Raw genomic sequence first — 113,530 nt, forward strand, 5'->3', positions numbered from 1 at the left:
AGCGTTGGTTTTGGTCAGCAGGAATTCTCCAAATACTTTCACCACATCCCTCCTCGCTCGAAGTGGCAGCAAGGTGGTGAGGGAAAGGATAGGGGCTGATGGAAAGGGTGGAGAGGGAGGAGTAGAGACGGGACTTAGACGGGAGATGCCGGGTGTGCAAAAAAAAACAGAACGTAGGTGTCGGTCCTGTCCTGTTGTAGAGAAGGGGCGATGTTAGAAGTGGCTCTCTATCTCCAAGGTTTTTAGACAGCAAGGAGGGAAGGAGGATGAGATGGGCAGAAGGAGAGAAAGGCATGCACAAGAAAAAGAGAGGAAGAAGGGGGAGAGGAGAGGAGAGGAGAGGTGGAGTAACAGAACCATCATAATTCAGGCGAGAGCTCCATGTAAGTCAGGTCCTCTTCAGTAGCTGCACCCAGTGCGTGTGTGTGTCTGTGTGTGTGTGTGTGTGTGTGTCCATGTATACTCCACCACCACCACCACTTATGACATTTCCATCCGTTCCATTCCATTACAGACACTTTTTGGCACAACAGTTCTGCTCGAATATATGAGGTGTTGAACATATGCTTATAACTGCACTTGGCTCTCCTCCCTCAGTGGAAAGTCTGAGGTTAGATAGATCACACTCACAGGATGAGAAGCTCATACGTAGACGCCCTTAATATAACACATACGTGGGATTAGGGTTTGGCGTTGCCTCCCTAAAATAATATGGCAATATCTCAGGATACTTCTGCAGTAATGATAATTTTGATGATCCGACAAAATACTGAAAAGGATTGTTGTTTTAGAACTCAAAATAAGACTCTCCTTGTGGTTTGTTGTGTAGCCCCATTTTATTGTCACAGCCTTGCACTTCTTACACATTACGTTTGGTTTGTTGTACATCTGACATTTTGTGACCTAACCATACCCACACTACTGAGGTCGTCTCTCCACTTTGGAACTGATGCTGCCTTCCAGGCAACTCACCATCTTGGAAAATCGGGGCAAAATGATCTACCTCGACTTCACGAGGGAGAAGTTGTCTGATGGCATCCAACAATGGCACCAACCATTGTAGGGGTTGGGGTGTCCTTGTAGGCAACTGCTACTTTTACTTTCAGTCAAAGTTGTTGTTGCCACGTATAATGGTATGATGTCTTTACATCGCCAAGTCAGAATATTTGCCATTATAACGACATGATGATAATAAAAGCTACACTGGTATTATTGTGAACAATATGATATGCCACACCCAGTAGCGAAATTCGTATAGCTAAAGAAGTTATAAAAAAAGGTTCTCAATGACTGGTTAGTTAGCAGTAACATATCAAAGTTGCACATTTCTACTCATTTTAATAATAATTATATGTTATTTTGAGTACTTATCAAACATTTATCTCTAAAAATAGCTTTCAAAGCCATAGAGACGTGCTTGTAATTATATCCCAAATCTTATTTCCTCTTGACTAAGACATAGGTCTGTATCGTTGCCATGTTTACACAACTGTGTTCACATGTGTGAGTCTAGCTGATGCACATTTGCCTCATAATCACTGAAAAATTCCTTTGTTGCATCTTTTGTTTTGTCTCATCTGTCCTCCCATTTTTGGTTCTGTAATATTAAAATGCCATCTGGCTGTAGTCCTCTCATTAAAACTCGCTTGGCTCCAGCGCTCATTTGAACAGAGCCAGATGTTGTAGTACACACTCTCATGTGTTTTATTAGGTGTGTATTTATTTGATTGATTTTCCTTTGAAAATGACTCAGAGGAAAACTGTATGAAATTAAAAATGCCTGAAAGAAAACAAATCAAACAAATAAATAATGGCATGCAACATCAGGGCTCCAGACTAACTGTTTTTACTAGGAGCACAGTGGCCCCCAAATGAACATTTTAGGAGCACAATCACAAAATTTAGGGGTGCACACCGTAAATCAATTATACTGACTAAATATATATGTATATATATATTCTAAAAAGACCGTGTTAAACTTTAATATTAATTCGGCCTCCTCAGTGCACTGATTAACAGCCTCTTGCCTTCTAAATGCAACTGTGGAGTTGCATTTGGAATACAGGTCATGGCATATTTAATGCCTTAGACTAGCACTGTGTTTGACCAGTGTGTTATGTTTTAACTGTGTAGTGCCAGCATGACCTGCAAATTTTGTGTTCCCCACACCTTGTGGGTATCGACTGCAGAATTTGCATTTACGGAATTCGTCTCTCTGAGAAACCTTAACCAGTCAAATTTGCGCAGCCATTCTTCACAAAAACAGTACTTTCTGCCTTTTTTCGCCATACTTGTGTCTTCAGACTCAGACTCACCCGATGAGTTGGGCTTTGACTCTGTCGCACTGCTAGGTTTAACAGGGAGGAAATAAGCGTGAAGAGTTTGTTTCGTCGTGAAACCTTCTCCTTCCGTGCTCAGAACAACTTTAGGACCCTCCCCCTCCACACATTAGCCACTTATAGTGCCATTCCCTTCCTTTCTCACACACATTGGCCTGCCACTTGTGACTTCAGATTCCAGATTCTCTGATTCGCCCCTTCCACGTAGCCTACCAGTGTAAAAAAAAAAAATTGTCTCAAATTGGTTGCAGTCTGAGCCCTGAACAAACATCACTATATGTTATTTGTTTTACTGTGTGCATTCAAATCAGTCTCCTAGAAATTAAATTCATATAAAACTAATCTGCAACAAAAGTTACATTTAGATGGAAGGCTGAAGGTTCAATAAGCATAATGAGAAAATGTTTCTAATGAACAAATCCTGCATGTTACAGACATGTTGATACTACACATCTGTAAAATTTCACAACAACACTACCCGATGGCGTTGGCCCCCCCGGCAGGGCAATGTGCCCTGACACAGCGCAAACACACTGCTCAGGAACAGCTCGAGGAGCACAATAAAGGGTCCAAGGCGTCGACCGGGCCTCCAAATTCCCCAGATCCCAATCTGATAGAGCATCTGTAACACGTGCTGGAGCAAGTCTGATCCGTTGAGGCCCCACCCCACAACACACAGGACCCAGAGGATCCACTATAAAACACCCTGCTGCCAGACACCACAGGCCCCCCTCAGAGGTCTTCAGTCCATGTCTTGACAGGTCAGAGCTGTATTGGCTACAGAGTCTGAACCTTATAAGGCAGGTGGTCATAATGTTATGCCTGATAGGTGTTTTTCACTTGTTTTCCGGCATAATATCCAATCTTGCAATACAACATCCAAGTGCACTAACTCAATAAGCGTACTATTTTGTACAGTACTTGAGTACATGTACTTTAAGTATTTCAAATTCATGACGCTTCACACTACATGTGATAATATTTTCTGGATTTATTTGACAGATACTGCAGCTGTATAGTTGCATCATGTACAGTTAAAGAATAAACAAGAATGGCATTTAGTAGAGCGCATACCTCCACCGAAGCCCAACAGTCCACTTTAATTGAATCAAAGGTAATCCAACATTATGTAACTTTTTAAAAACTTAAAATAGCATCTTCAAAATCATTGTGATGGTACAGTGTCTTGTAATAGGGTCAGTGGTGTTTCTGTCTCAGCCAATCCGCCCCCCTATCACTTGTTTCTGCTACTTCAGTGAGAGGGTAGGATCACAGCCTAACATGTTTACTTCATCATACAAGTTTTCAAGGCATCACTTTGTTATGACGTAGTGAGTTTTGTTTGTAGTTAGTACCAACATTACGTCTGTTAAACTGTTACAGACCTGGTAATTGTAGTTACGACATTGGTGTCCTAGTAAAAAACACACAAAATGCCATTCTACACAATGTTGCCTGAGAGATAAACACCAGATGATACATCAGAGAGTAAGGAAGGAGGTCGGCATGACTAAATGCAACGTGGGTAAAGCTTTAATAGATGATCTCATCTATGAACATTTTTGCCTGAATCACGTCAGATACATTTTGCAGGCAGTTGGTGGTTGTTTTCAGCTCCCATGATCCCCTTGCCTCTTCAAAAAAAAAATCATCCTGTTTTCATTCTTTTGATTGAGGGACCCTAAATGGCATAGATTACATATTGCGCTTTTAAAATGAATTATTATGGTGATCATACTGTTCTACTTCCAAATGCAATGTACAGTAAACTCACCAACGCAAGACGTTAGCTTGCAATGTGGTATTTTAATGCTTAGGTATATTTTAGTCCAGCCCTGGTCGCAACTTATGGATGGATTCCCTTTGAAATCTACATTATAGCAATTTTACCGAAAAAAAGAAATATATACTGGTGTCATCTCATCCTCTTCAGTGAGTGAGACCGTTATCCTTATAACAGTTAGGATGTGCTCTATGGCCAAATCAAGATTAATATCACTATTGTATATGTCAGTCAGTTTAAGGTTATAAGCAGGTGGTTAGCTTAGCATAAACACTTGAAACAGGGGAAAAGGAGTTAGCCTGGCTCTGTCCAAAGGTAACGAAATTAACCAACCACCACCACCTTAAAAGCTCATTAATTAACAAGTTGTCTCTTTTGTTTCATACACGTAAAATTAACCCCAGCAGACGAGCTGTTAGCCAGTCCTTTCTGCTACCTTCCAGAAGCCTCCTACTGGAATGACTGGCATGTCTCATCTCTCATAGTGTGTGTGCGTGTGTGTGTGTGAAAATGTGGCCAGCATGTGTATAAGCTGTTCCTACATCATGTGTTTATTCAACTGAAGGAATCTACTTAGTCTGGCTGTGGTTAATCAGCTTCCATGCAAGGCTCTTGTTTACAGTATTTCACAGTACTGTCATAGGCCTAATGCTAGCAGCAGCGGTGATATGACCCACTTTTATCATTCCCAAATGATATTAAAGCCTCTCACTGCTAACTACTTCCATTCATGGCCTGAGTGGACAGTTCAACTAATACTGTATTGGCGGGCTGCGAACTGACCAGTAACAGCCTTTCATCTTTACATTGGTACACATAGTTCATGTAATAGCATGCTTATTCTATAAAAAAGTTTATGATTAATGTTTCATTTTTCTGGGTCGTTAGTTTTGTAAAAGATTTACTGAAAACAGTTCCACCAGCTCTTAATATCACCAATAATTCATTGTGGAATTTCGCTCCTCTGTTGTCTGACTATGAACTGGCATTTTTCTAACTTATCTTCCAACATTAAATGAAATTCACAGGTAAAGATGCTGATTCCTTGTGGATTCTCAATAAGTGGTACATTGAAATATAAAGAAGGTCAGTATGTGTTCATATTTTGTGTGAGAAAATGAAAATAAAATCACATATTACAGTTACAATAAGTACTTTTTTGGTTCAAAAGTGCAGCCAGCACCAGACAGTTAAATAAACAGTTCTGAGTTTATCTATTTACAGCTTGCTGAGAGACAAATAAACCCTATATTGCCGGCCTATATAAAGGGCAGGTTTAAAGGACAACAGTTCTTCAGTCTGATTTTTCATCGAGCGTAGACACAGCCGTGTTAACGTGAGAAAGAAAAGCAAGGAACAACAGTTAAAAAACTGAATACATGTCAAATAGTTCAATTCTTCACTTCTGACTCTTTAAAAGTTGGTTGAATGGGGTCCCTAGCTCAAAGTATGAGGGACAAGAAGAGGTTTGAAGAGGATTTGAAGATTTTCACATTTACTTCAATATAATTTTTTTGGGGGGAAAAAAGCTGAATATCTGGAAAAGCTGAAAAGTACAAGGCTGAAAGAGCTTGAAAAGCTGAACATTTTGATAGTCAAACGGCTTCTATAGCTGAAGGTATGCTGAAGCAGTAGCAGAATGAAATTTGAAAAAATCCCCAAGAGGATGAATGGGAACTTTTGCAGAAAAAGCTGGAGTAAAAGGGTTAAGAGCAGGTTTACAGGACAACAGCTCTTCAGTCCGTTTTTTTCATCAAGCGCAGACACAGCTGTGTAAACGTGAGAATGACAAGCAAGGAACAACGCGACAATATCTGTTCATCAGAGACAACAACAGCAGTTTTCTGAGACACATTACACCAGCCGAATGATATGGAGTACTGTGGCGAGCACCCCACAGACATGTTTCGGGAGAGACTTATCCATGAGCTCAAAGACACCAAAGAGCAACTGAAAAAGCAGAAAACCTGAATGAAATGTACATCAACAGGGGGAAATAAACCACCAGAGAGCTGAAGCGACTCAGAAAGTACAGCGATGATGTAACTCTCAGCAACGCAAAGATAGCTACTCAGGTGAGAGACAACACCAGGCAGAAGAAGAAGAAGGATCTTCATACAGATTATGAAGGGCGTAAGGTTGCCCATTTAATCAACGAGGAGAAGTATCAAGCTGACATCCAGGCGGAGAAGGAAAAGAACAATTGTCTTCAAAAGGGACTGGATCAGATCAGTGTCTTCCTCAATGAGATCAGACTCAGGTAATTAATTTATATTGAACATTTTATGTACATACAAGAACAGTTACTGTGTAGTATGTTTATCCTTATTCTTATCTTATCTTATCTATTCTTATCTTGGGTATAAAACTGACAGCAGGTTGACTTCCTTTAGCATGATCTCGTCAAGGAAATGCAGCAGCTCTGGAGTGTGTAATCAAAGCAAAAAATCAAAGCCAAATAGAACCTCAACGGCAACATTCCATTTCGGGCCTATATTAACCCTCAGGAGTCGACAATCACGCCGGCGTGATCAAATCACTTGACTGCTTAAAGGCGACGCAGCATAAAAGCAAAGTCATGTTGAGCATTGCCGTCACCTTCCGTCGAAAAAGCTGGCTTGAAAGTACATGCTAATTTTTGTTTGATGTCAATAGACTAGGTAAAAATGGAGATATGATAATATACATTTGATATTAATATCATATTTACGCGTGCGCAAAAATGCGCTAGATGGGATGTGGCTGGCGTTGAATTTATTTTCATATCTTCGTTGTTTTTTGTCATATGACCAAACGGACAAAAATATTGGCATCTCTGACTCTGCTCTACGGGTTGAACATACCAGGGAGGTGGGGGAGGCGCCAACTGGGCAGAGAAGTGGAAGGGAAACGGTAGAGAGGCGGGAGAGTGACGGAGATTGACAGCAATAGATATGAGAGAGATTTTTAGTTAGTTTTGGGAAGATTTTGAGTTTTTGAGGTCGAAGAATGAAGTGAACACTGGACGTGCAACAAGCCATGACGTTGTTTTATCAACTGGAAGACGGTAGGAGCATTTCATCGTCGGGGTCGGAGTCGGAGTTGGAGGGTTATGCCAGTGATGACATGGATGACCTGTCTTTTACTATTGACAACAGGAGGTAAGAACAACTTCTTATGAACCTTTATTGCTTTTGCTTTGCTTATTACTCGCTTTGTAAACTTTTTTAACTCTCTTTTTACATGGGTTATTGCTGTGTACATGTACAGAGATGATGAGCAGCCTTGCTTTTGTTGTACTTATTACTCTCTTTGTGAACTATCTTTTTACATGGGTTTTATGTGCATGCTCAATATGGGAATTGTTGGGTCTCAATAAATGGGTCTAAAAAACATCATAAAGAGTACGGTCTAGACCTTCTCTATATGAAAAATATCTTGAGATAACTTCTGTTGTGAATTAGCACTATATAAATCAAATTGAACTGACTTATTTTCATGCACATTTACAGAGGAGATGAGCAGCCTGGAACATCTCATATTTCACCCCCAGCAGCAAGCACACGGAGAGGGCGTCGGAATCAGGAGAGGTGAGACAAACTTCTTATGAAAATGTATTGCTTATGTTTTACATATTACTCTTTGCAAACTCAGATCAGAGGATGATCCAGATACTGCCCCACAAATCAGTAGATTCATGCCCCGCAGAACACCAGGAGTCCAGGTGAACACATGCCTAACACATTCACCAATGGAGCTTTTCCAGCTGTATTTCTCCACCAACACAATGAAGACACTGTACAAAAACACCAACAAGGAAGCCCCGAAAAAATAAAAAAATGGGCAAGAAATCCAAATGGGCTGACGTGGAAGTTGAGGAATTCTATACATTCTTTGGTCTCCTCATATACAGTATTGGTGTCGCTGCCATGTCTTCTGGACTTCTGAACCACATCTTGTCTGTACTGTTTCCTGCCACTGTCATGACAAGAGACAGATTCAGGGCACTGCTGTGGAACGTCCACCTCAGTGATCCAGAGGAGGATGTCAGAAATGACATGAAGAAGGGAACACCACACCATGATAAGCTGTTCAGAATCAAGCCTCTCACTGATGACATTAGCAATGCCTGCCAGGCTCATTACCACCCAAGGAAGGAATTGGCAGTCGATGACAGAATGGTGGCAATGAAGGCAAACACTGGCATGACCCAGTGAATGAGGGGCAAACCAACGACATGGGGGATCAAGCTTTTTGGTTGGCTGATTCAAGCAATGGCTACACCATCAATTTCAACATGTACATTGGCAAGTTTCACACACACACTGTGCATGGACTGTCTTATGATGCTGTCATGGACCTCATTCAGCCGTCATATCTCGGGACTGGATACCATATTTATATGGACAATTTCTATACCAGTCCCCAGCTGTTCCGTGAGTTGGCCAGCATGAAGTTTGGAGCCGGTGGTACCTGCAGGGACAACAGGAACGGTGTCCCAGTGGGAGAGCAAATGCCCTCACCAGGAAGTCAGAAAGAGGCATCGTGAGATGGATCAGAGAGGAACCCCTGGTCTATGTGAAGTAGATGGACACACAAGAGGTAACATACACTCACAGTATTCAGGACATCATGGTAATCCGCACATTTAACCCTTTTGCTGCAAATTCTATAAAATAAATACTTCCAGGTCATGGGCACTATATATATCTGGGTCATCTTTGACCCTTCCTCTTTCGACTTCGACCACTCCCTTCCTTCAAGAGCCAGTCATTTCTGAGAAATCCATGGATTGGTCAGATGCCTTCATGTCTCATCTGTCCCTCCCTCCTCCGCGCGTGCACACGTTACGTTTCACTGATGCCGGAAATATTCAGCACACTCCTCTGCAGAAATACGGAGTTGCAGGAGAAGACGTTCATTTGGTTACAATGGAAGAGAAAATGCAGCCAGCGTTACTTGTAAAAGCTCACCCCGCTAAAAAGGCAAGGAAAAGAAAGCCTGAGGCAGAGAAGGCTGCCACGAAAAAGGCTCTGGATAAAGAAAGAAGGACCGAGTCAACATCGGTGCGGCGTTTGAGCGGTGGAGACAACTGGGGCATGTGAAGGGCTTGAAAAGTGATGCAGAGGTTGCTCTCTTTCTGTTGGACAGGTAATTATTTGTTTTGTTTCAGGGGGATTTGCTATTTTCATGAAATATGTGATGTTCGCCAACTTGGCTACGTTTGTAGCTCGTATTAGCCCAATGCTAACGTTAGCTTCTTTGTGTGTTGTTGGCCTCACTATGTGTGCAGGTGTCAACACTGAGTTTTTTATTTTGAAAAGTAACCGGATGTAGTTTGTTATTTCGACGTTTGACTTCCTGTCTGCTCCATGCTAAATTCCGCTGAATTGCTGCGTCGTGCTCCGGCATCTCCTCTCTGCTGACTCCCACTGCCAGATGCGCGTTCAAGTTTGTGGGGGAGTGGCTTTGGACGGAGCACTGATGGGGTGGGGAGGGGGGGTGGAACTTAGAGGAGGTGCCACTTTCAAATCTTGCTAGCTCTCTTGCTAGCTCTCCAGGATTGTAGACCCTAGCTTTAATATAAATAAAGGGAGTCTAAAGTTAAAGAAAATAATTTTGTTAACAAATTAAAATTAACATTAATATATTCATGAACATGTTAAATTAAAATGAACAGCACAATAACAATAAAATAATAAGAAGAACATAATAAACATGTTGCTCTCTGGTCCCCCCTCTCCACTCTGGTGCGTCCTGGCCTCTCTTTCCCCTGCTGTCAAAAGGCAAAATCCATAAATATCAGATTTAACAACTTAAGTTACAGAAATGCTTACAAATTCTAAATATATATATTCTTACCTCAACTGTTAGGCAAGAATGTCAGGGAAAAAGACATTGGACCAGGGAGACACTTCAGGCAGCAGTGGCAGAAGTAAAGCAAGGTTCAAGTGTAAGGAAAGTGTCAACAAAATATAATATACCTCGCTCAACCTTTGCTGACCACAAGCTGGAGAGGTTTGAGTGTGGTCCCCATCCCAACAGGGCTGTTAATCTGGAGGAGGGAAGAAGCCCTGGTTCAATATATTATTTGGATGGTGGATCATGGGTTTCCCCTGACGAGGGCCATTATCAAGAGCCTCGCCCTCGAGATGATTACAGACAGCAGCCGGAAGACTCTCATCAACATGGAGAGGGGCCTCAGTGACAACTGGTGGTCCCGCATTAAAGCCCGCCACCCAGAGCTGACCACCCGGACATCGGACTCCCTTGATCAGGCCAGGGTCCTTGCTGCCACACCTGAGGCAATAGAGAGGATTTTTTGCCTTTTCAAGAATATCCTGGACAAGTACAGTCTCCATGATAAACCTCACCTCAACTGCGATAAGACTGGCTTTGGGGATATGCCGAAGTCCAGGGAGAAGGTGATGTGCCTAAAGGGGAAAAGGCACGTCTACCGCCAGCAGACCACCACCAGGGAGCACATCACGATGCACATGGCAGTGAGTGCAGCTGGTACACATGTCCCTCCCTTCATCATTTATCCACTTTGCCTTCCAAGCGTCTCCTATGCCCCGGATGGACCAAACATAGCTTATATGGTTATAGTGACAAGGGCTATATGACCAATGAGCTCTTCAGGAAGTGGCTAGATCATTTTATTAAACACGCCCCCCCAAGAGCGCCCCTTAGTCCTAGTTATGGACCAGCACGAAACCAACTGTGGCCGCCATGTTATAGACATGTGCCGAGAAAAATCCATTGAAATTGTACGGCGTCGGTTGCCCCTACAGGCCAGGGTAATCACCAGTGATGAGTATGTTGCTCATCTCAACAGGCTGGAGGAGGAGGAGAAGGAAAAGGAGGAAGAAAAGGAAGAAAGGGAAGGCAGAATTGGAAAGAGAGGAGAAAAGAAGGCCAGGCAAGAAAGTTGCAAAAGAAAATGCAACCCTTCACTGGACAGTGCCGGCCACTGTGCAATCTGCCGCAACACTGCACCACCAGGGTTAGATGCAGACATTGACGAGTGGGTTCAATGTGAGCTCTGTCAACTGTGGTTTCATGTAGCTTGTCTGGATATGGATGATGTCCCGGATGGAGAGTGGCTATTTCACAAATGTAGTGTGAATGTAGGGTGAATGTAGTGTGAATGTAACTGTTGTGTTTGAATTTTAATTCTGACATAAAGTAATTTATCGACGTTAATACAGTTAATTAGCAGCTTTTTGGAGTGGTGCACCGCCAGTTTGAACACATTGCCATGACTACGACGCCACACCACTTCATATAAGCATTTAACAACAAAAAAGTAATGTAGAAATGCTTAGAAATAAGAAACATACAATATCTGATTTTTATTCATCGAAAATGTGTGTTTTTATAACGTTAGAAATGACTCCTTCTTACCCATCCGGAACACCGTGACTACAGAGTGTTTTTTCAAAATTTCTCCCAAACGATTGGCTCAAAATGTGTCAGTTAAACTTTGGTATGCATGTAAGACCTACCCCCAGAGCCAATCAGGCTTATCTTTCCGTACATTGATATTTTATGGGACCTTTACTGTGCCAAGTATCCGGAACACCGTGAGTGTACGTTATTACTGTGCTCCACAATCCATCCAGCGTTTTCTGGTGAGCTGGTCCAGAGGAGAGTTAAGGGTGGAGATGGACACTGGGCAGTGAAAGACATTCCCTGCCCCACCCCCATCATTGCCTACAATAAAAACATGGGTGGGGTCAGGCACGTGCACACATAGGGCCCAAGGGGTGCTTAAGCCCCTGCCCTTTTTGCCTCGTATTAAAAAGTACCCTTTTTGTGTGTTTTTTTTAATGAATAAATAAATTCCTGTTGTGCATACAGATGTAAAAAAAACAACGTTGATATGAAAACGTCACGGTTATCTAACGTACGCATTTCCTAGTAATAAGGGTGTTGTGTGTGTGTTGAGCCTATAAAGCCGCTTCTCTGTCCACTGCGGCTCCGCTCTGTCTCTCACAGAGAAGAGAGAGAAGAGAGAGAGTGAGAAGCCGCTGCCTCATCGAGAACTCCTCCACGTACGTATATGAGACGTGACAGTGGAGTGACTTGAACCTTTGTAAGTTATAAATCCATAACTGTGCGTTCAGACCAAAAGCGCATAAAGAGAAAATGTTCCCGGCAGTCATTCACTTTCTACTGGGAGCCAGGCGGAGGAGGAGGGAAAAGTGGAAAAGGCGAAGGGGGGTGGAATAGGCTGATTAGGAGGTACTGGTACGGATGTAAATAGTCAAACAATTAATGGTGTTACCTCGTTGTGGCAACAGATGCAACGCACTGTCGACACAGAACATGTGTTTGGGCAATATCACCCTTCTTGTAGCCGAAATAATTCCAGGTAACTGACGTTGCTTTTCTTTTTGGCACCAAGTCTTCGTTCTCGCAATTTTCTCTTGTTCGTCTTTCAATGTTGTTACCAGCGACTCACTCCATGTGCAGGGGCTGGTCTGCTTCGGCACACTGATTAAGAACTAATGTGATTGGTGGATGCTGTGCATGCAGACTCTGCAGAGTCTGCATGCACAGTCTGCATGCACAGTGTGTGTCAGGTACCCTTGAAATTAGATACGTTCATTTGCGTCCTACATCACAGGCTCTGCAATGTGACTATTGCACACACGTACATCGCGATGGAGATGCTCAAACGATATATCATACAGCCCTAGTAGAAAAGGTGGAAAAGCCATGCGATTTGCTCACATAACCAACTGCACTACACTTCACAACTAGAATGAAATGTAAGTTACACAACATTGACAGTAGGCTAGAATAAATTACTAGGACTAGGGCTACTTCCCATCAAACAAAAATGCTGTTCTTAAAACTTTTGCTAAGCTGGTTGTGTTTTTATTTAGCTACCCTGTCCAATTCGTCATACATTCGGCAAAATCAGTGTTTATTTGGGATGATCATTCCGTAAATATGATTGTGGAGTAATTCTGTTTTTAATTACTTTTCCATCAAGTAACTTTCCGTGATCAATGATGTCGGTAAATGGATGGGCTGTGCTACAGCAGTAGTTGCATGGTGGTGTTTAACGCGAGTGGTGTGCAGGCCCTTTAAATTTAGAAGCAAGAACGAACAAGGGTGACATAAGCGACTTAGGTGGAGTGGACAGGGTGGACAAGGCGTATTTCCCTCTTTGTGTGCTTTCAGTCTGAACGCACAGTAACTTCCTTGTGGGGGCTAACAATTCACCTTCCACTTATTCAACATGCTTAAATATGAGTCATATTTCAGAAAAGCGCCCATTTGTGATGGTTAAGCTAACTGCTTGTTAATGAGAGTCAAGAATAATGTAACAGCTGTCTGTGTTGGCTGTTTATCTTGCCACAAATATTAAACTTCTTCCAGATATTGAGCTTACTGTGATTTTTTTGCGTAAAGATTGGTCCAGTACGTTATATGTTCCATCATATGGGGGCTGAAGTACCTGCTTAAGTACTGCAGCGGGCTCTCCATGAAGTCAGGGGGTGAGTGCTGGTACTCAGGCAGGGCTGGCTCATTCAAGTCAACCTTTTTCCAGGTGGTTTTCCTCGCTGCTGGCTTTCTGTTTGTTGTTGGCCTTTGCTGTTAGCTTGTGGTGCTGGCTGTTCCTCATCCTTCTCCTCTTTAAGCACCTCCACTGCAGGCCACACGCACCTCCTCCTCTTGGCAGAGGGGCTTATGTCACTCGGGCCTGGAGTCTCCATGTTGTGGGTGGCTGGATTTCAGAGTTGGGGGGGACACACGTATTTTTAATAAAACTCCAACTCTTTCAGTTCACTTTGTTTTCTAGTAGTTCTTCGAGTTTTATATTGCTACCTTTAAAGTTTACTGTTCCCTTTTTTGGTTTGACTGGTTGTGAAGCATGTAGCAAAACATTATCACCCAATTCTGTGTTTCACTTGTTAGTCATCTCTCTAGTCGTCTCCAACTAAGTGCCACCAATTTTACACTTATTTTTGGAATATATGGTAAACAGACCTCACTTTATACAGGAAAAAACACAATTCTCAGTTTGGATGTATAAAATCACATGTGTAATCCGAGGTTTAACTGTATTTTTCCCTAAATCTTTCTTTTTTTTTTTTCGTTTTAAAAAAACAGTTGCAGCCTTTCAACATAAAAATAATACATGAAAATAAGTGTATCTCTTTGGCATTAAATATAAGGTTTTTTTTAAAAATCTTGCATTGTTGAGACTCTACAGTTATAATAATAATAGTAATAATAATAATAATATTACATTTTATTTATCAGCACTTTCAATATAACTCAAAGACACTTTACAAGATTATTGAGAGCTTTGTAAGTGATGAGGAGGATCTTGAAGAGGATATGCTGCTTTGTTGGGAGCCAGTGAAGGTGTTGCAGGACGGGTGTAACGCATTTCTTTGAGTACCGTAAATTACCAAATAATAGCCGGGTTTCAATTAACCGCAGGGTCCCTTTAAATGCCGGGTGCAGGTGTATATTTTGATAAATAACTGCCAGTTCCAAATAAATGCCGAGACTCTGCCAAGGACAGCAACAGGGCCAGTAGTTGGTAACAGCCGAGAGGCTTATTGCCATGTCTGTAAAAAGACAATGAATATTACCTGGATGGGCGTGAATGCCGTCAGGTCTCACATGGAGTCGAATAACAAGAATGTGCAGACGTAGTGTCCAACTGCCAATTTCGACGTTCTGCGCTAGTGCGACAGCCACATCACCGCAAACCTCCATTGCTCTCCCGCAAGCCCCTGCCAGTGGCAGGCCTACCAGCTCCGTAAGTAGACCTACGACAGACATCAGACAGCAAACTCTATGCCCCACTTCAACGTTACGAGCTGATGTTCTGTGGTAACTTGAAACAGCGACGAAACACCACTCATACAACTCCAGTGAGGGGATATGAGAGCTCTTCCAGTACATGTTACGGATTCAGAGATGGTAAAATCCTTTGCATGTGACAAGGACAAGACGAGCTACATCATCAAATTTGATATAGCACCACCCTTTCAGAAGAAATTAGTTGCAAGTCTCAACAAAGCTGGACCGTTTGTCCTCATGTTCGACGAAAGTCTTAATACAAAAATCAGATGGACATACACGTTTGTTTTTTGGAGGATGGTTGTGTGACATCAAGGTATTTTGTTTCCGAATTCCTGGGGCATGCGAGGGCAATTGACCTGTTGCAGCACATCAAAGTATGTATATTTTCTTAGAATTATTATTATAATGTAATGCCATAATTGTAGGCTAAGGTTGTCTGAATGCTCAATGTTGAAGCCTATATTATTGTCTGGATACTAAATGCAGTGCATGTCAACAATAAATTGTCATTTTAACTTTTTTTTCCGTGTATGACAATTCACAGGAATGTGTCGGACAACTGAATGAGGCAGCTTCTTTCGGTTGGAATTGATGGGCCAAATGTTAATTTTAAGCTGATGGATCTCCTTCAAAAGGAGCATGCTGAGCTACATGGAGGTGCTCAAGTGATCAGTGTTGGGAGCTGTGGACTGCATACCCTCCACAATGCATTGAAAGCAGGCTTCACAGCATGGCAGCTTGAAAAACTCCTGCGAGGGATGCATTTTCAATTCCACAATGTTCCTGCCTGGAGAGAGGACTTCACCAACCTTACCAGGTCCTCTTGTTTTCCCCTTTCTTTCTGCGGCCATAGGTGGGTCGAATATTTTCCAGTGGCGGAGAGAGCAATAGCAGTTTGGCCCATGCTTCAAACATACGTTGATGCTACAGAGAAGAGGAAGGTTCAAAAACCCAGCACAACCTCAAAGGACACCATCTTGGCCGAAACTGGAGTTCTTTCTTGCCATATCAAGAAGCTTTAACCCTTTCTTAACCAGATACCAAATGGACAAGCCAGTGTTGTCCTTTTTGGCCAAAGACTTGACCGATCTCTTGATTGTAATTATCACTGTAAAGATTTTGATTAATTAATTTGAAGCAGCGTGTGGATGTCTTTCTGCACTCCAAGACGAATCTCTTGAAGCACTGAGATTAATTTGTGGTGAGGTCAGTGGCTGTGGTGGCATTCTCAAATTGTAGCTGTGAATGCTTTTGTTTCTGTGATCAACCCAAATGTAAGTGAGAACTGTCCTTTCTGCTCACAGAGAGAAACTTTGTTTCACTGCTTCATGGACTGTGGCAGACTGGACTCCTTGTTTCAGCTGCTGCAGCAGATGTTCAGGATGCTCGGAGACACTTTTTCTATGGAAATGTTCATTTTAGGCTCCTACTTACTCACAGAGAAGGAGACTGAAATGTCAGTTGATGAATTTAATTTTGGGCCAAACTAAAATGGCGATCTACCTCAGTCGAAAGAATAAGTTAGACAACTCTCTGGATGTTGATGCACCTACCTTGTTTGTTAGAATGGTGAAGGCCAGATTACATGTTGATTTGAGTTTTTACAGAACCACAAAAAATGGTGAAGAGTTCTCAAACATATGGAGCCTTAACAATGTTTTATGTTCTGTTGTAGAGAATAAGTTGATATTTGGACTCGTTTTGAGTTCAATCATGCTTTGTTTTGTTTTTTTGTTTTTTTATTTATTCATAATTTTTTATTTAATTAACATTTTATTTCTGTTTTGAAAATACAATGTTATTTTATTTACAAATTGTGTTGGGCAAATAAAAAGGTTTTGAAAATTAAAAAAAAATATCAAGGGTACACACACACACACACCTCTATTCATCTCTGATGTTCTCTCAGTGTTGGACAGTTTATGTGTCCATTGTTGGCTGTTGAAACTTGTTGAAATGTGTTACTCCTTTTAAAGTGATTATGCTCAAAGGTAGACTCTGTCTTACTGTCTCTCTCTGTCTCTCTGAGTGAATGTCGGAGTAAGTGGAGCGTGCTGAGTGGTGCGTGAACAGTTGTATTATTTTTTTTCTGTCTTATCTAAGCTTTTTTCTCCCTTTCTTCTTTGGTTTTTTTTTTTTTTTTAGGGTTTTTTTGTGAGTTTGCTGGTCAGGCTTTGTCAGTTGGCGCCTCACACACAACTTCAGAGACACAGCATCAAGGTGGGTGCCGGGTCTTCGTACACCGTGGAGGAGGTTGCCTTAGCTGTGGGAGAGGTGGTCAGATTTGAGAGCAACAAATCGGCCTCTCAGATGAACAGCGCTGTGGTGATTTTTTTGGAAGTAGTGAGGAAAGTGAAGCAGGTGGTTGAGTGTGGAGTTTTTGTAAGGGACAATTTTACTCCGGTGTTTCCACTGGTGAGTCCTGCAAAGAAAATAATGTTCTCTAACACTTCACCGTTTATTAAAAATGAAGCTCTGTCCATAAAAATAGTTCTGTTGGGCTGTAAATCACCGAAGTTGAAACATGTTGCCTGTCACAGAAGGTACGTTTATATGCTCCCAAAAGGCGCCAATTCTCACCTGAATCTGACTCTGACCTTTAATGTTGAAGGTTTTAATTATGTGGTTTTTGTAACTTCAGAGACCATGAAATGTTTTGGGTGTGGGGCTGAGGAGCACCTGATTCAGACTGGGGGGTTTGGGCTCGGATTGGCTGGTGGAGGAGGCCGGTGGCTCGGGACTGAGTCTGCCGGTGAAAGAAGCTGCTATTTCGAGCTCAGATCGGCTGGTGGTGGGGGATCAAACTGAGGGGAAGCATCCAGGTGAGTCATGCTCACCTGTTGCATCGCAGGATGCAGAGAAAACAAGGCAAGATGGATTAAACATGCAGGACAAAACAGAGGAGGGTCAGACTGAAACAGGAACGAGTGATAATTCAGTGATGAAGAAGCAAATGGAATAAAAGAAAAAGAAGAAAGTGTGCAGTGACGGTGACAGTGTTATAAATGACGTGTTGATGGAGAACATCTGTGATGACACAGCTAAAGCTCACAGTTTTAGCCACGCAGAGCGAGGCTAAAACAAGGAGGATGTTAGAAACTATCTCTGCTGATGAGGAGGAGGAGCTGAACAGCATCTCAGGCAGCGCAAATTGCTTCCTACTCTGTAGAATACTTAACAACATTTTGTTATAAATTTTTTCCCTGATCTCACTGGTTTTATTAGATCTATGGCTAAATTCAGAAGACAAGACGCTTTCGATAAACTGGAGGTGTACAGGCTAAAAAAACTAGTGACTAAAGCCAAAGCATTAATCCAACTTAAAATTAAGGCAAATCAACTTAAAATTTTTCGTTTTTTCCAACTCAACAATTTGCATAACTCAAAAGTAAAATACTGCTCCTTCTAAACTAATATTAGGCTATAGTTTCATGAAAATTTGTTTTTGTAGTAACCTTAAAATAATAGAAGTAAAATTACAGTTTTAAGTTGGCTAAAAATATGAAAGACCTCAAAATCTGTTGGGTTTTTGTTATACTTTATTGTATAATGTAAAGCACCATTAATTTTATGGCCCCCAATACAGCTTTTGGGCCATTACATTACACATTTTTCCTTATTAAAACACATATGCACAAAATGCATAAGTAACTCTTAGTTGGACCACGGAGTTATTTTGTCAGCAAAGTGCGAAAAAGTGCAACCAAATATAATACAAATATGCCTAACAACCTCAACACATAGTGTTATCACAATGATAAAAAAGTGCCAAGAGTATACAGAAACCTCTTTAACCAGTTATAGCCAATGACTATTATGTGTCTGAACAGTTTAACTGAACAATGGGGATGAAAAACACTTCTTTTAGAGTTTTAAATCGCACTGTTACACACCGTCACAACTGTTTGTTGTGTAACTGAACACAACAAAACTTAAATGCAACCTTTCCCTACAAACAGAAGGAAATATGTCTATACAGATTATGGACTTTGGGGGACATTTTTTCAAACCTAGAAGCAGGGCACAAGCTGAGGCAACCAAAGTCAGTTCATACAACACCTCCACGCCCTCAATGAGGATGCCAAAGTCTTCAGGTGGCTCCTGCAGTCCTCCCCCCTCCTTCCAAATGACAAACACTGCCATGGTGAGCTGCTCCAGGTCCCTCTGAGCATCATCATCATTTGCTCCAGAGTTCTACAGAAGGGTACAGGACACAAACACAATTCGTCAATGGCCTCACTTCTTTTTTTAGCATGGATGTACCAATATGAGTTATGTGCTGGGCTATTTCTTGGCTGGGTGTCATCACACACCACAACCAGCAGAGAGAGGTATATCAATCTGACCATCTAACTGTAAGCAAGAAAAATAAGATTTCCCAAAATGTCAAACTATTCCTTTGAACTTGTATAATCAACTAAGCCAGGCAAATCCTTCTTACTTAAAAAAACATATTCAAGCCAATGTGTTCTGTATAGTTGCTGGGAATTACATTATGCCCAATATGGCCATTATATTAAATATAACATGTCAGCAATCAAACCATGGTTCAGGTGTTATGGTTGTTCTAACAGTTGAGAAAATCTCTCTTTTATAGTCCACTAAATCTAGGATATTTTGTGTGTCCCTTTGACAAGATGTGCTGACATACAAAAGATGTGCCTTGATCAGGTCAGCTGCATCTTCTCCAAGGAAGATGGTGAGGGCTTTAAGCACACATGTCCTCTGAAAATGTATATCCACGGTCTAGAACAACAACCGCTGATTAATTTTGTTGTTCTTAATCTCATGAGACAGACATCCTTATTCTTACACTTATTTTATTTAAAAACAGATAGTCATTTACAAGCCCAGAGATTCAGAAAGAAAAAGGGATGAGCTCGGTGGTGTAGTTTTTGAGTTGCTAAAAACATTCATGCATATGAAAGCCATGATCAGCACTGGCATGCCCATATTAATGTATTTATGAGGTACATATATATTGTGACAGCCCTCTTAGTTATGAAGGGTCTCGTTTTAAGGTACAGATTTACCTGGTCCAAAGTGTCCATGATGTCACTCAGTCACAGTTGAGTGCATGTCTAACAGGCCATGAATTTCTCCTCAAGAGGAATAGCCATGAGCCTCTGGAACTGTCTAAAAACAAAACACAAATGACAGTAGTTATTGTATTATGTGTAAAAGAATGCAACTTGTCTCATCCTGTATACAAACTCAGAACACACAAAGTAACCACAGAAGCATACCTGCTAAAATGTCAATACCCCAGAAAGTATAATTAAAAATGTAAATTCTGTCATTAAGTACAGTGTTACACGATCAGTGTCACACGATCACAACCACATCAAAGCAGCAGACATAAACTAACACGGGTGCTTATTAACACACTGGCACAACAACACTGGGCTGGCAAACTCTTCACATAGCAAACATTTATCACCACTGCCTTGATATTATCCAGCGTAAATACGAAGGCAGCCCTGCCACCGACGCACCGCACACCTCCCTCTTCTCCATTTCTTCCTCTTCCCCCCTCTTTTCCTTTTTGTGGTTGAAATCTACTAGCATGATAGTAATTAAAACAATAATAATAATAGAAATAATAAATAATAAATAAATGGTTATTTACAGAGGAGAAAAAAAAAAGGAAACCTCTAGAGTTCAGTTTGTGAGCACAAAATGTTCTTGATTTCATCTACAGCAGAGGACCAGGAGATGATAGTGGCATGCTTAGCATTATGCATTCTTGCTACTGACAGTTCCATGTATACAATATCTAATAGAGAGTTTAGCCACTGAGATCGGGATAGAGAGTGAGGCGGTTTCCAGTGAAGTGCTAGCATCTTTTTAGCAGATGTCAGACCAGCAAATAAAACAGAATAATGACATTTAGATATAGCTAAAGAAGAGGTGTCATTCAGTAATAGCAGTTTAGGACATTGAGGAATTTCAACATTTAGAAATGTGGACAATGTGGATGTTACCATTTTCCCAAAAATTTCAACTTTTGGACAGTGCCAATACATATGCATAAAAGTTCCAGTGTCTTGATTTTGGCAGAGTTCGCATCTTGGGGAGGGTATGAGTTTCATTAAATAAAGCCTTTTAGGAGTAAGATATGTCCTGTGCAGGAATTTAAAGTGTATCAGTTTATGGTTAGGATTTTTAGAAGTGCGATCAAGATTCTTCCAAACAGTTGACCAACACATATCCTCCACAGAAATGCCAAGATCTCTGCTCCAAATCTGGTCAATATTTAGAGGTCTAGTTATAAGTGGTGCGGATGGGTTGCCAAAGTTTCACCCCCATTGAAAACAAAACAGGCGGCAGTAAATTCACGCTTCCTGGAAGCACTACAGTTAAAGCATAACCTTACCTCCAAAAAGTGTGACCGCATGAACTGTGCGCGCGACAGGCATGTCAATCAACACTCGTGTATAAATGCGCGCGCCCGAAGTAGTCTAAAGAGAAACGCGGGCACAACTTGCTGAAATAATATGCTAATGCTAATGAATAACTAACACTAAGCCGGCACCAACACGCTGCATGAATACACAACTTTAAGCTAATGTTACGACATTAAACAAAGAGTCCCGCGTGCTCGCTGCTAACCTACGTTACCTGTCCAAGCGCAAACTACCAACTGGTCTCATATTTAACATCTAACTTTAAGTATTGTTAGTTCTTACTCTAAGCCCGCTAGCAGAATGCTAATGTTAACTGGCACAGTGCTAACATTAGCAGGACTGAATATGATAGCTGGTTTGGGTCAGTCAGTTTACTAAAAACTAAACAAATTGACAATACAGTTGGACCATTTTATATCTAACATATTAAAATATTTGTTTTATCTTTGACTTACCTTCAGAGACGATTCAGTATCTTCTTTACCTTCTTCCGTTGTCGGAGCAGAGAAATTGGCGGCTCAACTGCAGGTAGAAAATTCTGGAGAAGGCGGAGAGGTCAGACGCACGGCATCACGAGAAACCTAAATGGTGCAGGTTCACTCAAGTGAAAATAGCAGGTTACATGTGTACTAAGGGAACAACATGTAATTAACTCACCCCACACCGTTGAGCGCACACAAACAAATAATAGCCTACATCAAAACGTGCTGTTCGATCAGACTTGGTATGCTGTAACTTAGTTCTCCAGAATATTTTCGCCAAATTGCGATAAATTTCCCATATAGAATGAATGGACGAGGTCAAAAAAGTTGCAAATCTTCAACGTTTGTCAAACATCTCCTGCTCTGGCATACAACCACCTAGAAACATCATTCAAACGTTAAAATATAGGCACAAGTCCTGTGTATTTGAGGTGTCTTCAACTTTTTTCCCCACAATGTCTAGTTTTTAAACAGTGACCCTTTAATGATGGTGAGTGATTTTAGAAAAATTCTGAGTTTTCAATGATTGTGTGTCGCGGAATATTCAAGCCAGCACAGTGGGTGATGTCATCATCAGAGCAGGGGAGACTCAAAAAACTCTCAGAAATGTTCTCTTTATATGACGCTCCCAGCCACAAATTTCACTCTACAACAGTGATTGTCCAAAGTTGTAGCCACACTTGCCTTCTTTCTCACAATGGCCCTCATTAATCAAATGAACGTATGTCAGAAAACCCTGCGTACAACCATTTCCACGCAAGCTTCGGCATCAATTTGGACGTGAGCGGAAGCTACGATCAGATCTCACGTCAGGTCTGAGCTTGTGTACGCAAATCTGAGTCTGTGGATTTGCGGTGCAGCACAGCAAAATCTGGCTGAGTCTGAAAATAATTATTAAACAAACCTCAGCTGTCATTAAACATAAGCAGTTACATATTTAGAACAGATCAAAACGGATTCTTAAAACGAATAAAACAAAATTCAATAGTGCGGACACGGGTCACGGACCAGCAGGGGGAACGCTGCTGTATACCCCAGAGAAAGTGTGCGATATTTTTTTAGCCTGTTCAGTTTTGCACAACATTGCATTAGTGAATGGAGTGCCTTTTGATGTGCTGGCACAGCCAGATGAGCCAATGCCCATGGAACCATGGCCAGCACAGCCTCAACTGGGGGCTATACGGAGGGATCAGTAGGATTTACAGTTTTTGAATTATCTGCCTCTAACCGACAAGAGTAGCTCTCAACAGCTCCATTAACTCTAATGTAAATCGGGAAGAGGATTTTCGGAGAAAAGCAGAAACCACCCCTTTTTTTAACTCACTCCAAATACCACATTTTTGAAACTAGGACCACAAAAATTGATGACCGTGTTCTTTGAGGCTTTAAGGTTCTTTTTGTCACTTGATGGTGAAAAAATGTTGCCGATATCATGTTTGGTTTTTGAATAAATCTCAGTAGTTTGACGTCCCCTATTAAAGAGACCATCCGAACAGCTGTGAGTGTCACTTAAAGCTAGGGTCTGTAATGTTGTTCAGAAACACATTTTGTTATACTGGGTGAAATGATCCTGTTATCCTGAGAGTAGTCAATACATTATGTATTCAGAAAAAGGAATGAAAATAATCGGACCTCTGTGGCAGCTGCAGGACTGAGAAAAAGCTGACCAATCCGTGCTATCCGGGCCAGATAGCGCGGATTGGTCAGATGCACGGATTGGTCAGATGCCTTCGTGTCTCGTTCTGTCCCTCCCTCCTCCGTGCGTGCACACGTTACGTTTCACTGATGCCGGAAATATTCAGCACACTCCTCTGCAGAAATACCGAGTTGCAGGAGAAGACGTTCATTTGGTTACAACGGCAGAGAAAATGCAGCCAGCGTTACTTGTAACAGCTCACCCCGCTAAAAAGGCAAGGAAAAGAAAGCCTGAGGCAGAAACGGCTGCCAAGAAAAAGGCTCTGGATAAAGAAAGAAGTCGGACCAAGTCAACATCGGTGCAGCTTTTGAGCGGTGGAGACAACTGGGGCATGTGAAGGGCCTGAAAAGTGATGCAGAGGTTGCTCTCTTTCTGTTGGACAGGTAATTATTTGTTTTGTTTCCGTGGGATTTGTAATTTTTTTATGAAATATGTGAGGTTTGCCAACTTGGCTACGTTTGTAGCTCATATTAGCCCAATGCTAACGTTAGCTTCTTTGTGTGTTGTTTTTAGCCATGATAATGGCTAATGAGTCGGCCCAATTTTCCGCTGTGTTGCGGCTCCGATCCGGTTTTGCTCCGCCTTCCGGCAATCCCCACCAGTTGCGGTTTGAGTCCACCACTGCGCAGTACGGTAGACAGCTGGCCTCACGATGTGTGCTGGTGCCAACACAGAGTGTTTTATTTTGAAAAGTAACCGGATGTAGTTTGTTATTTCGGCACTTGACTTCCTGTCTGCTCCGTGCTGAATTCAGCTGAATTGCTGCGTTGTGCTCTGGCATTCTCCCTGCTGAGTCCCACTGCTAGATGCGCGTTCAAGTTTGTGGGAGAGTGGCTTTGGATGGAGCACTGACATTAAATACATCCTCTCTTTAATTGTTGTCTGTCTCTCTGTTAGAGCCACAGAGTCTAATCATACCATGGCAGATATTAGTATTGGGTCCATTAACATTAATTGAGGCACGTAGTGACGCGAAGAGAGCTTCTGTTTTTAAACTGTTTGAGTTAAAAAACCTGGATTTGGTGTTTTATCCAGGAAACCCACAGTGACTCTGTTAATGAGGGGGACTGGAGGAGGGAGTGGCCAGGGGAGGTCTTCCTCAGCCACAAACGGTCCAACAGTGCTGGGGTGGGAATCCTCCTCTCCAGAGCTTTTAGTCCTCGCTATGTGGAGGTGCTAGATATCATGCCTGGGCACATTTTAAAGGTGAATGCTCTCTATGAAAATGTAAAGGTTGTTTTTATTTGTGTTTATGCTCATGTTTTAAGTACTGAGAGGATGGACTTTTTAAATGTTCTATGTGATGTTGTTCTTGACTGTGCCGCTTTTACTGTTTTAAACATCATTTCAGTATTTTTATCACATCATCCCAGTTGGTATGTCTGATCACTTTCTGGTTCAGTGTTGTTTTTACCTTTCAGAATGTGAAGACCTCCAGTGCTTATTGGCATTTTAACACTGCTCTTTTATCAGATCGTTCTTTTAGAGAAGCTTTTAGATTTTTATAGATTTTACACAGAGAAAAGAAATCCTCATTTTCCTCAGTGCAGCAGTGGTGGAATATTAGGAAAACCCTTATTCAGCAATTTTGTAAACAGTATACTCGCAATGTCACCAGGTACATTACCAGTTCTCTTCAGGACCTGGAGACTGAGATACAGATGTTATTAGGCTGTACAGGAGATCAAAGGGTGTTGAAGTCCTTAAAAGTAAAAAGGCTGCTTTAGCCAACCAGTTGGGCGTAACCGCACAACTCTGGTCCGCACACAATTCTTTTTTGGTCTGGAGTGCAGGAACGACCAGAGGAAGGTCATACATTGACGGTGCTCCGAAGACGGTTCTCCATTCACCGCAGCCACTGACAATCGAAGTTACGCCACCCAGTTCTATAAAGGACTGTTATAAAGCTGGTGGAGGACCCAGAGCTGGAAACCTCTTTCCTGTCTGACCTTCCACAGGTAGAGGCATCAACTAACTCCCAGTTGGATGCCTAGTTGACATTTGTGGCCTTCATGAGCCTGGCTAACAGGTTTGGCCCATGTTTTATAGCCAGGATCCAGGTACTGTACCGTGAGTCCAGAGGGGGGTGTGGCAGGGGTGTTCGCTGTCAGGAATGTTATATTCTCTGGCCATCGAACCCCTGCTGCACAAACTCAGACAAGGGTTAACAGGAGTGGTTTTCCCTGGATGTCCTGCAGCCATAAAGCTGTCGGCATATGCTGATGATGTGGTGGGTTAAATACATATATGTGTTTTAGAGGAGAATGTGGGGCTTTTTAACAGACTGTCTTTAGCTAAAGTGAATTGGGGAAAAAAGTGAAGCTGTGTCAGTGAGTGAATCCAGTGTGGAGTGTTTTTAGGGGATGAACTGTTTTTAAAGAACAACTGGGACGGGGTCCTAGAGTCCGTACAGGGCAGACTGAAGAGGTGAGGGTGGCTCTTGCTGAGCGGGTCATTCAGAGGACGGACACTAATTATTAATAGTCTCTTTTTTATGGCAACAGCTGGCTTGTGTCGACCCCACCTCGAATCTGCTCTCAGAGATCCAGGCGGTTCTGATGGTCTTCTTCTGGGACCGACTGCACTGGCTTCTGCAGGTTCCTCTGTTCCTTTTTTAAAGAGGGGGGAGGACAAGGAATGGTGCACCTGGCCAGCAGGGGCGCTGCTTTCAGGCTCCAGTTCATTCAGAGGCTACTGTATGAACCGAAGGACCTGGTGTGGAGGCCTCTGGCTCAGCTGGTCTTGCAGCGTGTCGGTGGTCTGGGACTACAGGACTCAATGTTCTTAATGGATTTTAAGACTGTGAGGTTTCACATCCTGCCTGGTTTTTATCGAGGACACTACACCATGTGGCGGCTGCTGCTGAAACAGAGAGCTCAACATGACTCTCTGTTCTGGCTGCTGCAGGAGCCGCTGGTCCACGGAGGATGCCTGAGCGCCCCCTGCTGGGCGGGAGCAGCAGTCACAGAGGCTTTCAGCAGAGAAGCGTCATGATTGATTTTAAATATTATAAAGAGATGCAGGACAACTGTTTGGCCCTATATGACAACTGTTAGAATTATATGATAATTATAAATCTAATTATTAATTATATTATGGCAAGAACCAATCAGCTAAGTAAAGAGAAACAACAGTCTATCATTACTTTAAGAACTGAAGGTCAGTCAGTCTGGAAAATTGCAAAAACTTTGAATGAGTCCCCAAGTGCAGTTGAAAAAACCATCAAGCACTACGACGACACTGGCTCACATGAGGACCGCCCCAGGAAAGGAAGACCAAGAGTCACCTCTGCTACTGAGGGTAAGTTCATCCAAGTCACCAACCACCATCAGGAATCGCAAGTTAACAGCACCTCAGATTAGAGCCCAGATGAATACCACACAGAGTTGTAGTAGCAGACACATCTTTACATCAACTGTTCAGAGGAGACCGCGTGAATCAGGCCTTTGTGGTCAAATAGCTGCTAAAAAAACACTACTAAGGAAAAGCAACAAGCAGAAGAGATTTGTTTGAGATTTGGCCAAGAAACACAAGGAATGGACATTAGACCAGTGGAAATCTGTGCTTTGTTCTGATGAGTCCAAAACTGAGATCTTTGGTTCCACCCGCCATTTCTTTGTGTGACGCAGAAAAGGTGAGCGGATGGTCTCTACATGCATGGTTCCCACCATGAAGCATGGAGGAGGAGGTGTGATGGTGTGGGGCTGCTTTGCTGGTGACACTGTTGGGGATTTATTCAAAATTGAAGGCACACTGAACCAGCATGGCTACCACAGCATCCTGCAGCATTTGTTTTTAAACAGGACAATGACCCCAAACACACCTCCAGGCTGTGTAAGGGCTTTTTGACCTAGAAGGAGAGTGATGGAGTGATGCGCCAGATGACCTGGCCTCCACAGTCACCTGACCTAAACCCAATCGAGAGGGTTTGGGATGAGATGGACCGCAGAGTGAGGGCAAAAGGACCAACAATTGCTCAGCATCTCTGGGAACTCCTTCAAGACTGTTGGAAAACCATTTCAGGTGGCAACCTCATGAAGCTCTTCGAGAGAATGCCAAGAGTGTGCAAAGCAGTAATCAAAGCAAAGGGTGGCTATTTTGAGGAATCTAAAATACAAAACATGTTTTGAGTTATTTCACACTTTTTTGTTTACTACATAATTCCATATGTGTTCATTCATAGTTTTGATGCCTTCGGTGAGAATCTGCAATGTGAATAGTTATGAAAATGAAGAAAAACCATTAAATGAGAAGGTGTGTCCAAACTTTTGACTGGTAGTATATATGAAACACACTTATCTATATCAGCATGCTAACACACTCAGAAGGAAAAGGCTGGTATGTCAATGCAAAGTTAAGTTTATCATGTTCAATAGTCATACTTTGATAATAATAATCTATCTATAAATACAAGGAATCTCTGTCTGTCTGTGTGTGTGTATGTGTCTGTTAGTCAAATATCTCTGCGGATCAGGATCACACTGACCTGAGACTTTCAACATGGCTGCTGCGTGGTTCAGTGGTGTGCATCTAAGCATTTGCTTGGACTGCAATGATACCGTGAATAAATTATTTCATAAATGCTGGCATTTGTCATTTTATGTGCTTAGCAAGCCGGTCCCTACAGTATATATCTGCACTGACAGATGAAAAAAGTGTTTTAAACTGGTACACAAAGCCAGATTGAGTGAAAACACATTTTTTCAAGAACCCCCTGCAGTCCACATCGCCGCAACTAAACACCCTTCTAAAGGTTGAAAAGAGCTACGAAATTACAAGAATCTTGAATCCTGTCCTAATTATTGACTAGTTATAACCTAATAAATCATTGTTGTTTGGCTGTGTACAGTAAATAACAAATAAAATATGAACGTCTACTATGAGGGGCGACATTAATTGTTGGGTTTGTTTCCACTGACAGACAGCTGAATTCATGCATAAAAAAAAAAATTGGTGTTAAGTTTTGACCTTCGTGTCTTTTACTGGTCACTGTTACCACTGTGACAACACCCATGCCCAAATCCCCTGTCCCAACTTTCACCCATTCCCAACTGGTCACCCTACCCAACACAAATATAGGCAAGAACTGAAGTCTGAACATGCCCATGGTTTCTGTAAGTCTCCAGGTAATGAATGTAGGTAGTCTATGTAAAACCCCCAATAGTGACACGAATCAACTCTGTACACAGACACAATCATGGTGGTGCGCTCATATGTTTTTTAATGATACAAATATTTCCAAACATGTTCTTACACTATGCGAAGAATAAAATCATGCCTCCTTTCTGATTTATCATTAATGCCTGCACACACATGCACCAGTCTATGTATGTAAGACCTGTAAGGTGTTATTAATTTCTATAACAGGGTTGTTAAACTACAGGGCCTGTCCCATGATGGGTACAAACCTACATCTGGTGGGTCCACATGTAAAAGAGTATGTTTTGTTTTCATAAATCAGGATCTCAGTCGAATGAGGATAAATGGATTCATGGATTTAGAAAGTTTAACAGGTAACTCCAAGCAGTATAAAGCCTTTTGTGGCTCCAGAGGAAGCTGCATGTAATCAGATACATTTCCTCCAGTGAGTTGCATTGTGGGTAACATAGGCACCAACAAACAATCAAAAGTGAGCCTGAGATATCGCCTTTCATGTTCCTTGCATTGTTCTTCCCTTTCAAAAGTGACGTCATAAGAGGCAATTTATCCCATTACAGAAGCAGCTTCCAATGTTGCCACATAAGGCTTTAGACTGCTCTATTTTACATATGCAGTAGTATGCCTCAAGACCTGACAACACACTTCAATGTGTAAAATTGGTGCAGTTACCCCTTAAGTAGCTCAGCTCTCCAGCTAGTAACCATGATTGTACTCATACCCATACTCCTCAGTTTTAGGGTACACCATGTAACCTGTAAAGATATTGTGCTGCAGGCTTGAACAGAGCTTCCTCCCGCTGACCAGCTGCATGTAGACCTGATCGCCTTCATTCATCACCACAATCACAACCTGAAAGTGTAGACAGCAGTCATTATAAAACCTGTCATGGTCACAAAGTATGTTTTTTTGTTTTTTTTATCATCCAGTTTGCAATTTGGTCTCTAATTGTTTTCACTTTTTACCTGAGTGGCACTGTCTTCACCATCTTCTCGGTTGTTCTCCCACACACCAACCAGGGGAATCCCATTCTTTATCATCTGAACCTGCAGTCACAACAAAACACAAACTGAACCCTTCTTATAAACTTAAGGGACATATTACTTGCTATTGATAGGCAGGTAAACCACAGATACGTATGCTGCAGTGATATATTTGTCAAGTCCAACTGGTTTATTTACTTTATGGTAGAGGAGCTCCTCCTGTCCCACATATGAGTAGACTGTGCAGGAAAACGAATAGTAACCAGCATAAGGGGCAGTGAAGGTACCTGAAGAGGGAGGTGAAGAGTTAGCGGAACTGGAATGATATATGTCTTACATGAGGCTTTTATTTAGGGTGGTGGAAAAGCATTGTCAAATTTAATTTGACTCCCTGTGTGTGTGTGTGTGTGTGTGTGAGTGTTTCTTACCCAAGGAAGGGTTATATCCACCTCCATCGTTAAGAGTGACGTTGGTGTAGGGGATTGACACATTAGTATTGAAAGGACCAAAGCAATTCTGAGGAGGTGGGATAATATCACCTGGAACGATGGTTGCTGTGAAGGCAACCTTGTGGCTATCTGAGAGTAAGAGAGAGAGAGATTTATTGTACTGTACAGCAAAGCTCAGCATCCAACAAATATCTTTGAAACTTTTGTGTGTTTAATACCAGATATGTTGGTCATTATCAAGGCTGCAAAATATAAATTGCAGTGTATGCTTTTATTTTTGGGTGATTACAAATTTGCTTTAAATGTGATGTCACTTTGTCATTGTGCAAGAAGTGAGTAAAACACAAGGAACTTTGGATCCTAGTACCATTTTCCTCTTAACACTATTAAACAATAGGCCTGTGGCTCACCATTAAGTTTCAGTTTTACCCCTTGAGGGGAAAAGTTGGGGAACCGCTGGTCTAAATCCACCATCCATCACTCTAAATGTGTTTACCTGTGAGGCTGTGTATCTTGTGTGACAATGTGCTGATATCATGCCACAGAAATTTAATCCTTATGAAAGTCTCCTCTTCTACTTTGTACATATCATTGGCTGCACAGCAGCAGCCGCGTTGGTGGTTGAAGGCACAGTTGCAGTCCATCGTCTTGTGACAGGTCAGAGGTCCCTCATACTGGACTGGATGCAGAGATGGTGAAGAGAGAGACAGAAAACATGAAGTGCTGAGGTTTGTTACTGCCTGTTTGAAGCAGGATGTCTCTGCAAATGGAACACGCTTGCTCTATCTAAGAGAATTAAAGTTTTAGAAGCACAAATTTGGGATGCATAGCAACCATAAGATGTTCAGTTGCATAATATGCACCATGAAAATGAAATGTTTACTGTATATATGCTGTGTGTCTGACTGCTGGATGAAAGGGATGAAATGTGCCAGTTAGTGTGGCTTACGTGCAGCCATTTTCAGCATCTCAATGGTGGTGCTGGGCTCGCCGGCATTCGTGCAACCACAGAGAAACAGGGACCCCAGCAGGAACAAAACTGGTAATACAAGCATCTGAAAAAAAAAACAAAAAAAAACAGGTCACCATTGGATCAGTCGAGAACAAACCAGAGGGCCTAAATGCTCAAATCTGTGTCATGAGTAAATTTACATGTAACACAATTGTTACAGTTCTTTAATTTAAATCAGGGTCACATCTATCTGGGGTGGCCGTGACCCAGGGGCAGAGCCAGCATCTTGTTACCAGAAGGTTGCTGGTTCTCTTCCCAGGGTCTGCAAGTCAAAGTGTCCTTGGGCAAAATACTGAACCCCAAACTAGTCCTGATGTGCTGGTCAGCACCTTGCATGGCAGCCACCACCATCAGTGTGTGAATGTAGGTATGAATTACTGTAAATCTGAACAAAAATAATTGAGGGCAGCCATTTTTACTAAAACAACACAGTATGCAGGGACTTAATTTATGATCTGCAGGTCATGTGACCTTTAGTTCATCACTATTTCAATTACCTAAATGTGTAATTAGTGACAACTGTCCTTACAGTGCTGATGGAACAATGTTTTATGTTACCTAGGCATCTACAAAATTAGACTGGTATCTATCTTTGTTTTTTGAGGCAACTTTGACCTACATATCGCCAAATCAATCCTAGGAAGTTAAAACAAACAAACAACAAATCTAAGATTTAGTCGAACAGGGCGACGTTATCTATCTGCCTGACATTAAACAACAAAGCGCCAAGTCGACTACCAGCCAGCAGTTTTTATAGATATTCAGACACATCCAAGCAAGACGCCCACATAGTTGTCTAGGTGAATGACTGAGCTAAAAGATGAGTTCATATTGGACTTACAACTGTCAGAGCGCACCAGAAACACAACCAGCAGTGGGAGGCCTCCGTATCTGCTATCCGTGTTAGCAGACATAAGCTTTTTAACAAATTAGTGTCAAGAGCTTTATAAATCATATTTTTTGTAGGTTTGTTTTTGACTCTTCTGCCCCCTAGTGGTCAGAAATGTCTTAAAGCAGGCTTTTGTCATTATCACATAATATAAAAGCAATATTACAAAAATAAAAGGAAGTATAGATAACAGAACTGACGCCAATTGATCCCCATGCTTAATCAATTACTGCGCTTTGAGGTATATTGTCTAATGATAACTATATTTTCAGAGAGAGAGATATTAAACTAGTCACAATCTTAATCAAGGCACTTTGTTGGTGGGAGACAGCCAGAGTTTTTTTTAACAATATAACTGATGAGTACTATATAAGGATAGAACATAAAACTTACTGTTTCTTTTGTTCCTCGTTCTGAAAGACTGTCACGTTCTTGTGAGTCCGTCAAACTATGAGTGAGAGTTTTTAGCGGGGAACGGTTTTGGCGTCTTATTGATCCACTTCAAGTGATCCTCCCCTTGAGGAGGTATGTGACAGAAGCTCCACCTCTTCACACAGACACACACGCAGACACACACACACACGCACGCGCACACACACACACACACACACACACACACACAGGTTTCGCAGCCAAACACTGACACCTCAACTTCTTCCCCAAAGAAGGTCACGTACGTCCCTGGTAATACATCGCACTCGATTGTTTTGCTTTAGTGTGAGAGAACAAGTATTGATCTCATTGCACCTTGCAGCACCCCATTGTTGGGCCCATAATACCTCTTATTAGGACAGCAGTGTCTGGTTGCTGTCATTCTAGAGGACACCAGCTGCTCAGAAAACGGCTGATATGGAGAACATTGTTGTTAAGTCCCTGAGGATAGAATGATCAACAGACAGGATGACCAAAGAAGCTGATAGGAAAGTGTTATCCGTCCATCGATGAAGGCCTAGATCTGAGAACAATATACCGCAGCCTGGTTCTCATGCTGAGATAGAAGGAATAGAGAAGCGATACTGTGCTCCCATTATTACTTTATCCTCAGATATTGATGGAAACCCAGATGTTTTGATTGTTGCCGGTTGCGATATGTGATAGTTATTCATCTAAAGTGGCCTTCATGTTCCTGTGAACAAATAATGTGCTATGGGCCATTATTTATTTAATAATAAGTCATAAAGAGGAACAATGAGGTGTTGCCATCTTTCATCTTGTTTTTCAGCTACAGATTCAAAGTAAGTCCATTTCAGAAAGACAAACAAACAAAGGAGATGGGAGCCAACCAAATCCGGATTTTGAGATTTTGCCAAGTGGGTCTGTCATTGTTTAGTATATTTTAGCTATGGACTGTGGAGCTGTCTCTAATCATTGCTTCTGGCAAAGGCTTGCATGTCTAGAAGAGAAATCATGATTGCCATTACTTGGGAGACCTTTGTGACGGAGGCACTTTGCATTCTATGTACTTTCCATTGTGGCTTATAAACTTAGAGCCATGAGGTCACAGAAAAAAATAAACTTTTGGATTTGGAAAATTAGAAAATAATAAATGAATTTTCAGGGGATATTTACATACATACATTTATAGTTTCATGGACAGAGACATACTGTTAGACATGGTAGCTTTAGCACAAGAGTTGGCACTGTTGGTCAGCTGGTTGATCCGCAGCTTGGTTTGGACTGAAATTTCTCCGCAACCAAGGATTGCGATTGTTTGGTACGAACATTCATGTGCCTCTCAGGATGATGTCTAATATATTTAGTAATCTTTTCAAGCTTCAGGGTTAGCTTTTGCGTTTTGCAGCCTGCTGCAGATAAAAATACATTACATATGTTGTTGGTATTTAAGGAAAGTGCTTGCAGCAACAGATGTTGTCCACAGTTGGCCATCTGGCTAAATAACTGAAACTTGTGTTTGCATTTTTAAAAAGGAAATATTTTTTAATTTAAACCAATTTTCCATAAAAAAGCCTGCTGACATAAGTAATGTAAGGCAAAAGATAAATAAATCCACTAGTGAGTCTTTACAGGAGGTCATACAATTATTTCTGCTGTTATTCATTTCTACTGGTTGTTTGTAACAAAAAGGTAAGGTTACTGTCCTTGATGTTCCTCCAGTCCTATTAGATAACAGGGTGTTTCCTGTGTTGGCAGACGCCTTTAAAGTTGATTCGGCTCTTTGGGACAGCGCATTGTCTGTGTGTTTTTGATGGTCACCTGTGTGTATGGTGTCCCAGGTCAGCTGCGCTGGTTCTGTATATAGTCTTCCCTGCTAGATTGAGGCCAGGTTGTATCAGATGTTTCACGTCTGCTTTGCAGACCTCTCGTCAAAACAGACGAGTCTATGAGATAAGACACAAAACAGCTTGGGACAAAAGTGACATTCTCTGCTCGCTGACCTCAGATGTGATTTCAAACCAGAGCTTTGAATTACAGCTTAATGGTGAGAAGAAAAAAAAAGGATTTGTCATCTTTCTGAGATATTCAAATACTGAGGTAATAAGGTAATTTTCCTATGATGAATGCCAGTCAGCAGCAAGTGCCCATGTTTTGCTAATACGTTATGAAAAATAACAGAATAATTAAAGATTACTTTCTGAGGTTTGAACTTTTTATTATTAAAACTATGTCTTCCTGCCTCCTTGTTTGGCTGTACAGTTCCCACAGATGTATGCGAAGACATAATGACATGGTAATAATGGTCGATATATAGAAAAGTATTGACAAAAGCCTTCCCTTTGCCATTAACTGGGCTCACACTTTTGATGACAGTGACAAAACACATAAATGACCATAAAGCATTACACCAAATTAGGAACTATTAACGTTGTAAATTATATACATGTATGAGCTATGAATACGTTACTATATAGTTGTTGTGTGAGCCAAAAAGCCGCTCACAGTTGAAGAAATGTACAGTATGTTAAGCTACATAGAAATATTACCAGCCTGCCCTTATCAGAAAAATGACCATATAAGTCATCTGTGAGAGCAGCTTATTAGGAGCCATATTGATGTTTCTTGTTAGGTGACAACCTCTATCAGCTGTATTACTCTGAACGGCATTAAAGAAGGAAGTCATGCAGAGCAGTATGAAGAGCAAGAAAGTCCGCAGGGGGAGAAAGTCAGGGACTTTTGCCCATGGCACTATTGTTCACAATTTAAACATACTTACATAGTGAAGTTATGTCAGGTAGATGATAATGTAACTCAAATACCTTGGAGCCTGACCAATGCTTGATTTTTTGGGGACCGATGCCAATACCATAGTCTAACATAACATCAGTATGCCGGAAGTTATTGAATTTACCAGGAATTTAGTAATCATGATTCATCCAAAGCATCTCTTTCTGCATTCAGTTTTCATATCAGCACACACTGTCATCTATCATATATGCTGATACAGATATTTATCCATGAGAGGCCAATATTGGCCATCTGACATGTCAGTCAGGCTGTGGAAGTAATATAAGTAACTACTAATTTAAATCCAAACAACAATATTTCCCTAAACCAAACAGCAGGCGTAGCATGTAGGTCCGGCATGCTTGTCGCTAGTACGGTCATGTTGTTTTCTCACCTGTGAGACATGTTGTTTTTGGAGTGACTGGCAATAAAAAATTTTTTGTTTTTAAAAGTCTCTGTGTCTGTGTTCAATTCTCTTCACGTTTGCAGCTTCTAACAACGTCTGTGGTTTGACTTTCAGACCCTGTTTCAGCATGTCAGCTGTGCAGGATTGATGCAAACTGAAGATTTCCTGATTTTGCTACTTCATAATAAAAGAGCCTTTGAATAAGAAAACACAGGTGACTTGTATTGTGAAATTAAATGTGTTTATCCACCATTTAACAACCGCATCCTCGACCACTAGTCACAGCCATGGATCAGCTTGCTGCACCTAAACATCATCGACTCATGTCAAGAGTGCCATCAGTTAAAGACGCACCTTAAAGAGGGTAGCCTTGGGAACGAAGGTTTAAATCCCTGCTGCTCTGGTCTCACGTCCTGAGTCAAACCAAGTCAAGTCATCACATGCATATAGACAAGGATTAAAGGCCCAAGAGCAGTTAAACTCCCTTCTTGACCCCTTCTGATCAAACTGGTAAAATTTTCGATGGGAGACATCCAAATGGACTTTTTTGGGGATCACAGTCCTACTAAGCTGGTTAAACAATTTAAGGTATGTTTTTGAGCTGTTGAAGAGGATCTGGGGGCTGACCGAGGTTAAACATACGTAATTGGGAATTTACATGTAAAGCAGCTTAGTAGGTTAGAACTTTGTCCCCTTTGCGCCTTTTTGCTGATGTGTCCCTCTGGACCACATTGTTTAATAATACTAATACTAATCATTGGGATTTAATGGTGCCCAAGTCACTCTCCTGTGACGAAAAAAGGGCTGCCGTGACAGTGTCTTTTTTTTTTTTGCTTGAATGAACAGTTCAGGCTCTTTATTTGTACTCAGCAGCTCTGTATGGTTCTGTGCTAAGACTTTTGCATGTCCCAAACACACAGTAAGCTTTGTATATCTGAAAACCTACTGGTCGTAACATAACGTAATGTTACATACTAATTCAAGTACCCCAAGAGAACAAAACCAAAACCTTATTTGGTTAGTTAAAACTGTTGCATGTGGTAGGTCATTTTCTTATGTAGTGTATGTGCCTCATAAACTCTCTGGACACTTAATGTGGTCCCAAGTATCCTGTACTGTGTTGGGGATTCTACTTCACCAGGCGCTTCATGTGGCTTTCCTTTTCATTTCACGGCACAATGCTCCGTCAGGAAGGTTCATACACAGAGTAAACCAAAGTGTGAATAAAGTGCTTTTATTAAAATTAAAATATGTGTTATGGGCTAACATTCAAATGATCAAACACAGACAGTGGAGTAGGGGTTATGTTTCAGTTTTGTCGACAATCTCTTTAATGCACGCATCACACATCTCCTCAGTTGAAACATAATCAACTGTAATGGCAACTGCATTTTTCTGATTTATTTTCTTGAAAATTTACAGGGTGGTACACGCATTTCCTCCAAAGATTTCCTGACATCATTACACCAGCATGAAAAACACAAGCTGTTACAGAATAAGGATACTCACGCTTTTAGGTTTTCAAGCTTTCAAATTGCTTGGGTTGAATCGAGGTGTGATTGATTTAAAAGACAGCTAAAGTACATTTAGATGAGTCACCACAGAACGATTTCATTGAGCTGACTCCAACCTTGCTAGTATGGCAAGAGTGGGTACCACCACCAGTGCACTACACCCATCTAACTTACTCATTACAATAAAGCAGAAAGGCACTGAAAGTGTTATAGTGGCTTATGTCATCGCAGAGAAAACAACCAGCGGGAAGGCTGACAGCCACCTCGTCACCAGTATTCAGTTCCAAGGCCACAGCAATCGTGAAACTGTCCTCTTGGTCTTGCGTATTGCTATCTGTAGACCCAGACACCACAATGCCGTTGACCTGCAGATTGGCACAGACGACCAGTGAGGCACCTTGAGAACCAGCGTCACTGTAGACGGTGAGGGCGAGGCTGTAGACGCCAGAGTGGGGAACAGTGAAGATACCGGTAGTTGTATTGTAGACATCACCCAGGTTTAGGAACACGTGTTCGTAGACGACATTCACGTTGTTAGTGAAGGGGCCGAAACACTTAAAATTACCACTACTGAATAGAGCGACAGAGAAGGCAGTGCGGCCGTCTGTGGAGGCAAACGGAGGAGACAACGGGTTAGAAGAGTGAAAAGTAGATTGGTGTCGCCTCATTGTCATTGAGAACAGCTTAAAGTGTGTTTTTTTCTTCTTCAAGATCTGCACTCTGCCCCGCCTTGTGTAAGCCATGGGTGTGTCACTCACCTTTCATTTTGCTGAAACTCTGGATTGTTTGCGAGTATAACATATCCAGCTCGTTCAGGCTCGCGTTAAAGTACGTCTTCAGCCTGTGCATCTCCCGCACAGAATGACAGCAGCTACAAGAGCCCCGGTCCACTTCACACGCTGAACACAAAAGCGCATAAAAGAACAGAAGAAAAGAAAATATGAATATAAAAGACGAATGCACGCAGACACAATCATTATGCACCCACAATTCCTCACCATTGTCTGCATTCGGGCCTTGGCTCGGTTCATCGACTGGCTCCCAAAGGTAATCCTGAGTAAACATGTCAGGTTCAACAGTCTGGCCATAAGCTGCATGCAGCAGGCACAGCAGTACAATAGCTGGTGGGCAAAGAGCAAAAGGATTATAGCATTAAACCCAGAGGGATCTTAGCATTAGTAACCTGTCACTGCGATGTTGTACAGTACAGTATATCTGAACCAGTGCTACCTATGTAAACAAATCAAGTCTCACCTCTCATGTTGACACTTAATGATGCTAGCTTCAGAGGGATGGAAGGTGTGATCGACTGATCAGTAGAGGAAGTGCCATGGATATATAATTTTCTCAAAGCTCCTCCCTTCCTACCTCTCAGTTTGATTCCTTATCATTGCTCCTCCCTGTTTTTTATTTTTATTTTTTTCATTTTAATCGCCCGCCCTATTTAGCCTTCATAACTGAATAACTGGGGATGTTTTATCATCATCATCATCATCATCAGGTGCTCTCACTTTCTAAAATCACACGCAGGTAGACACACCTGCCCTCCAGGGCTTTGTGCAGTTGGTCACACGCCAGGCAGGTATCATGTGTCGTCTGGACAGAAGACGCGTCTCATCAGCAGGGCATGTGGTCTGAAGAGCTGCACGACAGGGAGAACGATCTTTATATTCTGTGGCGATGCGTCTTTCTTGACATGCAGAAGGTCACAAATTAGAGATGCGTGATGTGGGTTCTTTTCAGCAGATGCAATGACCTATAACTCCCTGCTTCTCGTGGCCAACACCGATAATGGATCATTTCCAATTTCTGCATTTCAGATATAAATTCTTAAACTGCAGTTTATGCACACCTGAGGGTTAGATGTGCTGAGGTTGTAGCAAGCAAAGATGGATGATTTAACTTTCTACAGCTCAGCAACATTTTTCGTGTTAAAAACTTGTAGTCCTGTATTGTGCGCTGCGCTTGTTCTCCTCCTCCTTCTTTTCTGTGTTTACTGGCAGATCGCAAACAACGTGTAAAGGTGCATAACGTTACCTACAGTATCAGCGTGTTGACATCACACTTGTTAAGTCCATGAAAGCAAATTGGCTTTTTGTTTTTTTAGGTTTATCTACTATCATTTCACTGATACAATATATATCCGGTAATATAAATGTTCCAATTGATATATGTATGTCAGGCAGATGCCCTGTCCTGCTGTAAAGATGTATCCAATGTAATAAAGGGGCTGAGTGCACTGATCTGCTCCCGCTGCTGTGTTAAATAATGAAAAGGGGATATTCAAAATGGCTCTACAAGTGGTAGAAATATTGAATATGTTATTGGTCACATCTCATTTCATCCTGATGCCGTCTTCTTCACTGTGCTCATTACAGAAATGGCGTGTGTCCAGTGTGATGCACAGACAGACTTTTAAAAAAGTCCATATTCTCTAACGAAAGACTGTAATGATAGGCATGTTACTGTGGTCACACTTTATTCATTATGGATTCTATTTCATCCATTTCTAATTTAAAGGAGCTTCAGTTTCTGTGATGGAGGTAGAGACATTGGCAGTAGATGATTTGTTCATTTTTCAAAGGTGGCATGGACCCAATTTGCTTCAAGCACCCGTGACTCATGAACTGACTCATGAATTCATCAATTCTTTTGGTGTCATAACTTCTAACTTGCGCAAATCTAAATCAGATAGTCAGGTTAACCATATCAACGTATTCAGTTAACCAGCCCCTCCCTCCCCGCGCTTGTTCTACTACTCGGGAAATGGAGAGGTTAACAAGAGGAATGCATTTTTGTGATTTTGCTAACATGGGGTGCATCATCCCTCCTCAAATCACCTACTGGACGTAGGGTAATTAAAATAGTAACATCAGTGAAAGGTTGATCATCAGTCGATGATCCTAAAACAACTTTATTCATCATAAATCCTGTTTTGCTAATGTAGACCTCTTCAGTATCTCCGGTTTCTTTAATGGAGATTTAATGTTACTAATGTAAAACAAAGTAAGTCAGAATGCAAAGTTTGAGAACAAGTCTGTTTTATTTTGATGGCAAGTTTCTGGTGCAGTGATTTCTTTTTTTTTTTACTCCATATTTCTAACAAAAATTGACATCATTTAATTTCAAGATCAACAGCTCTAACAAAGAAGATGCTGTAACAGTGTGGAATGAAAAGACAATAGGTTCGATGGGACATTTACTCAGGAAGAAAAGAGAACCATAATGGAATAAAACAAACAAAATAAGTTTGGCAGCATTGCATTGGGTGATGGTACGAAAGAGCTGATCAAGATTACGACTGACGCCACAGCAAGATTTCATCTAAGTGACTAAAAAAACTGTCAGCATAGGACTGGTGCAAAGCCCAGAATGGCTACATTCTCTAACTTATACAGTAGCATACAGCAGGAAGCCAGTGAAAGTGTTAGAAAACTTTTTGTCACTGCAGATGATACATCCTTTGGGCAGGATGACATCCACCCGGTCCTCAGCCTTCAGCTTAATGGCCTTCACAACGCTGTCACTGTCTACACTGTCCTGGCCGTCCTGTCCATGAATCTCGGACACAATTTCGCCGTTAACCTGTAGATGGGCACACGCTGCCCTTTTCATGTCAGAACTGATCGTGTAGGAGAAGCTGTAGACGCCGGCGCGGGGTGCGACGAAGATACCGGTCATCGGATTGTAGTTGTTTCCCAGGTTGAGGAATTCATGTCTGAAGACGATGCCAGCATCATCACTGAAGGGGCCAAGACATTCTGTGCTATCATTCTTGTCGAGAGCAAAAGAGAAGGCACTGCGGCTGGCTGGGAATGCAGAGAAGAAGAAATAGTCAGGGCAGAGGTATGAGAAGTGGATCAGTTTTGATGATGGTCTCCCTGTATGTGTGACTCACAGACGTGCCGCTCACCTCTCATATCGTCAATGTACATCTTTGTTAGCATCAGGTCCTTCTTCATCTCCCTGTGGGTGAGGTTAAAGAACGCCTCCATCCTGTGTGTCTGTTTCTTCATCAGACAGCAGCCACACGACTCTTTCTCATAAAGACACGCTGGGTATGCATGCACAATACATTAGGTAGCAGAAGGAAGTATGTGCAAACACATTGACTATTTTTTGACAGAAGGGAAAGGATGATTTCCTTAATAACCTCTCACCTTTGTGCTTTGGTTTTGTGGTGGTGAAGCCAGGAGTGTCCCAGAGATAATCTTTATCGCCCCACATCTCCTCATATTGACCGAAAGCCGGAAGCAGCAGACACAGCAATACAAAAGCTGGGGGGGGGGGGAAAGAGCAAAGTCACGTGGCATTACACCCAAAAAATAGCTTTTCTCAGGCAATATTCTCTAAAATTAGATCCTTTTTCTAATTCTGACAGCTCCACTAAAAGACCATCCTCTAAACATGTTGCCCAGATCTTCTCCAAATTGTGCTTCTTTCTTGTCGTTACGTAGAAAATGGTTTATTTTAAATCCTATCCTATCAAATTATTACAATTACTGACACTTCTAAACCATTCAGTCTGCTGATCATTCTGTGGTCCCTGTCCCTGCTGCCATCTCCCTCTGTCTAAATACTATGCCAGCGTAGTTGTCGCTTATCTCACCTCTCATGTTGACGCTGGTAAATGACAACAGCTTTAGCAGGATGGAAGGCAGGCAGACTGATCATGAGACAAAAGTCAAGGATATATATATTTCTGAGAGCCCCTCCCATGTGACCGCTCATTTTTATTCCTCCTCTTTTGATATCGCTCCTCCTTTTTGATTTTCTTTTTTTTTCTTTTTGTTATCGCCTGCCCTATTTGCCTCTATAACTTTATAACCGGAGATGTATTTCTTCATCACTAGGGGCTCTCATTCACAATGAGAAAAAAAATCACACACACGCAGACACACACACACCCTCCTGGGCTTTGTTGTTGATGCCACCCAGGTATCGTCTGTCGCCTGAGATGAGGTGTTGTGACTGTGGAGTGCAATTTTATCACCACCAGCCAGGCGTCTTGGTTCATAGAGCTGCTTCGCTGAGATTATTTATGGTCAGTGTACATAATGTTTGCTTTAAACTCCCTGTCCACGGTTGAACAAGAACGCATTTGCCTTTCGAAATAACTTTGAGTGTAGAGTCTCACCTAAAGAGGTTAAAAAAATAAATATGATTATGTTTGGGTGTCTCTTTAAAGCCTGTGCTGTGAGCTTGTCACCAGGCTAAATGTATAACATTAGTGTATTTAGCAGTTTTCTGTTATTTTTTAACCAGGTCCATCTGAGATGAGAATGTTAGCATGCTAACATTTGGCACTTAGCACTAAACACAAAATACAACTGAGGCTAATGGAAATGCTGCTGGTATTGTTGGTATTTGCTGGTGAACTCTGACCCGCCCAACAACACTTTTTTGTTAAAAGCCATTATCATTTTTCTCACCTACTGTAGCCTACAACCCTTTTTGCATTTGGCCAAGCCTAGATTTGTTTCTGTGACAGACTACTTGTACACCCTGGGATAAATGCCTGTGTTTTTTCAGAAAAGCCAGTTACAAGCCACCACAAGCAGCCAGTTTAGTTAGTAATATTTTATTGAAATAATTTGACCTGCAAAGTTTTGGAAGGTTTCACTTCAGGTCTTTACCTCACGGTTCAAGAGTGAAACAGAAAAATAATCTGACGCGTTACAGTATTTACGTTTCATCATCACCAGCACTTGTGAATGAGGTCCATCATAAAGTTAATACATAACAAACCATAATTAAACAATGTCAGCATCATATACAAATATGAAACATGAAAGCATCCTTGGATGGGGCCTTCAGAGGAGTCACATCAACCAATGTAACCACTTAACTCAAAAATGAAATTGTCTCAACATAAGTAATCAACTAAAGAAGCTTCAAAGAAATGTCAATGAGTAATATTTTCTACCCTATTCAACTGTAATATGTTGCCTGTAGAGGTCTATGTTAGGCCTAATATGCTATTTAGCAGGCATAATACTCAAAAGTATTTTTTACAGACTAAAAACGAATGTTCAATTACAGTATATCCCAATTAAAGCAAAAAAAAAATCAACTTAAACATGAAGCACACAATACTAGACTAATACTACTACAAGACTTCTATTTCGGGAGAACTAAACTATGTCACCTCACCTTCAGGGAGGCAAATCTATTGATCACCTTTTCAGGATCTATGTTCTCAAGAACCTCACTCTCAACAGACATCACTGCCAGGTGATGGAGTCTCTTTTGCTCCATGGTCCTTCTGAGCCAGGTATGGAGATGCCTTACACTGAAGGACCTTTTGCAACTGCACCAGTATGGTCATTGCAGCCTGAATAGTTGCTTTGAGTGTCTGCATCTAGCAGGTTATATACTGTCTGCATGTTCTTAACAGCACCACCACCCTCTCTCCTGCGCCTCAAGTAGTTTCTAGCTATCGCCACTGATTGACCACTGATCTGACTTGAGGTCAATGTGATAGTGAAGTGCCAGCACTGTCAGATGTGGCTCAGAGAGGAATTTGCCAGAGGTTGGACAGCATGCCATAATCCCTATCCAGCAATTCCTGATCAACTTCAGAAAACCTTTTTTTTTTCTTCAATTTTGACATTTGACATTCTGTCTAGACAAGGAAAGCACAACTTTTGTTTCAGGTCTCTGGATACATGTTGGCTCTGATACTGAGGCATCACTCCGCTTCTCCTTAAGAGAATCAGTCACTGCATTTTTGTATGCTACTGCTTGGACAAGATCAATGGTCTCCTTCTGTAAGTATCTGTGTAAACCTGCTGTTACTGAGAGGGGAGACCGGAAAACAAACAGCAAATAGACTGATGAGAATTTACAGAGTTTTGCTTTCACTCCCACTGCAACGGGTGTGTTAATAGTAGAGAGACACTCAGTGATTGCAGGTAAGTTGGCAAGTACTGCATTCACAGAACAGAGCGTGTGTGGGATAACTGTACAAGTTCAGTTGGCTGCAGCCCTGGCTTTTTTTGTGTTTCTTCAAACTTGTGGTTGTTCACAAGAGAAGCATTAAAAAAATATATACATTTTCCAGCATGTCAAAAAACTCTTTGGCCTCAGACACTGCTCTGCATGTGTGACATAACAAAAGGTTCAATTCATGTGCATAAGAATGCACATGCGCGGCTTCAGGGTTCTTCTTTCGAAAATCGGCTCGTATACCCCCCACTGCCCCAGTCATGACAGCCGCTCCATCATAAGTCTGTGCCACACATCTCAAGTCATCAATACCATGCACAATAACAATTGATTCTCAATTGCAGTACATATTGATGCAGCATCAAAATGAGTTAAGCCTGTAAGGGCTAGGAGCGACAGCTGTTCTGTCTTTCCGTCCCTGGTCTCGTCGGCCATAACAGCATACATGTTTGACTCCCTCATCTCTAACAACAGTTGCTGTTACCTCTTGTGAACAACACTGTATCATTTGATTCTGACCACCAGATGAAAGGTAGGTTGAGTTTACTGGAGGAGTGTAGCTCTTTAAATCGGGGTCAAACTTTTTCAGGAGCTCCATGCACGCCAAGAAATTCCCTCTGTTGCTGCTCTCAGGTGATTCATCGTGACCCCTAAATGGAATACCCTGTTTCCCCAGCATACGTGTCAATTCCACGACACGTTGCAAGTACTCCCTCCTCTCAGTTATTTCACTGAAACTTGCAGACTCTATTTGCTGAACAACACTGCCTTTTGTTTGGCTTGCGTTATAGCTATGCCAGCAGACTCTACTGTCTTTGTGGCATTGTGTGGTTTCCTGTTTCTGAAACAGTGCAGTTCAGTGCATGTTTTCAATGTTTTATCCCACCATTCACAAATTCCTCCTGTTTTAATTTCTTGCCAAACACCCTACACGCAAAGCAGAATGCAGCATTTCTTTATAGAGTATTCCAGCCAATTAAAACTCTGGAACCACTTAGGGTGAAAGGCTCTCTTTTGCGTGCCAAACTGATCTTGAGGGTACTGTGACAGCTTCAATTGTTTAGGACCAGTGTCCTTATCCCCTAAATCAAAAGCTGTATCTGCAACAGACACTGATGCTTCTGCTTGCTCCTCTATCTGTGCTTCTTCGTGCACCTCTCTGGTCTGCTCCCTTTCAACTTCAAAACACTCTCCCTGCTCCTCTCTTTGTCCTTAGTAAAAAAAATTAGATAAATATTTAAAGAGAGATTGCAAAGTCATCCATGAAATGACTCTAAATATAATGTACTTTCTTTTTATAGGTAATTAGTGAGGTGGTTGACAATAAATGCCCTTTCCTCACCTGCTTCTTTCAGGTCTTGCACCATCTGTCTTTCCTCTCGCTCCATCCTCCTCTCTCCCTCTTTACATACATACAAACTTTTTGTAGGGAAGTAGTGATAAACCTTTATAATTACACATAATACATAGAGCAAACAATCCCAGTAGGCCAATTTCTGGGGTAAATACAGCAGATGTGGGCCTACATTATAACCTGCCAATGTGCAGTGGGACAGAGCAGTTTTAAAGGACTGAGTAAATAAATATGGGCAAATGCAATTAATGTGGCGAAAAAGATGCTTATTATTATGGCCTTCTTGACTATCTGTTCATGTTCTCACCTGTTTCATGTTGTTCTCTCTCCTTTTCTCTCTCTTTATCCTCATCCCCCTCTCTTTGTTTTGTCCACCAAAAACACAAAATAATATAGTATATGAACTAACAACAAATAAATAAATGCTAACTCATTAACATGTATTAAGTATTTTGTTGCTATACTACTCAGTGGCATTACATTCTCTCACCTGCACCTGGCTGTTAAATTTAAAAAAAGAAAGCATGTCCATCTATGGAAAATCAGACATTTGCAAAGGGGTTAATGTTCCAGTGTTTAAGATGGTATCCTACAGTAGCCTATAGTGACCATGAATCGCCTTTCTATCAACAAGCCAGTATTAAAAGCAGGTGTATGTAGTGTTAAAAAGAAGTAGATTCATGTCATTCAAACACTAGCACTATGTTTAGTCTACTAGCTGCTAGCCATGATGCTTCACCAACCTGACTAGAGACTAAGCTATAGCTTATTTTGTGCCACATTAACTTACTGATAGACTTTGTAGCTTGGCATAAGACATAGCTTCCAGTGACATTTCATATCTTTCATATTTTGCCGCTGGGCAACAAGGTAACTCTTTGCAATTGAACAGCTAGCGCTAGCTCCTAGCGCCCTAGTTTATCATGCTACGCATCATTACAAGCCTATTCCGCAAACTTCAACGTAAGAAGAGGCATTGATAAAATCGTCTTGTGGTCAACTGTTGCTTAATAGACATCTGACAGATTATGTCAAGGTCCTAAAATGAAGCATTACCTGGTCATTGTGTTACAACACACTGCTGCCAATTGTCGATTTTGTCTAGTACCCACATTTGGTGCTCTCTGGCTGCATTTTTTGCTTTGTAAAACAGGAGGTGCCCACCCACCAATCACAGACAAGAGATGCATGCAGGGAGGTTGTGCTTTATTTAACTGGCCCATTAGAGCCTGTTACCATTTTCCCCATCTCCAAACAAAACAGGTTTGCGAAAAAAAAAAAAAAGGATATAAAATTTGAATACTAAACAATAGGATGGGCTAAGGCAAGTTTTGGATGGGCTTGAGCCCCCACACAAAAGGGCTAGCCTCGGCACTGCTTCTGTCACAGAACTGTTGTCCTATAGCATAAAGGTGCTGGGTCTGAACACACCATGGCCAGCCAGTCCATAGAAATACATTTTAGGCGTTGTTTGCTCGTAGCTATACATGTGTCTATATGTGCTAGTCCTAACAGGGCCGTAGTATAAAAAGTCTGGGTATTCTACATATCCATTCTCTACGGGCCCCTCCCCAATTCCTCAGCTATTCAGTCTAGTTTCTTTCAGGTCCTCTTTACATTCAGGCCATGTTTACTCAGGCCGCTCTCTCGTCCTCTTTCTTTTCTTTAAATTGTTCTCAGCGCTCGGCCCGTTCGGTTGTATAAGCCGTGCATTTCCCGACGATTACTACATTTTGGGGATCACTGTTTAAGGGGAACTCCAGTATTTAAACCAATCGAAGTCTGTTTATGTTATATAAGGACTTTTGTGAGAACTAGTGATAAGTGGCGTCACCTTAGTCAATTTGTATCAATGTATATTATATGTTTCTATCACAGTTTTGATCACATAAGCACCATAAGTGTGATCTAACTTGAGCCAGTGTCTGTTGGGTCTGAAGACCACACTTTTGAAAATGAAACAATTCTGAGTGCGTGGAGTCAGAAACAAGTGAGTCCACCAGATCTCTGTAGCCTCATCTCTGCTGGGGGCTAGAGGCTTGAGACGACATTAGCCACTGCTGGCATAACACACCCAAATCGCTGAACAAACCATTGTGGTTGAATTGCATTGTGGGTAATGTCTACACAAGGTGGCGATGAGGAAGAAGAATGCATGGAACAAAAGCTGCATCAATTCTGTCCTGTCCATCTAGAATCTGACAATATTCTGTGATGCTAAATCAGAAGACTCCTGACTCTCAGTGTGCCGTGCGGATATTAAAACAAGTCAGCTCGTAATATTCTGTTTGAAATCCTGATTTATTTTCTTGTAATTGTACAGGTATATCACATAGTTTCAATCATGTAAAATCAGCAAGTGACAGACAGAGACTCACAGGAGCATTGATTCTCGGAGTGTCTGACATGAATCAGTCGTGAGGAAAGTCAGAAAATGGACATACAAACATTTTGATAAATAAAATAAGCAATAAAAGGAGGAGATTATCGTGTCCGAGAGAAGTACAGAGCGGCTATAGATTAATTTACGGGCTACAAAGCACAACTGTACCACTAAAAGGTTTCAAATATCAGACTCAAATCAGTAGAGCAAGTCGTTACAAATCCCAGAGCAGCTACATTTCTCTGGCTTAGTCAGTAGAATAAAGCAGGAAACCAGTGAAAGTGTTGTAGTGGCTGCTGTCGTCGCAGAGGAAACATCCAATGGGCAGGTTGACGGCCACGCGGTCACCGGCCTTCAGGTGGACGGCCACAACAATAGTGGAGCTGTCCTCTTGGTCTTGCATGTTCATCTCTCTGGGTCCGGCCAACACTTTGCTGTTGACCTGCAGCGAGGCGCAGGCGGCCAAGGTGTTACCAGGAGAGCCGGCGTCACTGAAGATGGTGAGGGCGAGGCTGTAGACACCCGAGCGGGGAGCGGTGAAGATGCCGGTCTCGGAATTGTAGCCGTCGCCCAGGTTGATGAAGATGTGTTTGTAGGGTATGATCTTGTCGTCGCGGTAGGGGCCTATGCACTTCAAGCTTTCTTCATTGGTCAGAGCGACGGAGAAGGCACTGCGGCTGGCTGGAGACGCAGAGAGGAAGAACAAGACATGAAGTTTGTATGAAGTGCGGAGGGAAGTATTTCATTCATTAGGGTGTGTTGACCTTCACTCTCTTCTGGGTTGCGTTACTCAAGCGCCTTGTCTCACCTCTGACATTGTTGAGGACGGCCTTCGTTTTCGTCAGCTCCTTCTCCAGCTCGTTGAGGCTCGCGTTGAAGAACTGCTTCATCCTGTGTATCTGTTGCTGCATCAGGCAGCAGCCACAAGACGCCGGGTCCGTAAGACACACTGAACACACACGCGCACACAAAGAAATACACCAGGTTACGAATGAGAGGAAAACACACAGACGATGTTCCATGAGCTGGCTTAATCAGAAAAACTCTCTCACCATTTTCTGTGCTGGATCTGACGTCACTTTCGGCGCCATCTCCGTTCCAGGAGAACTCGTCAGCCTGGCTGAACACTACTTTCAGCAGACACAGGAAAATTATGGCTGAGGGAAGAAGAGCAAAAGCAAATTGTAACATTGACTGTTGCTGAAGATCTGTAGTTAGCTATAGTTGCAACTTTCTCACTAGTTATATCTAGTCTCACCTCGCATTGTGATGCTGTGCTGGCGACTGCTGATGGCTTCAGAAAGGTGTGAAAGACTGATGCAGGGTCAAGAGTTAAACCTATATATATATGATCCTTTTGGCTTTTAAGCTCCTCCCTGTAGTATGACCATATTGCCTCCATACCTGTATATGTATATACCTGTATACCTTTTCTTAATGAGTCGGGGCTTCACAGACACCTCACACACAAACACAAGCACACACACACACACACACATACACATACACACACACCCTGCAGGGCTTGGTGTTGCAGATGTAGGTCAGGTATCACCTGTCTTTCGAGTCAACTTGTCCATGCGGTTCAATGTTCCCACCAGCACACCGAGATAATGCCTCTGATTTGTGTTTGCAAGCACAAGCAATTCTTTTTTGAGTATCAAAGTGTGTTTGTTTGCTGTGTATGTTTTTGCTGTATTCTCTTGCAGTGCTGAATATACTGTGGAGTTCAGTTCACATAAACCTGTTTAAAAGAGGAATAACAGGAGCACATTTGTGTGTTTCATCAATGCACTATATGTTGAATACTGCAGTGTTGTTTTCCATACCATTAGATGACTTTTTAATTTAGATTTTGCCCCCAGAAGCCGGCCTGGATGAACGCAGCTTCCGACATTATATCTTCATTATTTGTCCAACTTTTTCAATCAGGCCAGGACACAACAAACCATCACCACCACGTGTAAAACGATAGTTTCATTGTCCTCCTGTGAATAGTGTTGAATTTCGCGGGTTTACAAGCACAAAACGAGGCTATGCTTGTAATGGCAGCAAAACGACTACAGGAGTGAGAATTTGAGAATTTCTGTCAAAATAAATCTCTGATTGAACACAATTATCGACTCAATGAATGACATCTTTGCTGTGTCAAGAGAAACGAGTGGTTGGACAAAGACCAATGAATGTCAAAATAGTTCTTACCAAATCCACAAGAGAACACTACAGATGTGACAGATAACTTATGAATGGAGATGAAGTTTAAAAGCAATTAGGTCACCGAGTTGTGGAGGATCTAAGAGAAGATCAGCAGTAGGATACTCTGGTTTATCCTTCAGTTAAAAGAGGTCAGTGTTGCACAGAGTACCCAAAAGTTATATATGAGTAAAAGTGAAGATATGTTGTTAAAATATGACTTTGGTTTAAGTGGAAGTCACCCAAACAAGTGTTACATAAGTAAAAGTCTCAAAGCATCTGACATTAGATGTACTTAGTATGTAATTTTGTCTGTAACTGTATTCAAAAGTAGAACAAGTTAAAGTAAATTATGTATAAATATATGTATTTCCATGTGTGTATATAATGTATACTGTGGTTCTGATTATTAGATCAGAAATTCAGCATTTATCTGGATGATTGGAATCAGTTGATTTTTGTTTATTTTTTTTATTTGCTAAATATTTTAAAGTCATTTTAAAATGAGCTGATTTTGCTTTGATACAGCAATCTACAAAGTAACTAGCAACTTAGCAACAAGTTACCAAATAAATCTATTGGATTAAGGTGTTCAATACTTGCCTCTAAAAATGTAGTATGTGCCAGTAAAGTAGCAGAAAATGGAAATACTCAAGTAAAGTACGAGTACCTCAGAATTGTACTAAAGTACAGTGCTTGAGTTAATGTACTTCGTTACACTACATCATTGCACAAAGGTTAAAGTATACTTCCGAAACTGTCTTTATAACATTAACACTTTACACTACAGGTCACTAAAACAATAAACACGTTTCCAGGGAAAACTTAAACGCTTTGAGATGTTAACCTTCATTCCAAAAAAACAATGTGTGAAGAAAAAGATTTATAGATTATATTTGTGTACTCCTTTATTAACGTATAAAGACATTTTAGATCACTTACATCGGTAAGAGTCGGTCCAAAAAGACATGTAAACAAGACATTCCTGATCATTTTTCTTTTCTCATCATACAAATCTCCATAGCAAGAACACATTCAATTCCTTTTTAAAATGTCATAATGTCACTTGCTTCAAGCAGGTTGTAGCAAAACAAAAAAACATACAGCCAAATTTAGTCATTTACAATTCAATCCAACTGGCAAATGGTCACTGTTGCCCCTACCCTTGCCCAGAACCTGAATCCTGGGTACAGTGGCCCAGTGAACTGGCTCTGGTGCCGGTGGATGAGATCAGCCTGGTCGTTGGCGATGCGGTAAAAGGCCAGAATCCCTGCATGCTGGTCCAGAAAGACGCCAATCCTTCGGGCCTTAGGCGAGCCCAGCTGTTTCTCCTTGCCGTCGTGCCAGAAGGAGAAGCCGGTCCCGGACCAGTACAAGCTCCAGGACAGAGCATTGTGGCCCAAACGGCTGTCGTCATCGGAACTTTTACGTTCAATCTCCTTGTAGGCCACGCCGATGGTGATCTGTGTGGTGGGACAGGAAAAAAATAGATAAGGACAGGAAGCTAATCCAGGTGTTTCCCACGTCCTCAAAAGGTTTATACATGCCCATTACTATTTGGATTTATTTAATAAGACTATGAGCTAACATTAATTCGAGAGGCTCTTTGAGGCTGCTTGTAATGACATTAGTGCTCTGAGCTATTGTTGACATGCTAACACACTCAAAATGACAATGCCAATATGCTGATGCATAGCAGGTAGTGTTTACAGTGTGTTGGCATGTTAACTGAACACAAAGTATGCCTGAAGTTGATGGAGATGTCAATATTTTTGCAGGTTTGCAGTTAACAAGTTATCATTTTAAACTGATGAGGATTTTTTCTGCAAACTTTCCTTTAAGGGATCTCTCAAGTCATTACACTAAATCCAGAGGGAGACATTTCAATCGATCGATTTTATTTTAAAACTTATTTTAAAAAGCTGCAGTAAATGCTACATTTTGGGCGTGCGTGAGCAAATACATCCCTGATCGAAACCAGTTGATACTTCTTCCATTTCTTTCAATATCTGGGTATACTTTGGTGAAAATTGTTCATTTTTATATCCAAGTTTAGAAAAGGGACAAGAGATATAATACTGGAGTCCAGCTTTTTTTTGGACAGACTGCTTATGAGGATGTGACTTTATTTTGCTCTTAAATATCAAGATTATTATTGTCACCTTCTGTGGCTGGAGAGCTGTTTCATACCTGCCATTTGGGCAAACAGGACCCTGAATCAATGGGTAACAGTTGCTGTTCGATTTAGTGCCACAAGTTTATATTAAATTCTTACAAATATAACCATGATTTCAATTCATTTACTATATGAAGCACATATCTAATTGAAGCCCCCCGTTTGCCCACTAATATCTAAGGATCCACCTTCTGGCCAGTCCACTCCACCTCCCAGTAGTAGGGGCTGCCTGCCAGGGGCTCTCTGCAGAGAACCTGTCTCCAGAAGTGGAAGCGCTCCGGATGGTCTGCTGGGTTCACGTTCTCAGCCCGCATCGTGGCCTTACGACCTCCATCTGACAGCTGGACATGGCGATACACCGTGTTGGGATCCATGGTGGGTTCGAAGCGAACTGAAGAGAGAGGATGCATTTTAGTGAAGACTCTGGACTAAAAAGGATTTGACACTGGGTTCTATAAACGGTTTCATAGTGTGGAGGGCCATAGACTCACACTTCAGCATTTCTTCTCTCGTCTTTGGTTCCGGATTAACGAGACCCATTGGTGTTACAGGCGTCGCTAGGAGGAAAAAAACCAAAAACGAATATCAATCAGAGATCAAAAGGTGTTGTAGTTGATTGATGAGTCCAGGCAGATCCTAATGCTTTTTTATTTACCATGAGGCAGAGGAGGGGAGGGTGGAGGAGGGGCAGAAGCTTCATGTCCAGAGAGAAGGGGAGAGAGGAAATCACACAGAATATCAACTACATGACATCTAACATAAGGGAAACTTTTTACCATTTACTGTAGCCAGCTTTCTTACTCTTACCTGTAGGACCTGCAGGATGTAGAGATGGCGATTTGGACGAATCTTTGTGCTCTTGGGGAAATAACATAAAAGTAGATGAAGCTAAATATTAACACTGCAGAGACAAAGATGTGAAGTTTTCAAGGTAACTTACGTTGAGGTCGTGGAGGTGGCAAAGGTGGAGGGTCTGTCATCATTTCATACACTGCGGGAGAGTGGAGGAATTGTGAGAAACAACAAAAAGATCTGAGGGGGTCCTTTTCTTCAGTTTAACTTGTTCTCAGCTTGAAATTCTGTTTGATTTTAAGTGAACCATACCTGTGTTTTGCGCTGTGACAGGACCACTGATGTTAGCTGCTGTAGTGCCTGCTGCTGCTGCTGCTGCTGCACCATTAACTGTTGGAGCCACAGGGTCTTGATTCACTACAACGAAAAGGAAAAGTGTTGAGAAGAGAAGAGAAGAGAAGAGAAGAGAAGAGAAGAGAAGAGAAGAGAAGAGAAGAGAAGAGAAGAGAAGAACTGACCTATTGTGACGATCTTGGCCAGGCTGGCTTTGCAGAGTTCCTGTATCGACTCCTGTAGTTCTCTCATGGCTGAGCGGACAGAGGCAACCACTGCCTCCTCCCGATTCAGTATTGACTCTCCGGTGGCACCAGTCTCATCCAGCGGCTCCATGATGTGAAAATTCTTCAGATAACACAAAGTTTAACCATAAAGTTTCCCATTTTAATGATGCCTGACCTCATCCTGTATTTACCCAGTGACCAGCACCACCCTGCCTCACACTCACTACCTTCAAGAAGCAGATGTGGTCCTGCATGTCGGCCAGCCTGCTCAGCTCCTCACTCCTCCAGCGCAGCTGTGCCACCTCCTGCTCCAGGCTGTGGATCTGCCCCTCAACCCGGCTGCCTAAGGCGGTCTCATGGGTGCTGAGGAGCTCACCGACCTCCTCGCCCGTTAGACTCATGTTCTTGATGAGCCCTGAGAATAAATATGTGCTCTCTTGCTGCAGAGCCTGCACCAGGGCCTGGGAGCGAACGGGTCAAGGATGAGGAAATGATGACAAGGCAAAGAATCTAAAAACTGTCACAAGGAAGACATCGGAAATGGTGACTAGGTGCAGAGATTTCGACACCATACGGAACAACAACCAACCTTGTGTTGGCGAGCAGCATGTGGAATCTCGATAAGCTTCTTTTCAGTCTCCTTGATTCTCCTCCGTACGTCTTCCTGCATCTGAACCAGCTCTTTCTAGACACACACGCACACATACACACATCATCCATGGCTTGGTACAAAAAAAAGAGTGCCACACACACACTCTTATGGCACTTTTTGATGAGTCATTTGTTGATTTCACAACATTGGCCAGAAAACACAAATGGCTTTGCATTCACGGTAAAGGCAGTTGTTTTACGAGTATTTCAAGTTCAGCTACATTTTCACAAATGCTACACTTGGGAAGACACAGCTCTGTATTTCATCTTAAACACCAAGACCAACATTAGAGAAAAACTACTCGGGACCACTGATGACATTACCCTGGTGATATCTGCCTTATCCATTACACACCTGTCTCTCCCTCCTCTCTTCCTGTGGTTTGAGCACGTGGTGTCCCTGGTGTCCATGCTGACAACACACCTCACACACACACTCCTTGTCTTCATGGCAAAACAGGTCCAGGGGACGGTTGTGTTGAGGGCAGGGTCTAGGCTCCACAGTGGGAAGCTTAGGGTACATGCTGCCTTGACGCGGCACTGTATCTGGTAGGACCTCCAGGTAGATAGGCATCGAAGGTGGGGCAGAGGAGACAGCTGTGGAAGGGCTGTGCTTGATGCTGTTGGTTCTCAGTTTCTCCATGGCCTCCACCAGCAAAGTGCTCCTGGCCAGCGAGGGACGAGGGCTGAAAACCTGCCTACACTGAGGGCAGCTGTACTGACCCTTGCTGTGTCCCTTGTCCCAGTGGCTCTGTATACAGACCAAGCAGTATGAATGTCCACAGGGCAGCGTGGCCGGATCCTTCAGGGTGTCCAGGCATACTGGGCAGGCAAAGGTCTCCTCTTCAGGCCAGGCTGAGGCCATGTGGTGCCGGTTAGAACGGAGAGGGATGAGCTAGTTTTGTTGGAGGTCAGACCTGGATGTCTGGACAACCTGGAGGTTCTCTGTTTGGATAGGTTATAAAAAGTAAAATAACGCAAGCAAGTCAGAGAAATTAAATCAAAGAGACCCGAGGGTGGCTGGGCTGAAATGCCAGTTCACATGAATGACATGCAGCTTTAAAACGAGAGGCGGGTTGGGCTCAGGGTGCGGCTGGTAAAACAGGTGAGGCGAGGAGTTTCTCCCGCTTACCTCATCGGTGCTTACCCGGTTTGTCAAATGGAAAAATGTGGCCCTCTTGAATAAATGGCAACTTTGTGTGAAAATGTTAGAAAAAGTTATTACCAACAATGAAATCATATAATGATCAGAATTTGAGCCAGACAGTGATGTTAGGCTCTTCTGAAACTAAAGTTACAGTGATCTCAGCCTTGGATAGTGCCAAGTCCATTGAGGACAGACAGGTTTTTTCACCTCTGAGGACGTGAGTCACGTGACTAGTGATGTAAACTGCAGAGATGGAGGGGGTTTCCCCCCCAATGACTTCATCTGTAAATAATGTAAATATTCATCCTCACCCCCACCCTACATTTACTTTCTGTAGATGCAAGCTGTGGAAGAGTTGTGAAAGAAGTTTGGCGTCATCACAGCGCAGTGAGGGCAACACTGACGCGCACGAAGCTGCCCAGCGCCATATTGACTAGTGGCAGCCGGCTTGCTAGCTGGGCAACAGGCCAGCTGCTGTTCGAGTGTTAAGGTCAGTGTTTTCTGCTTTCAAATCACATTTTGATCCTAAAAATGGGCGAGTGGCGTGTGTACTAACTTCGTGTGGAATATGTCCAGTGCTTACCACTGACACGGCTTAGGTATCGGGCTACGACATTAATCTCGCTTTGTTTTTGGCCAGTTGTATGCTAATGTGTTAGCAGGCTAGGCTGCGTGTACCCCGACAGCTGCTTTCGTAGCCTAAGATGGTCTTGACGACTACAAAAAACAGCTTTTTATAGTTCTAGTCGATGGCTGAGAAGCCACCAACCCGACACTTTGACTTGTGTTACTTTTTTCTAGACTGTCAACTTAGTTACGCTTGCTAACTAGCAGCTGTAGCTAGTAAGCCAAAGTTTGACAGGGATGGAAGTGATGGACTAACTACAGCCGACTTTTAAGGACTAACCGCTGAAATTTGTTGGTTTGGGGAATTGAGGCAAAGCTGAATGTAGTCGTCTATGTCGGTGTGAGAGCTTTGATAAACTCTCTAAGCTTAAGAAGTACTACAGTAGTGATTTCTCAGCCCAGATCAGCTGTGACCCTTCTGCTCACCGGCTCTCCAACACGTAATCAGTCCTCCTGCAGGTGGAGTCAGGAGTTACATTGACTGAACTTCACACGCAGTCGCGTTTTGGTGTAAATGGCTGATGAGCACAACGATCCTCATTAACCGGTGCCAGTCATACTGTCCTTGTCTGTTTCTATTTGTTTTTACAGGATGTTTAGGGGCCCTCAGATCCTGACTTGTCCCATTAGGCCATTGTTGCTGTTGAGAGACTCTCACCTTGCTGCTTTCTCTGAGCACACTGGTGCTGGATGGCAAGGTGCATCAGCCACGAAGGAAAGGCGATATGAAGGCATCCATGGAAGTAAGGAGGGTACATCATTGTCCACAGAGACTGGATCCTCTTCGACACAGCTGCCTTTTATTGGTACGGACTGTGATAATCGGCAGCTGAGAGAGGCTTCCATTCAAAGCCTCCTGTCCAAAGCCATTTTATCCAGCCATCATCGTCACCCCCCTCAGGTGTCTGCTTTTGCAAAGGCAAGACACGCATCTGATTCGTGGAAATGCACTGCAGTGGAAGATTTAGGTCAAAACCTCAAAGCTGTGAGCACTTACAAGGACTGTTTAATCAACACACCATGCCTTCAATCCTGGAGAAGTCCTTGGGACATTCGCCAACCTTCTCTCAGTTCCACGTATAAGACTCAGTGTAACCTTCAACGCCATTTAAATCACAGACGGCACATTGTTAGATCTTTCAGCTTGTCAACACATCAGCCATGGATTTTGAACCACTCTGAAAGTACACCGCATCCGTCCAGCATCTACTCTGTCCAAGCCCGAGCTGTTCATCAGGCTGCCCCTCTCGTGGCAGAAACCTGGAGAGACTGTCTATCTCTCGGGAATGAAAACAGGTGTCGAGAGAAGCTGGGGCCCAACTTGAAGCTGTACGAGGCAGAAAAGGGGGGAAAAGCTTCGAGTCAGAGCCAGGGAAAGAACCCGGCAAAATGGGCGGCAGTCCTGGTCTCTCTCTGCTCTGTCGAGGGCGAGCCGGCATTTCTCTTCACTCTGCGCTCCAGCACACTGAAGGGAAGGCACAAGGGAGATGTCAGGTGAGTGGGAGGATAGAAATAGGCTACACTATAAAGTAAGTATTAAGTAGAGTACGGCATCTGTTCTCATTTCCAGTCATTTTTAGTTTTGCAGGAGGAAAGAGTGATCCATCAGACAGAGATGTGGTGGCCACAGCGTTGAGGGAAGCCAGGGAGGAGCTGGGTGTGAATGTGTCAGCAGAGAAGGTCTGGGGCATCCTGAAACCTCTGAGGGACATGGTAAGTGTTATATCTGAAAGCGTTTAAGCCGTGCACCCACATGGGGAAATTTGATGATTTTAATTTTGTATCGTGAAACCCTTGGTGGTACACCATCGATTCAAAGTGGGATATAAAGTTATAAATAGGGCCACTAATTGTAATCATCAATTAAGCTGTCAATTATTTTTTTTGATAAATCACACACTCCTTAGATGTTTATAAAAAAAATGCAAATAGTGAATAATTTTAATCACAAATTTCAAGAGTTCACAGTGGAAACATGCTTGTTTAATCTGGCAAGCGATCCAGAACTGCAAAGGATTCTGTCGATTGCAAACTTGATAGATACATTGTTCCAGCACTCATTAGGTCTTGAGACACTCTTCATGTCCACTACAAACTGTCTCAGGTTTTACTATAAAGTTAGACCAGGGGCTAATAAATCTTCATAATAAATAAGAATGTGTTTGGGGACAGACTCTAGTCACTGTTAAAACAAGGCTTAACAGTTAATTCTACTTCATTCTACCAAATGTGAACATTTCGTGCTAAATCTGTGTCTGAATGTGACGTTGTTTCTGTCTTTTGTCTTTTGTCTCTCTCACCAGTCGGGGATGTTGATTGCTCCTGTTCTGGCTAACCTTGGTCCCTTGGAGGAGTTATCCTTCAAACCAAACCCTGGAGAGGTACAGTACATTGTATTTCTTCCTTGGTTTAAATGGTTTTGACGTGTCTAAATGACTGGAGGTTTTGTTTTTGCACATAGTGGAGATGTGTGACGAATAAGGTTTCAAGTTGACCAAAAATGTAAATAGGTTAAAACTGCAGATCAATGTAGTTTTTACCTTTGTTGAGGATGTTATTTACTCATTTTTAAAATCTCATCTTCAAAAATGTATTTTATTTGATGACACCAGTCAAAAATGTCATACCGGATAACGATAACGATAACGTGAATGAGTTTTCACATATGTTTTTTAGCGTTATCCCATATGACACAGGATTTTACGACGTAGTGTACCAGTGACTGAAAAGAGTAAACAAAGCACGTTTTAAGAGAGACTTTTTAACCTTTCACCATTGTTTGGGGGTCCTTTTGGGTCTTCCTGATGGCCTTACTGCCTCTCTGATAATGTGTGCCCCATAATGCCCCATAAATTTGCTCCAGATTGCTTGTTATCCCAGATGACATTGGCTGACATACCAGTTTTGGGACAAGCTGCTCCAAAGCATAACAATCCACTGGATGTCATATTTTTTGTAACATTTTCATATATCAAAAGGCAACACCCATACAATAATGCCTGGAGCAGAGATTTTTAAATTTATTTTCTTTTCAACTACTTTGTAGCTTTTTTGCATTTCATCATGAGGTCCGGACAGTTATCCGGTATGACATTTTGTGACCATTGTGTCTAATAACTCTTAAACTTTGTAAAACCCTCAATACATTTTCCTATCATTAGATAAACAGAGACTCATAGATTGAAATAATGTGTTTTTTACTAACATTTTTTGTATTTTTACTCCATAAATGTGCTTTGGACATCAAAATTGCACGTCACGTCATATCAAATCATGTTTTATACAGTTTATGCAAGTCTCTGTTTGTGCTGCTATGATGTCACACCACAATTGGCCTTAACATACTGACTTGGCCCTAACATACACAAAGGTTCATATCAAACTTTCTAGTTTCTGTTTAGAACCTAAGTTAAAAGTGGACTTAATCAGTCTGTTTCTGTCTCAGGTGGAGGAGATTTTCACCCTGTCCTTGTCCCACTTGTGCAACCCTCAAAACCGTGGCTACACGCACTTCCGCACCGGTGACAAGTATGGATACACCCTCCCTGTGTTTCGTAACGGGAAGCATCGAGTGTGGGGCCTGACAGCTATCGCCCTAGACCATACCCTGAAACTCATCGTTCCTCCTTAGCAATGTAAAGTACTTCAGCACATCTTCCATGTGGCGCAAACATTTGATTATGTCAAAACGTGCGGTCAAGCTATGTGCCGCAAAATCACATCAGGAATCAATGTGAACACTAAATGGTTTAATTCACTCGTTCTCATTTATGAAGGTAATTTCCTTTCAGGGAGTATCAGACTCAGGAAAAGGATTTTTCCACTTGTGCAACCTCTGAGCCTTGGTTTTTTTTAAAGAATCTGTTGAATGGATCATGTGTATAAAGATGATGGCCTGCTGTGCTGATGGCGTCGATGAAGACCGGGGGTTGGAAGTCCTGGCCATGAATGTGTAGAACAGCTATGGAGCAACATCAAGAAGCAGTGTCAGTGCTTAATTACACCTGATTGATTCTTACCTGAACAGTATCAGTATATATTATGGACTGCTTTATTTATATTCTTACGAATCCTTGTTTTATCAGCTTTTAAATCCTCTGTACCACCAGTTACCAATTTAACAGATTTCATCAAGTTAAATCAGTGAGTCAGTGAGATGACTTGCCGCATAGGTTTTACATGGTTTGACATGTTTTTTACAGGAGTCTTATGTTTCTTGCATTTTAACGTGTGGGCTCAGCAAAGCACAGCTGTGAGAGACTTCATAATTTCCAGTGTTATTCAACTGATGCCCATGAATCATTTGTTTTGATTTGATAATTCTCACGCTCAATCTAATTAGGACTGTTATTAACCCTGAAGCGATATTAGCACATCGTGTGGTGTGTTGATGAACAATGCAATAAAGGTTATCTTAAAGGTTTTCTCTGTATTCATTCAGTCTTCATCGGTGAGATCAGTTTTTACATGATTGACATCAAAAGCAATAAATAGTGCAAAAAGACAATTTACAACAGTTTGATTTCTATTGGAGAGGGAGATGGGAAAACCTTCATTTAGTCTTGGTATCTAAATCACGCAAAAAAAACCCTGAACATTTCATTTACATACTTGGAGGCTTCTAAAAATGACTGCTGCGCCACAGTTGTCTGCATGCACCACAGGCTTCGTAGGCAGTAGTGTGTAATGAGAGTTGCAGTCACGCTATAGTCAAAATGTGTTCAACAACACATCTCTTGAATGCCGTGTCCGGAAAATCAGTATCCAGGTCTGTGAAATGCGAGCTCATCAGTCCTCAAACACCAAAGTACACTCGGGTGGAGAAGTTCATCTCTTAAGAACAACGCAACTGAGAATTCAAACTCTTGAGGCCTCAAGGCAGGGAGCACTCCATGGGGTCCTGTGAGTCGGGCAGGAGGTGGCAGTTGAAGGGCCAGCTGAAGGAGAAGAGATCCAGGGCCTGGCTGCATTGCCTCTCAGCAGAGGAGCAGACGGAGCGGCAGGGCTGGAGGACGCCACCCTGTGGGCTGCACTGGGGCAAAAACATTCCACACACCAGCCTGCGCAAGGGCTCGAAGCACGCCAGCTCCATCAGCACCTGGATGGCAAAAATGGAGAAAAGAGGAGTGTGTGAGGTTGAACGTCTGGCTTGAAATAGCCGAACAGTTGTTGAAAGAAGCCATAGCTACCAGTTTATGTAGGGCTGTTAATGTGTTGTTGGTTTTTTTTATCAAGCGGCCCAGTTTTTGCGGATAATACAACAGCAGCAAGGAAATAAAAGGAAATCATGTAAGTTTTGAGGGCAGCTTCTTTACCCGGTACTGTCGCAGGAGTGTGGCGGCTTCTCTCTGATCAGCAATGGACAGCCAGATGTTTGGGAACGAGGTGAGGTTGTAGCTCAGACCTTGACACATCTCTACCTCGATGAACTCGCACGACGAGGCTGAGAGCACAGAGAAAAGGAATCAATCCTGTTCTTCTTTTTCCAACTTCCAGAGCCTTCAGTCTCTAGTATGCAAAGTAAATTATGATTGATAAGTGCCTCAGCGTTTTGCTAGTGACCTCTCTTTTTTTTGTTTGTTTTAGGAGCTATTTCAACATCAAAACAAAAACTACAGTATCAGTTACAGCGAGACTCTGATCGGGGTCAGAGATAACTTGGGCTTACTGAAGGGGGGGTAGGTGGAGTTTCCACAGCCCTGCTCGTCTGCTCCATCGGGGCAGTCATTCCATCCGTCGCACAACCACTGCTGCTGAAGGCACCCCCCTGTACTGCAGGCAAACTGGCTGGGACCACATGTCCCTTTGAATATGGAAAACATGCAAGACAGGGTTACAGAAAGCAACACACCACAATGTGAAGAGCAAAGGAGGAGGCACAGAGGCATAGGGAAAGGATGTGGGCCTCTGATAAAGTTTAACAAAGTGTCAGGTATAAACTGACAGGTTCCGAAGAGTAGATTTGGGTCAGAGAAGAAAGGAAAATGTTCAAAAAGAGGTAATATTTGATGCAAGGAGGAAAAAGGAACAGTAGTGACTAGGGGTGTGCCAAAATATCGATACTACGATATATCGCGATATTTCATCTTGAGGTACGTTATCGATACACTGGTGCCAAATATCGATATTTAAAAATGTTTTAATAAATAAATAAATATTTTTTTTAGCCCACCACCACCACCCCTCTTCGGAGGACAGCTTTATCTTTATTCAAACATAGGTATACAACCAAATACAATTTTAAAAATGGTTTAAGTAGCTCTGAAACCCACACATATAGATATTTAATGATAGTTGTAGTCAGTGTGTGTGTTAAGAAGAGACACTGTGCAATACACTCTTTGTTTACTTGGCTGTCATTCATGTGAAATTGATTGACCATGTTTTGTAAATCCTACGAAATGGATTCAGTGCAGCCAATAAATTCTGAATTTCTTCAGTGACACAGATATCGTGATGTATCGTGGATGAAATTTCTTGCAATATATCGATTATCGCAGAATCGCTGTATCGTGATATTATCGTTATCGTGGGCAAAATATCGTGATAGTATCGTATCGCAAGGTACCTGGTGATACCCAGCCCTAGTAGTGACAGGAAGTAAAAGCGAAGGAAGAAGGGAGGACATATGCAAAGACAAGAAAGTTTGGAGGGAAATGAAAGGCACCAGTAGCTCTTTGATAGAATATGATCTAGGTTTACAATAGCAAGAACTCACTGTCCAGTACGGACACAGCCTGGTATGTTGCGTTGAAGCCGCTGTCAGCCACTCCCTCATCAGCCACAAACACTACAGTCATGTGGGGTCCCGAGGAGGTCAGGTCCGGAGGGAAGGTGGTACCGCAAAACCTGAGGCAAACAAAATCTGCTTCAGAACACTGTGGTTATATAACTCCCATAAGGTGTGACACATTTTTTTTTAACCCTCAAAACGCAGGAAGCGACTGTAAAGTTATTGGTAACGCTGGTCTCACCTCCCCAGCACTCTCCCAGCTCCAGTATCAACGCTGTCGTGCACCTCCACGTAATCAAACTCACACACATCCTGAGTCTCCAGGCTGAAGTTCCTGAAGCTCAGTTTGATGACGTGACCCTCCTCAACGGTCACATACCATATGCACAACTGATGGGAAACGTTACATAAGATGAGTGGAAAACACACACATGTTATGGCCAGTTTGGAGTGTGTCACACAGTCACAAATGTACCTGCTGGTGAGGATAAGGCCTGGGATGGTTTGGACTCGAAAGGTAACCATTTGGCCCGTTCTTCTCCCCGCCACATTCTGTGAAAGGGTTTTTATGGTAGTAACAATGGCCAGTGTTAACTTTGTCTGCATTCGGGCTGCAACAAGCGACTATTTTAAATGCTCATCACAGTTTCCCACAACCCAAAGACTTTTCATTTATTGTTATTTATAACAATCCATGAAGAGTCTTCGGGTTGTGGGAAACTGTGTTTATGAAGGTGAAACATTTTGGTTTCACCTTCTTAAATGCGAAACCAAAATGTTTGCTGTTTATGTATGAAGAATGAAACGATGAGCAAAAAAGCTACTGATTTTCTTCCATTTGAGTAATCAACTATTCGATGAAACGGGCAGTTGTTGCAGCTCTAGTTCTCACCTTTGTGTTTATGGCTGCAGTTCGCCTCGTCTGATTGGTCGTGGCAGTTTGGGTGACCGTCGCACACAGACACAGGCAGCAGACAGCGGCCGCTGTCGCACATAAACTCTTCTCTGGAGCAGCTCTCTGAGAAAACACAAAGAGGACCCACACAGATGCACATGAACACAAATGGTCATGAATGTGAGGGTCCATGTATTTGCAGACACACACGGGGAACTAACTGTGTCCGGGCAGAATGGCCCTGTACTGTGCAGTGAAGCCGCTGCCTGCGATGCTGCCATCAGAGTGGAAGGTGACCCACACTGTGCTGCTGTTTGTGTTCACTGTTGGTGGCGCCACGTTACCACAGAACCTGCGGGAGGGAAGGGAAACAACTTTTAATAATCGTAACCTTTCATTTGAATAATCTGCTTTCATCTCCAATTACGGCTTTGGAGTAGCCACTTGAGTGTGAACTTTGCACTGTAAATTCTCAAAAGGATTTGTGGGCAAGTTGTGCAACATTTTTTTTTTTTTAGAATTTCATGAATCATGTTACGACACTTTCCAAGAATGCAAGTAAGCAAAAAGGTCAAAGTATTCTCATGCACTGAAATCTTTCCAAGAGGCTTTCAGTACCTAGAAGTGCTCTCCGGTTATAAACAAACCTTTGGTGCCATCTACCAACGATTTAGAGTAATGACATCAACCCAGATAATATAATAACACATAATATATAATGTATATCATTCCCTCCCGTTAAGTGGTTAAGTCCTGCAAACACTGTTACTACCTGAGGATAAAAAACGTATAAAACACTGCAGGCATTTTTGCTCTCTTCTCTAGAGTGAGAGTGAGTACAATGCAAAGCTCTGACCAACCTGGTGACCACAGAGGTCTGCCCTATCTGCTCCTGCACCTCGAGCCAGTCAAACAGACAGGGAGACGGCCCCTCTACAGCCAGAGAGGAAACGTGGACCTGGACCACGGAAGTGGGTGGGACTCGGATCACCCACACACACAGCAAGTTTGGAGGGTAGGAGCCGGGGTGGTTTGGAGAGCTGAAGCTGCCCTCCGAGTCAGTCAAAACCCCTCCACACCCTGAGAGAGGGAAAGGACAGAGAGGACGATTCCACTGGGTGAGGATGGACATAAATTACAATATAAGCAGCCATTTTGCTTGAATCTCTTACGTGTTTCAGATGGTGGGATCCTAGCGGGCTGTGGCGCGGCTGTACTGTCCAGGTGACTCCTGTTGGCGGGGATTGTGGGTAAGGTGGGGGATGCCCCATCTCCTGCACTCAGCAGGTCTGGAGGGTTAGTGGACAGCAGCTGATGCTCCACCGCCTGGCTTTTTATCTCTGAATCAGGGACAGAAACAGACAGAATAAATAAAGCACAAAGATACCTTTCTAGTAATAGCACAAACAGGGCAACATTAGCAAAACCATGATTCTTGATGTTTTCAGTTTGTATGGAATGTTTGTATGGAATCTGACTGTAATGTAAATCACTTGATCTGCGATGACAGATGAGGGCTGCAGCAGTGACTCACGTGTGAGGATTAGGGCCAGCGCCAGTCCGATGGCCGCCAACAGGAGCAGGGCAGCAGCAGAGACCACCACCAACCCCCAGCCACCCGGGGCCCGCAGACGCATCGCACACACCCCGAACACACCCCAGCCTAGGCCTGAATGATGGAATGCACACAGAACATAAACATGTGGGTATGTGACAGGACGAGGAAGATCTTCAATGCTACTGTCATGATTTCAACTCTCTGAATTCTCCGAACACCTAGTTTAGGTTATTAGAATGGTTTCATATGTTGTCGTCCTTAATTCTGCAAAGCTTAAAGAAATATTGCAACCATGTTACAAATTGCCTCCCTCTCACAATTGAAATTAAAACAAAAAATTTAAAACTTAAAATGAATATTTAATTTGATTGTGTATTTGTACACTTGTGGGTTTTTTTTTATTGCCCTTGCATAAAGTTGTTGAACTTTTTAGAGACAGATTGTAAACAGGAAAAATCTGAATTAAAGCAGCAGAAGCCGAGATACTTTTAGTCACTAGTAATCAGGAGCTGAAAACACAGAACCCCACATTTCACCTTTGTATTTAAACATCTACACCTCCAGTTTTTAGTAACAGGCTTTCTTTTAAAAATGTATAGTCCCAGATAGAGGCTGAGATAACCCCGACGAGATCACTATGACATCATTAGTGTTATACTTTAGGTTTTAAGAACGTTCTTCAGTGGTGAGATTAGCCATTACAAGCTAACTGATCTTTGATGTGTAAAATTGGTGGCTTGCCCCTTTAATCCTTGGTAACAGCTATCAACTATATTAACCATGTTTCACCAACACTCCCTGACCATTCCTCAAGAGATCTGGACTGAAACCAGCTGAGTTTAAGTGATGCAACTATGTTACCAGTACACATAATACAGTTCAAGGTTAGTGACAGAAAGCAGCGCGCTGATTGGTCGACTCACTGGCTGCTGGCGGTTTGATTGGTTCGGGGGTGGACGAGGACGTCCTGAATCCCTCCACCTTCTCCTCACGCTCCCCCTCCAGCTCAAAGGCAGGGTTGCAGAACACATTCTGGGGAAAAAGAGAACAGAGAGAGGTGGGAATCAAACTATCAATGAGACCACGTTACTTCAAGAAATAGATACATATATTCTTGCTCTTTCAAAAGAAAAGTTGAATTCAAATACAATGAACCTCGACTCATATGAACACACTCAGGGCCTCTGCTGCTACAGCCTACTGGTACGACTGGTTGCAAACTTTGGGTAGATACTGCTGCAAAAGAGTTCTAACTTTATTTTCTGTTTATTGTCTAAATCCTCACTCACAAGTTGTGAACTCAGTATGCTACACTTGAAGTGGACGGACACATCATCACATTTTAGTTTGATATGATAGCAAACAGCTTCTGATTCACACATCCGGCAGTTATGGGCCGACTTCAGAGTCCTGTGTTTGGCCACGTGACGCATACAGGCTCAATATTCACAGCGCCTTAGCTTTGTTTTTAGCCTTTACCAACTGCGGGAGGGAAAAATCAGGCTCATTAGCGGCTAAACGCTCCACTGTGTTTGTGAGCTGTTCATAACCTTGCCTGCGGCTTGGTGCTGAGCCAGCGGCATACAGAGGGTTTTAAGAGGAACCAAAACAGTTCAGTCGTGAGCTGGACGGTTAAACAATGAGCTGAATTAACCCCTCAACAATGTGTTCACGTTGGTTTCACATTCTTAATTGAAATGTTGTTATTGAAAAGAAAAAAATATTGATTGCAGACACTTTTAAGCAACAGATTGAAGATAATCATGGGAAATGTGGGTGAATCCAATGTGCTTTTATCACCTAATTACTAGGGCTGGGTATCACCAGGTACCTCGCGATACGATACTATCACGATATTTTGCCCACAATAACGATAATATCATGATACAGCGATTCTGCGATAATCGATATATTGCAAGAAATCTCATCCACGATACATCACGATATCTGTGTCACTGAAGAAATTCGAATTTATTGACTGCACTGAATCCATTTCACAGGATTTACAAAACATTGTCAATCAATTTCACATAAATGACAGCCAAGTAAACAAAGAGTGTATTGCACAGTGTCTCTTCTTAACACACACACTGACTACAGCTATCATTAAATATCTATATGTGTGGGTTTCAGAGCTACTTAAACCATTTTTAAAATTTTATTTGGTTGTATACCTATGTTTGAATAAAGATAAAGCTGTCCTCCGAAGAGGGGTGGTGGTGGTGGGCCAAAAAAAAAAAAAAGAAATTATTTATTTATTTTAACATTTTTAAATATCGATATTTGGCACCAGTGTATCGATAACGTACCTCAAGACGAAATATCGCGATATATCGTAGTATCGATATTTTTGCACACCCCTACTAATTACAGTACATTGACATTTACGCCAATGATGTACACGCGAGAGACAAGAGTACATTTACAGCCTGAAAAGATGACCAGCTTCAAATCAGCTAAGAAGGAGGATTGCACAATGCAGATCAATAACTGTAAACTAGCATACATGCAAATAAAACTGGAATAGCAGCGTTTCTAGTCCATGTGGCTTGAAATGAAGTAAAGCCAGCTATTCAGATGCAAAAAAAAGTCAGTTTCTTTGATGAGCCCAATGGACCACGACCAGTCTCCTGCTAAAAGTCCTAACTTTGTGACGTGCATCACTTTCATTACCCACCGTCATCCATCTCATCAGCATCACTCACCTTATAAATATCTGAAGAGTCTGAGTACACTGCAACTTGGCTGAGGTCCGACATCTTTGGATCACTGTCACTCTTTCACCACGCCTCCTCTTAAAATGTCAGGAGTGACAATGCCAAGAGAGCTGTTTCTACCTGAGGGAAGGATAAAGATAGCTTCCCTGGTTTTCTCAACATGGTTCACTTTTTTGCTCCGACAGCAAACTTCCACTGAAGTGCAGGAAGCTTACGGCCTTCTCTCCTCCAGCCCTGCAGAGCCCTTTGTCGGACATCCAGCAACGTAATCCAGGAAAAAAAAGGACAAAATAACGCAATATAACTCACAGCAAACACTTTTCACACTCAAAAACCATCAAATTATAAAAAGGATCCATGCCACTCTTCTGCTACTGCTGTCTGTTTTAACGGCATCAACCTGCATTTCTCCTGTTTCTTGATGTTGTGTGCAAGGTTACAAAAGAGTTTTAGAAACTCCTTCACAGTTCTGAACAAATCCAAGTCAGCTGAGAGGACTGAGCCCCCCAGAAGGAGGGAGGGAGGGAGGGAGGGAGGGGAAGGGGAGAAGGGGGTGAGAGTGGAGGTAGGGGTCTCTGTTAAATCTCTATAATTCCCTGTAATGATCTTTTAAGCCCCTAAAATGTTTAATTCACACGCACACCCACATGCCCAAACCCTGGCGAGCAGGTGCACAAACACAAATACATGTGAGCACTACACACCGTTTGTCAAAACACTGGCACAGGGACACAGCGCAGTCTGAGCGATTTAGTAATGATTCTGGGTAATTATGCATCAAAACAACAAGAGTGTTTCCCATGGTGAAAAAAAAGGAGGTGTTAAAGAGATTGTGAGATTTGAAATTGCATCAGTTGCCCAAATAGATTTTTTATTGAAAAGCTTTTGAGCAAAAATGTCACCAAAGAATCACCAGACCTCACAGAATCGTGAAAAAAAAAACAGAAGCAGCTAAAAAATGAGTGCAACCAAAGTGAAAGCAAGCGCTCAAGTCTGGCGTTTGTCCTAAATTGCTCAATCCTTCCTTCCCGGTTTTTGTGCTGCTGAGATAATGGGTAATCAGACATCAAATAAAACATTGGACTGCAGGTCGATACAGACACTCTCGCTGTGGCTCCTGTCACTCAAAGACACAAACACCGCTGACACAGACGGCGTACGGTCATGGATGTCAAGCCCATACTATGGATCCTTCTCTTCACCTCTGCTCAGAAAGGTGAGCAATTCAACTTTTATGTTGCACAAACTACATTTGAGCGAGATGAACTGAACATCATATTGATCTCTACCACGTGGTGTCTGTGTTGGCCTGCGTGTGCATGCTGAGATGCATGTTTATCACCAACATTGTAACTGTTTCTGCTCCAGTGTCCCTGCAGGAGTACGGGGATAGCTATGAGGATGCTGCATACGACATGCAGCCTCTGAACTGCTCGACCACCGAGAGCATCAAAGGTGGACAGGTCACCTACTCACAGGTGAAACATAATACACTGGACAGTAGAGCTGAAATGATTGGTTGATTTGCCAGTCGACAGAAAATGCAGTTATTTTGCAAAAAGCACCAAACATTCTCTCGTTCTAGCCTCACCAAAGTGAGGATTTGGTGTTTTTCCCTCTTCAAACTGTTTTTGGAACTTGTTTGTTAGGTTTTTCAAATTGGACTGGATGTGTAATAGTACATTTTCATTTGAACAGGCCAATAGGGGAAATGTAAAACATTTACAGAGTGTTTAACAAACAGGAGAACAGGAACCAAATGTGGAAGGAAAGAAGGCGTTATATTCAGACTTCACCTCGACCCCGCAAAGCATGACACCCCATAGCATGACATATATTATACATATATACAAATACACACACACACCCATATATATGTCATATATATATATATATATGATATAGTTGATTATAGAAACGTTAACACTGTCTGACCAGCAACATGTGCTAATACAGAAAATAGGAAAGGATGTGACAAAAGATATGAAAAAAAAAAGTTTTCAGCATGAATAATGCAAGCAGAAGTGAGGGAAAACAGTGAATTAGCAGACTTGTTTCCTGAAACTGAATGTTAAGAAAGTGAAACAAATCAAGCACCCTTTTACAGGCAAACTCGATGTTACTAAATTAGGCTCCAAAACTGACACTGTTTCCTCTACAGGGAGGGCTGGAGGGCAGCGTGTTGACCTATCACTGCAGCCCAGGGCAGTACCCTCACCCTGTCAGCTACAGGCTCTGCAGTGCTGATGGGGAGTGGTCACCCATGAGATTAGCCAATGGCAGACAGGTGTCACGGGCCACGTGCAAAGGTAATGTTTTGGATGATATATTTAAAGTCATTTCTCCACAAAAGGACTCTTGTAGTTAAAATCAGAGGTATCTTCAAAGAGTCGCTCTCTGTGATTTTAACCCTTCGCTTCAAACCTCCGTCTTTTCTCCCTCTGTTCTTCATTCTCTCGCTCCAAGATGTGTTGTGCCCGGCTCAGCTCCAGTTGGATCATGGTGACTTCTGGCCAAGGGACCAGTGGCTCCGTGTTGGGGCGACGCAGAGCTTCTCCTGCCAGGAAGGGTTCACTCTGTACGGGTCAGCCCAGAGAAACTGCACCCTCTCTGGGGAGTGGACGGGCTCCACTCCTGTTTGTGACAACCATGGTGAGCACAGACAACATTCAAAAACAGGTTCACAATAAAGGATCAAACGTGTATTATTAATTTATGATGCACAACACATGGGCATATTTTTCCCTCTTCCGCCAGTGCAATAGAGACTAACTGGGAATAATCCAAGAGGCCCTGAGCCCAGTTCATCAGGTGTATTAGATCCCATAGTAGAGTGAGCATGCACTGACTAAGCTCATGCTTACAGAGGTTTACTTTCTAAAGCAGCTTTTGATGAATATAGATGATCCCTAGAAACAGATTTCTATGTTATACAGTTTACTGGGGTTTAAAAGATGGGTCACTAAACAAGTTTTAGATTTACTCTTCTCAACTTTCTTATTCAGCCTTTTCACACATATGCCTGCAATGTTTTTTGTGTCACTTCAATGTATTACATAGATAATTTTAATGAAGATATATTATGCATTAACATTTATGTACAAACAGTAAAAGCATTTAAAAAAAAATAGATAAATAAAATGTTCATATTCTCTGTCTTTCTCTTCTTTCTTGAACACAGCTGACGACTGCAATGACCCAGGAGTCCCACCAGGGGCCCAGAGGTCAGGGGGCCGGTTTCACACTGGAGAGAAGGTGATCTACCGTTGTCAGGCTGGTCTGGATCTGCTCGGGTCGGCTGAAAGGGTTTGCCTGGAGAACAGGGAGTGGACTGGCTCAACACCGCGGTGCCAAGGTGCAGGGTGACGACTTCATACATGTAAAATAAGTTCACATTTAGGTGTTTTTTTTCCCCCTTTAAAACAACAGAAGGTTGCTTTTTAAGACTGAAAACTACAACAACAGGGCAGCAAAACAGTACCCAATGAACTCCCATATTGTGATAAAACATCCATGAATGATATCTTCATGTTTACCTGCAGGTCCCAATACCTTTGACTCCCCCAGCACCGTGGCAGCAGCCATGGCAGGGTCACTTGCTGGAATCATGGATGTACTTTCACCAGACTCCAAAAAGAAAAGTGTGTATAACTCACACCTGTTTTGTCAGCTTGTTGACAGGGTTGCAGCATATCACCATGTCAACGTAATTGCAAAGTTATGTATTTGTAAAGACAAGGAAAATAAGAGGAGCAACAAGCTGAGGTCGACTGCAGTAAAACAAACAGTACTTTGTGTTCATGTGTGTAAGATGCGGAGGCGTCCTTCGGCCGATCCTTCCGTGTGGCTGAAGTCAGTCGTATGAATGTCTACATTTTACTGGACACTTCAGGAAGCATCGCAAAGACAGACTTTGAAAAATCCAGGGAGGCCACCATTGCTCTCATCAGAAAGGTCTGTGTCAAATGCTACAATAAAAAGGTTTATCCACATTGGGATACTACTTTGTCTGTCCCTGGTTGTGAAACCTGCATGTCCTCCTCATTTTCCTTCTAGCTGGACAGCTACGAGGTGCAGATGAACTTCCACGTGTTGTCATTTGCCAGTGAGGCTATAGACATTGTAAACATCACAGATACTGATATAAGCGGTAACATTGATGACGTCATATGGCAGCTGATAGAGTTCGACTACCACAGTAGGACCCTGCTTGATTTTCCTTCTTTCGTTTAATGAGCACATCGTTTTAAAAGAAATCTCTTGCAGTGTGATCTCCTCAAGTACTGTTGGGCTTTAATCAGCACAGTACGCTACAACTGTGGTGCACCAATGCGTTCATTAAGATCATTAAATCATTTGTCAAATTACATTTCCACCGTTTCACCTTTTCGCATTTGTTCGTCTGCAGGCCATGGAAAAAAGACGGGCACCAACCTCTACGCTGCCCTGCGACGTGTCAATGAGATGATCAGCTACTTCAAGCGAAACAGCGCCAAGAACCACTTTAACGAGACCCAGAACATCATCATCATAGAAACAGACGGTGACGACACAAGAAATGTCTCACAAACTCGGGCTGGAAAACCTTTTTCAACCTCAAAAAACTCTTCTACAGCTCATTTGAGCTCTTTCAGTATTTAAAAAGGGAATTGCCTTCATTCTGTCTGTATGTCTTTGTTGCCTGCAGGTTTCTCTAACACGGGGATGAAGCCTCAGATTGCTCTGGCCCGTATCCGTGATCTTCTGGGCTACCAGGCCACATCACCCGATCACACAGATGAGACAATGCTGGGTAACGTGACAATTAAAAGGATTAAATGTTGTTGTACACCATGTACAGTACATTCGGTTTTTTAACATACGTACTGTGTGTATGTATATATTACAAGAACATTTATGTGTTGGTTTTCAGATGTCTATGTGTTTGGTTTGGGTGAAGACGTCAAGAAGGATCAGTTGAACGCCCTAGCCTCAAAGAAACGCGGTGAGAATCACGTCTTCGTTCTGAAAGACTACGATACCCTGGGAGAGGTGTTCAACAGCATCATTAGTGAGTGGATTTTTTTTTCACACCAAAACCAACTCTTAGCAGGTTTTTTCCAAGTACTTATATGTAAACAGTTCAGTCTTCACACTAGATTTAAGTGAGACTGTGTGTAAGACTGCAGCGTTGCTTATTACGAGTCATTACCAGCATTACACTGAAGCATAAAATGGTGTGGTGTTATCACACAGGTGACAAGAGTGTGACGATGTGTGGGATAGCGCAGGAACACATGAAGGATCCAGAGGAGAATAAAGGCCTCCACACCAAACCCTGGCATGTCAGTGTGACCGTGACCAAGGTGAGAGCTTTGCATAGTCTGTCACTCCACCCACCTCTTCATGTTAAAGAGTGGATTTTCACGCATGAACATTTTCCTCCCTTACAGAACCCGCTCTGTTTCGGATCTATTCTGAGCCCAAACTGGGTGCTGACAGCTGCTCACTGCTTTGCCAAAGCGAGCACAGACAATGTCCCTCAGGATGTGTCAATAAAACACGGTAAGGTCAGTCAGGGAATTTTTTTTTTTTTTTCATGTCAGACAAAAATAGAGAGAACTTTCAGCATCGGATCAAAATGATGGTAAACAATTTTGGGTGCTTGGACCCTAATATACCTGCGTGTTCATGTTTGAAGCGGTGTGCTGACAAATGTGTTGGATGTTTTAATTCCAGTCACATTACGGTGCCACAAGAGAACGTTTCTATCATAAGATATCCTTATCAAACACCATAAGCTCAGAACATGTCTGAAAATTGTAATAACAAGCAGCTTCGTTGGTTCCCAGGTGAGGGCATAGTGTCATCCAAGCGGGTGATCATGCACCCGGGGTTCAACACCAGGGCACTCCAACACAGGAATGTGTCCGAGTTCTATGACTACGATGTGGCTCTGGTGCAGGTGAACAAGAGTATCCCGCTCTCCTGGAAAGCCAGGTAAGACTGCCCGAAATAAAGATGCTTAACTGTCGAACGCCGAACATGATAGCTGAACTTAAAGGGGCCATATTATGATCTTTGAGTTGTTCCCTTTCCTCAAGTATGTTATAAAGCTGGTAAATGCCGGTAAATGTCTGCAAAGTTACAAGCCCCAAGTCGAAGGAGGATATTCCGTCCTACAGAAGACACTGCTCCTAAACCGTCTGAACAACTCTTTTGTAGTTCAGCCTTTACTTCTGTAACTTAACGTTGTCATTATGGACAACTTAACGAGCTCAAGAATGTGTGAATTTGACCTCAACTGCACTTTCAATGACAGCTGGTAATATTAGAAGCTTCAGCATGGATTCAATCACGGCTGTCTGTGACCAGACTTCACGCTTTGAAGCTGTAAATCGCCCTGTTCAGGCCATTACAGATCGTATTCCTTCTCCAACACAGGCTGTGGTTTGGTATTTGGCTGAGAAGCTGTTCTCGTGGTGATATTCACAGTGGAAATGCAGCTAACCGGAAGCTAAAAACACAGAAAGAGCTGACCGGGCGACTCGGTGATGGCTCAGGCCTGTGTGAGCTGGCCAATCAGAGCAACTTCGTGGGGGAGGTCTTTAGCACAAATGGGCTGAATCAAAACATGTCAGAAGGAGGGTGAATATGGTGCAGCAGTAGTAGACAAGAAGAGAAAAATTATGCATTTTTTTTTCCAACAATAAAGCATGTTAACCTATTCTAGCAGACACCATAAATGAAAATATTAACATGAGAATGAGCAAAATGTTTCTTTTAAAAGGCGTGGATTTTATTTAAGTAGAAGCTAACTTACATTTTTGTCATTAAAAAGGTGTACACTGGCAGTATTTAAAATGTCCACCCTCGTGTAGCTTATAAAAGCAAACGTCAGTGTGTGTGCTGTATGTCAAACAACAGACCAATCTGCTTGCCGTGTACGGTGCCAGCCAGCCGAGCGATGAAGAGAGTCAACTCTACCTGTCAGCAGCACAGTATGTGACCTTCTGAACTTGACACTCTGCAGAAAACAATCCCATTATTAAGACTACCTAAGGACTATCTCCATATTTCCCCGTTAACATTGTGTTAATATTGCGAGATAAAACTGAAAACATTTTTCACGCATTCTCAGTGGTATTGATGTGTGTACACAGGGGAGGAACTACTACCAACAAAGGAGACTGCCGCCTTTTTCATCCATGACCATAAAGAACCTGAGCGCAAAGAAACATATATTCACACACAGAGCGAAGTGAGTGGATTTTCAGACCGGCGGATTCTGTCCTGTTGGTGCTCAATCATTTGGGGAAAATGGATGTGTTTTATTATAAAGGAGTGATGAGTTGTAACTAGTTTGCTGTCTGCAGAGGCCTAGCTGCGTGGAGAAGGCGATGCAAACACTCAGAGATCCCACCGATGTGACTTTGGATGAGTATGTATCCGACAGATTTCTCTGCTCCGGGGGATCTTCAGGATATGAGTACTCCATCTCCTGTAAAGGTCTGGACTCTCACTGTATCATACCACTGTTTGACCGCCATGGGAGTTACATTTAGTTACAGGCTGTCTCTTTTTCTACAGGCGACTCTGGTGGATCCCTGTTCCTGCAAAAAAGAAAGCGCTACTTTCAGGTCAGCAATTCTATTGCTTAAAAAAGCCTCTGTGCAAACAGCGATGTCAGAATCACATGGACATTTCTCTCCTGTTTTATCTCCAAGGTGGGGGTACTGAGCTGGGGCACAATGGATGTATGCAACCCAGTCAACACAGTTCGGGGAATGGACAAGAGGGTCAGGCCGCATCCTGATGCTCGAGACTTTCACATCGACGTGTTCAAGATAATGCCGTGGCTGAAGGGGCACCTGGGGGAGGAGATCCAGTTCCTGCCTGACCTTAACTGAAAACCTCCATAACCAAATCAACTGAGATCTGGTTGGATGATGCCAGAATAACAATGCACAACAGAGTTTTACATAGCTTTATCGTCAGACAGAATACTATTGTTTTTTTGTATAGCTGTGGTGCAGTAAACTCACTTGTAGAGGAAGATGTTTTGTTAACAAAATCATACACAACATAAAAAAAGTAATTATTTTTGTTCTCTCACTGTATTCTTTCTAAACACATGCATAATCAGTTCCCGATGCCACATAAATCTCTTCATTCACTGAATTGTTTGATCAAACACAGGCTCAGAGTAAACATAATCAACCTTACTTTGCAGTTAGAGGCTATTATCCAAGCAGAATACCTATGAGCTAGGACATATCAACACTGTGCAGATGACAGTGGGGAGCTCATACACCAATTAGTCCATCAGTTGAAATAGTTATTGTCTTACTGACTAACTCTGAGTGTTTTTCTATATCTGTGGTTTGCTGGTTGGATCTCACACCTCAGCTGCTTCAACGGCGACCATCTGTATCTTTTGTTTCTGTGCGAACGTGAAAGTCAAAGGTGTGAGAGAACCAGCAGTCCAATCAGCCCTCAGAAAACTGCCGGAACAGGGTTTCCGATTGGCTGTCTTTGAAATCCGGGACGAAGTGGACCTGGAGGATCTCGGAGAATCCCTCAGACAGAGCAGGAGGCACAAAGTGTTTCCTGTCCAGAGAGAGAGAGAGAGACGAAGGCAGATTAGTGTGGTCATTAGCAGAGATATTACTAGAAAGTCTTTTTATTACCAAAAATTTTAAAAACCTGATGTGGCAGACTGTCATTTTAAAGTAACTTTTTTTTTAATATACATATATTTAAATCAGTGTCTGTTAGGTGATTATCTACTGTGAAATATACTAACACAGTCCTATGGTCCACCTATTTAAGTATTGCAATGATAACACATTTGCACTATTATAAAGTAGGTGTTCATTGAGAAAACAAACAAACATGTCCTACTGCTGCAGCTTCACGCTAAAAGAATATAACTGCTAAAACAAGAGTTGAATTTTATTATGAGGCAGTCACAGAAATTCTGCTATCCTTAATGGAAAAACAAGACGACAGCGATTTTTGGATCAATTTGAATGATTGCAGGAAGTAACGGTAGAAAGGGGGGACACCAGCAGTCAGCTGGTAGATGAACAGCTGCATTACACATTTCCAAGTGAGACTGACTGTGCCCTGCTGTTTCACGGATTACTGCCACGTGCAGCATAACATCAAATCACAGTTGCTCACAGAATTATGTAAAAAAAAAAAAAGAACAACAAAAAGGCCCAACACTGTTGGACTTCTATATTAAAATGACAATAGTTTGTTTCACTGCCCCCAGAATTCTGGTACCTGTGGTGTTAATCTGCATCTGTTGTTACCACCAGTAATTACAGGTGTCGCCAAATCAGGCAGGACTTACTTTTACATAGTAACCATGATAATGCAAAAGCTCCTGGAAAAGTATAAGCACACCTTGGTGACATGCATTAACCTGCATTTTGTGAAGCTCTGTGTATAAGTGTGGGCTTAGTTGCACAACAAACATGTTTTATAACCTATGAGAGTGTGACAAGAAAGGTTGCTCTTTCTTACTTGTAGCTGTGGAAAACCATGTCATTGACCTTGGCGTGTTTGCTGTTTGATGGAGTCATCTCACGGAACTGGCAACAACAATAACATACAAGACATTTTTAAAAACACCTCTTGTAACCAGCCAGGATTGAACGAAACAAGGTGTTATGAGTGACAGTGAGGAGAGGTGAGTCATACTCTGTTGTTGTGTTTGGCTTGCTCCAGAGAGGCAGAGAACTGGAAACAGCGACAGGGCACTCCAGCGGCCTTGGCCACGTCCACATAGCTGGAAATTACACACAGAACATTGGTTATTCAAACAGAGAATCATAAATAAACAGACAAGCAGGAGGCAGCAGTTGGAGTTTATTCATACAACACAAACAGAAGCACAGCCAGTACCCGCATTATAAAATGCACCAATTTAGTAGGATTCCTTGAGAAAACAGCTTAAACTGTGGCAGTGAAGGTAACATAGTGCCCTACAGCGCCTCTGCAGCATTCTGCTGCTTTTGAACCAGGTTAACTCGGTATAGAGGTGATTAACATGGCCAAAAAAGATTATTCTGAGGATTTTTTTTATGCAAGCGTAGAACTGTTCCATGTTAATTTTAGATTAAATAGCCTGATTTTATCTCTGGTTGTAGAAAGTGTTTATGTCTCTTGAAAAAAAGAGACATAAACATGTTTTTTTTTAACAGATGTTTGGAATCTGCAACCTCACCACTAGATGTCAATAAATCCTACTCACTGGATCTTATACTGAGCTTGTACTTGCAGTGAACTCCAGTCTTTTCAGTCTGGTGTCTTGTCTCCACCTTTCCAGCAAATACATCTGCCTCTATTCTTAAATTATGCATGAAGCTTTCTGAAGCTTATTTGCAGAAAAATTTAGATAGCCTTGGTGCGCACACACACACACACACACACACACACACACACACACACACACACACACACACACATACATACAGTTGGGCGTTACCGTTTACGAGACTCTGGGTCTGGGTTGGTGTTGTCTACGGCGACGCTGCGGCCCTCTTTCAAAGCACGCTCACATGCCGACACACAGTTCTGCCATGAGCCGAGTGTGTCCTGATACAAAGATACAAAATATGGGATACAATAACAAGAATCATGATTATCTTATCATTACAGTGAAAATTCTATCTATAAAACAGTTACAAACCGTATCAAATACACTGTAAATGCGGTGTAGCAACTATCAAATTAAAAAAACTCCTTTTTATTTTCGACAGTCAACCTCTTGTTATGTATAAAACCAAACGTTCTGGATTCATATACAAGTGAGGCAGAACTTATGCCCGGTTGACTTTAAAATTCCACTCACCCTGTTGACATACACATAGCCTTTTGGTATGACGTGGGTATGGAAGAAGGTGGATTTTCCCGCTGTGTAGACAGAAAAGAGGGAACAAGTTCAGAAGGGTGTCGCTGGGAGGGGAGATTAGAAGATAAAACATGCAGTCTACTTTTTCTTACATGCAGGGAAGCCCACAGCAACAATCACTTCTGTCTGGCCAGAGGTGAGGGACGCAGACGGCGGGTCGTAAAGCTTTGCAGTGCTGTCAATCTTCCTCTAGAAGTTCAGATAAAGAAGTAAAACAAAATGATAAAGAGTGAACCCCCACAAATTTACTCTCATACACTGTAGGACAAATAAAACAATACATTGCCAGTATGTTTACTGTACTCACAGGATCAAAATTGGGCAGATTAAACAGGGCACGCTTCCAGCCCAGGAAGTACTCCTCTGGTGTGTGGAACTCCAACCCAATATTCAGAGCAAACTACAAAGATGAGAGGGAGGGCAAAAAGACGGACCCACATTTAAAAGTCACACTTAAAGGTCCGGTGTGTGGGATTTGGAGGCATCTAGCGGTGAGGTTGCAGATTGCAACAAACGACGATCCTTGTTTGACCCTCCCCTAAAATGACTGCTCAAAATGCAAACAATGCGAAAACCCCCTGAAAAGTCAGTGTTTGGTTTGTCCATTCTGAGCTACTGTAGAAAGCTGCTGGTGCAACATGGCAGACTCTGTAGAAAAGGACCCACTCCCACTGTAGATACAAACAGCTCATTCTAAGGTAACCAACACACAACACCTTTTAGTTTCAGGTGATAGTAATGAAAACACAATTTTGAATATTACTCTCCATTTCTACCAATAAATCCTGCTACATTTGTCTAAATCATACACACTGGACATTGAAGACCTATTTAAGGCCAATTAAAGTGACACAAAACTTGAGCACATATAACAAGTGAAGGCAGAAGGAGGAGGAGGAGAGGGAGGAGGGGGAGGAGGGAGAGTGGCACAAAGTAAAACTGAGATCTTACCAGTCGGTCACTGCTGGAGAAGTCCTTCTTCTTCTTCCCTGGAGCCCAATTCTCTGGCCTACCTGCAGCATCTTTGCACAGAGGTAAGATCAGAAGCTGTGAGCTTATGTTTGCATGTTTGTGTGCACTGTTACTTCTCCCTTTCTGGACATCAAAGTTCTTAAAACTCTTGTAGGATCAGCAAAACTTTCCAATGGTATTTTTTGTTACACATTGAAGATGTTAATTCTGGATCATTTCGGAGCTTAGTTCAGATCTGGGCACCCTATTGGCTTGATATTTAGGTTCAGGACTAGAATTAAGCATGAAACATTTGGATTTTAGGAGATTTCTGCCAGTTTGGGACTAATTATGGGAACTTTTTGGACTCATTTTGAGGTTCATGGAAACAGGATTTAACAATAATTGAACACAAGGTTTGTTTTCTAATATGTAGATGAATGTGTGTGTATGCGTGCACCTCTGCGACACTAGTTCAGATAACTGAGTACACCTATCCACCGTTAGGATGTTCATCATTATGCAGGGTTAGCACACATTTTTCAAGGTCAAATTCAAGCACTTTTCAAGCACTTTTAAGGGTCAATTTCAAACTTTTCCAGTACCTTGTTGTTGGGGTAAAATACATATCTACAGGAAAATTTTTCATTTTTTATCACAATTATATACATTGTATCATGCTGTAGACATCTAAAATTATGTTTCATAATAGCAAAAACTTTAGAAATTAAAGGAGAACTCAAAGTTTTATCCAAAAGAAGGGAAGCCACTTGCCGTTCTTCAGGCACACTTGCACCGAGACAAGGAGAGACCTGAGAACACCCTGTAATTTTCTTTTTTGACATAAACTTTTTCAAGCTGTTCACTTATTCATCAAAGTTTATTAATACTGAACATGTCATCAGTCCAAATTGCATCAAATTCACCTTCTCCTCAGCCATCCTTCTCTATTGCTACCAGGCTGCATGTGTGATGATACACACACACACTGATTTTATCCAGTCTGATCCCAATTTTGCCAAGACACAGAGTTATGATGTCAAGCACTTTCAAGCACTTAAACTAAAATCCAAGCACTTTTCAGACCTTAAAAATGCAACATTGAAATTCAAGCACTTTCAAGGATTTCAAGCACCCGTACGAACCCTGATTATGGCAACAACTTTTTATACCCAACACCACTCACCTCCAACATAAAAACTCTGCTTCTGGTCGACAGTCACGCCATCATTTGCCTGAGAAGGAAACACATGCAGGACACTTACAATTAGAACTAAAATAGACTGTTTATTGTCAAACATGAGAAAAAAATCATCAGTAAATAATGCGGTGAGGAAAGATAAAAGGGCGTCTGCTATGACTCAGCATAATTAGTGCAGATTAAAGCAGACTTTAATCTACCTCGCAAATATTAAAAATGAGGTGTGGCTCTTAAACAATAAAGGTGTGTCCAGCTACCTTCTCACACAAGTGATTCCACATTCCCATCACTGGTTTCCTGTAGATACCAGGACCGGCTGCTACGAACACCTGAGACGCAGAGCAGGAAGAGGCACAAATATTAGCGTTTTTGTTAAATAAATAGGACAACAATGGGTCAGCCTCAAACATGACCCACCTGCACAGGGAGCTGCAGCCTAGTAAGGATGTCCTCCACCTTGGACTTGAACACTTCTGGTCTCAGTTTACCTCTAGCTATCCCCATCTGGTTGGTGAAGAACACCACCTACAGGCAGAAAACAAGTGTAAGCAAAGAAATCCAGCGATGAACGCTACCAGACAACAATTTCCCTAAAATCTTGCAAATATCACTAGATAACAACTTTAACTGTTGTGTTTCACTCCTGCCCACCTTGTATCCTTTTCTGAGCAAGCTGGCCAGTCTTGGCTGAATCTCATGGTACAGAATCCTGCACAAAAGCAACAAATGAAGTAGATACGAATTTAAAGCTTTATAAGATGCTGGAAACAGATAGGAAAAACAGAAGCTTCAGCTTTAGCAAACGTTTAAACAATTAAAAGGGGAAGCTCAGGAGTGCAGTCATACTTCCAGTCATCTGGTCCAGTGGGAAAGACTTTGCCAGACTTGGTGGTGATGATACAGCCATCTATGTCAAACCCAGCAATCTGCGCAGTGATGAAAAGAAGAAGACATCATTAGAAATGCACACAGGAGCTACAATGATTAATCAATTAGCTTTCAACTATGAAGGCAAGACAAGACATTTGAGGATGTCATCTTGTGCTGCGGGAAACACTGATCAATCATTTTTCTCATACAGGGTTCGTACACATTTTTCAAGGTCAAATTCAAGCACTTTTCAAGCACTTTTAAGGGTCATTTTCAAGATTTTCCAGCACCTTATTGCTGGGGTAAAATACGTATCTACAGGAATATATATAGGCTACTCGTGATTTTTTTCTTCACTTTTTATCACAATTATGTACATTGTATTATGCTGTAAACATCTAAAATGATGTTTCATAATAGCAAAAACTTCAGAAATTAATTATCCAGTCTGATCCCAATTTTGTGAAAGACACAGAGTTATAATGTCAAGCACTTTCAAGCACTTAAACTAAAATCCAAGCACTTTTCAGACCTTGAAAACGCAACATTGAAATTCAAGCACTTTCAGGGATTTCAAGCAGCCGTACGAACCCTGCTCATATTTTACATTCACCTCATTTGGATTTAAATGTCTTGTGTTGTCCAACCAACATTTCAAAAAACTCTTACTTACAGTAGGTATGATTTAAATTTGTGTTATGTATATGCTTATATATGTAACATTCCTGCATTAAAATGTCTCATATCTAATTGATCTTTGTTGCCTATTTTGTTGAGTTGTTTACTCACTTTGCCGACAATGTTCAAACCCAGAGAAATAATTTTAATCAAGATAACGGTGCATTTCATCTCCCACGATCCCAAACTACTACATGATCTCATCCAACTGTGTCTTTTATGCTCATTGTTTAAATTAAGAGAGCCCTGTCAGCAGAAATGACATGCTGTGCATTTAAATGGTTACTGGAAAAAATGAAAAGTTGAGTAACCAGCCACAGGACTGTGTAATTCTCTGATCTCAGACACGGAAATAAACAAACACATAAATCAAACTGAATAACCAGGCCCTACCTTGTCACTCCCTTTGACACCAGCAGCAGTGTAAAGCATCAGGTTGCCTATCTGCTGCCAGTTGCTCCTTAGACAGCCCTTTGAGGACGATGAAGATGATGAAGCCTGGGCACTGTTACTCCTCTCTGTCGTAGACTTCTCTGCCAGCTCCTGCAGCTGCTTGAGCTTCTCTTCAGCCAGTCTCTCCTCTTCCTCCTCCTCTTCTTCTTTCATCTGTCCGTCTGAGGCCTCCACATTTCTTCTTTGACGCTTCACCGCAGGGTGCCCCTTGTCTGGGCTCAGCTGCCTTTTTGATCGCTAAAAAGAAAAACAGACTGTTTCTCATTTTCAGTTGTATGAGTTCAACTTCTTTTAGTCAATGTCATTTCAGTTGTAACATAACAGGAACAAGCGAATATGACGCATGGAATGATAAACCGGACAAGCTTCAACACAGTAAATAAACAAATAACCTTCATGGGAGAGGTAGGAAAGAAATCCTTGAGACTGCGCTTGGGATTTGGACTCGACTGTGCCTCCTTTTCCTTCCCATTCAGTCCTCCCTTTGTCTTATCTGTCGCTTTCAGTCCTGTCCGCGCAGTGCTGGAGGCCGCTCCGTTTGAGCTCAGGGAGTACTGCAGTTTAAACGGGTGGCTCTGGTTAACCAGGTAGAGGGTACCTCCATGGGTGAGTTTACCAGACTGGCCCCGAACAAGCTGCTCACCGTCCAGGAAACTGGGATTTGGACCCAGCTGTGAAAAAACAATTGGACACGCACGGACATTGGACTTCAGCATTTGTGATGTTGTATTCAGTTTATAGGATGTGAGATAATAGGGTATGCGTAACAGGTGTTATGTCATGAGGTTTTTATAATGACTGACGATTAGATTGTGTGTGGTCAAACTTTAACTCTCCCTGGTGTTTGCCTACTAAAGCCCGTTGGTGCTGCATGTCTAGCCTGTGACTTTCACTGGGAGACTAGCTGAATAAACTGTGGAACTTGGCTGGGTGTGTTTGTTTTCATACCTGAGTAACAACCGCATCCTGGTCTGCAAAACAAGCCACCACCTTAACTGAGAGATAGACAAGGATTACCATTATCGTGTATACTGACAGACACATGCACGCACACATTACATAATGTATAGTCATTTGGAGCTAAAACAGTTAGTTTACATGTTTGCAACAATTTTTATATTGAAATAATGCATATACAAGCAGTTTTTATTGAAGCTTAGGCTTTTCTAAATTAGTCACCGTTTTCTTACACTTTGCAGACCTGAGGACTTAACAAGAAATTGTCAGATTAATTAAAGCAACACTATGTAAAAACTGGCATTTCGTGCGATTTGGCGCCACCTGCAATTGAGTGGAACGCCACTGTCGTTAATTCAAATCCCAGGTCTGTAACAATTTGTCAGATGTAATGTAGGCGCTGCTAACTACAAACGAACTAATGTAATGCTGTAACTTGAAGTAAACATGTAACCTCTCACTGAAGTTACATAGTGCAGAAAAAATACAACTTCATGACCAAAGCGAACCAAGTGCTGGTTCTAAGTGGGTGCAACCTATGAACCACAAATTGCCTCGGCTAAATAAATTAGTTACAAACATTTTACAATAGAACAATAAAAGCCACCTGTTAGTTAGTCATTTAAAAGCTTTCATTATGATGCAGTATTACAGGAAATGTGGCGTTTTCGCCACCGGTAACTAAACATGACTCCTAAAACTGCTGAAAGCAAACACGATGAAACAGTAAAACACAGCAGGTGTTTGAAAGTTCAAACAGGATGAGAGAACCTAAAGAGATTCAGTCAGAAGTTACAAAAGTCCTGAGAGCTGAATACACTGACTTTTGAAAACAACAACGATGTTTTCAAAAGTCAGTGTGTTTTGCTTTATGAGTTGAGTATTGATTTAAGGGGGAGATGCTGCATGTCAGGGGTTGGCTGCAGTCGCGAGACTGACGCGGGCTCGCCTCAGTTCCGTGCAGTCAGACTGGTAATGGAAAACCGAATAAGCTTGGACCCAGTGTGGCCAAAAATGCTAGTGGAAAGATGGCATTAGTGGGTCCTTGGTCACGATAACCCCACCCATAGCCTCTGACATAACTCTGGAACCAGTTTTTCTGTCCAGAAGCCAGTTCTTTAGCAGTTGAAAAGCAAAGATCTGGTTCCACAGTAGGCACTAGCTCCGAACCGTCAGCAGTACTACCTTAGTTACAAGAAATTGTGCCATCAAAATGATATTGAAGCGGTTATTTTAAGATTTAAAAAAAGTTACATAATGTTGCTTTAACAATGAAATAACTACACCCTTATATTGATTATATGCACAACTAATGTGGCCTGCAAATGTTTTTATACACTGTACTAAATTAAGATTATGATGCCGATAAATGACCCACACGTGCAACGTCACCAATGTAACGTTAACCGGCTGTATTTGTGTCGCACTCTTGCTCACCCTGGTGCCGGGAGCATTTCTTATCGGCGACTCCGGTGTCCGGACCTCGGCCCAGAATCACAGCTCGCCCATCCTCGAGAGAGACCCGGGCTCCATCGGCGCTAACCAACGTACACGACATCAGAGCGAGCGGCCACAGCTAACTCGGACTGCTTTACTTGGAGCCTTGTGGTGTGTTTGTGGACGACTCGTTTTATAAAAGTATGAGCCGAAATCCTAAAATGTAACACTTATTGCACGATGGGGGTTGCGAATAGTTTAAATATGTTACGTCCGCACTTTAAACGCAACTTCTTTGTATCTAAGTTGGTTGCTGAAGTGCACTATTAACATAAACCCGGGGTTGTTTTGCATCGTACCACGGTCCGTCAGAAAAATACGCTCGTCTAGAAACGTGTTCGCCTTGAAGATTCCGCTCGTGACTATTATTACTTTTCCGGGTTTCCATAACATAGACTTTTATGATTTGTTGACCATTGTAATTTCACTGAATAGCAAGTCCTCATGGTGAAGTAAACTTTTCCCCATCAATTTCTGGTTATAGCATAACATGTCACTTCTTACATTTAAGGAGTTTCGGTTTTGAATACTGTGGAGATCAGTAGCCTAACTGAGTGACTCACCTATTTGCTTCTCCACCCATTCCGTCCGATAACTGTCTAATAAGAAAGCATAGACCAAGACACAAGCGGGGAGCCGGGACACGCCGAAAGTTGCTGGTATAGCCTGTTTGTCTTCTTTTTTATCATACTGTCTAAAAAAAGAATAATGAACATAGGTTTGTTCATTTCAGAGGCGTGATAGAAGATGGTTAGAACGTATTAGAGTGGAGCATAACCTGCAGGCTGCATTCACGTTGTTTCACAAGTTTTTGTCCTCTGTTTATTGTGTTACGGTAATTGAACGGTTTACAACAACAATATGGTCTCCATATTATTGTTGTAATAGTCCCCCCCCCACCGATCCAGGCAGATGGCTGCACATCACTGAGTCCTGTTATGCTCCGATGGTTCTGCCTGGGAAAATAAAATTGTTTTCTCGGCCACTAGTTGCCAAGTGCTTGCTCATAGGGGAAATGTAGGGTATGTGAAGCTTAATTAATCAAGGAGTATTGTGTGGACCTGCTCAATTTGGAAAGTGTCAAGAGAATATTTTTGTTGTGAACTGGCCTTATACAAATACAAATTGATTAATTGCTTTTCAATATTGATTACGGTAAAATGCATTCCAGACCAGCAGTCCTTAACTGAAAGATATTCAGATTCAGATTAGATAATACCTTACCTGTCAGGTACGACAAAACATGACATCAAAACTGTTTTGGTGTCTGAAATAATTGTATTGTTTTGAAGTGTAACTGTTTTGTCATAACAATGTAACTCATTAATAAACGCCAATGGTACTTTCATTCTATATTTAAATCTCTATGTTTTTTCCCCACAGGACAATCGTCTGACACAACAGGTGCAACTGTTTAGTGCTATTCACTAAACCAACTTGTATCTGACTTAATACATCTTTAAACCCTTGGAGCATCGATCCTTCTCACCATGTCCAACCAGCCCACTCAAAACCAGCATGAAGCGGCCTACCTGTCTCTGATGAGAGGCCTGAGAGAGCTGGACCTTCGGGGCCCCAGTGTTCCCAGTGATCTGGTTCTGATTGGAGACCATGCCTTTCCTTTGGCAATGAACAGCCAAGGCCAGGTCCTGATGGCTGCCTCTCTGTACGGCAGTGGAAGGATTGTGGTCCTGGGTCATGAGGCCTACCTGACCGCCTTTCCTGCTCTGGTAGAGAACGCTCTGACCTGGCTGCGAGGAGATGGATCTGACAACTTGTCTGTTGGCGTCCACAACAACATCAGGGCAGTTGCTGATAACCTCAGTAGATCCAGCTTCAAAGCTGAAGTTGTAGGGGCCTTTAGTAAAACTCTGGGGGTGGGAGTGTATGTGACTGATGCCTACAGCGTGGGTGCACATGTGAAGGACCTGGTGGCGTTTATGAAAGCTGGAGGTGGAGTGCTGATAGCGGGGCAGGCATGGAGCTGGGCTGGAGCTCATCCTAAGGAGAACACGCTGCTTCTGTTTGATGGAAACAAGGTTTCTGGTGTGGCAGGGATCTACTTTTCTGACCATCAAGGTGAGGTAGAGTGCCTGCCTGTCTACCCACAGATCCCTTCATCCTGGATGGCTGTAGTGTGAGTGTATACTGTACCACACATTTCCACTTTCCAAAGATTCTTAATTTGATTACATAATGAACTGCATACCTCCTCCTTGGCTTCTCTCTTTCCCTCTCTTTTTCCCTCCTCTAAAAATACAGAACCGGTAAGGATTTTGAGGATGACCTAGAGTTCTTACTCCAGGGGGTTTCAGAGTTTGACCTCCAGGGTGGGGCAGTACATTCTGAGGTTCTGGTCCATGGCTCGCTAGCCTTTCCCATCGGCACCACAGGTGATAGACGGGCATTCTTGGCAGGAGCCTACTATGGGCAGGGAAGGGTTATTGTGGTTACACATGAAGGACTTCTAGGAAGAGAGGTAAAGAATTTGCTTGTATGATGCATTTTTTACCCAGACTGTGTAACAAATTTGTCACTATGTGCTCAATTTCGCTTATAAAAGCAGAAATTCTGAAACAAATCTTTGATGTAAATATGATAACTTCGCCAATTTATTCTGATCTGCCCAGTCGTTTTATGTGATTAACAAACCACTGCCTCTCTTTCAATCACTTTCTTTACGGCAGACACTGGCTCCATTTTGGATCAATGCCCTTCATTGGTTGGACGAGGGCAGACAGGGGGTCGTGGGCGTCATGCCTGATCACGCACTCAAAGTTCTCAGCAAGTCAGGGTTAAAGTGTGAGAAGACAAACTTCAGGAACGACCTGAGTGTGTTTGTGTGCACAGCGTACAGCGATGATCGTGCAAAGGAAATCCAAGACTTTGTGGCAGAGGGAGGAGGCCTGCTGATCGGTGGACATGCCTGGTACTGGGCACAGACACACTCTGGGCAAAACCCATTAACTGATTTCTCAGGTATGATAATGCTTTACAGACAGGCTACATGGAGGTACACACAAATGAAAGATGGAAAACCAGCTACAGGTTAGATACATTCAACTGCAGATTAACAGGGAGACTGAGTTGCTGGGCTGTCTGAGATAAACAAGGAAAAAATGCTTTTAAAGCCTGATATACACCGGGCCACCGGTTGGCCCTCTGAAGCGTTTTAAGTAACCAGTGGACTGAATAACAAGATAAGAAGAGCGGGCACAGATATATAAAGGGCAGGCTTTCAGGCACCAGGGAATGACACCAGAGGCCTGTACTGCGAAGCCAGTTTAGTGGGTTAGCAAGGTATGTTGAGTCTAAAGCCAGGCTTCCCTGTACTACAAAGGTAGCTCTCTTTTAACCCGGCTAGATCACCATGGTAACTTATGCTTAGCTCATAACCTGGTCCCGACCAGGTTATGTTCAGAGTTTCAGCTTAAAATCGGCTATAAAAGCGCCGCTGTTTCACTGTGTAACTCATTCGGAGATGGCGTCACCATTCATTGAGAACCCGGTAGACCTGGGAGCAAGAATAATTCTGGCAGCACTACGATGTGAGCGGCTTCTTCGAGATCGCGCTGATCCGCTGGCATTTCCTGATGAAATTCTCTATGAGCGATATAGATTTTCAGCCGAGGGAATACGGAACATTTGCTCACTTATTGAGCCGAGTGTCAGGAATGCCACTCGAAGAAGCTGTGCGCTCACTGTCGGGCAAACTGTTTGTGTAGCCCTTCGTTTTTTTTGCCACGGGAACCTTCTTGCATTCAGTTGGTGATGCAGCAAATCTGAGCAAGAACACTGCATGTTGCGTGTTTGTAGTGTTCCCAAGTCATTTGAGCACAATGCTTGTTAAGGAAGGATTCTATAAAATATCTGGTAATGTAGGCTACTTTCATACCCCTCTACATCATCAGTATTACTTGCTTGCATAATGAAATCTTCCCCTTTTCATTCTTCTTCCTGTTGGCTTAAGATAGTGATTTATTAAAATAAAATGGGAAACAGTATATTATCCACACTGACAAAATGATGGGGCAGCTTGGCTACATACCACTTTGAATGATGTTTTTGTATTTAGCTCTAACTTGCTGCCATGTCCGACTGCTGCTTCCACATCTTAATAAAATGCAATATGAAATATTAATTAGGCCAACCTAGTATTTATTTGTCACAGAATATGAGTAAAGTTAATTATTTCTTTGATGTGGCCATGAATAAACTGATGAACTGATCAATGTTTCACCCGTTGTAGGGCAGTACACCCAAACACAAATCTTACAGGCTTGAGCGATTTTCACTGTCAGAAAGCTCTTTATTGTCATTGTACAGGGACAGTAGCTACATTTGCTTGTTCATCCCGACACAGTAATAAAAAAAAAAAACACTGAGCCTACGCACACTCAGCCTCGCTTTCAATAAAACACACACGCGCATTCTATAACTGAGATCAGTAAAATGTGAAAACAATATAGACATCATTAAAAAATGAAAAAAGATAGTTGTTGCTTCAGTGTATTTATTTTTTAAATGGATGAGGGTTAATATGTAAAAGTTGCACAATGTTGAGCATTCAGAAATTAAAACACTAAGGGCTTAATATAATATTTATCTTAATATTAATCATTGTTTACTTACGCATTTACACGGTCAGCTATTTTCTGCCAGCAGCCCTCCCTCGCTCTACTTGCGGCGACAGTGTTACTTTTTGCCGTGATTGTGTCCTTGAATTCTTCATAGTCCTGCATGATAAGACTCTGCTCATCTTGAGTAAAATATGTGGCCCGGGATCGATCCATTTTCGCACGGAAGTAGAATAATATGACGTCAAACGCCCCCTTTCACATGTACGCGCGCAGAGCACAAAGCAGAGAACCGGACTTGACAAAGTAAGTTGATAACCACCGTCGCAGTACCGTTTAACTCTGTTTGGGGACCTGGGGCTTTGTTGAGCTGCATCATGAGCACAAAGCCTGGCTATGTTGAGCCCCCTTCGCAGTACAGGCCTCAGGAAGGGTCCACCATCCTAATTATGGACAAGGGTGATATATGATCTAAAATGGGATGGGCCAAAAGGCTTTTTGCAAAGAACAATGTTCACCTCTCACGCAAGGCACACAAGGAAGTTAAATAATCACATTCACATTCCAGCTGGTGAGGAAATCAGAAAGAACAAACACATTTGTGTATTATAGCCTACTGCTTGACTGCAAAACTCTAAGTCTTATCAAGTATGTTTGTCTAATTTCTCCTCAAAATATTTTTTTCATAGGATACAATCACCTAGAAAGTAACATTTCAGTAAGATATATGGACTCTTTGATTAAAATTTTTGTTTAACTTATTGGAAGATTTGCTTTACTAAGGTCAAGCAAGGAATGCCTTATATATGATTTGTTATATATATTTAATATACTCTTCTTTTCAGTGAAAGAAAAAATATTGATACCAGCTCTTAGAATTACTACAACAATAGAACACAATAGATAAAATCAAGTTTGCTTGAATGTCTTTCAGGGAACAAGATCCTCAACAAAATGGGTTTGAGCCTGTTGGCAGCAACAATTGGAGGAGGTTTATACAAGGCCCCTGTGCCAAGCCAGGCTGTCAAAGACACCGACCACTTCCGCCACCTTCTGAACCGCTTTGCTGGTCATGTTACCCAGGGCAAGGAACTTAGCAAGCATGAGGAGGAATGCCTTAAAAAACTGGGCCAGGACTGCGCCACTTACCTGAACATGAAGGCTCGCGACTGCTCCTCCTACACACAGGTGGTGTCAACCCTCACTGACATCCTAATGAAGTCGGGCATGCCACAGGTGAGTAGACAAAATAATATGATCACTTTATAAAGCTCTCCAATAGAGCAGCACAACGTTTCCGACCAGCGTCCTTATAATATTAAGCGTCCTTAATAATATTGTACCTTTCTTTCAAGGTATGTGACAGCTGCCCTGTGAAGAAGCCCAAAGACCACCTGCTCCTCAGTGTGGGGGCAGAGGTGTACAAGGTTTGCCCAGATCCAGATGCCCTCCTGCCCTATCTCATCAAGCATAACCCCTTGTTGCCAGTTGTCTATAACCACAAAATCAAGATTAGTGCAAACACAGCAGGTCAGACCTCGTTGTTGTGGATCAATATGTGAAGTACAGTATGTGCATAAGGACATACATGAAGTACATCTTGTGGATTTTATACATGGAAATATGATTTGTATAAACTTTGCTGCTGGGGATGTGTGTGTGTGTGTGTGTGTGTGTGTGTGTGTGTGTGGCTGTGTGTGTGTCAGGAGGGGAAGAGTGGATCAGCACAGGTCTCTACCTCTCTCCTGGTATGAAGACCTACATATCCCTACCAGAAGAGATTGTCAACAAGGGATGGCAGGTAGAGTTCACAAAATCACATAATTATAACAAATTCATTTTGTTTTGGTTAATGCTGCACCCCCAGTGGACATCAAGACATGACTAGGCACTGTCCTCTCATGCTCCCCCAAGAGATGTCAGCAGTCCCAAACCCCAACACCTGTCACAATAGTGGATCATTTTATTCATACAGTAGAACAAACTAATTACAATCAGTATAACATATGTCTTCCTCAGATCCAGATCGGCTGTCAAACAGACCGTCTCAACCATGCAGAGCTGAAGAGAGCACCGTGTGTTCATGAGCGTTTTCCTGTGACCTCAAACATGATGCAGGTGTGGAACCTGTGGGGGGGACTCATCTACCTGTTGGCCCCGCCCAAAACACAAGTGGAGGGCCTAGAGGTCACAGTGCAGATGGCTGTACCTGCACCATATTATAAATCTGGTGAGTATGTGGTGGGTAAAAAGAGAAGATGTGTTGTGAGTGTTATTCTTCAAAGTTGAGAATAATGTTGATTTTATAACTCGGAGCAGCATCCAATTAAAATGTTTGAAAGGATACCTCAAACAAAAGTTTCAGAAATTATTGTATACGTTATTATTGAAGCTCAAGTTTGAACAGCAGTGTTCTCTTGTTCTTTTCAGGTGTGACAACAACAGCTGAGTGGTCGCTGCTGCGCACAGCTCCTTCTCCCTGGGCTGAGTTGGAGTTTGACAACATCATCCTCACTGTGCCGTCAGAAGCTGTGCGGAACCTGGACCGCCCTGATGAGTTGGCGGCACTTTGGAATGACATCATGAAGGCCATAGCTGACCTGGCTGTCATACCACACAAATTTCCCCGCAAAGAGCGCTTTGTGACTGATGTGCAGATTTCCTGTGGTAAGTATGTTTAGATTTGACAATGTTTATAACTCTTTCTTACTTGGTCATTGTTCTCTGGGATGTGGGGCCAACTCGTAGTAGGTGAGAGATGAGGTGCGCCGTAGATAAATCACCAGTCTGTCACAGAGCTAACACAAATATAAGACTACACGCATAAAGTTTCCTATTCACCAAACCTGCATGTGCAGGTTTTGTCACCTCAACACAACAAGTGGTGCCAAGTGCTTAGTGCTGTATTTAGATTATTGTGCATATTACATACAGTACATTAAACGTAAACTATCAGGGACATCAGATGAAACTGGGTGTACACTGTGTCCTGAGTACATTTTTGGATCACTTTTTGGTTAAAATTACCAATTGAGTGAGGAGATTTGTCACTACACAGTAGAGCCCGACTGATTTATCGGCAGGCCGATATTAACGGCCGATATTAGGCATTTTCCAAACTATCGGTATCGGCATTTATAATGGTTGATTTATAAATATTTAAAAAATAAAATAAAAATGGACGAAACATCCTTCAACCATGTGAGTGTTGGCATTGCATAGTTTTCCCACCAGAGGGCACTCTGCAACAGCGGTGACCAATACGTTGATCGTGATCAACTGGTAGATTGCAAAGTTAGTATGGGTAGATCATGTGACATTCCAATTTTTTTTTTAAATAAAGCGATAGGAAAATGAATGAATGAATGAATCTCTGAAAGGCCACGTCGAGTCTATGCCACCTGATTGACGTACAGGATGGCCAGTCACGGGTCACGGGTCCCCATGCATGTGAAAACACGCTACTGCAAAACACAAGCGAGCTAAGTGACCTGTTTTAGCAGCTTCAATTGATATCAACAAAAGTAGGGATATAAAAAAAATGTGCATTTGTCTGATTTGTCAAACTACCATCGCAATTCCAAAGAAGGGGAATGTTGAGAGGCACTATCGAACTGTTCATAAAACGTATGAGATTGACTTCCCTCAGAAAAGTGAGCTGAGAAAGAGAAAGGTGAGGGAACTAAAATCACAGTTAATCGGACAACAGTCGTTTTTCCACACAGCATAATTTACAAGCAAAGGCTGCCACCGAAGCATCGTTACGGGTGAGTCACTCCATCATTAAGCATAAGAAATCCTTCCAGGGTGGAGAGATGATAAAAGAGGCCTTTGTTGAGGCAGCTGACTCCTTGTTTCGGGATTTTGAAAACAAACTAGAAATATTATCATCAATCAAAGCTCTTAAGCTATCAAGAAGTACAGTTACACAGCGCTGTGAAGTAATGGCCGAGGATTTGACACAGCAGCTTCGGAGAGACATTGCAGACTGTGAGTGTTCGGATGGTGTTCACAGATATGACTGGAAAAGAGGAGCTATTAACATTACTGCCCATGAAAGAAGAAACTGTGAGCAATATGGATGGCTGTTTGTCACCTGTGTGCATTACTGCTGTCAATTCTTATGTGTAATACCAAGGGTTACATTACTCTCTCAATATCAATTATGCATTGTGTTATAGTATACTCAATGTATGTATAAATAAATAGATGTTTAGTATAGCTTGCAAGCTAAAAAAGTGTGGGCACCTCTATTCTACAACGTCCCTGTTGGCACTCGTGTTAAGAATGCTGCAAATCCTATAATATATTTTGATGTTCCTCTGTTCTGTTGTGACAATGACACAAACAAGTTTATTTTCAAAGTGCATTATCATATTATTTCAGTGAGGACTCATAAATAACTACAAATAACTAATGTTACAGAAATCTGTTTATGTTTTGTTAAGCGTTTCTGGATTTTTTATTTTTTATATCGGATATATCGGAATATGGGATATACCAGATATCACCAGATAAGCCTCATATCATGCTAATATGAGGCTTTCATTTTGTTCTTTTCTCTCATTGCATGCACTTCCATTGCAATGCAGTGTGTGATCATGAAAGGTCAAATGGGCTGCATATCTGAAACAGTTTCCAAATTTGGAATACAGAAGTGCAATAACGCTCAATTAAACTTACGCAATTATGTTTTCCTGTAATGCTGTCTGTTTTCCAAATTTGCAAAGGTTATTTTGGATATATAGTTCTTTCCACACATCTTGGCCACCGTATATTTCTCCTTCATAGCTACAGAGCTCTAAAGATCTGTTTCTCCATCCAGGTTGGATGCATTCAGGTTATCCTGTCATGGCACACAAGGCCTCAGCAGCCGAGTTGGTCAGCATCAACCATGCCAAGAGTAATGGCATTTGGGGCCCGATCCATGAGTTGGGACACAACCAGCAGAGAGGCTGCTGGGAGTTCCCATCACACACTACAGAGTGCACATGCAACCTGTGGTCAGTGTATGTGCATGAAGAGGTGCTGGGGATCAACAGGGCACAGGTGGAGTAAATGACTTGAGATCAATTGCTACAGCATACTAGTCTTTATGTGTAGTGTAAGTTTTTATCCAAATAGATGCCACAAAAGACAACTCCTTTTATCCTATGTTCAGAAAAGTATTTGGTTTTTCACTGGGATTACATAGTTTTACAATTGCGTCATTTCATCTTGTGCAATGCAGGCTCATCCAGCCATGACTTTAGCCAGTCGAAACGCTCGGGCAGCAGAGTACGCCAAAGGGGGCAGGAAACTCAGCGACTGGCACATGTGGGTGGCCCTGGAGACGTATATGCAGGTGAGGTTTTAAATGCTCACCTACACACCACACAAATGTAAATGTTTAATAGAGTGAGGAAACTGGTGTTTTATTTCACATACTCCTCTACCTCTGTCTGCTTCCATGTAGCTCCAGGAGAAGTTTGGCTGGGATGCCTTTAAAAAGGTGTTTGCTGCCTACCACAAGATGAGCAACTTTCCCCAGGACAACAAAGGAAAGATGAATCTGTATGCTGAGACTTTCTCCCAGACTGTGAAGATGAACCTGGAAGGATTCTTTAAGGCCTGGGGTTGGCCTATTGAAACTGCCACTGAGGAGAAACTCTCCAACCTGCCGCCCTGGAGTGACCACCCCATGACCCAGTATGACTGAACTTCACACTGCTGCTGCTTGAAAGTGTAGAGAGAGATGTGTTCAGTGAGTAACACATTTTTAATATTGATTATTCAGTGGAAAATTCAATTAACTGACTTTTGTTTCTATTTCTGGTCTATGTATTACTTTATCATATTTACTGGCATATTTGAAAAAGGAGAGCAGAGTTACATTTTTTATCAGATCCATTCAACTTTAAAATCAGCTACATTTAAACTGTAGATATTTTGAAGATGAGTTCAAAACTATTTTGTTTGAAAATTAAGGATTTATACCTCTGCTGCAGTTTAACTCTCACATGTAGCCACCTCATATCTGCTTCTGGACCTTCTGCTTCACTCCACCTGTCTCAGTTACTAGTACTTAACACTAATACTGTAACCTGTGCTGTATAAGGAGGTTACTTAATGTTGTTATGTATATGTTTATATATGTAACATTCCTGCATTAAAATGTCTCAATTTTATTTGATCTTTGTTGCCTATTTTTTTGTTCACTCACTTTGCCACAAATGTTCCTAACAATGTTCAAACCCAAAGAAATAATTTTAGTCAAGGTAAGGGTGCATTTCAACTCCCATGATCCCACACTGGTACATGATCTCATCCAACTGTGTCTTTAATTGTCATTGTTTTGATTAGGAGACCCCTATCAGCCGAAATAACATACCCTGTGTTTAATGGTTATTGAAAAAAACTGAAAAATCAAGTAACCAACCACACGGAACACATGGAATAACATTCTAAGTGGTTTGCAGGTGGACACATGACAGAGGGTAGAGAGTGGGGGAAAGTGAGAGCAAACAGCGTCTCTGTGCTTTTAATATTGTAACACTATCTGTGTGCTATGTGTGTGTGTGTTCGTGTCTGTGTATGTGTGTGTGGGCATGTTTCTGTGTGTCTGTGTGTATGCGGATCAAACTGACCCGAAGACCATATGAAGGATGTAAATGTGTAGTGTATAGTAGCATGTGTGCTCAATAATGTATTTTTGTTTGTTTCTGTTTACCACAGAAAATAAGCTAAGGCTATTGAGTTTCATTAAGATAAAAAATAACACTTGTACCATTTTTCTTATTGTAAAAATTTGAAATGGGTCAATTTGACCTGAATACCATACAAGGGTTGAGAAGTTTCTGTTTTGAATACGGCGCAGAACAGTAGCCTAACTTAGCAAGCAACCTATTTGCTGATCCACCCAGTCAGTCAGATAACAGTCAAATACCTGTCTAATGGAAAGAATAAGGCCTTGACGGTAGATTAGAAATGAACATATGTTTGTTCATTTTAGAGGCGTGATAGAAGATGGTAAAAATATATTCAAGTAGAACAAAACCTGTGGGCTACATTCACGTTGTTTTGTAACTTTTTGTTAGCTGTTTATTGTCCTACGGTATGTTAATCGACCCTAGCTCATGGGATAGTGGTGTCCACAACAATAATATGTTATAGCCTACATTATAACTGAGGCCGCCAAGTGCCTGCTCATGGGGGAAATGTTGAGTTTCTGAATTTGTGCCAAGAAAATGTCTCCCTCCTCATATGACACCTTCCTGATACCTGTGGTAACTATAATCTGCATAGTACTCCCAGCATGTCACATAGAGTGCATTTAAACTAGCTTGTCATAGTCAATTCTATACAGCATGAGTTGCATTTTCACATTATCGGCAGGGACAAGGCAGACAGAGTTTGAAAATGTAATTTGACATCAGGGTACTAGTTACAGTCCTCCCCTAAATCTTCATTTCTTTGAAAAACCATTATTGTGTGATCACTCTGATAATGACAAAATATCTTCTCTTCCACAGAAGGAGGAAGCTGTAACATTTCCAACAGCTGACACATGAGTTACGTAAGGAGTTACAACAGTTTAAGAAGGCTGAGACGAGCCTAATGGTTAATTCCTGACCTTGGAGACGGTAGGTCAACAGAATAGTCCAACTCAAGATCTGATTTGGTCTCTGAACTAATTGTATTGTTTTGAAGTGTAACTGTTTTGTCATCACAATGTCACTCATTAAACGCCAATAGTACAATTAATAAATATGAACCTTTACCCCTCTACTACTTCTATCGTATGTTGCAGCTCACATTTACATGATCTTACTACCTTCATAACTTGCGTGTAACAGTACCATCTCTAAATTGGGGGTCACACCTTTGGATCACCCATAGTTTGAAACTTACAAGCTTAATTTCCCAGGTTTCAATAAACTAATATTAGTAAACCTAAATATAACATTATTGTATTTATATGAAAATAAAACTTACTTGCAAGAGTGAAAAATGATCTGGTTTCTCTTGAAGGAGCTCTCCTCACGGCTGTCAAGCAGAATGTTGGTTGTGATTTTTTCACTTCCAGTGACAGGAGATGATGCGAGGCCAAACTCAGCTTCAGGAATTAAATCTGCAACCACATTAATTATTCATATGAATACATTTGGAGATTATTTTCTTGATTACTACATTCATCATTTGGATTTAAATGTCTTGTGTTGTCCAACCAACATTTCAAAACTCAAAGATATTCAACTTACAGAAGGTATGATTTCAATTTTTGTTATATGCTTATATATGTAACATTCCTGCATTAAAATGTCTCAAAACTATTTGATCTTTGTTGCCTGTTTTATTGAGTTGTTTACTAACTTCGCCACAAATGTTTCCAATAATGTTCAAACCCAGAGAAATCATTTTAATCAAGGTAAGGGTGCATTTCAACTCCCATGATCCCACACTGGTACATGATCTCATCCAACTGTGTCTCTAATGGTCATTGTTTTGATTAGGAGACCCCTATCAGCAGAAATAACATACTGTTATTGAAAAAACTGAAAAATCAAGTAACCAACCACACGGAACATATGTAATAACATTCTAAGTGGTTTGCAGGTGGACACATGACAGAGGTTAAAGAGTGGGGGAAAGTAAGAGCAAACAGCTTCTTTGTGCTTATAATAATGTAACACTATCTGTGTGCTATGTGTGTGTGTTTGTGTCTGTGTATGTGTGTGTGGGCATGTTTCTGTTTGTCTCTGTGTATGCGGATCAAACTGACCCGAAGACCATATGAAGGATGTAAATGTGTAGTGTGCAGTAGCATGTGTGCTCAATAATGTATTTGTGTTTGTACATGTAGAAAAATGCATACTTGTAAAATTTTTCTTATTGTAAACATTTTAAATGGGTCAATTTGATCTGAATACCATACAAGGGTTAAAGAGTTTCAAGCAACCTATTTGCTTATCCACCCAGTCAGTCAGATACCGTGAAATGAGAAAGCATATATCAAGACTCAAGCGAGGAAGCAGTACTCATGGGGAAAATGTTGGGTCTCTGTAGATAAAGTAATCAAGGAGTATGGTTAAGACCTGCACAATTTGGAAAATGTCATGAGATTACTTTAAAAAATACATATTCAATGTTGATTAATCTACTGCATTCCAAACCAACTGTAATTTGTGCCAAGCAAACTTCTCCCTCCTCAGATGACACTTTCCTGATACCTGTGGTAAATATAATCTGCATAGTACTCCCAGCATGTCACATAGAGTGCATTTAAACTAGCTTGACAGAGCTTAAAAATGTAATTTGACATCAGGCTACCAGTTACATTCCTCCCCTAAATCTTCCTTTCTTTGAAAAACCATTATTGTATGATCATTCTGATAGTGACAAATTATCTTCTCTTCCACAGAAGGAGGAAGCTGTGGCATTTCCAACAGCTGGCACATGAGTTAAGTAAGGAGTTACAACAGTTTAAGAAGGCTGAGACAAGCTTGATGGTTAATTCCAGACCTCGGAAACGGTCTGAAAAACACTATGAACGGTATCAAATAAATTATAAAAAGACACACTGTGTTAAGTTTTTTTTTCGTGTTGGAGTAGTATAAAGATTCTCGGAGTGGTATATACCGATTCCCAGACTGGTATAAAGATTCTCGGAGTGGTATGCTGCTATTATGCCGCTGTTATTCCACTGACACATGACGGTATGTGCCGCTTGAGATTGTTATGGCACTGAGAGACTGTTGGATGGGTACCGCTCCCTGATGAATATGCAAATATAATGCCCCTGGGCTGGTTTGACGACGAGTACTGCTGTAAATGTATATAAAAAAAAATTCTTTATTGACAATGCTAACTTAACACATTACCGTAAGTAAAGGAACATATGTATGTTGTTGGGATGTAAGCATATAGACAGTAATTACATGTGGAACTCTTGCGATATGATAGTAAAGTAATATGTCTATGTATGTAACATTTCTGCCTATAAACTAGAAAGAGCTAGCCTTAGCTAATATGGCTAATGTTAGCACAGCCACCGTAGCCAGTCTGACTAATCGATAGCAGAAACTTTGAGCCAACCAACAAAACAATAGTTAGTGACAGGTTTTCATTATAAGGGGGACTCAATAATACATTACTTCATATAGAATCTACTTCGCAGGACATAAACCATTGTGGCATATCATGTATCTATCATGTTCACTAGTACATTATGCCATAATTGGTTGGCTCAAAGTTTCTGCTATCGATTAGTCAGACTGGCTATGGTGGCTTGGCTAACATTAGCCATGTTAGCTAAGGCTATAGTAGTGTAGTTTAAAGGCAGAAATGTTGACATAATGTGTTAAGTTAGCATTGTCAATAAAGACAAAAAAGTTTACGGCAGTACTTGTCGTCAAACCAGCCCAGTGGCATTATATTTGCATATTCATCAGGGAGCGCGGTACCCATCCAACAGTCTCTCAGTGCCATAACAATCTCAAGCGGCACATACCGTCATGTGTTGGTGGAATAACAGCTGCATAATAGCAGCATACCACTCCGAGAATCTTTATGCCAGTCTGGGAATCGGTATATACCACTCCGAGAATCTTTATACCAGTCTGGGGATCGGTATATACCACTCCGAGAATAATTATACCACTCCGAGAATCTTTATACCAGTCTGGGGATCGGTATATGGCGCTGAGCAGCAATTGACATACCTTCAGCCACTTTTGGAGCTCGGCGTCACTCCAGGATGAACCATCAAGCTCGTCTCAGCCTTCTTGAACCGTTGTAACTAATGATGTTACTCGTGTGTCAGCTGTTGGAAATGCCACAGCTTCCTCCCTCTGTGGAAAAGAAGATAATTTGTCACTATCAGAATGATCACACAATAATGTTTTTTCAAAGAAACCGGTTCTTAGGCCTCCGAGTCGGACGTTATTCCTTACATACATGGTAACTTGCCAAAGAAAAGAAATTAAGACCATTAATTTATATTGTTCATGTGTTTTACAATCAAAATATAAAGTTTTTCACAAGCCATAACTAAGTTTCCCTGGTAACGCTTGAGGGTTTGACTAATACCTGGAACAATCATTACCCTCCCGTAAGGTTCTTTTGCAACGGAAGCTGTTCACTCCTCCAGTAAATAGGACGGACCTTGGATACGACTTGGCAATGGGAGATATTCTAGTCCGCTCCGCGATGAGCCAGAAAGCTAACGCTAGCTAGCAAGATTCGAAGTCAATAACATTGCGTACGGTTGACAAACAATAAATATAATTTGACAGTATGTTTAACAACAAGACTAGCTAGCTATCCAGTCATGTCATTGTCCCCAAATCAATATCAAGATTTTAAGAACAAATGATAGGCCGTGTGTAATGTTGCTGTGGCCTCAGCCTGAAGTAGAGAGCTGAACAGCGAACGGGATGTGAGATTATTTGTGTACCAGTAGGTTTAGAGGGGTAGTGTACTTTCTGCAGCTTGTGTGTTACAGTCGCCGCCCTGTAGTGTTCAGAGGATAAGGCACTGAGGGACTGACGGACTGCACCCAGAGTGCACCCTGTGTTGGAAATATAATATTCAGATTTGATACGCCAGCTAGCGCATTAATTTACAGTGGTGAACAGTCAATATGACTGGAACTACTTAGTAGGTGTCCATATATCAGGGGTTAATGGACACCCTGCAGCTAATCAGAATCAAGTATTCCCCCAGACCATAGTATGAAGTACATTTAAACTAGCTTGTCATAGTCAGTTCTATACAGCATGAGTTGCATTACCACATTAAGCGGCAGGGACAAGGCAGACAAAACTTGAAAATTGAGTTTGACATCAAAGTACCAGTTACATTCCTCCCCTAAATCTTCATTTCTTTGGAAACGCTTATTGTGTGATCATTCTGATATTGACAAATTATTTTCTCTTCCACAGAAGGAGGAAGCTGTGGCATTTCCAACAGCTGACACATGAGATAAGTAAGGAGTTACAACAGTTTAAGAAGGCTGAGACGAGCTTGATGGTTAATTCCAGACCTCGGAGACGGTAGGTTAACAGAATAGTCCAACTCAAGATCTGTTTTGGTTTCTGAACTAATTGTATTGTTTTGAAGTGTAACTGTTTTGTCATTACAATGTAACTCATTAAGTGCCAAGGTACTTTTATTCGATATTTAAATCTCAATATTTACAGGACAATCGTCTGACACAACAGGTGCAACTGTTTAGTGCTATTCACTAAACCAACTTGTATCTGACTTAATACATCTTTAAACCCTTGGAGCATCGATCCATTTCACCATGTCCAACCAGCCCACTCAAAACCAGCATGAAGCGGCCTACCTGTCTCTGATGAGAGGCCTGAGAGAGCTGGACCTTCGGGGCCCCAGTGTTCCTAGTGATCTGGTTCTGATTGGAGACCATGCCTTTCCATTTGCAATGAACAGCCGAGGCCAGGTCCTGATGGCTGCTTCTCTGTACGGCAGTGGAAGGATTGTGGTCCTGGGTCATGAGGCCTACCTGACCGCCTTTCCTGCTCTGGTAGAGAACGCTCTGACCTGGCTGCGAGGAGATGGATCTGACAACTTGTCTGTTGGCGTCCACAACAACGTCAGGGCAGTTGCTGATAACCTCAGCAGATCCAGCTTCAAAGCTGAAGTTGTAGGGGCCTTTAGTAAAAATCTGGGGGTGGGAGTGTATGTGACTGATGCCTACAGCGTGGGTGCACATGTGAAGGACCTGGTGGCGTTTATGAAAGCTGGAGGTGGAGTGCTGATAGCGGGGCAGGCGTGGAGCTGGGCTGGAGCTCATCCTAAGGAGAACACGCTGCTTCTGTTTGACGGAAACAAGGTTTCTGGTGTGGCAGGGATCTACTTTTCTGACCATTACGGTGAGGTAGAGTACCTGCCTGTCTGGCCACAGATCCCTTCATCTTGGATGGCTGTAAGGTGAGTGTATACCGTACCACACATTTCCACTTTCCAAAGATTCTTTATTTGATTACATAATAAACTGTATCCCTCCTCCTTAACTTCTCTCTTTCCTTCTCTTTTCCTTCCTTTAAAATACAGAACCGGTAAGGATTTTGAGGATGACCTAGAGTTCTTACTCCAGGGGGTTTCAGAGTTTGACCTCCAGGGTGGAACAGTACCTTCTGAGGTTCTGGTCCATGGCTCGCTAGCCTTTCCCATCGGCACCACAGGTGATAGACGGGCATTCTTGGCAGGAGCCTACTATGGGCAGGGACGGGTTATTGTGGTTACACATGAAGAACTTCTAGGACAAGAGGTAGAGAATTTGCTTGCATGATACATTTCTTACCCAGACTGTATAACAAAATTGTCACTGTGCTCAATTTCACTTATGAAAGCAGAAATTCTGAAACCAATCTTTGATGTAAATATGATAACTTTGCCAATTTATTCTGACCTGCCCAGTTTTTTTATGTAATTAACAAACCACTGCCTCTCTTTCAATCACTTTCTTTATGGCAGACACTGGCTCCATTTTGGATCAATGCTCTTCATTGGTTGGATGAAGGCAGACAGGGGGTCGTGGGCGTCATGCCTGATCATGCACTCAAAGTTCTCAGCAAGTCAGGGTTAAGGTGTGAGAAGACAAACTTCAAGAACGACCTGAGTGTGTTTGTGTGCACAGCGTACAGCGATGATCATGCAAAGGAAATCCAAGACTTTGTGGCAGAGGGAGGAGGCCTGCTGATTGGTGGACATGCCTGGTACTGGACATATACACACCCTGGGCAAAACCCATTAACTGATTTCTCAGGTATGACAATGCTCTACAGAAAGACTACATGGAGGTACACACAAATGAAAGACAGGAAAACCAGCTACAAGTTAAATACATTCGACTGCAGATTAACAGGGAGACTGAGTTGCTGGGCTGTCTCAGATAAACAAGGAAAAAATGCTAACAGGATAAGGAGAGCGGGCACAGATAAATTAAGGGCAGGCTTTCAGGCACCAGGGAACGACACCAGGAACGGTCCACCATCCTAATTATGGACACAGGTGATACATGATCTAAAACTGGATTGACCAAAAGGCTTTTTGCAAAGAACAATGTTCACCTCTCACACAAGGCACACAAGGAAGTTAAATAATCACATTCACATTCCAGCTGGTGAGGAAGTCAGATAGAACAAACACAGTTATGTTTTACAGGCTTCTGCTTTACTGCAAAAACTCTTATCAAGTATGTTTGTCTAATTTCTCCTCAAAATATTTTTTTAATAGGATACAATCACCTAGAAAGTAACATTTCAGTAAGAAATATGGACTATTTGATTTTCAGAAAGTTTTAACTTATTGGAAGATTTGCTTTACTTAGGTCAAGCAACCCTTAGCAAAAAGTAGTTTATTCAAGTGTACTACAAGTATACTTATTTTATACTAAAACTGAGGCAGTATACTTGAAGTGTACTTTTTATATATTATATTTTATATACTTAAGAAAAGTATAGTGAAGTATACTTGGCTTATACTGAAAAGTATAAAGAATAGTCTAAGACTAAGTACATTAATACTTAGACATATACTTTAGTACTAAAGCTTATACTTGTACTTTAGTATACTGTGGACTATGGCGCAAAGACTCTTGGGTATTCTGTTGTTGTTGGTGTAATTATGGTTCGTGAATGTGTTTGTGATTAAGATGATGTGTAAGACGGTTGCGGTTTAATTCACATCCTTGTTCTGTGGTTACATTGTGTCGAATTAACAAAGATGATAAAAATGTTGGCACCGTGAGTGAAGGGGTGTTTTCCGGTAGAGACTTCCCGTCTGTTAAGTTGTGTGAGTGTATGATAATAAATGGTGAATCTCTTGCTAGAGAGACACATTACAAGTGCTAATACTTACAATATCTTGATGTTGGTACAGAAAAGGGTTGAGTCATTGAGTTGTGCTTACATTTAATTTAGCAGAATAAAAATGTTTTTCACTACACACATTTGCTTTGAGGTATTACCTCTGTTATAAACTTACATGTTAATAAACTAAAATGTGGACTAGAAGTATATACTTAGTACACTAGTAGTATAAAGATGAGTGTACTTGATGTATACTTGAAAGTGTACTTCTGTAAACTTAAAATGACTTTATAAAGTATACTTAGAGTATACTTTTATAAACTTAAAATGTTCCAATTTAGTCCGAAGAAGTATTAAATTAGTATACTTTCTAGTATGCTACAAGTACATGGTCCATAGTATACTTGCTATACTTATACTTATACTCAAGCATACTTAATAAAATGAACTTCAAGTATACTACTTTTTGCTAAGGGAAGAAAAGCCTTATATTTGATTTGTTATATACCATTTAATATGTTCCAGTGAGGGAACAAATATTGATACCAGCGCTCTTAGAATTACTTCAACAGTAGAACACAGTAGATAAAATCAAGTTTGCTTGAATGTCTTTCAGGGAACAAGATCCTCAACAAAATGGGCTTGAGCCTGTTGGCAGCAACAATTGATGGAGGTTTATACAAGGCCCCTGTGCCCAGCCAGGCTGTCAAAGACACCTACCACTTCCGCCACCTTCTGAACCGCTTTGCTGGTCATGTTATCCAGGGCAAGGAACTTAGCAAGCATGAGGAGGAATGCCTTAAAAAACTGGGCCAGGACTGCGCCACTTACCTGAACATGAAGGCTAATGACAGCTCCTCCTACACACAGGTGGTGTCAACCCTCACTGACATCCTAATGAAGTCGGGCATGCCACAGGTGAGTAGACAAAATAATATGATCACTTTATAAAGCTTTCCAATAGAGCAGCACAAAGTTTCCGACCAGTCAGATGTCTGAGAGCAGCCTCCTTAATTATATTGTACCTCTTTTTTTAAGGTGTCTGACAGCTGCCCTGTGAAGAAGCCCAAAGACCACCTGCTCCTCAGTGTGGGGGCAGAGGTGTGCAAGGTTTGCCCAGATCCTGATGCCCTCCTGCCCTATCTCATCAAGCATAACCCCTTGTTGCCAGTTGTCTACAACCACAAAATCAAGATCAGTGCAAACACAGCAGGTCAGACCTCGTTGTTGTGGATCAATATGTGAAGTACAGTATGTGCATAAGGACATACATGAAGTACATCTTGTGGATTTTACACATGGAAATATGATTTGTATAAACTTTAATGCTGGGATGTGTGTGTGTGTGTGTGTGTGTGTTTGTGGTTGTGTGTGTCAGGAGGGGAAGAGTGGATCAGCACAGGTCTCTACCTCTCTCCTGGTATGAAGACCTACATATCCCTACCAGGAGAGATTGTCAACAAGGGATGGCAGGTAGAGTGCTCAAAATCACATAATTATAACAAGTTCATTTTGTTTTGGTTAATGCTGCACCCCCATTGGACATCCAGCAATGTCTAGGCACTGTCCCCTCATGCTCCCTCCCGAAATGTCAGCAGTCCCAAACCCCAACACCTGTCATAATCTTGGATCCTTTTATTCATACAGTAGAACAAACTAATTACAATCATATATAACATATGTCTTCCTCAGATCCAGATCGGCTGTCAAACAGACCATCTCAACCATGCAGAGCTGAAGAGAGCACCGTGTGTTCATGAGCGTTTTCCTGTGACCTCAAACATGATGCAGGTGTGGAACCTGTGGGGGGGACTCATCTACCTGTTGGCCCCGCCCAAAACACAAGTGGAGGGCCTAGAGGTCACAGTGCAGATGGCTGTACCTGCACCATATTATAAATCTGGTGAGTGTGTGGCAGGTAAAAAGAGAAGGTGTGTAGTGATTATTGTTCTTGACAAGTGTACGTTGAGAATAATGTTGTTTTGCACAGGGCAACATCCAATTAAAATGTTTGAAAGGATACCTCAAACAATAGTTTCAGAAATGATTGTATACACCTAACTATTGAAGCTCAAGTTTGAACAACTGCGTCCTTTTGTTCTTTTCAGGTGTGACAACAGCAGCTGAGTGGTCGCTGCTGCGCACAGCTCCTTCCCCCTGGGCCGAGTTGGAGTTTGACAACATCATCCTCACTGTGCCGTCAGAAGCTGTGCGGAACCTGGACCGCCCTGATGAGTTGGCGGCACATTGGAATGAAATCATGAAGGCCATAGCTGACCTGGCTGTCATACCACACAAATTTCCCCGCAAAGAACGCTTTGTGACTGATGTGCAGATTTCAGCTGGTAAGTATGTTTAGATTTGACAATGTTTATAACTATTTCTTACTTGCTTATTGTTCTTGGGGACATGGGGCCAACTCGTAGTAGGTGAGAGACGAGGTGCGTCGTAGATAAATCACCAGTCTGTCACAGAGCTAACACAAATATAAGACTATATGCATAGAGTTCCCAGTTCGCCAAACTCGACGTGCATGTTACCTCAATGCAACAAGTGGTGCCAAGTGCTTAATGCTGTGTTAAGATGATTGTGCATATTACATACAGTATGTTAAAAGTAAACTATCAGGGACATCAGATGAAATTGGGTGTACACTGTGTCCAGACTACATTTTTGGATCACTTTTTGGTTAAAATTACCAATTGAGTGAGGAGATTCTTCACAGCACATGCTAATATAAGTCTTTCATTTTGTGCTTTTCTCTAATAGCAAATTTGTTTCCAGATTTTGAATACAGAAGTACAATAATGCTCAATGAAACTTTCACAATTGTATTTTACTGTAATGCTATCTGTTTTTCAAATGTGCAAAGGATACTATGGATATATAGTTCTTTCCACTTGTCTTGGCCACCGTATATTTCTCTTCCATAGCTACAGAGCTCTAAAGATCTGTTTCTCCATCCAGGTTGGATGCATTCAGGTTATCCTGTCATGGCACACAAGGTCTCAGCATCCGAGTTGGTCAGCATCAACATTGCTAAGAGTAATGGCATTTGGGGCCCGATCCATGAGCTGGGACACAACCAGCAGAGAGGCTGCTGGGAGTTCCCATCACACACTACAGAGTGCACATGCAACCTGTGGTCAGTGTATGTGCATGAAGAGGTGCTGGGGATCAACAGGGCACAGGTGGAGTAAATGACTTGAGATCAATTGCTACAGCAAACTAGTCTTAAGGTGTATTGTGAGTTTTTATCTAAATAGATGCCACAAAAGACAACTCCTTTTATGTTATGTTCAGAAAAGTATTTTGGTTTTCACTGAGATTACATTTTTACATTCGTGTCATTTCATCTTGTGCAATGCAGGCTCATCCAGATATGACTTTAGCCAGTCGAAAAGCTCGAGCAGCAGAGTACGCCAAAGGGGGCAGGAAACTCAGCGACTGGCACTTGTGGGTGGCCCTGGAGACGTATATGCAGGTGAGGTTTTAAATGCTCACCTACACACCACACAAACGTACATGTTTAATAGAGTGAGGAAACTGGTGTTTTATTTCACATACTCCTCTACCTCTGTCTGCTTCCATGTAGCTCCAGGAGAAGTTTGGCTGGGATGCCTTTAAAAAGGTGTTTGCTGCCTACCACAAGATGAGCAACTTTCCCCAGGACAACAAAGGAAAGATGAACCTGTATGCTGAGACTTTCTCCCAGACTGTGAAGATGAACCTGGCAGGATTCTTTAAGGCCTGGGGTTGGCCTATTGAAACTGCCACTGAGGAGAAACTCTCCAACCTGTCGCCCTGGAGTGACCACCCCATGACCCAGTATGACTGAACTTCACACTGCTGCTGCTTGAAAGTGTAGAGAGAGATGTGTTCAGTGAGTAACACATTTTTAATATTGATTATTCAGTGGAAAATTCAATTAACTGACTTTTGTTTCTATTTCTGGTCTATGTATTACTTTATCATATTTACTGGCATATTTGAAAAAGGAGAGCAGAGTTACATTTTTAATCAGATCCATTCAACTTTTAAATCAGCTACATTTAAATTGTAGATATTTTGAAGATGAGTTCAAAACTATTTTGTTTGAAAATTAAGGATTTATACCTCTGCTGCAGTTTAACTCTCACATGTAGCCACCTCATATCTGCTTCTGGACCTTCTGCTTCACTCCACCTGTCTCAGTTACTAGTACTTAACACTAATACTGTAACCTGTGCTGTATAAGGAGTTTACTTAATGTTGTTATGTATATGTTTATATATGTAAAATTCCTGCATTAAAATGTCTCAATTTTATTTGATCTTTGTTGCCTATTTTTTTGTTCACTCACTTTGCCACAAATGTTCCCAACAATGTTCAAACCCAAAGAAATAATTTTAATCAAGGTAAGGGTGCATTTCAACTCCCATGATCCCACACTGGTACATGATCTCATCCAACTGTGTCTTTAATTGTCATTGTTTTGATTAGGAGACCCCTATCAGCCGAAATAACATACCCTGTGTTTAATGGTTATTGAAAAAAACTGAAAAATCAAGTAACCAACCACACGGAACACATGGAATAACATTCTAAGTGGTTTGCAGGTGGACACATGACAGAGGGTAAAGAGTGGGGGAAAGTGAGAGCAAACAGCGTCTCTGTGCTTTTAATATTGTAACACTATCTGTGTGCTATGTGTGTGTGTGTTCGTGTCTGTGTATGTGTGTGTGGGCATGTTTCTGTGTGTCTGTGTGTATGCGGATCAAACTGATCCGAAGACCATATGAAGGATGTAAATGTGTCGTGTATAGTAGCATGTGTGCTCAATAATGTATTTTTGTTTGTTTCTGTTTACCACAGAAAATAAGCTAAGGCTATTGAGTTTCATTAAGATAAAAATAACACTTGTACCATTTTTCTTATTGTAAAAATTTGAAATGGGTCAATTTGACCTGAATACCATACAAGGGTTGAGAAGTTTCTGTTTTGAATACGGCGCAGAACAGTAGCCTAACTTAGCAAGCAACCTATTTGCTGATCCACCCAGTCAGTCAGATAACAGTCAAATACCTGTCTAATGGCAAGAATAAGGCCTTGATGGTAGATTAGAAATGAACATGTGTTTGTTCATTTTAGAGGTGTGATAGAAGATGGTAAAAATATATTCAAGTAGAACATAACCTGTAGGCTACATTCACGTTGTTTTGTAACTTTTTGTTAGCTGTTTATTGTCCTACGGTATGTTAATCGACCCTAGCTCATGGGATAGTGGTGTCCACAACAATAATATATTATAGCCTACATTATAATTGAGGCCGCCAAGTGCCTGCTCATGGGGGAAATGTTGAGTTTCTGTAGATGAATTAATCAAGGAGTATGGTTTAGATCTGCACAATTTGGAAAATTTCATGAAATTACTTTTGTTGTAAATTGGTGTTATACAAATACATATTCAGTGTGATTAATCTACTGCATTCCAAACCAACTGTAATTTGTGCCAAGAAAACGTCTCCCTCCTCAGATGACACTTTCCTGATACCTGCGGTAACTATAATCTGCATAATGCTCCCAGCATGTAGAGTACATTTAAACTAGCTTGTCATAGTCAATTCTATACAGCATGAGTTGCATTTTCACATTAAGCAGCAGGGACAAGGCAGACAGAGCTTGAAAATGTGATTTGACATCAGGGTACCAGTTACAGTCCTACCCTAAATCTTCATTTCTTTGAAAAACCATTATTGTGTGATCACTCTGATAATGACAAAATATCTTCTCTTCCACAGAAGGAGGAAGCTGTAGCATTTCCAACAGCTGACACATGAGTTAAGTAAGGAGTTACAACAGTTTAAGAAGGCTGAGACGAGCCTAATGGTTAATTCCTGACCTTGGAGACGGTAGGTCAACAGAATAGTCCAACTCAAGATCTGATTTGGTCTCTGAACTAATTGTATTGTTTTGAAGTGTAACTGTTTTGTCATCACAATGTCACTCATTAAACGCCAATAGTACAATTAATAAATATGAACCTTTACCCCTCTACTACTTCTATCGTATGTTGCAGCTCACATTTACATGATCTTACTACCTTCATAAAATTCCCAGGTTTCAATAAACTAATATTAGTAAACCTAAATATAACATCATTGTATTTATATGAAAATAAAACTTACTTGCAAGAGTGAAAAATGATCTGGTTTCTCTTGAAGGAGCTCTCCTCACGGCTGTCAAGCAGAATGTTGGTTGTGATTTTTTCACTTCCAGTGACAGGAGATGATGCGAGGCCAAACTCAGCTTCAGAATTCAAATCTGCAACCACATTAATTATTCATATGAATACATTTGGAGATTATTTTCTTGATTACTACATTCATCATTTGGATTTAAATGTCTTGTGTTGTCCAACCAACATTTCAAAACTCAAAGATATTCAACTTACAGAAGGTATGATTTCAATTTTTGTTATATGCTTATATATGTAACATTCCTGCATTAAAATGTCTCAAAACTATTTGATCTTTGTTGCCTGTTTTATTGAGTTGTTTACTAACTTCGCCACAAATGTTTCCAACAATGTTCAAACCCAGAGAAATCATTTTAATCAAGGTAAGGGTGCATTTCAACTCCCATGATCTCACACTGGTACATGATCTCATCCAACTGTGTCTCTAATGGTCATTGTTTTGATTAGGAGACCCCTATCAGCAGAAATAACATACCGTTATTGAAAAAACTGAAAAATCAAGTAACCAACCACACGGAACATATGTAATAACATTCTAAGTGGTTTGCAGGTGGACACATGACAGAGGTTAAAAAGTGGGGGAAAGTAAGAGCAAACAGCTTCTTTGTGCCTATAATAATGTAACACTATCTGTGTGCTATGTGTGTGTGTGTGTGGGCATGTTTCTGTTTGTCTCTGTGTATGCGGATCAAACTGACCCGAAGACCATATGAAGGATGTAAATGTGTAGTGTGCAGTAGCATGTGTGCTCAATAATGTATTTGTGTTTGTACATGTAGAAAAATGCATACTTGTAAATTTTTTCTTATTGTAAACATTTTAAATGGGTCAATTTGATCTGAATACCATACAAGGGTTAAAGAGTTTCAAGCAACCTATTTGCTTATCCACCCAGTCAGTCAGATACCGTGAAATGAGAAAGCATATATCAAGACTCAAGCGAGGAAGCAGTACTCATGGGGAAAATGTTGGGTCTCTGTAGATAAAGTAATCAAGGAGTATGGTTAAGACCTGCACAATTTGGAAAGTGTCATGAGATTACTTTAAAAAATACATATTCAATGTTGATTAATCTACTGCATTCCAAACCAACTGTAATTTGTGCCAAGCAAACTTCTCCCTCCTCAGATGACACTTTCCTGATACCTGTGGTAAATATAATCTGCATAGTACTCCCAGCATGTCACATAGAGTGCATTTAAACTAGCTTGACAGAGCTTAAAAATGTAATTTGACATCAGGCTACCAGTTACATTCCTCCCCTAAATCTTCCTTTCTTTGAAAAACCATTATTGTATGATCATTCTGATAGTGACAAATTATCTTCTCTTCCACAGAAGGAGGAAGCTGTGGCATTTCCAACAGCTGGCACATGAGTTAAGTAAGGAGTTACAACAGTTTAAGAAGGCTGAGACAAGCTTGATGGTTAATTCCAGACCTCGGAAACGGTCTGAAAAACACTATGAACGGTATCAAATAAATTATAAAAAGACACACTGTGTTAAGTTTTTTTTTCGTGTTGGAGTAGTATAAAGATTCTCGGAGTGGTATATACCGATTCCCAGACTGGTATAAAGATTCTCGGAGTGGTATGCTGCTATTATGCCGCTGTTATTCCACTGACACATGACGGTATGTGCCGCTTGAAATTGTTATGGCACTGAGAGACTGTTGGATGGGTACCGCTCCCTGATGAATATGCAAATATAATGCCCCTGGGCTGGTTTGACGACGAGTACTGCTGTAAATGTATATAAAAAAAAATTCTTTATTGACAATGCTAACTTAACACATTACCGTAAGTAAAGGAACATATGTATGTTGTTGGGATGTAAGCATATAGACAGTAATTACATGTGGAACTCTTGCGATATGATAGTAAAGTAATATGTCTATGTATGTAACATTTCTGCCTATAAACTAGAAAGAGCTAGCCTTAGCTAATATGGCTAATGTTAGCACAGCCACCGTAGCCAGTCTGACTAATCGATAGCAGAAACTTTGAGCCAACCAACAAAACAATAGTTAGTGACAGGTTTTCATTATAAGGGGGACTCAATAATACATTACTTCATATAGAATCTACTTCGCAGGACATAAACCATTGTGGCATATCATGTATCTATCATGTTCACTAGTACATTATGCCATAATTGGTTGGCTCAAAGTTTCTGCTATCGATTAGTCAGACTGGCTATGGTGGCTTGGCTAACATTAGCCATGTTAGCTAAGGCTATAGTAGTGTAGTTTAAAGGCAGAAATGTTGACATAATGTGTTAAGTTAGCATTGTCAATAAAGACAAAAAAGTTTACGGCAGTACTTGTCGTCAAACCAGCCCAGTGGCATTATATTTGCATATTCATCAGGGAGCGCGGTACCCATCCAACAGTCTCTCAGTGCCATAACAATCTCAAGCGGCACATACCGTCATGTGTTGGTGGAATAACAGCTGCATAATAGCAGCATACCACTCCGAGAATCTTTATGCCAGTCTGGGAATCGGTATATACCACTCCGAGAATCTTTATACCAGTCTGGG

General features: G+C 41.8%; 11 protein-coding genes and 1 long non-coding RNA gene across 16 annotated transcripts; 5 read left to right on the plus strand and 7 right to left on the minus strand.

Annotated features, from left to right (window-relative positions):
• The first annotated feature begins 7,235 nt into the window (after positions 1-7,235).
• Positions 7,236-12,322, plus strand: LOC115597033 (uncharacterized). 2 transcript variants are annotated; one of them, XR_003987002.1, is made up of 3 exons: positions 7,236-7,691; positions 7,810-8,703; positions 8,792-8,992. It is a non-coding gene; the product is annotated as an uncharacterized LOC115597033 (long non-coding RNA). The 2 variants fall into 2 exon arrangements; XR_003987004.1 differs by lacking the exons at positions 7,236-7,691; positions 8,792-8,992 and adding an exon at positions 9,976-12,322 and having other exon boundaries at positions 7,702-8,703.
• A 16,398-nt stretch (positions 12,323-28,720) lies between these two features.
• Positions 28,721-32,512, minus strand: cbln18 (cerebellin 18). Its single transcript, XM_030441217.1, has 7 exons — positions 32,406-32,512; positions 31,061-31,166; positions 30,608-30,790; positions 30,091-30,240; positions 29,861-29,949; positions 29,645-29,725; positions 28,721-29,531 (listed from the first exon to the last, which is right to left on the minus strand). The coding sequence occupies exons 2-7, from the start codon at positions 31,164-31,166 to the stop codon at positions 29,376-29,378; spliced, it is 765 nt and encodes a 254-aa protein (XP_030297077.1). The 5' UTR covers positions 32,406-32,512; the 3' UTR covers positions 28,721-29,375.
• A 4,307-nt stretch (positions 32,513-36,819) lies between these two features.
• On the minus strand, positions 36,820-38,420 carry LOC115572878 (caprin-2-like). Its single transcript, XM_030403358.1, has 4 exons — positions 38,370-38,420; positions 38,114-38,236; positions 37,874-38,014; positions 36,820-37,719 (listed from the first exon to the last, which is right to left on the minus strand). The coding sequence occupies exons 1-4, from the start codon at positions 38,374-38,376 to the stop codon at positions 37,286-37,288; spliced, it is 705 nt and encodes a 234-aa protein (XP_030259218.1). The 5' UTR covers positions 38,377-38,420; the 3' UTR covers positions 36,820-37,285.
• Positions 38,421-40,139: 1,719 nt separating this feature from the next.
• LOC115572526 (complement C1q tumor necrosis factor-related protein 3-like) lies at positions 40,140-41,832 on the minus strand. The gene is made up of 4 exons (XM_030402688.1): positions 41,725-41,832; positions 41,276-41,392; positions 41,029-41,169; positions 40,140-40,924 (listed from the first exon to the last, which is right to left on the minus strand). Exons 1-4 carry the CDS (start codon positions 41,729-41,731, stop codon positions 40,506-40,508), a joined length of 684 nt encoding a protein of 227 aa, XP_030258548.1. The 5' UTR covers positions 41,732-41,832; the 3' UTR covers positions 40,140-40,505.
• A 5,867-nt stretch (positions 41,833-47,699) lies between these two features.
• On the minus strand, positions 47,700-49,112 carry LOC115572244 (complement C1q-like protein 4). The gene is made up of 4 exons (XM_030402126.1): positions 49,059-49,112; positions 48,853-48,957; positions 48,609-48,749; positions 47,700-48,481 (listed from the first exon to the last, which is right to left on the minus strand). Exons 1-4 carry the CDS (start codon positions 49,063-49,065, stop codon positions 48,048-48,050), a joined length of 687 nt encoding a protein of 228 aa, XP_030257986.1. The 5' UTR covers positions 49,066-49,112; the 3' UTR covers positions 47,700-48,047.
• A 1,771-nt stretch (positions 49,113-50,883) lies between these two features.
• Positions 50,884-56,538, minus strand: ftr86 (finTRIM family, member 86). Of its 3 annotated transcripts, none has more exons than XM_030391827.1 (12): positions 56,373-56,538; positions 54,528-55,117; positions 54,111-54,206; positions 53,749-53,982; positions 53,480-53,642; positions 53,274-53,378; positions 53,110-53,160; positions 52,977-53,027; positions 52,825-52,863; positions 52,661-52,726; positions 52,358-52,560; positions 50,884-51,456 (listed from the first exon to the last, which is right to left on the minus strand). In XM_030391827.1, exons 2-12 carry the CDS (start codon positions 55,035-55,037, stop codon positions 51,121-51,123), a joined length of 1,854 nt encoding a protein of 617 aa, XP_030247687.1. In that variant the 5' UTR covers positions 55,038-55,117; positions 56,373-56,538; the 3' UTR covers positions 50,884-51,120. The 3 variants fall into 3 exon arrangements, with proteins under 3 accessions (XP_030247687.1, XP_030247690.1, XP_030247680.1); XM_030391830.1 differs by having other exon boundaries at positions 56,227-56,538; XM_030391820.1 differs by lacking the exon at positions 56,373-56,538 and adding an exon at positions 55,631-55,743.
• On the plus strand, positions 55,673-60,369 carry nudt8 (nudix hydrolase 8). The gene is made up of 5 exons (XM_030391847.1): positions 55,673-55,809; positions 56,538-57,440; positions 57,527-57,659; positions 58,250-58,327; positions 59,392-60,369. Exons 2-5 carry the CDS (start codon positions 56,539-56,541, stop codon positions 59,575-59,577), a joined length of 1,299 nt encoding a protein of 432 aa, XP_030247707.1. The 5' UTR covers positions 55,673-55,809; position 56,538; the 3' UTR covers positions 59,578-60,369.
• mfrp (membrane frizzled-related protein) lies at positions 60,356-68,270 on the minus strand. The gene is made up of 13 exons (XM_030391839.1): positions 67,838-68,270; positions 66,056-66,164; positions 65,109-65,243; positions 64,747-64,914; positions 64,435-64,654; positions 63,796-63,926; positions 63,572-63,697; positions 63,155-63,231; positions 62,921-63,069; positions 62,665-62,795; positions 61,615-61,749; positions 61,262-61,389; positions 60,356-61,044 (listed from the first exon to the last, which is right to left on the minus strand). The coding sequence occupies exons 1-13, from the start codon at positions 67,889-67,891 to the stop codon at positions 60,820-60,822; spliced, it is 1,788 nt and encodes a 595-aa protein (XP_030247699.1). The 5' UTR covers positions 67,892-68,270; the 3' UTR covers positions 60,356-60,819.
• Positions 68,271-68,928: 658 nt separating this feature from the next.
• On the plus strand, positions 68,929-75,931 carry LOC115566066 (complement factor B). Its single transcript, XM_030391811.1, has 19 exons — positions 68,929-69,065; positions 69,218-69,327; positions 70,011-70,158; positions 70,316-70,501; positions 71,031-71,204; positions 71,392-71,490; positions 71,661-71,803; positions 71,906-72,047; positions 72,258-72,392; positions 72,537-72,641; positions 72,762-72,899; positions 73,085-73,194; positions 73,282-73,393; positions 73,681-73,828; positions 74,756-74,829; positions 74,992-75,089; positions 75,205-75,337; positions 75,419-75,468; positions 75,556-75,931. The coding sequence occupies exons 1-19, from the start codon at positions 69,014-69,016 to the stop codon at positions 75,736-75,738; spliced, it is 2,340 nt and encodes a 779-aa protein (XP_030247671.1). The 5' UTR covers positions 68,929-69,013; the 3' UTR covers positions 75,739-75,931.
• pnkp (polynucleotide kinase 3'-phosphatase) lies at positions 75,802-85,666 on the minus strand. Its single transcript, XM_030391835.1, has 17 exons — positions 85,300-85,666; positions 83,854-83,900; positions 83,298-83,576; positions 82,846-83,142; positions 81,751-81,830; positions 81,556-81,613; positions 81,322-81,429; positions 81,162-81,233; positions 80,890-80,938; positions 79,704-79,774; positions 79,060-79,152; positions 78,845-78,941; positions 78,693-78,754; positions 78,327-78,436; positions 77,540-77,627; positions 77,363-77,430; positions 75,802-76,438 (listed from the first exon to the last, which is right to left on the minus strand). Exons 1-17 carry the CDS (start codon positions 85,418-85,420, stop codon positions 76,318-76,320), a joined length of 1,821 nt encoding a protein of 606 aa, XP_030247695.1. The 5' UTR covers positions 85,421-85,666; the 3' UTR covers positions 75,802-76,317.
• LOC115566050 (TRPM8 channel-associated factor homolog) lies at positions 85,375-96,103 on the plus strand. Of its 2 annotated transcripts, none has more exons than XM_030391808.1 (12): positions 85,375-85,500; positions 86,743-87,496; positions 87,622-87,838; positions 88,047-88,338; positions 90,871-91,172; positions 91,292-91,466; positions 91,643-91,737; positions 91,956-92,166; positions 92,367-92,603; positions 94,762-94,985; positions 95,167-95,280; positions 95,392-96,103. In XM_030391808.1, exons 2-12 carry the CDS (start codon positions 86,850-86,852, stop codon positions 95,632-95,634), a joined length of 2,757 nt encoding a protein of 918 aa, XP_030247668.1. In that variant the 5' UTR covers positions 85,375-85,500; positions 86,743-86,849; the 3' UTR covers positions 95,635-96,103. The 2 variants fall into 2 exon arrangements, with proteins under 2 accessions (XP_030247668.1, XP_030247665.1); XM_030391805.1 differs by lacking the exon at positions 85,375-85,500 and adding an exon at positions 85,703-86,018.
• A 5,525-nt stretch (positions 96,104-101,628) lies between these two features.
• On the plus strand, positions 101,629-108,700 carry LOC115569437 (TRPM8 channel-associated factor homolog). The gene is made up of 12 exons (XM_030397459.1): positions 101,629-101,968; positions 102,116-102,869; positions 102,993-103,209; positions 103,416-103,707; positions 105,369-105,670; positions 105,791-105,965; positions 106,131-106,225; positions 106,445-106,655; positions 106,861-107,097; positions 107,720-107,943; positions 108,123-108,236; positions 108,348-108,700. The coding sequence occupies exons 2-12, from the start codon at positions 102,223-102,225 to the stop codon at positions 108,588-108,590; spliced, it is 2,757 nt and encodes a 918-aa protein (XP_030253319.1). The 5' UTR covers positions 101,629-101,968; positions 102,116-102,222; the 3' UTR covers positions 108,591-108,700.
• The last annotated feature ends 4,830 nt before the right edge of the window (positions 108,701-113,530 follow it).

Source organism: Sparus aurata, chromosome 2 (assembly GCF_900880675.1).
Source record: "Sparus aurata chromosome 2, fSpaAur1.1, whole genome shotgun sequence".
NCBI classification, from domain to species: domain Eukaryota; kingdom Metazoa; phylum Chordata; class Actinopteri; order Spariformes; family Sparidae; genus Sparus; species Sparus aurata.

What these genes read in the sequence shown, in the direction of transcription:
- LOC115566066 (XM_030391811.1), top strand. Translation starts at nt 69,014, where the DNA reads ATGGATGTCAAGCCCATACTATGGATCCTTCTCTTCACCTCTGCTCAG. An exon ending in GATAGAGTTCGACTACCACA is followed by an intron (nt 72,048 to 72,257) that starts GTAGGACCCTGC and finishes GTTCGTCTGCAG; the next exon opens with GCCATGGAAAAAAGACGGGC. An exon ending in CTCTACCTGTCAGCAGCACA is followed by an intron (nt 74,830 to 74,991) that starts GTATGTGACCTT and finishes GTGTGTACACAG; the next exon opens with GGGAGGAACTACTACCAACA.
- ftr86 (XM_030391827.1), bottom strand. Translation starts at nt 55,037, where the DNA reads ATGGCCTCAGCCTGGCCTGAAGAGGAGACCTTTGCCTGCCCAGTATGC. An exon ending in TGTCACAGCGCAAAACACAG is followed by an intron (nt 53,161 to 53,273) that starts GTATGGTTCACT and finishes ACTCTCCCGCAG; the next exon opens with TGTATGAAATGATGACAGAC. An exon ending in ACATCCTGCAGGTCCTACAG is followed by an intron (nt 52,864 to 52,976) that starts GTAAGAGTAAGA and finishes CTGGACATGAAG; the next exon opens with CTTCTGCCCCTCCTCCACCC.
- LOC115572878 (XM_030403358.1), bottom strand. An exon ending in AGGCCCGAATGCAGACAATG is followed by an intron (nt 38,015 to 38,113) that starts GTGAGGAATTGT and finishes TTTTGTGTTCAG; the next exon opens with CGTGTGAAGTGGACCGGGGC. An exon ending in GAGTTTCAGCAAAATGAAAG is followed by an intron (nt 37,720 to 37,873) that starts GTGAGTGACACA and finishes TTGCCTCCACAG; the next exon opens with ACGGCCGCACTGCCTTCTCT.
- mfrp (XM_030391839.1), bottom strand. Translation starts at nt 67,891, where the DNA reads ATGTCGGACCTCAGCCAAGTTGCAGTGTACTCAGACTCTTCAGATATT. An exon ending in AATCAAACCGCCAGCAGCCA is followed by an intron (nt 65,244 to 66,055) that starts GTGAGTCGACCA and finishes TCCATCATTCAG; the next exon opens with GCCTAGGCTGGGGTGTGTTC. An exon ending in GATCCCACCATCTGAAACAC is followed by an intron (nt 64,655 to 64,746) that starts GTAAGAGATTCA and finishes TCCCTCTCTCAG; the next exon opens with GGTGTGGAGGGGTTTTGACT.
- LOC115572526 (XM_030402688.1), bottom strand. An exon ending in CACAAAACCAAAGCACAAAG is followed by an intron (nt 41,170 to 41,275) that starts GTGAGAGGTTAT and finishes ATGCATACCCAG; the next exon opens with CGTGTCTTTATGAGAAAGAG. An exon ending in GTACATTGACGATATGAGAG is followed by an intron (nt 40,925 to 41,028) that starts GTGAGCGGCACG and finishes CTGCATTCCCAG; the next exon opens with CCAGCCGCAGTGCCTTCTCT.
- pnkp (XM_030391835.1), bottom strand. Translation starts at nt 85,420, where the DNA reads ATGTCGTGTACGTTGGTTAGCGCCGATGGAGCCCGGGTCTCTCTCGAG. An exon ending in GGAATCACTTGTGTGAGAAG is followed by an intron (nt 80,939 to 81,161) that starts GTAGCTGGACAC and finishes TTTCCTTCTCAG; the next exon opens with GCAAATGATGGCGTGACTGT. An exon ending in AAGCCAAACACAACAACAGA is followed by an intron (nt 77,431 to 77,539) that starts GTATGACTCACC and finishes TGTTGTTGCCAG; the next exon opens with TTCCGTGAGATGACTCCATC.
- LOC115569437 (XM_030397459.1), top strand. Translation starts at nt 102,223, where the DNA reads ATGTCCAACCAGCCCACTCAAAACCAGCATGAAGCGGCCTACCTGTCT. An exon ending in TGAAGTCGGGCATGCCACAG is followed by an intron (nt 105,671 to 105,790) that starts GTGAGTAGACAA and finishes TCTTTTTTTAAG; the next exon opens with GTGTCTGACAGCTGCCCTGT. An exon ending in TGCACCATATTATAAATCTG is followed by an intron (nt 106,656 to 106,860) that starts GTGAGTGTGTGG and finishes TGTTCTTTTCAG; the next exon opens with GTGTGACAACAGCAGCTGAG.
- LOC115572244 (XM_030402126.1), bottom strand. An exon ending in CAGATCCAGCACAGAAAATG is followed by an intron (nt 48,750 to 48,852) that starts GTGAGAGAGTTT and finishes GTGTGTGTTCAG; the next exon opens with TGTGTCTTACGGACCCGGCG. An exon ending in CGTCCTCAACAATGTCAGAG is followed by an intron (nt 48,482 to 48,608) that starts GTGAGACAAGGC and finishes CTGCGTCTCCAG; the next exon opens with CCAGCCGCAGTGCCTTCTCC.
- nudt8 (XM_030391847.1), top strand. Translation starts at nt 56,539, where the DNA reads ATGTTTAGGGGCCCTCAGATCCTGACTTGTCCCATTAGGCCATTGTTG. An exon ending in AGGCACAAGGGAGATGTCAG is followed by an intron (nt 57,441 to 57,526) that starts GTGAGTGGGAGG and finishes AGTCATTTTTAG; the next exon opens with TTTTGCAGGAGGAAAGAGTG. An exon ending in TGAAACCTCTGAGGGACATG is followed by an intron (nt 57,660 to 58,249) that starts GTAAGTGTTATA and finishes CTCTCTCACCAG; the next exon opens with TCGGGGATGTTGATTGCTCC.
- cbln18 (XM_030441217.1), bottom strand. Translation starts at nt 31,166, where the DNA reads ATGCTTGTATTACCAGTTTTGTTCCTGCTGGGGTCCCTGTTTCTCTGT. An exon ending in GATGCTGAAAATGGCTGCAC is followed by an intron (nt 30,791 to 31,060) that starts GTAAGCCACACT and finishes CTCTGCATCCAG; the next exon opens with TCCAGTATGAGGGACCTCTG. An exon ending in AGGAGCTCCTCTACCATAAA is followed by an intron (nt 29,726 to 29,860) that starts GTAAATAAACCA and finishes TTGTGACTGCAG; the next exon opens with GTTCAGATGATAAAGAATGG.
- LOC115566050 (XM_030391808.1), top strand. Translation starts at nt 86,850, where the DNA reads ATGTCCAACCAGCCCACTCAAAACCAGCATGAAGCGGCCTACCTGTCT. An exon ending in GATTAGTGCAAACACAGCAG is followed by an intron (nt 91,467 to 91,642) that starts GTCAGACCTCGT and finishes TGTGTGTGTCAG; the next exon opens with GAGGGGAAGAGTGGATCAGC. An exon ending in TGATGTGCAGATTTCCTGTG is followed by an intron (nt 92,604 to 94,761) that starts GTAAGTATGTTT and finishes TTCTCCATCCAG; the next exon opens with GTTGGATGCATTCAGGTTAT.